The following is a 121710-nucleotide window of genomic DNA, read 5'->3' on the forward strand; positions in this document are numbered from 1 at the left end:
CTGACCTGCCTGGCTGGACTTTGGGAGGGAGCATGTATGTTACCAAGTAAAAGGAAAGCAAAAGGAAGCAGCAGGCTGAGGTCCAGAGGCTGGCTGGGGGGACAACCGGGGATCTCCAGCAATGAGGACGTGGCCCTCTGAGAGAGGTGTGCGGGGGTTCCCCGAGCCTGAGTCAGGTCCGCCAGGCCACCCTTTGCCCCCAGTATTGGTATGTCCTACTTCACCTGCCTGCCAGGGAAACACCCTAGTGAGGCCAGCCCACGAGTCTCTGGATCCCACCAGCCTCCCGCCCCAACCTCTGTGGTTTTCACCACACTACATACCCCAGTATCCTAACAATTATTTTTTTAATTTTTTATACGTCTTCATTGGTGTATAATTGCTTCACAATGCTGTGCTAGTTTCTGTTGTACAACAAAGTGAATCAGCCATAAGCATACATACATCCCCATATCCCCTCCCCCTTGAGCCTCCTTCCCACCTTCCCTATCCCACCCCTCTAGGTGGTCACAAAGCACCGAGCTGCTCTCCCTGTGCTATGCGGCTGCTTCCCACTAGCTATTTTACATTCAGTAGCGTATACATGTCGATGCCACTCTCACTTCACCCCAGCTTCCCCTTTCCCCTCCCCCCGTGTCCTCAAGTCCATTCTCTATGTCTGTGTCTTTGTTCCTGCTCTGCCACTAGGTTCATCAGTACCATTTTTTTTACACTGACTCATTTTTTAAACAGTATCTATTTTAGCCTCACCTTAAGAAACACCCATCTGTAGTCATTAGATGTGCTATTTATAGGTATGTTGTCACACACAATGAAATGACCAGACTATTAGACCAGGAAGTGTCACAGACTTCCTACCACCACCTGGTGTCCTCCTGAGGGGGTATGACCTGTGTAAAGGTGACTCCTGGCCATGCTCTGTCATGTTGTCTGAGGGAAGCCAGAGGCTGCTGAAGGTGTGGGCTCCCAGACAGGCCCTGGCTGGGACTCCAGGCTCATTTTCCCACTGCCCAAAGCCTCCAGTCTCCTCTGAGCCTTCCTCAGGCCATGGGGGGGCTCTGCCCTCACACACAGGAAACCTCTCAGTCAAACCTCATGTGCTCCCTGAGGTTCTCCTCACCAGGAAAGCCCCTGGATGGTTCCAGAATCCAGATAAGAAAACACCTGGGTCGCACCCATCTCTGCCCCCAAAGCACAGCCACCTTGGGCCTGGCTCCTCACCATCAGAGGATACAGCCTAAGAGCTGGGCAGACCTCCAGCTCGGGGCAGACCCCCAAAACTGTGGACAAGTCTTAACTCTACTGAACAAGATCTATAAAATGGAGACACAAACTTCCACCTTATAGAGCACAGAAGGGCTGTCTGCAAAGAGTTATACTGGAGATGGAGGAGCTGGACTGGGCATGGAGGGAGATCCCCATGTCCTCAGGAACATTCTGCTGCCTTGATCTATCTGGGGCTCCACTGCTGTCTTATTTTTAAACCTAGGTATATTCTATGCAACATTTGAGACATACTTGTATTTCAAAGCGATTCATTATCTGAAATTCAGATGGGTTTTTAAGTTTGGCAGCTCCACTCCTCTGCTTGAGTCTCCCCTCTTTTCTCCAATGCTGCAAAGGACAGACAAATGGGAGAGAGGGAGGCCAGGGCACAACAGGGAAAGTGAGGGGTGAGAAGGCAGAGGCTCAGGTGTGGTACAGGAAGACTGCATGCGTGGGGCAAGGACTGGAGGGGCCCCAAGACTTCTGGGATTGGGAAAAGCGAGGCAACAATTCAGATTTCTCTCAAATCACGGACACAGGTGCTGGCATCTGCACATATCAAGATGGGGCAACACAGCTGGGATTTGTGCAGTCACTTGGGAGCTGTTCACATTTGGGAGTCAGTGAAACACCTTGGGAAGTGCATGCCATTGCCAGCACCTTGTCCTGCCACAGGATCTTGGGGAAACTGAGGCAGCAGGTTTGTGGAATCAAGGGTGTCGGCTGGCCAGGTGCACAGGGGTCCTCGGTCAGCGGGGATCTCCATTCCCACAGCACCTGAGAGCAGCTGGAACAGCCTTCCCGCCTACCGCAGAGGCTCCGGTAACACCCACTTGTATGTACATGGATGTTTACATGGGAAGGTGAGCGCAATGCTGCCCCAGCCAGCTTTGCACCAACACTGTGGAGGGAGGTGACCAACCACCTCCAGAAGATAGCTGAAAAGGCGCAGAGCCCCAATCCTGGCTCAGACGGAGGAAATGCCCCAGTCCAGGGCACCACTGCCCATGTCCTGTCCCTGCTGCAGTGGCCTGGAGGGAATCCCCACTGGGCATGAAAGTCCTCCAGGCCTAGGGGCCAAGCCTGAAAACCCTTCCCACCTCAGCCTCCGCACATGCCTTCCCTTCTGCCTTTCTGCCTGGCTCCTTCTCACTCTCGTTCACAAGGTATTTCCTGGGGACTTCCCTGGTGCTCCAGTGGGTAAGACTCTGTGCTCCCACTGCAGGGGGCCTGGGTTCTATCTCTGGTTGGGGAACTAGATCCCACATGCATGCCGCAACTAAGGATCCTAGATCCCACATGCATGCCGCAACTAAAGACACGGTGTGAGCCCAAAATAAATAATAAACAAATAAATATTTTAAATAAACAAACAAATACATACATTTGTATATCCCATAAGACTTTATAAAATAATAACTAAATAAAACCACAAGGCACTTCCTCTGAGAACCCTCCTCCCCCAGCACCTGCTGGTCGTACCCTCCTGGGACCTCTGCGCCTCCCCACCACCTTCACTATCACTATCACTCTGTTCCTGGGGATGAAGGCCTCCCAGGGGCTCTGGCACCACAGGCATGGAAAGTGGTTTTCAAACTGCAGCTCATTAATCAGTCGTGGGTGGTGAATTGCATTTAGTGATTGCTGCTGCAGTTAAACCAGAAAGGAAAGGGAAGCGTGGAAAGGGGCAGTCGAGCACCCCACGCCACCTTAGGGGAAGTCTCTGGGGGGTTTCATTCTGTTTTACAAGTGTTTGTGAGTGAATGAGCTGAGTGCCTGTGAGTGTGAGAGTCCACGAGTGTGCGTGTGCGCCCCTGAGAGTGCACACAAGTGTGAATGTGTGCACGAAAGTGAGCGTGTGTGCGCGAGTGGGAGAGCCGCCGTGCTGGGCCCGGACGTGAATGTGTTTCGCCACAGACGTGGTCGGGGGCAGGAGGGTCTCTGTCCGGATGGGTGGACGCCTGGGAGCCCGAGATGCCACCTCTCTGCCCCTCCAAGAGCCGAGCCTGGGGACGCCCTGCAGAGACGCAGTTCCCCACCTCGACGCGAAGTCCCTGTCCCCTCCCTCGGCGTGCAACCTGCGCCCCCGGTCGCTGGCTCGCGGACCCCGGCCCGGCGCTCTGGGAGCATCTCTGTGGCAAGAGGCGGCAGGCGTGAGTGAAGGTAGGGAGCTCCGCGCCCCGCCGTCTTCATCCCAGCGCGTGCCTGAGTGCACCAAGCTGTCCGACACCGGAGCCCCGCCCCCGCCCCTCTGGGCCTCCCCTCCCGGCCCGCGAGCCCGTCACCTGAGTCCAGGGTCGTGGTGCGCCCGGCTCCTCCACGCTCGCAACTGCAGCTCGTCTGTGCGCTGTGGGCCGGATAAAACTGAGCGATCCCGGGGCGGAGCCAGGCTGGGAGGCGGCGGGAAGGAGGATCCAGGATCCGCTTGAGGTTGGGCACCTAGGTCCTATATTCAGGAAGGAAACCCAAGTAATGGGAAGTCACTCGAGTTTCAGGAACTGCCCTGAGTTCATGGGAAAAGTTGACGATTTTCTTGATAGTGATTTCCTACACTGCATTAGATGATCATTCTAAAGATAACAGCAGGTGGTTGTTTTCCTGGAGAGCCAATCCCTGGAGTTCTCCATCCTCAAGCTTCCTCAGAACAGATGCTTCTTTGGGGAGCTGGGTGGGTTCACTGCCCTTCGTGGATCAGGGGTCCTGCCGGTCCCCTCCTGTGTGCACCACCCACACACACAGGCTCGCACCCGAGGGGCAGGGTGCTGCCTATTGAGACTCCTCAGAGCCTGATTCCAACTTGTCAGAAATGCAAGTTGGGTCCACTTGGAAGTAGGACTGGGGGTGCAGACAGGGATAAGGAACCACGATAAATAGGCGCAGTGGTAACGAGTTAAAAGGTTAGACTGTCCTTTATTAGCCCTTAAGCAGAGGAGCTCCTCGTCCCAGCTCCCTCCGCCCTGAGGGTCATACCCAGGGTGGGTGTGGAGACACATCATGGGCAAACGAAGGTGACCTAGGGGGCACACCTGTGTGAAATCGTTCCCAGAGGGTGGAGGCCGATAGGTGCTGACCGTGGAGAAACATTGGAAGCTAGGGGTTCATTACAGGGGTTTGTACGATTCTCATGTACAGATGGTTTTGGTGCTTATTATGAAAATCACTAAGCTAAAAGTTTCTCTTTGAGACTCTGAAAGTGGGGAATAAGGGCAATATGTGAGTGTTACATGGGTGGGGAAGGGCGGACGTGTTTGAGTCATTCTTTGTTCACTCTAGGCTCCATTTTTCAAATTGCTGGAGGGAAGTAGGTGTTGTGGACTTGAATCCAGAGTCCTTGGTCCATGTCCAGCTTTGCCAGCTTTCGGGGACTCGTCAGCAAGGCCCAGCTTTACTGCAGACCAGGAGGCAGCTGCTGACCCTTCATCCACTCGTTGTCACTCCCCACTGACCAACCTGCTTAAACTCACCAAGCTTCATCTTCCTTGTGACAGAGGGGCAGGTGTACAGATGCAACTGTAGGCAGTCTGTGTCCTGTGAACTTACACCTGGGGCAGTGGAGTCATGAGTCAGTGGCTATGAGAAATAAGGGGGCGTGTGCAGGGCTGTGTCAGGGGATGGGGGCAGGAGAAGGGGTTTGTCTCTATCCAGAGTGGGACATCACTCATCAGACCTGAGCTTCCAAAAGCCCCCCAGAAGGCAGGGGTGGGGTGGAGGCAGCGAGTCTGGAGGTGCTTGCAGTGGTTCCATGGGGGTGGGGAAGGCTCGGAGGTGTATGCAGAAGGGAGAGCCCACAGATATTGGTGGTTTGGAGGTGGGGTGAGGAAGCCTGGAAGTCCCCAGTGCCAGTTGGGTGGCACGTGGACTGCCCCCTTCCACTAGAACCCAAGGTGACCTGCTGGCAGGGTTGAGTAAGGGGCAAAGACATGTTTCTAGGCCACCAGGGGAGAGGTCCCACAGGCTGTGGACCCATGGGTGGGAAAGTCCTTGTCAGGCAGGCAGTGAGAGGTGCCAGAGTAGGTGATGCCCCACTTTCCTGAAAAGAGAGGAGGATGCAGAGCTGAGTTCTGGGGGACCCTTGAATTTTGTGGGTGGCAGAGGAGGGGCCCAGACTGGACAGGACAGAACATTCCAGCTGTCCCACAGGTAGAGCATCTCGGCCTTCAAGGATGTCAGAAGGCAAAAGGACCACCTCTTCAGCTGGACTTGGGCCTGAAGGTTGACCAACAACCTGACATCTGAGCTAGGCAGAACAGGACAGAGTCCTGGATGTGCCAAAGGAGTAACATTTGTCTAGTGGGCAGATAAACCTCAAAGCCAGTCATCCTCACGGGAAGGTGGCACCAAGGTCAGTGTGAAATTCAGCCCCCCCACAGAGGGGCACCGAGATTGGGGTCCCCAGCCCCATCCCGAGGGCCAACAAGGCACTAGAGAAAAGCCTCACAAATAACCTGGCCTGGGGACCAAAGTGCCACATGCCATCCCCTTGCCCATCATGCCCACCTGGGCTGGAAGGAGCGTCTGATCCCTAAAGCCACCTCCCAAGTCAGTCCTTCCTTCCCCTCCCATCCAGCCCTGCCTGGTCTCTCAGCTCAACGGGGGGTGTTGGGCAGGGGCTGTTCGAGCGGGGGGAGAAGGGTCCTACACACTGAGGGGCCTTGAGCATCAGCTGAGGGCTTAGTCTCGTCCCTACGAAATGAGATCCACCGGAGCTTTGATGAACATGGGTGTCCTGATAAAGCATTTACACTTTTGAAATGAAACTGGTTTGTTTGTATTGAAAGGAAACCAGTCACATGTCATAAGAAGATAAGCTAAAACAAACTGTGCTGTATCTCACTGGGACTCCTGTTTACTTCCCAGAGGTAACACTTGTGTACACTTCCTCATATAACTTTCTAGAAGTTTTCTGTGTCTGTACAAACACACATGCTTGTTGTCCAAGGTGTGCATCTTTCACGTTTTTAGACAATCCTGGGACCCGTCTTTGGAGGGCACTGGGCTCCCTCGTTGTCTTCCCTTCTCTTCTCTCAGAAGTGTCACACTAGAATCTCAGCCTCTGCTTAGAGGTGGAGTTTCATTTTCCCTCAGTTCTAGGAATTCGTAGAGTTCAGTTCTGATTTCCTATCTGACTAAAAAAAACAACATTCAGCAGCACGTTCTTCATATCCCAGAAATGTTGTGATGTTTATCTTTTTGTTGCCAATTTGTAACTTCGTTCTAACTTCAGTCCTCATTCTCTGGGCTCCCTCACTTTGACACCTTGCCATTTTGTGCCTCAGTTGACACACACACACACACACACACACACACACACGCACACACACACTCACGCACGTCAATTGTTATAAATGCCTCGGGGTCCTTGAGACATCCTTGTATCCTCTGTGGTCCCTCCCGTCAAGGTGATCGGTGGGGTAGTACAGGTCTTTTATATACTTGCCGAATTTTATCATCTTGAGCTGATTTGTCAATGATTGGGAGAGGTGGGTTGGAATCGCTCCAGTTCCCCTTAGAGGCACACACTTCTATAGGGACATTAAATTTTGAATACCATGATAAATATGAAGAAACAGCAAGAATCTTGGATTTCCATTTTCATATCATTTGCACCTAAGCGTGTGAGAGTCATTTTCATCTGTTTCCCTCTTACCATTAGAATTTTATAGAATCAAAGAGTTCAGCTGCTTCCATTCTCCTTCTGTCCTGACTGGTCTTTGTCTCACATCCAGTCACAACCCCATCGTCCTTTCTGCCTCCAGCTGCCACCAATTAGAGGTCTGACCACAAAGGATACCTTCCCCAACAGGCCTTTTGCCTTTTCCAGTCTCCAGGCAGCACAAGCTTCGGGGGCTTCCTGGGGGGATAACATATTACAGATTGCGCCTCCTTACGCAGGGCTTGCCACGTGTCACACTGCAGGGACATGCCCTGTGCGTGGCCACACTCTCCACGACATCGCCCCGGACTTCCACCATCTGAAATTAAGGTGTTTCTCTGCTGACGACATTGTTGTTGGCTCCTCCTCACTAAAATGGAGCCTGCAGAGCAAGAAATGGCACTTTTTTTTTTACCCCCTGAATTCCGCAACCCAGGACAGGCCCTCGGCAGGCATCTGTCCCATGGGTGGGCGGGTGGGCTGTCAGTCCCAGCAGCAGGAGTCCCAGTGGGCTCCAGAATCCAGCTGCACTATGTCACTGCAGCTGGACCTCCACGTAGGGGGAGACATGCCCAGCCCTCCATACCAAGTTGACCTGCCAGACTCAGATTTGGGGCTGAAAGTTCTGCGTTTTACCAGAATGAGGTAAATGATATCGTCAAACGATACTAACAGGCCATGTCTTATAGCAGGAACTTGGGCTGCAGGGTTTCCAGGGAAGGGCCGCCATGGACACAGTGGGGCCACTGCGGGAGTTGATGCTACGATCCCAGCTAGGAAGAGGGCACGTGCGGGAGGGGAATGCTCGTGGGAGACTCAACATCCCGGGCAGACGCGGGAAATCCGTTTAATTCTTCCTTCTCTCTTCTGCTGCTGCTTCTCACAGCAAATGTGCATTTCGAGTCTCTGTGGCACCAACCATCTGTAACTGGATGAATTCATTTTCTTCTCAAGGGTTGTAGGAATGCCCTTTAGAAACATGGATGGTTTGTGCAGAGATTTCATTTTGGGAACATCTGGGCAGCAGAACCCTCTTCATATCTGACACTGAAGGGAGATTTTTTTTTTATCATTGTTTAAGCTTGTTCTGTCAGGTATGGGGCATGAAAAAGGCCAGAACAAGAGGGAAAGGAGGTGTGTGCTCCGAGAGCCTGGCTTTTCTCAGCCCCTTGGGAAGATGCTTGTGACAAGTTGTCCCAGAACTCTGAGCAGAGGGTGGCCTTGAGCCTCCACTTCTGACTCATGTGAGCTTCTCGCTCGGCCCCGTACAAGAAGTCAGCTTCTGAGAGCCAGGGCACTTCCCATGTGTCCTGAGAGGAAAGATGTTTCCAGAGTTCCAGAGCTGGACAGGAACAACTGAGAGCACAGGATGGCTGAACAACATCCCCCCAAATGTCCACTAATCCTGGGACCTGTGAGTACGTCACCGCACACAGCAGAGGCTTTGTAGGTATGGTTAAGTTAGGGACCTTGACATGCGGTGGGGGTGGGGATGGCGTGGACGCCAGTGGGACCAATGGCATCACCAGCATCCTTACAAGGGGAGGGGGAGGGGGGCAGAGTCAGAGAGAGAAGGCATGAGGACAGAAGAAGGGGTCACAGATAACGCTGCGCTGCTGACCTGGAGACGGAAGAAGGGGCCGTGAGCCAAGAAGTATGGCTCCTCTAGAAGCTGGGACAGGGGAGGGAGGGCTTCTCCCCTGGAGCCTCTAGAAAGAACCAGCCCTGGACCCACTGAAGACATCAGACCTACAGACTCTAAGAGAAGAAATTGTGTGGCTTTAAGCCACTGAGTTGTGGTAGCCACCACAAACTCACAGGATGAACGTGCTTCTGCCTGGATCGTTCTGGGGGGCTCTGGAGTAGGGGACATTGAGATGTCCCATGTCCAATGCGCTCCCTGAGGTCAAGGCAGCCATGTCGAGGGTGGCGTCCAGAGCAGGGATGGGTGCCTCCCAGCAGAGTGTGACCAGAGCTAGGCTGGGCGGCTGGTCACCGCATGTGGGGACACGGGCAACATGTGATGATCACTTGCTGGGGGATGTTCACCCTGAATCTGGCTCTTCTCACGGCTGCTGCAGCTGCTGGAGCCTCCCCTGCCTGGAAGTAACCGTGGCAACGGCACGGCTGATGGATGTGTGTACAGCCGCTCAAGGTCTGAGTGCACGTGGAGGCTGTGGCACGGGGGAGCTACATACACTCACAAGGGTTGACATGAAAGAACCTGTGGGTGGTTCCAGGGGCTCCGGAGTCATCCCCCCAAGGGCTCTGGGCAGCAGAAGACCCTGGGAAGGAGGTCCAGCCCTGCCATGGTCTCACGGGACAGCACTCACCCCGCCATCCTATCCATTCACCGAGCGCCAGTCCCTGGCTGGAGTCTGGAGGTGTGAGGGTCCACAGTCCATGGCAGCCTAACAGGCAGGTGCTGGAGGGCGGCTGGGGGAGGTGAGCAGTGGGGAGAGCCGTGCTCAGGACTCCAGCCAGGAGGGGCTGGTCTAGACCCCAGCACCATACACAAAGCACTTCCAAGGGCTTTCAGTGGCTTCCAGAGGTGTGGTCATAGCACATATTTATTCTAGAAAATTAGGTGAATATGGAAATCTATGAAGAAAATTCAATAACTCACAATACCACCACCCAGAGGTAATCATGCTGATTTCGTGTTTCCATTCTTTATACGCTTGCAGACATGTGATACCCAACATGTGTGCACAGGGCACAGACGTGCCCAGACGCATGGCACTTACGTGTCCACACGGGCAGGAATCCACCTGCACGTATCACACCTGACATTTGCACACGTGGCCGCAGATTTTTTTCTTCTACAAAATCAAGGCAATACTATGTACACACATAGGGACTTCCCTGGCCGTCCAGTGGTTAAGACTTCGCCTTCCAATGCAGGGGGTGTGGGTTCGATCCCTGGTCGGGGAGCTAAGATCCCACATGCCCCTCGGCCAAAAAAACAAAACATAAAAACAGGAGCGATATTGTCACAAGTTCAATAAAGACCTTAAAAATGGCCCACATTTAAAAAATAATATGTATACAACTTACAACCTGCTCTTTTCTTTTCACTGGACAGATGCTGAGCACTTCACAGTAGATCTTCTTTGAAGCTTGTTGTCTGTGGCTGTGTGTGTTCCATGGTGTGGCCGTGTGTGTTCCATGGTGTGGCCGTATCCTGTGCATCCCTACCGGTGGACACTGATATTGTTTCCCAATTTCCACTCCTCACGTCGTTCCAAAATGGACCTCCAGTTTTGCAGTTTTAAACTTATTCCTGTAAACATCAGCATCTTTGCTGACCCCTCGCGGGAAGGGGCTGCAATCTTCCTGTCGTGCAGGATCATTCCCTTCCGTCTCTCTCATGATGTTCATTATTGTCTTCGTCCTTGGCCACTGCCTTTGGTTTCTGAAGAGACCTGCGGGGAGAATCCACGGGTCTGAGGCTCCCCAGGCTGTCCTAAGTTCTAGATCGTTCCTTCCGTGGACCCACCCGAGCATTCTGAAGGGTGCGTGGACGTTGGGAAGCCTGTGCCCATGTCTCCATGACACGGAGAACAAGTCGCTGTCCCTCCCAGCTCGGGAACCGCTCCAGAAGCCTTGCCGTCCCCCAGTGTGGGAAACCGCTCCCAGCACCTCGCTCATGTCGTCCTGGCACTGTGCCGGCCGATTGTTCGGGCCTGCCTTTGGACAATGGTGCGTCCTGCGAGGACAAGCGCTCAGCACAGGGCAGGGGCAGTTGGAGCCTGTGGAACAGATGTGTGGATGGATCAATGAAAAACCAATGACCAGAATTTTACAGATGTAAAAATAAAAACAAATAATCTAAAAAATGACATTTAAAAAACGAGTCCTCATAAAGAGAGATCTTAGTTAATCATGTCTGAATTCACTGAAGAAAAACTGATTGAAATATCGAGGATATTGTTTCTCTTGAGTAACCCTGACTCTGTCATCAGGAACGATAAGATTGTTGTAACAAAACATATTTAAATTTTTATTGAATTCACACGGATTAAGAGCAAGTTTAATCATTTCCATCTAAGAAGTGATTATTCTTTGAAGAAGTTATAATATTAAAGCACTGGGTTTAATATATGAACACATGATTAACCTTTTTACAATTTTGAAAAAAAAAAATCAAGGACCGGATGCACAGGAAGCGAGCCTGTCCTCAGATCCTCCGTGCTGATCTGCAGTGGCTCCGGAGGGGATCCCTAATGCCGGGCAGGGGAGGGAGTGGGAGGATGGGGGCTGCCCCCGCCAGGTGTCTAAGTGCCTTCACTCCCCTAGGTCACACACACACACACACACACACACACACACACACACAGCCAGGAGAGCCAAGGTGGGCAGCCCATTCCCACCCAGGCTCAGGGTCCACAAGCCAAGACTGTCACCTTGCATGCTGGAGTCCATGACAGCTCACGGCTGAGGGCAGGCCCCTCGATGGTGAGCCCCAGTGTCGGGTGGCAGGAGAAGGTTCGACAGGCCAGGGTTCAGATGCCCACTCTTGGCCTCCTTGCTGTGGGGGCATCGGCCCCCAGGCCTCAGCACTGCTCATCTGCTGGAGGGGACAGCTGGGGTCAGGTAAGGGGTTGGGGGCACAGGCTCTGCCCCAGAGATGTCCTGGGTGGAATCAAAGCCTGACAACCCTGGGCATTGAGAAGGGAATGGGGGAATATCTCTCCAAATGATCACGTTTTATGTTCTGAGTTTCCTCTCTGAATACAAATACAGAGACCTGAGTCAAAGTCAGTCCTCTGCTCTGGGTGCTCGGCCCAGAGGTGGTGATAAAGGCACGTATAGAGGACAGACTAATGCTGGGGAGGCAATGGCTTGCCGGGCTCAGCAGACAAGTGAGAAGTCACCAGGAGGGTCACTGCTATTTGTTAGTGTCCCAGCCCTGGGAGGGGCCAGAGAGGGGGCACCTCGTGTCCCTGCAGGTCACAGAATGTCCCTCCACCTCCAAGTCCACAGCTCTTCCAAACCACCCGAGGCAGCCACCTGTCCCTCACAGTCCCTGCCTGGCAGGCGAGGGCCAGGGGCCCCAGAGCTCCAGCCTCTAGCCAGTCACAGCACAGAGCTTTCCTTCTTTAAGACCATGGGAGAGGAAGTGTGCGTCTGCACATGTACATGTGTATGTGTGTACATGTATATAAAGATATAAATATTTGATAGTGTATGTATGTATAGAAAATAATGTGTAATATATAATATATGCAATAACGTACATATATATAAAATAATGTAATCAAGAGGGCGACATCCATCACCTTGTCACTTTTGTTGGTTAGAAGCAACTCACATTTTCCCCTCCAATCATGAGGAGGGCATGACTGCCTGGGGGTCATCTCAGGGTGTCTGCCACATGCTGTGCCATGGGATTTTTCGAACTCCTAAGACAATTTTAACATGCAGCAAAACTGGGGAACCCCTGATCCAAGGAACTTTACTGTCATCTAATTCCAGAGTCAGGTGGTCTTCTCCTGCAGACCCAGATGCTGACCAGGAGCCTAGATGCAAACTTGTTCACTTGGGAATACTCGTCAGATGTCCTTGGGGAGATGTGGCAGATGCAGTTGGATGCACTGGTTGGAAATTTGCAAGGAAGGACTGAATGATGTGATTAATTTAGCAAATTATTTAAAAAGCCATCTACAGGTGTTCCCCACTATACAAGTAGAACCTACCTATGAAATCTTTCATAAGCCGAAATGGCATAAAGCAATGAAACAATCACCTTTTTTGTAAAAGCAAAAATCCTCTTGGGATTTCTTTTGGCTAGCGAAAACAGGTATTAATGTAGGTCTTTCATAAAAAAGAAGTGGCGTAAAAAGAACTTTTGAAAAGCGAGGGATACCTGTACCTATTCTCTTGTATTACATTCTTTTTTTTTTTTTTTTTTACAAAAGCAACTTACATTTAAATTAAGAAGCAAAAGAAACAAAAAAATGTGAAAGAATTATATGAAGATATAAGAAACTAACATTGTGGTCTTGGAGAACTGAAGATGTTCTTTACAAAGACCAAAAAAATATTTTCTCAAAAAAGAGATTGATACATTTGACCATACCTACAGACTTTAAACAGAGTGAAAAGGTGAAACACAAAAGTGTAAAATGTGGTTAAAATGTATTTTCAAAAAAGTGAAAGAGGCTTAAAGGCTCATTTAAAGAGGCTTTATTTTAAAAGTGAGAAGAGGGCTTCCCTGGTGGCGCAGTGGTTGAGAGTCTGCCTGCCGATGCAGGGGACGCGGGTTCGTGCCCCGGTCCAGGAAGATCCCACATGCCGCGGAGCGGCTGGGCCCGTGAGCCATGGCCGCTGAGCCTGCGCGTCCGGAGCCTGTGCTCCGCAACGGGAGAGGCCAGAACAGAGAGAGGCCAGAACAGAGAGAGGCCGGCGTACCGCAAGAACAAACAAAACAAAAACAAAACAAAAGTGAGACGAGCCAAAGAGACAGAAGTGTGCTTAAAAGGTAAATAATTGGCAATCGATCAGTTTCTGAAATTCATAAAGAAACTTTAACCAAGAGGTACAAAGAAGGAATCTATTATAATCACAGAAGGCTAGGACCCTTGACCAAGCAGGTCACGCAGGGCACCCAGGGATAGAACAATGACCATAAGAGAGACGCTTGGCCACAGAATTTCAGAAACCGGCAGATTGAAAGACGGATGGAAACAGTCTTCTCAGCCTGCAGAGGAGCGAATATCACGGGCACAGTCACCCTGTGGACAGTGTTGGGGAAACTGCCCTGCCCTCCGTAGGGGCTGCACAGGCTCTCCGGGGCGGGGCGGGGCGGGGTTGAGGGGGGAGGGGAGGGGTTGAGGGGGGAGGGGAGGGGTTGAGGGGGGAGGGGAGGAGAGGAATGACTCAGCAGTTTCATTTCCTGGTGGGCTGAGGCTCATGGGAGATATGCAGATGAGCCCAGAGCACCATGGGAAATGGCCCTTTATATACCCAGTTGGCCTGTGTCCCCCTCTTTTCCCCCCAGGTGCCCACAAGCGGGAGGCGCCAGGCTACCAGAGAGCCCCTCAGACTGAGGAGAGGGTCTGGGGCCCGTGGGCTGCTGGAGTGTGGGGCTTGGCGGCTGAAGAGTTCACGTGGTCCAGCGTGGCCTCAAGCCAGACGGGCTAGCTCAGGTAGGGGTGGTTCTGTCAGGCTCTTTCAGGTTCTGTCAGGTTCTGTCAGATTCTGTTAGATTTGGTCAGGCTCTGACTGGTTCTCACAGATTCTCTCAGGTTCTGTGAGGATCCCTCAGGTTCTGTCAGGTTCTGACACGTTCCCTCAAGTTCCGTAAGGTTCTGACACGTTCCCTCAGGTTCCATCAGTTTCTGACAGGTTCAGTGAGGTTCCGTCAAGTTCTTGCAGGTACACTCAGGTTCTGTCAGATTCTCACAGGTTCCCTCAGGTTCAGTCAGGTTCTGACAGCTTTCCTTAGGTTCTGACAGATTCTCTCAGGTTCTGACAGGTTCCCTCAGTTTCTGGCAGTTTCTCTCAGGTTCTGTCATGTTCTGACAGGTTTCTTCAGGTTCCCAGGTTCAGTCAGGTTCCAACAGCTTCTCTCAAATTCAGTCAGGTTCTGTCAAATTCAGTCAGATTTGGTCAGGTTCGGTCAGATTCGTTCAGGTTCTGACAGGTTCCCTCAGGTTCTGACAGCTTGCATCAGGTTCCGACAGTTTCTCTCAGGTTCAGTCAGGTTCCCTCAGGTTGTGACAGGTTGCCTCAGTTTCCTTCAGTTCCATCAGGCAAGGCGGACTGGGTCTTGGGATCCCTGAGGTGGGAGAGTAGGGAGTCGGATGGGGGAGAGGCTGTGTGGCCCACTGGCCCCAGATCAGCTAAACTGAGCAGAGGCAGAGCGAAAGGGCCGGGTCTGACCCCAAAGGTCCTTGGACCCAGCTCGTCCCTGCGTGACCTGCTGCCACCTGCCTGCTGGGGGGCCCTAACCTCACTGCTTTCCTTTGCAGTTCCCAGAGGACAGAACACTTGCATCAGCTGAAGATAATTCCAGAAGTTTGTCCCTCCCAACCTCTGCAGGTCCCTGTTGGATTAGGACCCAGTTCCTCCTCCGCCCCCAAATCCCCACACAGGAAACACCTTTGTCGTCGTCCTGATCCTCCCCGTTCTCCTCCTCGTTCTCACGCCCCTCCTCCCCGCCCCCCAGCACTTCACTGTGCCCCCCACCTGTGGGCCAGACCCCCTAAGATCCCAGCAAGTCCTGTAGGCGGCGTGGCCATGTGCCCCCCGGTCAGCCTGCGGGGTGAGGCGGAGGGCCTGTCCTGCCTGTACACGTCCTGGATGTATGAGCTTCAACACGGCGGCCAGCTGAGGGTCTGCTTCGCTTGCTTCAAGGCTGCCTTTCTGGACCTTGGACAGGTGCTGGAGGTGGAAGACTGGGAAGATGAAGATTGGGGCCCTGAGCTGATGGAGCTCACTGAGGCAGGGTCTGAGCAGGGGTCATCCCCGGGGATGGGCCCAAGCTGGGGGCTGGGCCAAGGGCACCCTGCACAGGGTGGGTCTGTGGACTGGGGCTGGGGCACCCTGGCGTTAGGCCTCGTGGAGACAGACGAGGAGGACCTGGACCTGGACGAGCACTTTATGCCCACCGAGCTGGAGCCTCAGGATGCCACACCCCTGGGCCTGGGTGCTGAGGATGCTGACTGGACCCAAAGCCTTCCCTGGAGATTCGGGGGACTCCCTACCTGCTCACACTGGCCAAGCCCTTCTCCATGGCAGGCGTTTTTCAGCGTGGACCTGCCCCCGGCGGGAGCCCATGGTGTTGGAGCTGGGCACCACCCGGGCCACGGGCCCTGTTGAGGCCAAGGCCTCGTTACTGGACCTGCAGGTCATCTTTATGGTGGGCTGCTATGATGCCATCTACCTCCGGAAGATGAAGCCAGGATGGGCCCTGAGGACCCCAGCCCAGCGTTGGAAACTGCTGCTGGAGCCTGATGAGGTGAGAGTGGTGGGACTCCAAGATGCACCCCAGAAGCAGGACCTGCACCGGTGGAGGCTCAGCATTCTGGAATCCTCTCCTCCAGGGCAGAGTGAAGAGCTGGTCCCTGCGGACTCAGCCCTGCTTAAAAGGGGATTCACCATCCTCTCCCATTCACCCTGGACCAAGAGGGAGGCAGAGGAGGGGGACTCGGCCTCTAGGCCACAGTCCTCCACCCAAGGATGGGATCCCAGCACCAGTGGGCCCAGAGGGCCTGGGGAGAGCCTGGCTGTCATGGGAGCCTCAGCCCTGGGGGAGCTGCCATGTTTCCAGACCCTCAGCCCAGGGCCCCTGAACTGACGAACTGAGGCCCAAGTGGTCACCATTGTCCTGGCTTCCCCAGGACACCAGAAGCTGGGAGGGACTGATCCCTCCACAACAGCCAGGGTGGTTATTAGCAATTAGCAAAGGTTGGAGACTTGGGCCTGGGGAAGAAGAATGGTGAGTGGCCCAGAGACTGAGAAATGGGACCCACCGCAGCCTAAGGGGGGAAGCAACACAAATGCCAATGTTGGGGAGGGAAGTTTTTACCTGTCAGCTGTCATGGAGTTAGGGACATGACACTGACAAGGATGTGCTGGTGTGAACAACTGCTATAGAGTGTGGCGTGGAGAGCAGGGTGCAGTGCCATGCCCCAGCCCTGCCCTGGACTCGTGGAGAGACGTTATGGGTGAGATACTTCCAGGCACACTCAGGAGTCTGGGGTGACAGGATCACCAGACGGCCTCTGGGGCTCCACAGGACCCTGTCAGCAGCACTGGACACTCTAGTCTGTAGCAGGAGAAGACCTGGTTTCAAATGTTGGCCATTTAATGCGTTTGACAGTTTAGTTCCCGTTTGTTTGTTTGTTTAATTAAACAATGCAATAAAAGTTTTGTGTCAAGCCCGTGTGCTATCCTCAACTAGTCCCTGCGGATTGGCCTCAGTGTCTCGGTGGAGTCACTGTTACATGTTTAAATCCCCTGGGAGCAGGGAACAGAGTGGGGAGCAGCACAGGCCAGATGAGGGTTCTGGTCAGTTTTTCGGCTCATGGTGTTCACAGGTATTTATCACATTATAAAGAACAACACATACACACATGCCTAAAATAAGAAAGGGAATGCTTTGAACTATAATGAGAGTGTGTCACCAAATACAGATTTTAATGAATCTAAATCTGTGCCCTTGATATTAAAACAAAAACAACTCGAGGCAGAACCATGTGCAAAGATTGCTAATAATGTTCATGACACCAGGGGTAGGGGGCAGTATGCGTCAGCCTACCCATTCTCTGCAGACTCACTGGAGAAGGAAGCTCTGGAGGTCTTGTCACCAGGGTGCTGTGGGCCAGGAAAAAGCTCTTAATTGGCAGCTTCTCTTTCTTATAAACGACCAATCTGGAGGTTTCTACAATCCTCCGTTGCGGGTCTCAGCTGGCATAGCCTCCAGTGATTCAAGGATGGGCTGTATCCCTTTCAGTGAAAGATGCAGATCTAAGGGTCCACTCTGGGGGTGTGGGGGTGAGGGGGTGCTGCTGTGTTAGGTATTAACAGTAGCAATGAGATCCTTTCATCGAACTTTGGGGGCAGTCTTTTTCTCTCTTACCTTTCAGAAGTAAGTCTCCAGGTCTTAAATCATGAAGACTTCCGATGCTAATTAGATACAGAGAAGGCATTAATGCAGCAGCCATTCGAAACACTTCATTTCAACACGATCTCATAATTCTGTGGGCATTTATCGACTTGGAATCTGTATTTCAACGTGCACCTGGCTCTTCTTCCAAATAAACTCAGCACGGTCTTGCCTTCGTTCCCTCCTCTCTCTGTTTCTCCAGGTTAAACAGTCCGTTTATTCATCACTCCAACAAACCCTTGTTTTGGGCAGACTCTTTTTCTAAATGACCCATCTGCTTTGCAGTATTGTGGGATGCGGAGGTGAGGAGAAGGCAGCCCTGCAGCAGGATCCAAGCAAGAGCCCCAGCTCTTTGCCAAGAGGCTACAGCTGGTTCCTCAGCTCTTCTCCTCTGAAAATGGGGGGGGGGGGGGCGGCGACATCAACTCACAAGGTTATGGTGAAGACGAAATAAGATCCAATGTATCCTAAAAAATTTAAACATATAATTACCATACGACCCAGTGATTCTATTCCTAGCTATATACCCAAATAATTTAAAAACATACACACACATGCTCATAGCAGCATTATTCACAATAGCCAAAAGGTGGAAACAACCCAAAAGTCCATCAACTGACGAACGGGTAAACAAACTGTGATCTAGCCATACAAAGGGGTATTATTCAACCATAAAAAGGAGTGAAGTTCTGATGCTGCAAGGTGGATAAATCTTAAAAACAGTGTGATAAGTAAATGAAGCCTGTCACAAAAGACCATATATTGTATGATTTCATTTATATGAAATGTCCGGAATAGGCAAATCCATAGAGACAGTAGCAGATGAGTGGTTGACAGAGACTGAGGGAAAGGGGGAGGGGGAAATAATTGCTTAATGGATGTAGGGTCTCCTTCTGAGGTAATGAAAATGTTCTGGAACTAGACAGAGGCAATAACTTGCACAATTTTATGAATGCACTACATGCCACTGAATAGTTGACTTTATGTTGTGTGAATTTCACCTCAATTTAAAAAAATCAAATGTAAAAGTTGTAGCACATTGGCCCAGAGTAGGGATAACTGTCCGTTCTCTTTCCAGAGGGCCTGTGAAGAACAGCCCCCAGTGTCCTCCCAGCCCCCACCCCCTGGCAATGCCGTTCCAATAAGAATTAATTCACTCTTTCCATTAAAACAGCTGCAGTGGCTTCCCTGGTGGCACAGTGGTTAAGAATCCACCTGCCAGGGCTTCCCTGGTGGCGCAGTGGTTGAGAGTCCGCCTGCCAATGCAGGGGACACAGGTTCATGACCCAGTCTGGGAAGATCCCACATGCCGCGGAGCGGCTGGGCCCGTGAGCCATGGCCGCTCAGCCTGCGCATCTGGAGCCGTGATCCACAACGGGAGAGGCCACAACAGTGAGAGGCCCGCGTACTGCAAAAAAAAAAAAAAAAAAAAAAAAAGATTAAGGAAGAAATATGATCCATAAAAGGAACAGGAAATTGTGAATCAAAATAACAGCACTAGTCACCATCACCAAAAGGGGAAAACAACCCAAGAGTCCATCACAGATGAAGGGATAAATAAATGTGGTGTGTAAACGACGGAATAGTATTCAGCCTTGAAAAGGAAGGAAGCTCTGACACTTGCTACAACATGGAGGAACCTCTTAGACATCATAGTAAGTGAAAGAAGCCAGACACTAAACAACAAAAACTGTATGCTCCCACTCGCAGGAGGTGGGTTCCTAGAGTAGTCAAGTAAAAAATGGAGACAGAAGGAGAATAGTGGTTGTTAGGGCCTGGAGGGGTGGGATGCAGAGTTGTTTAATGGGGACAGTTTCTGTTTGGGTTGATAAAAGGTTTTGGAAGTAGTGACGAGTGCACATTATGAATGTCATTAATGCCACCGGGTCGCGGCCCCGCCTCGGTGTCTCAGAAACACCCACCCACCCACTGTGTCCCCGCCAGGTGCACGGGAGGGTCCAGGGCTTCACTGACAACCGCTCAGCGCCTCGGAAACTGAGGGGTGGGGTGCAGAGGGCGAAGGGAAGCAGAGACGCCCCGCACAAGGGCTGCAACCTGCCTGGACTCGGCTTCACCCCACGGCCGAGGAGTGACCTGCCTCCTTCCCTGCTGCGCCCCCCCCGCCCCCGCGCCGGCTGCCCTCCCCCCCCGCACCTCCCCAGCCGCCCCAGCGCATCCCCGCCCCCCCTCCCGCGGCCCCCCCGGGTTATTAATGCCCAGGCCGGGCGCAGGGCCGCGGCGCATTCCCAGCTGGCGGCCGGGCAGGTGGCGGCGGCGACAGGGGTCTGGGCGCGGAGAGAGGCTCTCCCGGCGGGACAGGCGGGCGGGCTCCCCTCCACCACGCGCCGCTGGGAGCCCGCACGCCCCTCCGCGCTCCCGTCCGGGACGGAACCCTCGGGAAGGTTCCCGGAGACGCGTGGCGGCAAGGAGGACGTCCCGAGCGCGACCCCGGGGTTCGGCGCACAAACCTGATGGCCCAGTGACTGAGGTGGGCATGGGCGCTGAGAGGGTGCGGGGCGGGGGCCGGGACCTGGTGCGCGGGGCGCCCTCCCCGCCGGCCCGCACTGTGCCAGGTAGGATCGCAGGGCCACTGCGCCCTCCTCGCGCCTCGGGCAGGGTGTGCAGCGCTTCGGGTGGCGAGCGATGAGGTGCGCGCCGCGGTCTCGGCGAGGGCTTCGCGTCCCTTCCGGGGGCGCCCTCGGCTCGGTTCGCTGCAGCCCCTGGGGGAGGGCTCCGGAACCCTGACCCCCGGGGGGCGGCGGCCGGGGAGGGAGCCTCCGGCCAGTAGGAAGGCCCCCAGCTGCCCTCGCCAGACTCGAGGCTGGGCCGGGTCCCGCGGAGAGGGGGTCTGGGGCGGCATCTCTGCACCCAGGTTCCCTTCTGCACGGAGGGCTCAGACCACGTCGGGTGGACGCCCCGAGTTTATCTGTGTTAGTGTGAACGCTGGACCTGTAGAGGGGAAAAACCTGGAGCCAGTGTTTTCCCTGGATGTGGGGAGATGGGGCGACAGAGGGGCCTCTCCTCTCAGTTCGAGTATTTCCAGTTTTAGGTCTTTTTTTCTTATGACGGCAATTTTCACACAGCAAGGGTCATAGGCGTGCAACTCCGTTAGTTTTTACACGTGTCTACACCTGTGTAACCACCACCACTTGAGGACACAGCACAAGTCCATCCCTCAGAGTGCTCTCCAGCGCCCCCTGCCAGTTGGCAGCCCGGCAACAGCTATCGTAGAGCTTCCGCCTGCTCCAGAGCTTCAGGTGAGTGGAATCACAGGGTACTTTGGGGTCTGGTTTTTGTTTTGTTTTGCTTTTCTCAACATAGCATATTTGAGTTTCATCAAGTTGTTGACTGTAGGGCAATTCCATCTTCTTCATCATCTCAGAGCATTTTTATGGAGGGGTCACACTTTCTTTATCCACACTACTATTCATGGACAGTTGGGTGGTTTCCAGCTCCTGCCTGCTGTGAACATTCTCACTCTTGCTTTTTGTGGACATTTGCACTCATTTCTCTTGGACACAAACCTAAGAGTGGAACTGCTGGATGAGAGGACATGCATGTGTCCAACTTTACTTTTTTTTTTGATGGTGCCAGATAGTTTTCCACAGGGGCTGCACCATTCTATGGCCCCTCCAGCAGTTCAGGAGTCTGGTTCCTCCACATCCTCCCAGCACTTGGGATCTGCCTTATTTGATTCCAGCCATCCTGGTGGGGGGGCAGAGGTTTTTACCCTAATCTCCTGGATGACTAATGATGTTGAGCATCCTTTCATGTGCTTCTTGGCCATTTGGACATCCTCTTTTGAGAATTTCCTATTCAAATCTTGTCTTTTTTTTTTTTTTCCCAAATGAGTCATTAGTCTTTATTGATTTGTAGTTCTTTCATATATTTTGATTACTAGTTCTTTGTCTGATATATGTCTTCTTTTTTTTTTTTTTTTTGCGGTACGCGGGCATCTCACTGTTGTGGCCTTTCCCGTTGTGGAGCACAGGCTCCGGACAGGCAGGCTCAGCGGCCATGGCTCACGGGCCCAGGCGCTCCGCGGCATGTGGGATCTTCCCGGACCGGGGCATGAACCTGTGTCCCCTGCATCGGCAGGCGGACTCTCAACCACTGTACCACCAGGGAAGCCCTGATATATGTCTTCTGATAATCTTTTCCTAGTCCATGGTTTACATTTTTTACTCTCTCACTGAAGTTCTTAATTGTAATGAAATCCACTTGATGGGTCTTTTATTGCAAGTATTTCTTGCTCTTTTTTTTTTTTCGAGAAATCTTTGCCTACCCAAGATCATGCAGATATTCTCCTTTCTTCCAGAACTTGATTAATTAATTGATTTACTCTGTTACATACAGGTGCACAGTCCATCTTGAATTATTTTCACGTGTGGTGGGAGGTAGGCATTAAGGCTCATTTTCCCCATGTAGATAAAGAGAGATTACAAGGGCTTTCCCCTCTTTACCAAACATATTTTCCTATTTGAACTTTAAAGTCAGCAGATACTACTTTTGCAATCCAAACAAAATTTTTTTTTTTAAACATACAGGAGAAATAAATTGGGAGAAAGGACGCAGGGGTCAGCATGGTCACCCTGCCCTTCACAGATGAGGAAGTGAGGAGGCCTAGGGAGGACTCCTGGTTCCATCCACTGCTGACCCCAGCCCTGCAGTCTGCCTGCTGCGCTCTGGTTTTCAGAAAAGTCCAGCCAGCCCAGAGGCCTTTGGACTTGCATTGAGGCCCAGGGTGGGGGTGCTGCTGGGGCACGCACGGGGAGCAGCTGGTCTAGGTGGTCCCCCTACATAGCTGGGGAAGCGAGTGTTAGAGTTTTGAATGAAGAGTCCCCAAGGGGGTGTTGCAGTTGGCGAACCCCATCCCTCTGCAGGCCTCCCTAGCCCAGTGGGAACTGTGTCCTCTCACGGCCTCCTGGGAGTGGGAGGGGGTGCCTGACCTGCATCTTTAATGGACATCCTCTCCCGCAGGACGAGCTTGTCATCCACAGATGCCCCTTCTCTGCCTAAAGGAGCAGCAGGCCCCAGCCCCAAGCCCAGTGTGAGGCAGCAGAGACGGTGCTGAGTCCAGAGCCGTTGAGCAGGTTCCCTGTGCTGGCTACGACAGGCAGCACCATGCCCGAGCCGCCTGGTGCCCCCAATGCCTCTCTCAACAGCTCGTGGGCCAGCCCAGCGGAGCCCAGCTCCCTGGAGGACCTGGTGGCCACGGGCACCATTGGGGTGGTGCTCTCGGCCATGGGCGTGGTTGGCGTGGTGGGCAACTTGTACACGCTGGCTGTCATGTGCCGCTTCCTGCACACCTCGGCCTCCATGTACGTCTACGTCATCAACCTGGCGCTGGCGGACTTGCTCTACCTGCTCAGCATCCCCTTCATCGTGGCCACCTACGTCACCAAGGCGTGGCACTTCGGCGACGTGGGCTGCCGTGTCCTCTTCAGCCTGGACTTCCTGACCATGCACGCCAGCATCTTCACCCTGACCCTCATGAGCAGTGAGCGCTACACTGCCGTGGTGAGGCCACTGGACATGGTGCAGCGTTCCAAGGGCTACCGCAAGGTCCTGGCGCTGGGCACGTGGCTGCTGGCGCTGTTGCTGGCACTGCCCATGATGCTGGCCATCCGGCTGGTCCGCAGGGGCCACAAGAGCCTCTGCCTGCCGGCCTGGGGCCAGCGCGCCCACCGCACCTACCTGACACTGCTCTTCGGGACCAGCATCGTGGGGCCCGGCGTGGTCATCGGGCTGCTCTACGTCCGCCTGGCCCGGGCCTACTGGCAGTCGCAGCGGGCTTCCTTCACGCAGACGCGGCGGCTACCCAACCCCAGGGTGCTCTACCTCATCCTGGGAATCGTGCTGCTCTTCTGGGCCTGCTTCCTGCCCTTCTGGCTGTGGCAGCTCCTCACCCAGTACCGCGGGACCCCGCCGCTCACGCCCCGCTCCGCCCGCATCGTCAACTACCTGACCACCTGCCTCACCTACAGCAACAGCTGCGTAAACCCCTTCCTCTACACGCTGCTCACTAAGAACTACCGCGACTACCGCCAGCGCTCGCTCCAAGGCAGGGGCGCCCACCGGCCCGGGGGTACCCACAGCTTCCCGCAGGCCCGCACCGGCTGCCAGCGCAGCTCAGGCCACTCACTGTCCTCCAGCAGCCAGCAGGCCAGCGAGACCATCGCGCTGTCCCAGGCCGCCCCTCGGGGGCTCTGCACCTGAGCGTCCCCAGCCTCCACGTGGGCGCTGGAGTGGGGGTGGGGAGTGGCCCCCAGAGCCCAGGTCACTCCTGGACTCCCCCACTGCCTGTCTCCCTTCCTCAGTCCTCTTCCAGAAAGTTCCCTGCTCTCCCTCCCCCATCACTCACTTCAGCTCCATCATCCCAGCCACCTTCCCGTAATGCCCCCCTGCCCCGTCCATCTGTGAGGGTCTGTAGGAGGCTCAGGCCCAGGACCAGCTTCTGAAGACGGTGGTGAGTGGAGTCTTCACTGCCCCCCGCAGACGTGAGCGCCTACATGATGCGTGGTGGGGCACACACTGGCAGGCGACAGCGTGTAGGCACACAGGCTGCCTGCATGGGACCCTCCTCCTGGCTGGTGCATGGCCCTCTCCCCATCCCTCCCGGCTCCCATGTGGCTCCATCCCTCACAGCTTTAGCACCTGGAACAATAAACTCTGAGCTCTTCGAGCCTTGTCCTGCCGCAGCAGTGTGGGTGGGATGTCAACGGAGGCAGGACCCCTAGGACGTCCCCCCGCACTTGGATGAGCCTGTCCACCTGGCTGGGGAGGAGACACGTCCAGCCATTCAGCCTTCCTGACACGGCGGGCGGGCGCCATCAGGCCTGAGCCGGGCCCTGGATGTGGGGCCTGAGACCCTGGGGCGGGGCAGGGAGCCACCAGCCTCAAGCTGCTCAGGGAGGAGGGGCAGCTGGGGCATCACTCCAGGGCAGGAACTCGGCACCTAAACTGAAACCATGAGCCAGAATTCCTCTCCCTTCAGCAGCTCACCTGCCTCTCCCTCCGCAGACCTGGGGTGGGGGTGGGGGGGTCAGGTGGGGGGTGGATCATACAACACACGTAGGGGTTTATCTCATGCCTCTTGTGTGCAGCATCCGAGCTGGGCCTCCTGTGGACGTCAAGGCCACTGGACCCTGCCTGCAAAGAGCCCGCCCACAGGGAGAGATGTTGGACCTCTCCCCACCCCTACCCAACCGTCCAGCGGCCTGTACACTCCACATCGCGGCCCCAGCTCACACCCCACAGCTGGGCCTCGCCTTGGCTACACATCAGACTCACCACCGGCCAGGCCCTCCTGGACCCCTTTCAAGACCCTGACAGGATCCTAACGTGTGGGCAGGTGTAGATCTCCACCTCCCTCCCCACTGGCCCCTAAGTATGGGGTCCAAGGCCACCAGTGCAACTTGGGACCCCAAATGTTTTTGGAAGTAAACAGCCCAAAGTTTGTACCTTGACCAAGACCCTGGGTCTCTGCTTCCCAAATCCTGATTCCAGGATGTGTTGAGAAGCCCCCAAACTTAGAAAACTGAGACCCCCAGAAATGGCCCTGCGGCCCCCATTCATCTGTATGTGTGAAGGTGCTCTGTGTGCTGTTTCTCGGAGTGATGCTGAAAAAGTTACATTTTTGGCTCCAAACTTAAGACCTGAGTACCCTGGTTAATGCTCCCAGGTGGGCTGGGCGAGCCTCCACCACCAGGCCTGGGACAGCGGCAGGGGCTGTCCTCCCATCTTCCGCTTGGAAGTGCCCAGCCTCTGGGGAGCCTCATGATGACACCCTGAGTGTTTCAGAGTGTTTAAAAATTTAGGCAGGCTCTCACGCCTGTGTACCCACACACACAGCCACAAGGAGACTCCTGCTGGCCTACTGTGGCTTGGCCGACCTCCCTGGGTCCACCACCCACAGCCTCTCCCTCTCCCCTCACCCCGGGCCCCCGGGACCAACCAGTCAGGGACGGGTGATTTATGGAGGCCTAGTCTGGCTCAAGACCCACAGTTATCAGCCCATCAGGAATGGTGCCCAGCCCTCGGCAAGCTGGACAGCAGAGGGTCCTGGGGTGAGGGGCCAACCGGGGCATGTCTAGAACCGGCTCTAGCAGGTGAGGGCTCCTGTTCAAATGCTACAGCTTTACTGGGGACAGTCTCACACCATCAAACTCACCCGCTTAAAGTGCAAGTAATGATTTTCAGTGAAAAGACAGAGTTGTGCAACCATCCTCACAATCCAGTCTCAAGACATCTGTCAGGCAGGGAGCTCCAGAGAAACTGATCAGTGAGAACAGACATAAATAATGGGAGGTTCTATGAAGGAACTGGTTCAGCGATTAAGGGGCTGGCACGTCTGAGGTCCATCGATGGGGTGGTGGGCTGGAAACTCAGGCAGGAGAAGATGCTGCAGCCTTGGGGTAGAATTCTTTCTTTCCCGGAAACCTCCAGTTTTGCTGGAAGGCCTCCCACCGCGTGGAGGAGCCTCACCCACCACATTCCGGGAACAGACGCCCGGCTGCACAGCTTGGGCAGAGCTGAATATGCCCCGTTGGATGAACACGTGTCGGTTTTGGGCATCTGAGCTGCTGCCACATTTTCTCCAAATGAACAGGGCCGCCGTGGACGCCCGTGTGCGCGTCTGTGTGGAGGCGCTGCTCTGGAACCTCTGGACTGTTCCCGGAGGGCTGTGCATCTGCCACTCCTTCCAGCTGCCCTGCGTGAGGGCTCCTGTCCTCATGTCCTCCTGGCCTCTCCGTCCTGCCCACGCTGCCCTCCCTCGGGGCAGGCACTGTTTTACGACGAAAGAGCAGCTGTTCTGGGTAAACTCGGATTAAGAATGGGCAGCTCCGATGGTGACCGTCTCTCAGAGTCACGCGCCTGTGGGGCCAGGGCCATAGGCCTTGCTCAGATGGGCAGGGGCGGGGAGGGCAGTGCTGCCCGCAGGATGTGGGGGGCAGGGGCACCCCTCTTCCCATCCTCATCACCTTGGCCTCCAATGGGAGTGAGTGCAGGTTTCCTCACCTCCAGTTCTGTCCCAGCCACCTGGAGCTTCCCCACCTGGCAACACGTACTGAGGGAGGGGCAGCCGGCAGGGCCCCTTGAGAGAAAGGGACATCCTCACGGCCATGTTCACTCTGGATCGTCTTGCTTCTATAGGTCATCAGAACCCTTTCGGCCAGCTTCCCCTGTCCCCAGAAAGGCACTGACCAGGTCACCACCACCCCCTGTGACCTGGGGAAGGCACCGACCAGGTCTCCCGTCCCCTGTCTCCAGGAAGGCACTGACCAGGCGTGTCCACAGGTCTGGCTGCTCTCACATCCTGCTGGGAGGCTGGGGCTGCTCCGCATGCTGACTCTTTTCCAACAGTTCAAAGGCAGGGAGGAGGGCTCAGAACCCGGGGTTCACTCTGCAGATTCCCTCATGGTATCCGACGCTTAAGGCCACAGGGCTTTGCTGGAGATCTGGCAGTGTGGATGCCGTGGGGGGCAGGTCATCGGGAACAGAGCCAGGGAAGCCCCGGGTGGATGTTCACCCCCGGGCGCTGGGGCCCTTTGACCTTAACTCCCACACTCCCCAACCACAGTTGGAGCCTGAGATGCTCTTGGGCCTGTGGTGAGGGGCCTGGTCCTGCAGGGCCCCCCCGGGGTGGGCACAGGTGCTGTCGGCACCAGCGTGGGCTGCTCCGCTGCCTGCATCCCGTCCCTTCCCTGCCTGCCCCAGAATCTCAGGCCCCTACAGGTGCCAGCGTGGGCGTGGGCCTCTGCCTGGGCATCCTTCTCCCATTGTCAGGGCCCCCAGTCCCCCAACAGCCTGCACTGGACGCCCTGGATGATAGCATCTGCTCCTCCTGAGCAGGGGACCACCAGAGCTGTGCACAGAGCTACTTTACACATAACCAGGAAGGGAGGGGGACACAGGCCACCACTTGAGAAAATCGTGGCAGTGTCCCTGTCCACTCTGCAAGCATCAGCTCCAGACCGAGCTCCTGAAACCTGGAGGCCTCACCTGGGGCTACCGCCTTCCTGGCCTGAGGAGCCAGTCGGGGGAGTGGAGAAGGGAGGAGGAAGGAGAAAAGGGGAGGGATGGGGGCGAGAAAGGAGGGGGAGGGGTGGGAAATGACGGGAGGACCAGGAAGAGCAGCTGGCGCTCCTGCTACAGCCCTGGATGCCAGGAGCTGAGTGCGCCTTCTGTCTGAGTCCAGCCCTGGCCTCCAAGGCAGTGGTGGCCATAGTGGGGACGGGAGGGCTGTCGGCTGTCTGACGGATGAGCACTCGGGCTGAGGGTCACTTAGGGTGATGGACGAGGTCTCGACATTTCAGTGCCATCCACCCAACGCCCAGACTTGCAGGGGAAGAGGCAAAATGCCAAGGCCAGGCTCAGCCCACGGTGCCCCTTATGGCTTTCTTTTGAGGCACTGTTGCCCTCACTTCAGTCCCAACCACTGCCCCAGGGCCACCCCCACACTGCACTGGGGGAACCAATTTCTTTTCATAGACGGCTACTGGGATCCCTTTGTGAGACACTGTGCTCAGATGGAAGGTTTTTGTGAATTTGGACTTGGTTCCGGGGTGGGGGGTCTCCCTTGAAGCTGGGTTAGTGGAGTGCGGGCTGGGCAGGGAGGCCTTTGCTGGGGGTGGTGCATGGAGCTCCTCTGGAAGACCCTGGGCAAAGAGCCATGGGGACTGGGTGCCCAGCTGCATCGGGAGGGAGCCGTGTGCCAGGCCTGGGGCATGTCCCCGGCCCCAACCCCACCCCCTGCACCCTCTTCCCTGAGTTTCTCCAGCCCACTCCCTTCGGTTCCTATAGCAAAAACAAGGAGTGGGGACAGGGGTCATGCAGGCTGTGGGGCCTGTGACCAGGCGGCCAGCACCCAGTGGGGAATGAATGAATGAATGGACAAACTGTCCCTCCACCAGGGACCCGCTGACCCCTCTTATTCTGTCTACCGTCTTCCTGGAGGTGGTGGAGGGGGTTGGTGGAAGGTGGGGAAGGAGCCAGAGGCGGGTGAGTTCACAGCCGAGTTCACAGCCAAGCTCACAGAAGGCGCAGGGATCCAGGAGCCTAGTGCGGAGGATCGGATGATGGATGATGGACTTACCAGGTGCAGCGCATTCCTGCTTCGCAGGCCACTCAGTTTCCAAGAGGCTCAGGCTTGGCCGGGATTTGGCTGCTGACCTGTGGGTTTTTACAGGCCCAGGAGAGTGGCCTGGCCCAGTCCAGAGACCTGTGCCTTGCGCCCCTCCCTGCCACCTTCTGTGGGTCCCCAGGGGTGGAGGCAGGGAGAGCCCAGTTCCACAAGGAGATGCACCAGCGCACAGAGTGCGTGTCACCAGGCTGCATGCCCAGGGGTGCTGCACTTTGTGTAAATTACTCATCAACAAAGATACACACACAGTCCAAAGTTTCCTCTACTAGTTTTTCCAGGAAGTCATTCTTTGGGAATTGAGTTGCACCTACAACCAGTAGACACATCACTTTTACCTGCCTAGGGAGCTCTCTGCTCTTGTAGACTGTCCTCACCAAATGGAGCTCTGGGGGGCAGTGCCTGGGGCCATGGGTGACACAGTGACAGTGGCCCTGCCTGGTAGGGTGGCCTAGTTCAGGGGTGCAGAGACCTGAACTCTTACCTGGTTCCACACCTGAACACGCCCAGCGGACTGGTCTTCCTGATCCAGGTCACCTGGAGGGCCAGCCTTCTTGCTCTGCAGAAAGCCCTCAGCTCATCGGCACCTTCACTCACACACCCAGCATGCAAGAGAAAGGAGGGGGCTCAGTCAGCAGAAGGTGGGAGCCCCCCATCCCAGGCAGGGGGTGGGGATGACCAGAATCTAGCCTGGGTCCCATACATCTGCAAACCACCAAACCGGGAATCTGAGAGCCACAGGGCCCACTTGCAAGAGCAGGGTTTTTTCCATTGGAATTCCAGACAGATGACGCTCTGAGCAGGAAGCCCGAGAGGCTGCCAATGGCCAGCAGCCAGGCACTCCAGACTCCTGCCTTTTCCAGGCCGGCCGAGGGCCCAGCCCCACACAGGGGGTGGGGGCCAGTTCTCCTGGGACCCTGTGAGGGCCCAGAGGAGAGCCCCATCCCCTGAGCTGCCCAGAGCGGGCCCCCAGGCTGGATGGCTCTGTCCTGCCACCTTTCCCCTCCTGGAGTTGCGGAGACCAAGGCCTGCAGGCCTGAGTGGTGAGCAGGGTCAGAGCCAGGAGGCAGCTGGGGCGGTAGGCGGCCTGGGGACTCCGGTCCAGTGTTCCAGCCCCTCTCTGCCCTTCTTCCATGTGCAAATTCCCTGGCCCTCAGGTGGCCCCCTTGGCGAGCTCACCACTGGGTCATCTTTTATACAAAATTCTCTTATTCCTGTTTCACAGCTGAGGAACCAGGCCACATGGGACCCGGGACCCGCAGGAGCTGGGAGCATCCACCTGCCTTTGCCCTTTGTGGCTCGAGGTATCCCGCAGCGTGATTGAAAGCCCAGAGCCTGGTCTCACCCCAAAACTATGTGTCAGTGTGAAATACCGAGGCTGCCCGGGTTCAGAGTTGGCTGCCCTGCACCAAGATTACTCCCCAGGGCTGGGGCGAGTCAGGGCTGGGACTGGGGTCTGATGGGGCGGGGGGGACCTCCATTTCTGCCCTCAGCCTCCCAGCGCCCCCCACCCCTCTCCTCGTCCTGGCCCCTCCCCCCAGCCCACGGTGGCTGGGCAGAGCTGGGATGGACCCTGTGTGCCCCACAATGTGCCAGTATGGGCAGCAGGCAGCTGGAAGCCAGGAGCCTCCTCCACCAGAGGTGTGGCCGGGAGGTGGTCCTGGTGCACGAGTGATTATAGGGAGGGGGGGAGGTGTGCAGGATCAACGTGAGCCCACGTGCCCACCTGTGATGGATGCAGGAAGGCTGCCTGAGCTGGCAGCGAGGTTGGGGTGCTAGCTGGGGTCTCGTGGGCAGGTCCTGACCTGGCTGAGGGGTCTGGATTCCCCCTCTGAGGGGTGTGTGCCTGATGCCATGCCCCAGGAGGCAAGACCCACACACCCTGGATGTGAGGCCTCAGCGAGGGCTCCAAGGGGCCAGTGGGGCGTGGAGGGCAGGGGTCCCCAGGGAACAGCAACTCCACCCCCGCCCTGCATTGGCCTCATAGAGACACGGGCACAGGAGAGCACCCACTGCGTGGCCCCCACCTCACTGCCACGTCCACCTCACCCCACAAACCCTGCTAAGCCCCTTGCAGCCCCTACAGGTAAGGGCAGGGGGAGGGGGAGATTTGGCTACATGGGGTGGGCAGGGAGAGCTTGTGGGGAGCTGGGGACTCTGGGAGGGGGCAGCAGGTGTAAGCACGTGGCCCACTTTTTCCTGGGGAGGATGTCTTGGTCCAGGACCCACCCTGGGTGTGCAGAGAACCTGGACGGTGCCCACCCACCTCCCCCCTTCTCTCCCCTCCCTCCTCCTCTCACTGGAATTTTCCGGGAATGGGGCCTTTCCTAAGAGACCCTCCCAAGCTGTCTGTTCTTTAGCAAGGGGCATGGGAGGAGACAGGTGAATGCCCCCAGGCCTGGGAAACCCAGGGACGACTGGTGGGGACAGGGGGCTCAAGCTGGGCACCTGGCCAGGTGTGCGCTGCAGCAAGATTCCAAGCCTCCACCTCGTGTGTTCACTGGGATGGGGGGTGGTAGCCATGACCCACATGCTGCAGGGTGGGAGAGGTGCCCTGCATCAGGGCAGGCAAGGCCCAGCCCTCCCAGAGCCCCCACTGGCCTTCTCGGGAATGGGGGCTCACCTGCACCCCCAGCTCCATTGGGATCTGCTTGGCCTCAAGGGTGCTGAGATGGAAGGAACATAGAGGTGATGCCAAGAATCCTGGCTCTCTGGGCACCGATGCTGAAAAGAAATACGGAGACAGAGTTTTGGAGGAACGGGAAAGATAGCTTTTCTTATTCTTTGCCCGGCAAAGGGGGAACGCAGCAGGCTAGCACCTTGAGAACTGTGCCCCCCTTTTCCTGGGAAGGGAGAGAGTTTTATATTCCAGGGCTCATGGTCTATGGGTAGGTGATAAGTCTCAAAGCAATGAAGGTCTTGTATTTTTTTTTTTCTTCTGCAAATTTTCAGCCAAAAGCTGGCGTCAGGCAGCTCAGCGACCCAGTCTGGTGTCCCAGAAGTTGTCGCTGTGACCTTCCTTTTGAGATGCAGAATCCTACAAGGAAGTGTAGGGGGAGAAGGATGCCAGGTGCAGAGTATAATTCCTATGGAATCAGAAAGGAATTAGCTTTGTGAAGGACAAGTCTAGCTACAAGTGTTAGTAGTAACAGCTAAAGAATAACTGAGATTGCTTAACTCTTTCAGGCCTGTTTGGCTGGTACGTGCCCAAGGCCGTTTACTCATTTCTTTTTTTTTATTTTTTTAATTTTTTGCTGCAACAAAGGTGGGGCCTCAGATCTGCAGGGGACAGAGCACAGCCATCAGTGCTCGTCCAGAGCCTCCCCTGCCACTCTGCAGGGCATGGTGTGCTGGCCAGCAGGGGAGGTTCAGGCCCCCGAGGGTGAAGAGGGGTACAGAGGGGCTACTAGGGGCCGAGTTAGTAGACAGGAGCCTGCAGGGCCCATTCCTGGGGCGGAATGGGGGCCTTAAACTCAAGATCAAGATAAGAAACTGGTATTAATGTGTCAGTGCATCCAAGGAGACCCCCAGATGGGTTGGATGTGGACTTAGGATGTTTCCCTCTTCCCTGGGGCCACCGGGAGCCTCAGGCCTGAAATGTGATTGACATCTGGGTCACTGGTATTCTCCTGTTCTTGGCCTCAATCTGCTTTGTCATTTCGTCTGTCTTACTGCTTTGTACTTTGTCGACACTTCTCAGATTGTACACACGCTGGGGGATAAACTCTTGCTGCTCCCACCTGCCCCACCTGCCTCCCCCCGACACATCCCGGCCCCTGCCTTCCAGGCTAAGCACTGCCAGGGCCCTGAGTTTGGTGTGACTGGCTTGGTTTCTGGAATACGCTGCATCATTCAGGACTCACATTGCTGGGGTCTTGGGGCCTTGGTCCCCAGTCTCAGGGATAAGCAGAAGTGTCCCCAAACTCTTCCTCCCTGTGAAAACCTCTAGAAGGTGTGAGAGGCTCTGAGACGCTGTGACTTCAGAAGGCAAATGAGCCAGTACCCGGCGGCCGGGGCAGAGATGCCGCCAATTAGGGGGCTGGTGGCTGGGACCACTTCCCTGGACTGCATGAGAAGTACCTGCGCCCGAGGCCCCACAGCACAAGCCCAAGAGATGCCCGGGAGTCAGTGCTGCCTGGGGGCTGAGGGCTGGTGGGGACCGGGGCAGCTCGGTCCCCAGTTCCCTTGTGAAGACCATGTTGGAGGAGAGAACACGGACGCGAAGTGGCTCCAGGATTAGAAGATCAGGACTGAGAAGCAGCATGGATCCCATTCGAGGTGGCTCCAGTTGTAACTCGGAGGGGAACAAACAGGCTGGTGTTCTGCTCTGGGGCCAGCCCTGAGACAGGCTGGGCAGCTGTGGAGATTTCTATAAACAGCAACCTCCATGCCGTCCCGCCAGCGGCATCTCTGTGGCCCCTGCGACAACCACCCGAAGCCACGGCGCCCTGCTCTGCGGCCCCTGCCCACCGGCCCCGCCCTAATCACGGGGATGCCACAGCCACATCCTTCCCGCCTGCCCACGCTCACGCCCGGTCCCGCTGTCTGTCGCTGCCGAGCACCTTCCGAGCCTCCCGGAACCCCAAGGCAAGGCGAGAGGTCAGCCACACCTGCCCACCCGGTGAGAAAGCAGAGGCCCTGCACAGCGGAGGTGCCCAGCCTCAAGGTGGACACAAGGGACCCCACCCTCCCTGCACTGGCCGAGCCCAACTCCCACACAAATGGTGGGGCCACACCTGCCCTGCATGCCCTCCCTGGACGCCCTCCCTGGCACATTGTGATCTTCCGCCATTTTCTCCTGCGCGGGGCAGGTGAGGTAACTCGCAGCTGGCTCGGACCCCATCCCACTGGGTCAGCTCCTGACCTGATGTTTCAGCTTCCGCTCTCACGGAGGCTCAGCCGTGCTCAGGCCTGGCCCTGGCGGCCAGCTCACCAGGAGAGACAAAGCGGCAACCCCTTCTTTCCAGCAGTGAGACCAATGCTCATGTTCTTTGATTCAGACTAAACACTTTTATTAGGAAATAAATCACTCAGCAGAGGATGTGCCAGGAACGTCCTCTTCTCCCTGGAACACACCACATCTGCTCTCAGTCAGGACCGTCCCGTAGGACGGAGATGCCCATGCGGCCCCAGGTGAGCGCTTCTGGAGGTCACTGGCATGGGCTACGCATCTTCTCTTATTTTAAAAGAAGGACATTCTTTTTTTTTTTTTTTTTTTTTTTGCCACGCAGAGTGACTTGTGGGATCTTAGTTCCCCGACCAGGGATTGAACCCATGCCCTCAGCAGTGAAAGTGCAGAATCCTAACCACTGGACCGCCAGGGAATTTCTAAAAAGAAGGACATTCTTGCTTTTGCCCAAATATCTTTATTTCTTTGTCCAAGTACCTCTGTGATGATTATGAACAGGAAAAGTAGCAAAGAATGTCAATTAAAACCAATAACTTACTTATTTCCAAAGCACTTTAACCACAACTAAAGCATCAGACCGCCCCCTCCTTAGATGTAGTGAGTGGCCAAGTGGGCTGTGGAATACCCGAGAACGTCTGCCCATCCTCACACCGAGGGTAAGGCGTCATTCAGATAACATGAAGGTTACAGAACCAAGTGAGGCCTGCACGGGGCTTTCCTGTCGGAATTCGCATCCCAACCTGAGACCAGAGCAACAAACCTTCGAAAAGCCAAGACAGGAGAAGCCAGAGGACAACCTGGATGGGAGGGCGTAGCTTTTCCTGCACAGGACTGAGGCCGGCTGGTCCAGCCTAGAGACAGTGTCCCCAAAGCATCGCCAACCCTAAGGTCAGCCCTGCCCGCCACCCAGAGCGTGGGCTTCATCCTTCCCAGATCTGCCCAAAGTCCTTTAAAAACAGGAACCACGATCCAGGCCATCATGTGGGTGGTGGCCCTGCCTTTCTGGAAACTGCAACCATGACCCAGAAGGGAGCAGATCCCAAGCCACTGTCTGCATGTGGAAGCTCGGCCCCTACAGCCCTGAGACACGCATATCATCACCACGGTGCAGAAGGGACACCCGGCAAACCAAGGGGCAGACCCAGGGGTCCTGGCTTCCAGACCCTCATGGAGCCTCCTCAGGTGCCACGCAAATGGCTCATCCCAGGGTCCAGGAATGCTGCCCCTTTCTGTATGAGCCCAAGCAGCCCTGTGACTGCAGAGTGTGGGGAACATGTGCGGCTGCGGTGGCCGTGTCCACAGGTCCACGCTGGGTGGGCGAAGGGGAAAGTGTTAAGGCTCCTCCTGGGTCAGGGTGGCCGGGAGAGTCTTGCTCCCAGAGCCATTTCTGGGGATCCCTTTGCACTCACAGCGGGTGATCAGCTGTTCTCCCAGAAGATGTCCAAACCCCAGGCCAGTTGCTTTGTGGGGCGGCCCTGGGACCTTGCCCGACCCTGGCAGAAGCCAACTGATGGACATGCTGCCCTTATCTTGGGGCCGCGCTACCCAGGCTTCCCCCATGACCCGTTTATTTACTATTCCTGGCTCCCCTGACTGTTACTTTTATGTAAAAGGCATGGACAGCTCGAGGACGAGAAGAGGGTTGCTAAGACCTGAACCTGAGCAGACGGACCCTCAGCTTGGCAGAAGGCCCCAGGCGAGCTGCGGATGGCCACGCTGGGAACACCCTCGGACCTTGTGTCAGGGACCCTGTCTGGTGATGGGGCAGAGCCCAGCCTGGCATGAACATGGTGCCAGGGTGACTCTCAGTGGCCAGCAGTGTTGGGGGCTCTGCCCAGAGTCGCCAGAACATCAGATGTTCACCTCCACCCAGAATCCAGCAGTATCAGCCCTCCAGCTGCTGCTCCCAGAGCCGCCTGCCCCCAGAACCTTCTCCAAGGTGCCATAATGCTGATTCTGGTTCCCCGAGTGGAGGCTGCTGGCCCCACTCAGCTTCATCCACACTTAAGTCAGTCTCCAGTGGCCGGGTAATGACCCTCTGTCTGCTGACAAACGGGGATTCCACCCCGGGCACGGGATCCCTTCCTGAGAAAAGGAGGGCATGTTGGCCCTGCCAGCTCCCGGGCCCCACATCAGCATAGCAAAGCCAACGCTGATGCTTGTGAGGGGAAACTGGTTCCCTCCATTTACTCACAGTTGAAAAATGATCAAATGTTAGCAAATCAAAATTCAGGATGATTCGTAAGGCACCTTGTTCAGTGGAAATGGGCTGAGCGAGAGGGAAGGGGTGGGTGGCCAGCATGGCTGCTTCCCTGCAGGGCTGCTGGACAGGCCTCCCGGGGCTATGTGAATGTTGGGTCCGCGATGCCATGGTCGGGGTCGCAGGTGAAGGCGATGGTGATGGCGTAGCGGGTGCCCCAGTGAACCTTCTCCACCCGGTGCAGGTTCTCGGACCCCGAGGTGAAGAAGGACACCCGACCTGGGAGAGAGGAGAGCAGAGCATGACTTCAAGGCCACATGCGTGGCCGGGCCTCAGAGGACCTGTGTTTAGGCCAACGCAGCAACACGACCAACCGGGCAGGCTGGAGAAACAGCTGATGCAGGAAGGCGGGGGTTGGAGACAAACCAGCAGGAGAGCCCTCGCACAGGACGAAGGGCACCCCAAGCACCCAGCCCAGCCTCCGCGGGCTCTTTGTGGGGCAACCTGGACTTGGGGTGAGGCCCTGCTGCCACCCCCAGGGACCTCTACAAGCCATGTGACCTCCTCGGGCCCAACTTACGATCTTCTTTCTTTTTTTCTTTTTTTTTATGATCTTATTTCTAATCACACATGAAACAAAACCAAACCCTGCAAGGTGATGACAATGTTTTGGCAACGGATCAGGAAAGGCGTGTGGAGACAGACACCCAGCGCCTGTAGCTCCCTCCAGGGCAGCTAAAGACAGGACTCGGGAGGCGGCTTCCGAGCGTCCTGGAGCAGGGGTCCTCCACCCACCTGTGTTCAGAGAACCCCGTGTTTATGGGCTTCCATATTTAACTGGCCTCATACACCCACCATAGATTTTTTAGGACAAACGAGTTGACCGTTACAGAATCGTGTGGGAGGAGCCCCGGGATCCTGTAGGCGCCGCGTCACGGCCACACGGCCCTGCCCCATATGTCCCACGACAACTTCATTTCTCTTCAAAAGGTCACTGCCAGGAACTCAACTGCTAAATCTTTGAGAGAGGAGAAAAGTCTACCCCAGAGTCTGCTGCTTTCTGGTTGTAAACAGAGAACCGTGCTCTGCCCGGAAACAAGGGAGCAAAAGAAATTGTGTGACACACGGAAACCTCTGCATGGGGGCCCGGGGACACCAAGAACTCAGACCCTCCTCTGGACCAGCCAGGCCGCCCCTGACCTGAAGGAAACACTCTTTCCCAGAGCAATCTGGAGTCACGCCACTTTCTGAGGCTCACGTTGCTAAAGGACGTTTTGTCCTCCGTCTTTCCACTTTTAGTCACACCTGAGACCTCAGACACGTAGCCAGGCCCATCTGCCCATCCACGCCATCTGTGCACGCCCCTGCCGCCACCCCACTGCAGACACAGTTATCAAATGTCGCCGACTTACAGCAAGAGTGGGGGTCTCTGGGCGCCCCCCCACACACCCCAGCATTTCTGCACACTTTGCAAACAGAGGCACCAAAGAACAGAGAAGAAAAGGACTGAGGAAAAGTGAAGCTCCTCGTGGCCTGTGGGACAATAGGAAACCATCCACCATTCATGTTGGAGCCTCGGAGAGAGGAGGGGTTCATACTGGGGCAGGAAAAGGCGATTTGAAGAAATAATGACCAACACTTTCCCTAATGTGACGAAAACTTTGACTTTTAATCCAATAAGCTTAGCAGGATAAATACTCCAAGTGGGATAAATACAAACAACTCCACACTGAGGCACATCATAGTCAAACTGATGAAACCAGAGATTAGAGAACATCCTGGAGGTGGCAGAGCAAAGAGGCAGCTACTATGGGGCAGTGACAGCGGTGACAGCAACAGGGGAGCCAGAGGAAAGGGATGATGCTTTTAAAGAAAAAGGAAAAAAACCCCACCAATCCAGAATTTCACATCCAGTGAAAATATCTTTTAGAAAAAAAGGTGAAATAAGGACATTTTCAGAAAAACCATCACCAGCAGACCTGCACTCCAAGAAATGCTGAGGCAGAAGGGGAATGTACCTGTTGGAAACCTGGATGCACAGGAGGGGACGGAGGGCTCTGGAAAGTAAGTGGGAAAACTGAAAACATTCAGCATATTTTCCTGTTAATTTCCATAAGAGAGAATGAACTCTTCTAGGGAAAATGATAACCCCTTTGGCACAGCCTGTCACAGCAGCTGCATCACGCTCACCGCCAAACGCCAGGCTCCCGGTGACGTCTGTGCGGATGGGACAGAGTTAGTGACTCTCGTCCTGTTGACCCAGAACGGCAATCTGCTGACCCAACCCAACATCAACGTGATAGCTTGTTGAGGAAAGGCCCACAGGGGCTCACAATCTTGCCTAAGACCTTCTTTCCTTTTTAATGCACCAGTAGTTAAGCCCCACACCTATTCTGACAGCTCCCAAGTCCAGAGTGATCAAGACAATGACGGGCACAACACAAACACCAGGAAGAACCCGAGGGCAGGCCGCCAGTCATCAGAACCAGGAGGAAACTGTTGGCATGAAATCACCACCCGCGCAATGACCAGCAGGCCAGCGCTGGTAACTCACCCTACAAGGCGTAACACTCACACGGAGGCGACGGCCCACCCAACCCCAGAAACGTGAAGCTTTCGGCATTCATGAACGGTGCTTTCTGGCTTTTTATTTTCTTCAGTAAACAGCTATTAGATTATCACCCACTTCTTTAAAGCGGGATTTAGCTCGGCAACTTAGTAACCAAAAATACAGTCATCTCAGTTTTTGGAACCCACCTGTATTTCTCCTCTTAGTCCACAAGCATTCCTGGACACCTCCCAGAAGCACGTGACATGTGACCGCCAGCCTTAGCACCAGCAGCTTCTCTGGCTCTTGGTCCATTAAAGCCTTGGAGCTGCAGGGCGTTCTGAGCCCCTCCTGCCCACTGACCTGCGCCTGGGTCTGCCCCCCTCCAGCACTCACCCCCTGAGGGAAGAGAGCCAGTCCTGAGATGTTTAACTTCCTTTCTACACCTTCTGATGTCCAAGCCACTTCTGCGTGGATTCAGCGCTACTGCAAGGAGCATTCGGACTCAGTGGCTTGCAGGACTGCCTCATGGCTAACGGGAACATTCTAAACCAACACAGGTGGACAGCCTCATTGGTTTGAGCTGCCTGCTGCCAGGCGGAAGCGGACACAGTTACGCACCCAGTAAGCAGGGTGACGCGGTGGGGTCGGGTGAGCCACGGCAGCAGGTGAGTGGTGCTGCACAGTCGAGGTGCCCAGGCCGGAGCCAAATGGCCTGGCTGTGTCTCTGAGTCTCATCTGGGGCTGGGCCGGGGCCTGGGCTGCCCCTCAGGAAGCCCCTGGGGGATCCCCGCCCCTCCCCACCCCAAAACCTGGGGAGGAGAGGGGACGCTTCCTCGCTCCACGCATGCTCACTGAGCAGCACTGAGTGTCCGAGCTGGGCTGGGGGCAGCGGGAGCTCTGGCACCACCAGGTCGGGTGTGGTTTACCGACATTAGGTGAGGATCACTGTCTCATCCGTCTGTCTTAAGCTTCTGAGTCACTACAGGGGATGGAGTGGGGGCTGGCTCTGGGAACTCACTCTGCAGTGACTCAGTGACCATGGCCACGCCCAACTCCTCCTCTGACGAATGTGCTCCATGGACACACTGGACACACCATAAACGCTGCATCCCGGGAAACGCCCGCCCATGAGTCCTACCTGCTCTCGGCTCCACCGTCTTGTTGGCCCCCTCCTCCATGAACACAAACCGCCCGCCACCGAAGTCATCCAGGTAGTCGGAGAGGTACAGCAGCGATGTGTAGTCGAAGGAGCCGTAGGTCACCTGCGGGCAGAGCGTGAGGGCGTGTCACCGTCTGCTTGTGGGAGGACACGCTCCTCAGGGAGGGACAGACCCAGGCCTCACTCTGCCTCCCAACTACAGAAAACCCTCTGCTGAGCACAGGCGTGCGGTCCTGCCTGGTTCCCGCACAGTCAGAGGCGCAGCCCACGCCAAGAAGCCCACACGCGTGAGCCCCAGGGCCGCCACGCCACCCACCCACCCACCAACAGGACCCTCCCGCGTCAGCACAGGGAGCAAAGGTGGTGCTTCCGCTCCTTCTCCAGATGTGGGCACCCCAAGCTTTCTTTTAAATTGTGGTAGAATACACAAACCATACAATTGACCACTTTACCCATCGTTGAGTGCACAGCTCAGGGGCACTAAGCACATTCACACTGCTGTGCACCCACCCCCGCCGACCATCGCCAGAACTCTTCAACCTCCCAAACTGAAACTCTGTTCCCATTAAACACTAACTCCCCACCACCACCACCCAGTGCCCACGCTACACTGTCTGTCCTTTCCTGTCTGGTCCTCTTTGCGCGGACATTCTTTTGGAAGACGGCATGGGCGGTGGAAAGCAGGGGATGGGGGGTGAAATCTGTGCTCTGGGCTCATAGGAGCGTGGACCCTCTGGGCCTGGATATAATGTAAACAGGAGGCACTATCATTTGTTTCCCAAGGACCCCTTGAAGTCTGGGACGGGAGGTGGCCGGATAGTTGTCCCATCTGTGGATCTTCAGGACTTATTATAGGTAAGGGGTGCCACATGAAGAGCTTGATTTCAATGTGAGATAGAGGAGTTTGCTGTCTGTAATATGTGAAGCAGGTGTTGTTTCCAAGGACATAAGAACTCATACAAATTAGCACCTACTTATTAGAGGGAATCAGTGAGATAGGCTATTATTTTTTTCCACGCAAAGATAGTGACTTGCATGTACAAGGAATTTTAATCACATGATAACAGCTCCCAGCCTGAGGAATCATTCAATTAGCAAGACTGGGGTAAGAGATAAGGAAGAATGAAGGAATCCGAGGACAGCAGCCCAAAGTCATCCTACCAGTGCCCTATCGCACAGCCCAAGGCTCCTGTGTTTAGGAATAGATTCTTAAATGATTTTACTGACACCTGTAGGCACCATGGGAGCAGTACACAGAAGCCCCAGGTCAATATCCATAACACATTTGATCAAGGCTCAAAAAGTCCAAAAGCCCCGCTCCCCCTGCAACCAGCTAGACCACCATCACCGTGACAGTGGTCATCTCCTGAGAGAGGGTGGGCTGACCAGGAGGGAGAGGCAGCAAGCCTGCCAAGGTGACTGAGTCCCTGTCACCTTCTCATGAACTCAGTACCATGCCATCTGTGGGACTGGACTTTCTACACAGACCTGAGCTCCCTCCACCTCCCCCACCAAGACCCCACTTAGGGGCCCCTTATCCAGCATCAGGGCACCAAACAAACATCAAAGTGACCTAAACCTGAGAACAGCCCAGGGCAGTGCTTCTGAATCGCTTCAGCAGTGAACCTCATGTCCACTACCTGCATAAAACATAAAAGAGACCCGGGGGCAGGGGGTGTCCAGGAGCCTGACCCTCTCCTACCCACCCAGCTCAGATTCTGCAAAGGAACCACCCCAAACCCACATGAACACAGTGACCTGGGAAGGAGGCAGGTAATGGCAGGTGATGGGATGGCAGAGGCCGGCAGGGCCTGAGCTGTCCTGAGCTAGAGGCTGGAGAGCTTCAAGGGAAGGAGCAGATGCATGGGGTCCCCTTGTGCGAGTATGTCTTTTTGCTGTGTCCATGCGTGAGTGACCCCTTGGCTGTTATAGCCACCCTGGTCCTGTAGACCCTGTCCCGAGGTCTCCTGGCTCTGAGATGTCTGAGGCTACCCCACTTGTCACTGTTGACTCGTTTTCTCTGCCTGAAGAATTTCTTCCTTATCTTTCTTCCTTTGAAGCTGGATCACCAAACCAGGCTACATTCAGTGTTGTCTTTCCTGAACCCACACTTCCCGGTACATGGAGGGCTGCTCTTCCTTCGTTGCAGGGAAATGCTCCGGACTCTGTCCCACGCATGAGGCTCCTTGCTGTGCGAACCTGTCTGTCCTCCACACACATCGTCTTTGCCCTAAACCCCATAAAACCCTGTTTTTCCCTCTGCAATATCTACGATGATCTTATACTGAAGGTCTCAGTCCTGGTCCCCTAATGAAATAATGCACCTGGGCAATGGTTATCAATGGGTCAATGGCTGCTAGAGCCATGAAGTGAGGGTGGACAGGAGGCTTGATCGTGGATGGATCAGACCGAACCCACTGATCAACCTTAAGCCCATGGGAAGAGAACAAACAGACACTGTACTCCCCCTTAGGGTGAAGCCCACACTTCAAACCCGAGTTCCATCGAGCCCTCCAAGATGCACTGGCTCAGACAAGCCACTGGCCACATAAAGCTACTTCAATTTAAGTTAATTTAATTAAATACTGGGTTCCTCAATCTCACTAACCACATTTACGTGCTCCCCTCCTCCGCTGAGCTCAGACAGTCGAGATGAAATAAACACATGCGTATCTGACTGAACTTCAGGCAGAAGCCCAACCTGCGAGCTTCTGCCCAAACCCTCTGCTTACTTTTCACTTCGCTTCCTGTGTTCCAGGGTCAAGCGACACAGAGATTATCTGGGTCACCTGAGCACACCCGCGGCTGGGGTGACCGCCAACAGCCCTCAGACGTTTCCGTGGCCAACCGTCCCCTGGCGCCACGCTGCGTGTGCTGGCTGAGTGGGGCGGGGCAGTGGCTGCGATGCAGGCGGGAGAGGGCTTCAGCTGTGGCTGACCAGGACCGCAGATTGATTAGGCGCCACTGTGTCTAGGGAACAGCAAGAGATCAAGAAAGGGGAATCTGCAGAATCTGGAGTGGTCGAGAAATCTTCCCAAGGAAAGGTGAAAAGTGGGAAGAAGGGGGCCTCCTGGGCAGGGTGCGGGACGCAGGCCCGAGGAGAGACCACACGACAGGAAGGCCAGGTCAGTCAAGGCCGGGTCAGGTTACATCCGACGAAGCTCGCAGCTCAGGTGGAGACAGCTCTGCGTGTGGGAACAAGTAGCAAAGGATGGTCCCCATCAGGCCCTCACTGTTCTGTAATGTGCTTTTCACAGTCTTCTGTCACTTCATCACACGAGAAACAAATCTTATCTCCTCGACCTCATCAGTGAGAGAGGAAACTTCTAAAACCCTGACCACGTGAACAGACAGCACCCAGCTTGGGCCGTGGTGGACAAGCCCCAGGTTTGCTCACCTTGTCCACGTGCGCGTGCCAGTACTCGTCATGAGCCGTGCGGGCCGCCGTGCTGTTGATGCGGGAGAAGAAGGTGGGCTTCGTCAGGTGCAACAAGGACGCGCTGATGCCAAATGCCTGGGCGATTGCCAGCTGGACCTTCTGCCGCAGGTCCCTGCCGAGACGACACAGGTGTCAGCCACACAGGAAAGAATTCTCCCCGGGCCCATAGGGCCCGCACCACGTGACACTGAAACGGAGCAGGACCCTCTGGTCCTTGCCCCCAACCCCCATGTTCTCAGCCTGCCTTTTGTCTGTGGAAACACTTTAGCCAAAGAATAAGTTTAATCAGAGAAGTGAGAAAATGCAGAAACAAAGGAAAACAGTCAAACGAGACCAAATAATAATAGTTTAGTCATTAAGCAAAGTCAAGGACCTTGAGTTCCCCCTCAAGGGCTATAGATAACATTCTGAGCCGTATCCTGTGAGCTGTTTTGCAGATACTGAAGCCCCCACCAGGCTGAAGGATGACTACATGATGACCAAATTGAAGCCATGACATAAGCTACTCCACTTCACACAATTCCGAGAACTGGCCTCAGAGAAATGGGAACAAACCCTGGAACTAAAGATTAACTGTACTTAACCAAGGTGACGCTGGTCAGACCACATTACTGGTTTCAAGCTGACTGTCAGAACTGACTATGCTGTTCTGCTCCCTCTCTCTGCCTATATAACCCTGAAACTCCCCTTTAAAAGCCCCTGTCCCCTGAGCAGCAATCAGGAGTTGGTTCTCAGACAGGAGTCCACCCTCTCCCCCGGTTGCTGGCCCCTGAAATAAAGCAACCTTTCCTTCCCCACCAACACTTGTCTCTCAAGAATTGGCTTTCGAGCAGCGAGCAGCTGGACCTGGGTTCGGTAACACTACAGAAAGACAAGGGCTGGCAAAGGTGAAAGGTGAACAGATGCACACACAGGTCCGCACACGTGGGACAGGGTATCACGTGCACACCCAGGAACCTGAGGGCCAGTTCTCTGCAGGACTGACCACAGCACTCCCAGCCCTGCCGCCACCTTCCCCCTTCCTGACCTGGGCATTCCTTCCCTCACCGGTACAACTGGAAGTCCTCTTCTGAGAAGATAGTTTGTATTTTATCCCCAAAGTATCTGTGAAAAAATGAGTATTGACAAATGTGATGTTTTATTAATGTTTCCTTATTTCCTTTAAATTCAGCCTTTCCTCCAGTTAACCAGCAAGTCCCTGAAAACCAGCTGGTCATTATCTTGGAGCTGCTCCTTCTACAGTGATAACTGTGTGATAAAAGGGAGGAGGGTGGGAGGGAGGGACCTGGCAGGTGGGGTGACATTTATCAAGGTTGGGGGAATCTCTTGCTTCTCCTGGCCCTCGGGGAGGATCAAAGCTTCTCAGGAGGCAGCTCTCAGGAGCCTGGCCTGCCGCTCACCTCTCCCACCTCTCCCTCCAACCCCACCCCTTGGTCCATTCCTAACTAAGCTGTTCCCTGAAGCTAGCTGGCAAGGATCCCGCCCTTCGGAAGAGCTGCACCTTCCAGTCCTCATCTGGCCTCGGCCCGACGGCAAACGTCGCAGTTTACCCAAGACTTGAAGCCGCTCTGATCCATACACGCAAGCCTCACTCAGGTGTCTCCAGCTAAGAAACGAGCAGAGACCCCACCCCACCCCCGACCCCGGGGTTCTCACCTGTACAGGTTCACAAAGTGCTTCCCGACAGACAAGGCCCCCGAGTGCAGGTCCAGGATAGACGCCTGGAAAAGACGTTGGCAGGGCGGCGTGAGGGCTGCCTGGCAGGCGGCTGAGTCCTAAAAGCCACCAACGTTAAACACGTGTTCCTGAGACCCATCTTTGCACACCCGGGTCAGGGCGACGATGCACACGGGCTGGGTGTCAAGACGTTTGGACAAAGGTGTGTGACGGCGGATATTTCTCTCCTGCCCTAAGAATGGAGACTCTCTGGTCTAAAATTCTGAAAACAGTCCACAGATACGGTTCCTCCATGGGTCTAAGAACAAGCCCTTCCCCCGGCTTTGCTGTGGTATAACCAACACACAACGACCTGCTCCTCGTTAAAGTGTTCAGTTTGGTAAGTTTTGATGCTGGCATGCACCAGTGAAACCACCATCACTACCAGGATAGGAAACACATCCATCACCCCAAATTTCCTTGCACCCTTTGCAACCCCTCCCTCCTGCCCCTCCCCAGGTGCCTTCTGCCACAGCAGCTGGTTACTTTCTAGAACCTGAGGCCCTGGAGTCACGAAGGTGCGCTTCGCCCTTGGCCTGGCTCCTTTCACTCAGCATTGCCTCCCTGTGACTCCCTCACGTCGGTGCAGTACCCGCCGCCCACTGTCTCATGGCCAAGGGGCACCCATCGTCTGGGGAGGAGTCACTTGTTGGTCCATTCACCTGGAGATGGACACATGGGCTGTTTCCAGCTTAGGGCTGTTGTAAATGAAGTGGCTGTGACACTGGGACAGCATTTCATCGTGGGAGATGCTCTCGTTCTCCTGGGTAAATGCCCAGGAGCGGAATCGCTGGGTCATAACTCTTTAATGAACAGCCAGTGTTTTCCACCCCTGCCCACCCTGCCTCCGGGGGGCCTTCCCACGTCTTGAGAGGGGAGTGGGCGCCAGCACGGACCACCTCTACCCTGTCTGGGTGTCTTTTCTCATGGATGCAGCGATCAGCCCAGGGGTTCGTCTGAACACAATTTGGGCTTTAAAAACGTTAACTGCACTTAAAGGTATCAAACCTGGATCATTCATCGCAAGACAACTTCCCGAGTAAATGCTGAGCGCCGGGCAAAAGATGAGTCCACGCACGAATAGGTTTTTAATAAATATTCCCCTGAACTGAACCAAAATAAAAGGAGAAGCTTAATTTTCAGATCTCAAGAGGAAAGAGCCTGCAGAATAAAAGACTCATGAAGATAATCACCAAACTATGCAGAGGAGAGTGGATCTTCCTACGGGCCCACATGCCAGGCGAGGAGATCCCCATTTGGGACCACACGAGAACTCCGGCCAACGTCAGGTGCTCGCAGGGGTGGACTCCTAAGCCTGCCCAGGAAGCGGATGAGATGCAGAGCTGCATTGGCCTGTCTGAGCTCCCCATGGTTGCCGTAAACAGTAGGCTTAAAACAGCAGGAATTCATCCTCTCAAGCTCTGGAGGCCAGAAGGCCGAGATCAAGGTGTCGACAGGGCCCCGCTCCTTCCAAAGGCGCCAGGGGAGGATCCTTCCTTGAATCTTTGGACTTCTGGTGGTCCCAGGGGTCCCTTGGTTTGTGCCACATCACTCCACCTCTGCCTCCATCTTCACACGGCCTCCTCTTCACTCTCAAATCTCCCTCTGCCTTCCTCTTACAAGGACTCTTGTCATTGGATTTAGGGTCCATCCTGGTAATCCAGGAAGATCTCATCTTGAGACCCGTAACTTAATGACATCTGCAAAGACCCTTTTCCCAGGTAAGGTCCCATTTACAGTTCTGGGTGGATGCATCTTTCAGGGGCCACTGTTAGACCCCCTGCAGTCTTGCCTGGTGGATGACAGTCCCCATGCAGCACCTGTGGGAGCCTCCTCCACCTTGCATGGTCCTCACTGTTTCCCACCAGCTCCTCCTGCGTGTGCTGGCTCTCCCATTCCCAGGGCCGTCACCCTCCTCAGTGGGCCCCTGCTCGTCACCTGCTCTGTTCACTCACTGCCTACGACCTCCCCCCACTGCCCCCAGCCAGGGTGCCTGACACAAAGATGTGATCCATCTTGTGAAGGGAGGGGGTACTTCATTCCCAGGAGCAGGGCCTGAACACCCGGTGCCCTCGCCTTCCCCTCGGAGGGAGAGCAAAGTTAAAGGGGTAAAAAGAAAACCGAAGCAGGAACGGCACACAACTCACCCCTCCGTCCGATCCTCCCAGGGACAGCCCCTTCTCAGCTATGCTGTGGGGAAGACCGTCTTAAATCAGAATTCAGTTAACAGCATCATCTATGATAAATCTAGACACATATCAACCAGCACAACTAGCACAACGTTAACAGACTGCTTAATGTTTATGACAAAATCACATTTGGACCAAAGGACTTGACTTTCAAGCTAAGTGAGTAAATGTTAATATTTTGTCACCATCTCCTTAACCACGTATGACATAGCTTGGGGACAAGTGGGCTTAGTTTCCATCTTTAGCTCAGAGACCTGGTGCTGAGTTGAATGGGTTCCTCTGGACTGGAAGGTCCCTCTCCTGTCATCACAGGCTGCGGGGGCAGCCTTTGTAATCACCAGCTCAGGAGGCAGTGGCCACATGGTGGCCTGTGCTGGAGCTCACAGGACCACCCACGTCACCAAAGATGCAGGGGCTTCTGGTGCCTTTGACAGATGCTTCATGGCCGCCCGGGAAACTGACTGGGGGCTGGATCCATCCCTCACACCAGGGACCCTCCCCACCCAACCAGCCTCTACAATGTTATCTAGAAACAGGAGGAACATCTCCCCTCAAGATACAGCTCGGCATGCGGACCAGACGCTGCTCCACTGGGCACATGCTTGGGTCTGAACGCCTTGTTGGAAAATCAGAGCTTCAAGATCTTGTTTTTAAAAGACAATAAGGAAGAATCCAGTGCCAACTACTTCTGAGTAAGACTTCCTGCCCTGTCATGAGTCACGGCTAGGAGGCAGAAGGGCTATCCCAACCAGTTTTGGAGAGGAGACGAAAATAGTCTAGTGACCGCCTGGGGCTGCTGGGTGAACACACTGTCTTTACACAGGCACCTGCTGGGCCCCTCAATGGCTGACGGGACAGCATCCCCCCAACCTCCCCACTGGGCCAGAACTGCTGCCTCTGGAGAGGGCCCAGGCCTCTGGAAGGTTCCGTCAGCAACCACATCACTGATGACAACAGCTTCTCCTCCTGGAAATCAGAAAAGCCCCTCTTTGCCTTGGAAGTGCAAAGGGGAATTGTTAGGGAATTCTAATGAATTTCTTTAAATCATCCTTTTAGTAGTAATTCCCTGTGCTTCACCCACAGCCCCACTCTCCTGCTCGTTCAGGACAGAAACTCAGAGACACGTGTACCTGCGAATCCTCTGGGCTTCGTCCCTGGTGATGATGGCATCGCTGACGCCCCGGCCACACTTCCTCGGGGAGCAGCCTGGAGAGAGTTGAGCTGGGATGAGACGCCAACCCCGCTGAACCCCGACTAAAGAGCTGCCCGCTGCTGTCAAGGACTCACCTGTGGGCGGCCCTCCCCAGGGACAACGGAATTTTGTGGGATGGGGCCTTGCCTTCCATGGGATTAGGGGGGCAGGTTTGGCAAATAAAATATAGGCCACTCGGTCAGATGTGAATTTCAGAGAAGCAACGGTGACTTTCCAGTACAAGCAGACCCCCTGCAGCGCACACATCTCACCGGAAGGGGGTGGGTCCTGGCAGCGCCACACCAGGTGGGTCACTCCTGAAGCAGCTGACACTCTGCCCACCCTTGAGAAAACAGCCCAGAGGCGGCATCCACGGTATTCTAGAACCATCACTGACCACAGATCCAGACCCGTTGGCTAGTGCCTCCTGGATGACCAAAGCTGTGCTTGCAACTGTAGTCACTGTCCTTCTGCAGGGCCTGGCAAAGCTGCCCCAAGGTGGTCACCACACACTCCACCCTGCTTCCTCCTGCCTCTGCACTCAGGACTGAGCTGCTTAGAGGGAGGAGGATGGGGGAGCTTGGATGGGGCCAGGGTCGGGGTGAAAGTGGCCAGGGTCGGGAGCACAGGGCCAGGGTGGACACGGCCAGGGTCAGGGTGGACAGGACCAGGGTTAAAGTGGCCAGGGTTGCCAGTGGGTTGGGGTAGACAAGGCCAGGGTCAGGGTGGAAAGGGCCAGGGTCAGGTAGATGGGGCCAGGATGAGGCAGAGCACCAGAGATGGACAAGCTTAGCAAGCCCCTGGTATCCTGGCGCCAAGGGCAGGCTGGCTGCCTTGCACTGGGTGGGCCTTAGGATATGTCCTGGCCGATGAGACACTCTCATGGCCACCCCCTGGCCTTGGGACACTCTCAGGACACACTGGGCTGGCTGACCTTTAGCTTTCATCCTCCTTTCTCTCTTCCTGCCTGGAACATGCCTGGAGGTGGAGCGATTGTCCTGGGACCATGTGAGCCACATGCTGAGTGGGAGAGCTGGGGCGCTCGGCCTGGGGCGCTTACAGGGAGCCAGGCTGGCCTGGGGTGCCTTTTTCTTGGTCTCATCATGTGGGAAAAATAAACTTCTACGTGGGGGTCATTAGGGGAGGGGTGCCTCAGTTCCACAGAGCTAAATACAATCTATTAATATAGGTGTTTTTATTAAGACACAAAAATGCTTTTTATAAAGGTTGAAGTTAAAGGCAAAAACAACGATAGACAGCTTGGGGAGCGACATCATATCAACAAATACATTTTAACACAAAAGAATTGTGAGAGGGGAAAAGATTGATAACAGGAACAGTTTCACCAGGAAGATGCAGGGGCAACAAAAGCACCAAGTGACATCGCCTCAAACACCTCTGGCGGCGAAGCGGCCACCAGACCCAGAGTCTCAGTGGGGACCCTGCCTCGCGGTTCCCAGTAACTGGGGACGGCGAGACAGAAGTTCAAGAAGACAATCCAGCAGCGACACAATAGGCTCAACGTGAATGAGCATCAAAAGCATAATTTGGTGAGAAAGTGAGTTGTGAGTGGCTGACAATGTCAGTGCACATACACGAGTGCACACGCTGCAAACACGCACACACACCACCCAGACACACAGGCCCAGGGCAGGCGGAGCCCCTGTCAGCTACAGGAGGAGAGAGGGGCGAGGGATGGGGAGTCCAGAGGCTTTAATGCACACTCCACCATTTTTTTTTTTTTTTGGTAAAATATATATAACCCCAAATTTACCATTTTAACCATTTTAAAGTGTACAGTTCAGAGGCGTTAACTATGATCACGTTGTTGTACAACCATCTCCATCATCATCTCCAGAACATTCTCATCTTCCCAACTGAAAACCCATACCCGTCTCCACTAACTCCCCCTCCACCTCATTCCAACAGTTTTTAACGTTGATAAATTATTAAATGGGTAGGAAAAATACGTTCTCAAAAGCTGTGACTTTAGAGTGAAAAAGCTGACCAAGACAGAGAGAGCATGCCCACAACAGAACCTATCCACTTTCCTGACCCCCTGAAGGGAAAGGCAGCCCCCATTCCCTGGGCGCGTCTTTGCCTCCTTTCGTCTAAACCCAGCTTGTGTGCATCACAATGGCGCCCCTTGGTGGAAGGATTTAGCAATATTTTCTTGGTTCAAGTCCAAAGCATTGCTCTGAAGAGAAAAATAAACTGAATTTTGTCTTTAAAACCCAGTCACTCTGGTTAGGTTTTTAAAACTGCTGCCCTCGAGCAGAGGAGTCAGGCGCTGGGATGGGGCACACGACATGGGGGAAGGGCCTCTGGTATCTACGTTCCCTGTTGCAACATCTTCTGCAGTTACAACACCCTAAGACAGAAAATGCCTTTTCTGGGTTCCACTTGCTCATTACTATCATCCCAGTTCTGTTACATCCTTCCAGGCAAACCGCTTCTTCCATCAGATGGCACCCACAGTGTGGGGGACCTCAGTGAAACACTGGCCACGGCCTGGGCAATGAGGCCTGGGCAGTGACCAGTGGGCCTGCCCCTGCACAGGCAGGGCCTGAAACACCCACACTTCCGGGTCCATGTGTGGGCTAACCAACCGGGGGCGGGGGACGGGGGGGCAGCAGCGGGGGGTGAGGAAGGTCACCTGCCCAACGCCACCCCCACACTACTTTCAACCTGATTCCCATCAATTCATTGTAGCAAAAAAAGACGCATTTTGAACACACTGAATTCCATGTTAACATGCTGCTCTTTCCCGGATCACCTCGGCATCATGTACCTTCAAACCTTCGGTGACTGTCATAGTCCTCGGAGCAGGGCACCTCAATGAACCTGCCTGGCAGGACCTCACTTCGATGAGCTAGGACCTCAGTGATGCTGTCATCACCCCCCAGACTGCCCCAGAGCAGGAGCGCAACGAACGTGGTGCAGGCCCCCAAGACGGCAACTCTCAGCCACTTCTTCCACACATCCCGAGGCGCCTGGACACTCTTGGTGCTGAGAACAGAAAACAGCTGTGGTCACCCAAATGCACCTGCATGTGCTGAAAATGCAGACCACAATGACCAGAGACCACAATGACCAGAGACCACACCCACCCTTAGTTACAGCCTTAAACTGTTCCCATGCTGGCTGCTGTCAGAGCTACTCTCAATCAATCCAGAGGCACTCGCCAGCATGGGAGGATGTGGTGGGGAACGTGCCCCTCACCCCATATGACCAGACAGGGCTCACTTGCTCCCAAGGGCAACAAGATGAACTGCCTGTTGGTGTTCCTCCCAGCCTGGCCAGGCCCATGGAGAACCTGTCTGCGAGGTCCTGGCAGAGTCTGTGGCACCGATCACGTTGCCTGCATCCAAAAATGACTGCCACGACCCCATGCATATGGTCCCAGTGCACATGCCTGTGCATGCGTGCGTGCACACACACACACAATGTGAAGTAAGTTAAGCATGAGTCAAGCCCACTTCACTAAAACCACCAGCCAGCCACAAAGAGAATACAAGTACAACAGAAATGATTCACCAGTAAGACACTTTCTGTACCACCCGGGTTAACTGTGGGATTCACACTGCCTGTGCAGAAGTTGTAGGCATGTCTGTGTGTGTGTGCACATGTGTGTCTATGTGTGTTTGGGTGGTATATAACCATGCATATGTGTGTCTGTGTACATGCACGTGTGTTTTCACGTGTGTGTAACTGAGTAGCCGTGCACTCTGTTATCTAAGAAAAATGTGAAGGGCTTGAAGCACTGGCAGAAATGAGAAAAGAGATCCAGGCATCCTTTCAGGAGGTGCACCTCATGTCTTCAAGTATATGATTAAAAGCAGATAGCCTGCCTTCTATTTTTCTATGTTTCTCTACACTGCAAATTGCTATATATATAACACACAAATTCCGATTAAATAAATCCCAAGGTGGGCACAGCTCACTCAGACTAGGTTGGGTGAATACATGATCATTTTAAACAGGGAGCATAGGTGCCCAGAACACAAAGACCCCCACCCCCACTCCTAGAACTGCTGTCTAGCCTCCAGCCCACCTGGTCTCCTCTAATTAGACCAGGGTGGACACCTCACTCCGGTGGCCCCATCATTTCTCTTCCCCAATTCCGAATGGGGCAGGGAGACTGCCCGCCCATCTCAGCAGCAGGGGCTGGAACCCTAACTGAAGGTGCAAAGCTGTGGGTGACACCTTCGCCTGGAACAGCCTGGCTGCTGAGACAGAAAGGGACAGAGAGGAAGGGACAGAGACAAGAGGGGAAAAAACAGCCTCCTGGGCCAGATTCGGATGCAACACTCCCCTGGAGGTCTCCTCAAAATAAGCACCCCTGTTCAGGGTAAGCTCGCTCAAGCTGCACCCCTAGAATCTTGCCAAAACAGAAGGGGATTTGGAGCAAGGTCCATGGCCCATGGGGCAAGCACAACGACAAGGTAATTTATCCTGGAATGATTAAAATACACCCCTGGCTCTTAAAGCTTCAGGCAGAATCCCCTCGAAGGCTACGTTACGAGATCACTTTTTCATTCATCAGGCCCCCCTGGTACACATGGGTGAGAGATGTCAGAAAAGACTCCCGACGGTCTGCCCCGTCCTGGGCCACCCCCCACCCAGCCCCGACCCTCCTGGCGCGGGCCTCGCGGGATTCTTCAGGCCACGCTCTCCAGACAGACCACACCCCTCTAGAGCCCGATTCGCCCAAGCATAACCACGCCCCTCGAGGCCAGGCCACACCCACACTGCAGGCCCGTCCCGGGAAAGGCCCCGCCCACGTAGGTCCAGCCTTTCCTGGCCGGGCCACGCCCCCAGCCCCGCCACACCACGCCCCCGCCCCTCCAGACCAGGCCCCTCCCCCTCGACCAGGCCCCGCCCACGCCGCCGTCCGCGCGCTCCCGGAGCTGCCCAGTACCTGCTCGGGCGCCGGCGGTCAGCTGCCCGGTTGCCCTCGGGCGCCTTGGGAGCGCCCCGCCTCTGAGGTGCCATTGTCCAGGCCGCCGCGGAGCCGGGTCGAACGCGGGATCCGCCGCGAGCCCGGGACGAGCGCCGCGAGAGTTAGCGCGAGACCAGCGCGGCCGGGGACGCGGAGCGACGCGTTCCGCCGTCGACCTCCGGTCTGGTGGCCAGGCCTGAGCAATCGGAGGCCGAGCGCCGAGCGGGACGGAACGGGGACCTGAGGGCATCCGCGGCGCACCCGCCGTTGCCTGCCCCCTCCTCCTCCCCTGCCCTCCACGGAACCCGACGAGTCTCCAAGTCTTCGTCTGAAGTGTGTCCTCGCCCAGCCGTGCGTGCTCTCCCGGCGTCTCCAAGCCCACCTCCCGGGGGTATCCAAGTCCTCCTCCCGGGGCTCTCCAAGCCCTTTCCCCGCCCGGGGTCTCCAAGCCCTACTCCCAGGGACTCCGCACCCTCTTCTGTGGGGTTTCCATGCCCCTCTCCCCCGGCCCATGCTACACTGGAGGGCACTGGGTCCAGTTGGTGCTCAGTACACATGTATCCGTTAGGCCCTGCTGCTTTGTTTACAACATTCAATTTCCCTAGAGAACCTTACGTCCAGTGGGCAAGAAGTAAGATCTTAACCAGCCCTGTGGAGATACCTGATTCTGAAAGAGTGGAATTAGCAGTGAGGTTCATTCATGAGGATTAAGTCTGAAGAAGGTGAGTAATTTACTGATACAGGGGGAAAAGAAAACCTACTTAGACTCATTGAACAAGAAAAGAGATCTGCCCAACAGTCCCGAAACTGGGGAAATCGGATGCCATTTCCTGGTAACTTACCTGGAAGCCCGAGGAACTGGGACAATTGCAGACCTGCCAGGTTGTCTGGTAACAATGACAGTTGACCCAAGTCTTTGAAATAATCACATTTCTATAGACTTCATGCAGGAGGGAATCAAAGCAAAGAACTACAGACTCACAAGATGGATTACTGAATTCTTCCTCTCCTTTTCCTTTAGATTTTGCAGCAACTTACATTGGTAAACAACTCTGAATGTGTCTGATGCAGGTAAGATGTTTGTGTTCATTCCTGCCCTAGGACTACAAGAATAATTGGAGAATTTCTCTCAGAACACGAGGAGGCACACACAGGACCAATGCAGACTTCTCAGCTCAAAATTTTTTCTTTTGGGACTTCCCTGGTGGTCCAGTGGTTAAGACTCTGCACTTCCAATGCATGGGGCGCAGGTTCGATCCTTGGTCGGGGAACTAAGGTCCCACATGCCGCATGGCGCAGCCAGGAAAATATTTAAAAAATAATTTTTTTTTCTTTTAATTCTATTCCCAGGAAAATAGATTTGGGTTTTTTTTGGGGGGGGTTTAAATGTAAAACAATTCAACTTTAAAACATTGCAGTTTTTCAGAATGCTTTGTCTTAAACTCATCCACTTATCAGTGGTAATTTACGTAATTGCTTTAAGAACTTTGTCATTGAGACTGTCTTGAATATAGTTTATTCTTAAAAAAATCAAACTGATTGGTTTCTGTGTGCATTATGTTATTTCCTCTGCTATATTATGGATTCCTTAAGGTCAGAGATTTATGAATCCTTGCACAGAATGAGTAGTTTGAATTACTGAGCTGAATATATGACCAATGTACAAAGATTTTCTTTCATTTTTCAAGCTAATCCTTTGTGTTTTATGATAGAAGAAATAAGATTTCACTGTTTCCCAGCTGCTTCAGTATCATCCAGATACTTTCTCTAGTTTAACATAAACTAGCCAACACTGATAAACTGTGGCTTACTTGTTTTTTAAATTATCAATGGCCTGTTTTAAATCATAGATAGTTTTCTCTGACCTAGAATAAATTTTTAGAGCTTCTTCCTCTGTACAACCAAGCTGACTCGAACTCTAGAAACATAATTGTTTTTAACGCTATTCAAAGTAGAATAAAATTGAGGATAAATTTTCTACAAAAACATCATATTGTGGGGCCTGAAAAGTGTTTGAGATATTTGCCTGTTTTCACTGGCATAGTATACATAGGATAAGAGGGTCTTTAAAACAAGAAATTATTTTGCAGTCATTTGTGTTATTACAGATTATAGCCATCTTATAAGGAAACAGTGCTGTTCTATTTTAGGGACAAATCATAACTAAATGGCAAGGGTCCCTATGTTTGAACATGGAGACAGACATCCTTTTTTTTTTGATTTGGCTGCGCTGCGTGGCATGTGGAATCTTAGTTCCCCGGCCAGGGATCAAACCCATGCCCCTTGTAGTGGAAGCATGGAGTCTTTTAATTTATTTATTTAGTTAGTTAGTTAGTTAGTTAGTTATTTTGGCTGCATTGGGTCTTCGTTGCCGTCCACGGGCTTTCCTTCTAGTTGTGGCGAGCAGGGGCTACTCTTTGTCGCAGTGCGCGGGGTTCTCATTGTGGTGGCTTCTCTTGTTGTGGAGCACAGGCTCTAGGTGCATGGGCTTCAGTAGTTGTGGCACACAGGCTCAGTAGTTGTGGCTCGTGGGCTCTAGAGCGCAGGCTCAATAGTTGGGACGCACGGGCTTAGTTGCTCCGTGGCATGTGGAATCTTCCCGGACCAGGGCTCGAACCCGTGTCCCCTGCATTGGCAGGTGGATTCTTAACCACTGTGCCACCAGGGAAGTCTGAAGCATGGAGTCTTAACCACTGGACTGCCAGGGAAGTCCCAAGACAGACATCTTGATTCGATTTCATGTCGGTGAAATGAGTTCCCTCCCAGTTCGTGTCAGAATTGAAACAGACATTGGAAGGACCAGGCCAGTTGAGCCTCTGGAGTCTATAACCCTGAATTTCTCCACTAGGAAGAAGTGTCCAGACAAGAGGTTTTTTGGTCACATGATTTCACAAAAAATAGTACGATGTCGGGTTGCTCACCATTTAAGATGCGACTAGTTCATCTGGACCTGAAAGGAGCCCCACCGAGGGTCTGCTACCTCTCGGAGGTGAGAGCTCCCTTTCTCCTCTAGAGAATCACTTTGCCTTGGGTTTGGTTATGAAATTGTGAACAATCGATGTTCTGTAGACGTGTGCTTGGAACACAACTGTGGGTTCTGTGTTGGGGCACGGTGGTGGCAACAGCATAGATTTTGAATTTCCCCCAAATCCCCTCACAAAGCAGACAGCAACCAGGATAGCAAAAGGAAAAACAGAAAGGACAAAAGACACACACAACCTCTTCAATGTGAGCTGAATCGTGTTTCCCAAAAAGATATGTTTAAATCCTAACCCGTCGAACCTTGGAATGTGACTTGATTTAAAGACACGGTCTTTGCAGATGTCGTTGACATAAGATGAAGTCATATGGAGATAGGGTGAGCCCTAATCCAATAAGTGGTGGCTTTATAAGGAGAGGAGAATTTAAACACAGAGACATACACAGAGGGAAGATGATGTGAGGACACAGGGAAGGTACCACATGAGGACAGAGGCAGAGATTAGAATCGATGCGTCCACAAGCCCAGGAGGACCAAGGGTGCTGGAAACTCCCAGAAACTGGAAGAGGCAGGAAGGATTCCCCTTACAGCCTCAGAGGGGGAGCATGGCCCTGCTGACACCCTAGATTTGGGACTTCTGCCTCCAGAACTGTGAGAGAATAAATTCTGACTGTTTCAAGCCACCCAGTTTGTGGTGACTTCTTATGGCAGCCACAGAAAACGTATGTACTCTAAATCAAAAGTAGGCATCATGGTATCCCCGTGAATTCCAAAATGCAAGGGGTGGGGCCAAACCACCTGTAGCACAGCACCCACGTGGGGTTAGCAGCCAGGCAGGGGGTGGTAGAGAAAAGAGAAAAGAGAATTCAGACGATGTCAAGACCAGAGGACCCAGAAAAGAGCCCAGCTAGTAAAGGTCTGTCAGAAACTAGGCGAGTTGTCCCTGGCTCCAGGTTGAGGGTGAGTGCCCAAGGCCTCAAAGCACTCCAGAATACCTTCCAGAACCTTCTTCCAGAAGGACAGAGCCCACACTAAGGACACAGTGTTGGGGGAAAAATCCACATTGAGCTGGGCAGGAACATTGAAGGTGAAGTGGAGAGAAGTTTCAAATACTGGGGGGACGGGATCCAGAGGGAGTGGAGACCACGTGCTGTGGCAGTAGCTGCACAAAGTCTATAACCGCTAATCCTTTATGTAACAGCAGCAGAGGGAGCCCTGGCCTGGCCCAGCTCCATCCCAAACAGAAGAACCTGCTCTCAAAAACACAAGAAAACACATCTCATTTAAAAATGAGCAACAGAAAAGGAGTGTAGTTGTGCCACACAAAGACACTAAGAAAAAAGAGGACGATGATCTGAGTAACAGCGAAGGTGCACCAGGAACGTGTGACCACAAAGCAGATGACATAGTTCCGCAGTATTTCAGAAAGAGAGCAGAGATACTAGGAAAGTGATACAGTTATGGAAGAACAGTGTAAGTCAGAAATAGAAAAATCCAGAAATGTGACAGTCAGACAGAATGAGGTTGTGAAAAGATTGCCTCCAGACTCGGGAATGAATTAGAAAAAGAAAAAAAAAAGTCAGAAACGGAGACCAAACTAGGAAAAGAACAAAAGTGAATAGACGCCATGGGAAACAGTATCGGGAAATAAATGGCAGAGAAGAAAAAATCAAGTGTAAAGAGATAAAAGCATGGTGACAAATGGATAGATGTGGAAGACAGGCAAAGAAGATCCAGCTTATGTGTAGCTGGAGCCCCCATTTCATTACCTGCTGCTGCTGACAGAGTCAGAGGTTTAGACAACAATTTCTTATTCCTCCTGTTTCCACAAGTTGGCTGGGTGGCACCCTTAGGCTGAGCTTAGCAGCCCCTTAGCCACCAACAGCACCAAGGATCCCTACCACCCCCAATAGAAGTGCCAAAGAGGCCACCCAGTGGTCAGATGGCCAAAAGGCTACAAGGGAAACCAGGAGCAAAAACGCTGACGAAAACACGAGAATGCCGTAACCATTATGTTCCATTTGTGTAAGTGACTGACCTGGGTTAGTTTGACTCCTTTCCACAATCTGCCTCTTCTTGTAATTTGCAGTCAATTATTGATTACCCGTTTTACAATTATCCCAGCTAATTCTTAGTCCCAAGCTGATTTCCTCTTTCCATCCAGCATGCTTCAGAACATCCCCATATTCTTGGGGAAAGAAAACTTCTGACAGCAACATCAACAAGAATGCTACAAATCACATAAAACTCACAGTGGCCCTTGTCTGGAGGTGGGTTACTATTCTGAGTTTCTGCAGGAGCCCCCTCCCTTAACACCCACCCCTGGCCGTGATGCCAGGCTAGAAGAAAATCTCAGTCCTGTGTACAGTAGACACAGTCCTAAAAGTACTGGAGGATAGGGATCCATGTTCTTTGAGATAAAGGTAGAGAAAGAAGTGGGGGAGAACCAGGGGAGGGACCCCATGAGCACAGCGGGACAGCCTCTTTCCTCCTTCATCTCCCTCCTCTAGGCTCCTTCCAGGTGCTCCAGTAACCCTCCAGAGCTCTGTAGGCTCCCCTTACCCCAGCACCCCCCAATTCCGCCCCCTTGTATCAAATGAACACATCACTACATTAGAATTTGATTTGGCGTCACACAGAGTACGTGGGAAAAATACAAAGATCAACTACAATCCATGTCCATCAGCTGGAAGAATGAGTCCATGAGCTACACATGTGTCACTTTCTGTTCAAATAGTCATTTCTTCATCATATCCCCCTCTCCCCCAGATTTTCCCCCTGTTCCGTGCCCTGGGTGCCAACGGCCTCCTCATCGAGTATGAAGACATGTTTCCCTACGAGGGCCACCTGAGGCTGCTGAGGGCCAAGCACGCATACAGGTACCCGAGCCGCCAAGCAAGGCGATGCCTCTGCAGAGAAAATGGGGTGTGTGGGGTGGCAACCTGGAAGGGAGTGGAGGGCAGGCGAGAATTGAACGACAGCAGGACAGTCCTCTTCTGTCTTGTTAAATACATGTCTTTAATCATAAAAATAAAGCATGTTCACCAAAGAGAATTTAGAAACGTTTAAAAGAAAATAAGCATCAGCTATGATCCCCCACAAGGAAGCGCTGTGATCTGTTTCAGTCTTGTCTGGGTGTGAAGTGCGTGGAGGACACTTTGACAGGTGTCCATGCAGGGGAGGGAGGGCTGCTCTTTAAGGCGGGATCTTCACCAGGAAAGTGAGGATTAAAGGGGAGAGAATCAGAATCAGTGAAGTCGGATAGTGTGGTCATGGGTGCACCCCACTTGGCTTTAAAATTATGGGTATCCATGTAAATCGGTAATAAATAGCCCAAAAGAAAATGGGCAAAGAACATTCTGATCCCCCAAAAAGAAAGAAAAATAGCCAATAAGTATATGATAGTAATAAAATAACAGTGAAATGCCATTTTGGCTACCAAATTGGTGACGCTTTTTAAAAAATGCTAATGCTCTGTGTCCACGGGGGTGAGCAGGAGCAAGCCTCCCCTGGTGGGCTGTGAAGCAGCCCAGCCGCTCTGGAGGGCAGCTTGGCTCCATGTGGTAGAACTCCCAGCACGTACGTGTGGGCAGGAAACAGGAAAGGCATGAACCAGAGCATTAATGTGGTGAGATGGCGGAGGTATTCGTGTTTCTTCCTACAATGAACACGTTTTGTTCCTTTGTTTTTGAAAGTGAAAAAGGTGCCAGGGTTCCGGTGAAGCTTGAAAAAGGTATATTTAAAGACAGAACTTTATATAATCAATTCATCTATAGAACTGGTTAACTTTAGAGATGGTTCAAACACATACAGAAGTTGAGATAAATTCACAAATGACAACTCATGGTGGAGCAGGCAGTGGGCCCTTCCAGGTTGGCATCCTCAGTGGCCTCAGCGACGAAATGCTGGCCTGAAGGGACACTCCCACCTGAATCTTGAAACTCTTCGTTTTTCTTTCCTCTATTAAAGGGATCACCAGCCTTTTGTACAAAGGGCCAGACAGTAGATATTTTAGGTTGTGCAGCCCATCTGATCTTTGTTACAACTATTAGTGGGGCAAAAGCAGCCACAGGTGATAATAATGAGTGGGCGTGGCTGTGTTCCAATAAAACCCTATTTGTGGACACTGAAGGATGAACTCCATACGATTTTCACATGTCACAAAATATTCTTGAGTTTTCTCAACAATTTTAAAACATAGAAACGATTCTTAGGTCACAGGCTGTACAGAAACAGGTGGTGTGTTTGTTCTCAGGCCCGTCTTTCCACCTTTGCTCTAAAATATGATTGCTTGTGTGGCCTAGTTTCTTGTAAAATGGCTTTAGCCTCTTGTCGAGTTTGGGTCAGAATAGCTGGTACTATTCTCACAAGAAGTAAACTGTTACTTGACATAACAACATCGTTTTCCTAAACTCTAGCGTGGGAGTCTTCTCTGAAAACTTAAGAATATCCGTTGGACTTTTCAGAGTTAGCAACCCTGCTAGTTTCTGCGGTAGACTCCCCCAGGAACCTGACGAGGGGGGTTGGGGGGAGCCTGAATGGAATGCTCTTTGAACCTCTCTGGGTGGTCTTGGTCTCTCTAGCCCCTCCGAAATCAAAGAGATCCTGCATCTGGCCACACTGAATGAGCTGGAGGTCATTCCCTTGGTGCAGACATTTGGGCACATGGAGGTAAGTGGGAGGAAGGAAAGTTACCTGGTACCCAGGTGTGGGGTTCAGGGGTGCGCGGATGGGGCCAGACACAGGCAGGGAGCAGCTCAGCACTGTACAGAGAAGCTCTGTGAACGGCTGAGGAGCTCGGAGCTCTAGGTGGGAGCACCCTCTGTCCAAGGAGGGGAGGGGAAGAGCTGGATGGGGGGCCTGATTCCCACAGAGCCCTGCAGACTGGGTTGTTTTCCTTTTTAACGTATATTCATCAAAGTATTATTGTCCAAGGTGAAATACAACATTAAGAAAATGTGCTTTCTAGCACATTGAACCTGGGCCCTCAGCAGTGAAAGTGCAGAGTCCTAACCCTGGACAACCAGGGAATTCCCCCTGAATGGATTTTTAATTTCCCTTATTGTAAATAGTTTCCTTTAATTCTTTTTTTTTTTAATTTTTAAAAAATTATTTCATTTATTTTGGCGTGTTGGGTCTTTGTTGCTGCATGCAGGCTTTCTCTAGTTGTGGTGAGCGGGGGCTGCTCTTCATTGCGGTGTGGGGGCTTCTCATTGCTGTGCCTTCTCGTTGCAGAGCATGGGCTCTAGAGCACAGGCTCAGTAGTTGTGCATGGGCTTAGTTGCTCTGTGGCATGTGGGATCTTCCTGGACCAGGGATCGAACCCGTGTCCCCTGCATTGGCAGGCGGATTCTTAACCACAGCACTACCAGGGAAGCCCCTCCTTTAATTCTTGGAACATATTCATAATAGTTTCTTTGAAATAATTGTCTGATAAATCCAACATCTAGGCCCATTCAGCATCAGTTTCCATAGAATTGTTTTTTCTTTGAGTCTGGGTCCCACTTACCAGTTATTTGCATGTCTCAATTTTTGGTTGAAAACTGGACATTTCAGATCATATGTTATAGCAAGTCTGACTTTTCCCCCCATGGGTAGTTGTAAGTTGCCTGGATTTAATGTCTCCCCAGCTGTGTGTGGCCACGGATGCCTCTGTTTTTGTATTCTTGTTTTCGGTTTTTGCCCTAGGGGTCACTCTTCGGTCTTCACAGCTGATGATTCCGCAGGGCTTGGGTGGTGGTTGTGCCTGAGCCCATAGGCCCCACCTTGTGGCATAGGGGTTGGGAGGCCACACTCAGGGTTCAGGCAGTTCTCAGTCTGCCGCGGCTTCTGCTTTCCACCCAGCCTGCTCGGGCCCCCAGGTGGGTGTGGCCCCAGCCAGCCGGTGCGTATGGAGAACATGTGTCACCTCTGTAGCCCTGTGGGGACCGCAGAATTCAGAACAGTTTGCCACTTTTACTGACAGGTCCCCAAAGGCCAGGTTTACCCACAGCCAGCCATTGTGGGGGGTGGGAGCACCTAGGCAGAAGCTGCAGAATCTGTTTTTACCCAGTTACGGCAACCTTTCATGAACACGCATTTCCCAATTTGTTGTTCACCTTTGGTTGCTTTCTGGAGCCCCGAAAGGTCGTTTGGACAAATCATTCCTCTTTGTACTTGTTTTGGGGAGAGGATTTGCCAGCCTCTTCACTTGAGCAAGAAGTCCACCCGTGTGTAATTCTGTTGTGAAGGGAAGCTGCCTTTTCCATTTTCTCATTCGGCCCAGTTAGAGTTGGAAGGGAGGAGGACTGTGACCAAGCAGCCAGGTTACTCAGAGACCCGCCCACTTGGCACCCTGGCTCTGGTCCGCAGTGCAGCCCCGCCAGCCCCTCCGGGGACTCTAATAGACATGAGGCCATCAGGACGCAGAGGCAGGAGCCGGACTTCGGGGAGCTCGGGGACAAGCTCCTCCCCAGGGTCACCAGCTTTCCTGTTGTCTCCCCACAGTTTGTGCTGAAGCACGAGGCTCTCGCTCACCTCCGGGAAGTGGCACTTTTCCCCAACACCCTGAATCCCCACAAGGCGGAGTCCCTGGCACTGGTTGGAGCCATGATTGACCAGGTGATGGCGCTGCACCCGGGCGCCCGGTGGCTCCACATCGGCTGTGACGAGGTGGGTGCCTTGCCTTGCCAGCAGGCGGCTCCCCCAGCTCTGCAGCAGCCCCTTTTCTTCACCTCACGGTCACCTTCTCCCACCTCGTGGGTTCTTCTCTTAAATAGAAAAGTAGTTCCGAGGATAAAGAAGTGCTGGCCGAGGAGATGTCCCCAGTGAGGGCCTTGGTCCCAGCTGATGGGTGATCTCGTGCCGGCAAACCTGCCAAGCCAAGCAGGGTGCAGTGGGGTGCAGGCATCCACGGGACAGCAGCAGAGCAGCCCCTGGTTACGGCACATTCATGTCCTCGGGGTCAGTGTGGCCATGAGTTTGAGCCGGTTACTTTCCTCCAATTGAAGAAGTACAGTTTTGGACTGTGGGAGAAAGGAAATTACCACTTTAGGGCCGTGGAGCACTGGCTGGAAAGGTGGTTCCCGGGGGTGCCCTCCTTGTCCTTGAGAAACACAGTGGCCAGGAAGATACCAAGCCACCGAGCACAGTGACCCAAAGGCCTCTGCTCGTCTGAGCTTAGGCATCTGAGCTGGGACGGTGGTTTGTAGACATTTTACCCCAGAGCTTGATCCTTTTATTCAAAACAAAATCTCTTTTTTGTAGTAAAATACACATAACATAAAATTTACCACTGTAACCACTGTAAAGTGAATGATCCAGTAACTTTTAAGTCATTCTCAGTGTTGTGCAGCCCTCCCTCCGGCTACTGCAGGACCTTTCATCTCCCTGCCCCCCGTCCTCCGCCCCTGCATCCATCAGTCTCCTTTCCATTTCTGCGTTGCCCCCCCAGCACCCCATGAATGGAGTCCTGCCCCGTGCGTGGGCTTTTCTCACTGGGCACCGTCTCCAGTGTGGCTGAGTGATGTTCCAGCATGTGGACGGGCCATGCTCTGTTTATCCATCTTGTGTTATTGGACCTCTGGTTATTTCCACCTTCTGGCTGCTGTGGGGCTCCAGACTCAAGACCCCCTTGCCCAGCCTCAAGGGAGTCTTGAGTCGAGGTTCGGGTCTCAGTGCAGAAGGAAAGGGCACCCTTCACTGTCTCCTCCCCGTGGGCAGCTGCCCCAGGAATCCCCCAGCGTGAACCCGCGGGTGAGGATGGGTGGTCCTGGGGAAAACCCACCTGTGTCTCATCCCAGGTCTACTACCTCGGAGAGGGTGAGGACTCAAGACAGTGGCTGCAGCAGGAGCCCAACACCAGAGCAGAGCTGTGTCTGTCCTACATGGAGGCGGTGGCCAGCCATGTGCAGGCTCGGCACCCGACCACGACGCCCCTGGTGTGGGATGACATGCTGCGGGACATCCCCGAGGACCAGCTCTCAGGTCGGCCAGGCATGGCCCTGGGGGGCCGGCCACGCTCCGCAGGGGGCTTCCTGGTGCCATGAGGGGAGGAAGCCGAGCTACTCTGAGCCCCCGACTGTCAAGGAGAGACCGTGTAGTAGATCCGTACCAAAGCTAACTCTAGACCGTCCTGTTAGGACCGTTTCTCACATGAAAATGCCATTCCCCTAAAAGGCCTCCTGGAGTCTTTCCAGGAGTACTGTTGTGAGAGATCTGACCCAGAGAGCAGCACGAGGCCCCGAGGGGCGCTGGCCATAAAAAGCTGGGGGTGCGGGGGGGCAAGGGCCCCTGGTGGCACTTGAGAGCTTCCAGTGCTTCTAGGGGCCTCAGCCCCACACACCTGCACAGCCAGCCCTGCAGGGGCCTCTACTGAGGTTCACACTGGCTGGTGGAGGGAAGCAGTGGCCCCCCAGCCCTCCGGGGCCCAGCCTGCCTGAGGCTCTGGGGTGAGACAGGGAGGTCGTGGCCCATGCTTCCGCAAGGCCCACCCAGGTGTCCTTGCTGCAGCCTCTACCACATGTGGCCACTTGGGTTTTAATTAATTATAATTAAGTCCACTTAGCGGTATGTCCCTGTTGCACCTGGGCCGGCCCCGCGTGCAGACAGTGTGTCCCCCTTGAGGGAGCTCTGGGACCGCTGGCCTGGGACTCACCCCTGGCAGCTCCAGCAGTGTCCAGTCACTTCCAAAGCCAGCTGGCCTTGTGGCTGTGGCATTTACAGCCCAAATCATAACATAGTATTGAGTCTGTACTTAAATCCATTTTAACGCAATAAGGGAGAGTTAGAAGGACGCACCCTCACAGCCTCTCTCCACCCCCAGCATCGAGGGTGCCGCAGCTGGTGGAGCCTGTGCTCTGGGACTACGGGGCCGACCTGGACGTCCACAGCAAGGGTCAGTACCAGAGCAGAGCCCGGTGGTCATGGGCTCCTCCCAGTTTTCCACCTGGACAAGTGTGTGTTTCGGGCTTCCCGGCTGCACCTCCTCAGGGTCTGCCACTCACACCTCTCACTTGCTCACCCAGCGCTCCTCATGGAGAAGTACCGGAAGAGCGGCTTCTCCCGGCTCTGGGCCGCCAGTGCCTTCAAGGGAGCCACGGGGGCAAGCCAGGCCCTGACCCCCATCGAGCACCACCTCAGAAACCACATGCAGTGGCTGCAGGTGGCGGGCAGTGTGCCAGCAGACACGCTGCAGGGCATCGTCCTGACTGGCTGGCAGAGGTGAGGCCATGCAGGCCCCAGGGACGTTCTCGGGGCCGGCCTTTCCCGGGAGGGTCCAAGCGGCTCCCGTCACCTAGGACACACTGCCCTCCTTGGCCCATCCAGTCTGGGCCTCAGTCCTTCCCACCATTTGGTCAAGGGGAAGCAGCCGGCCCTCTGAGGAGGGTGTGGAAGGACCAGCTGCACAAAACAAGCCACTTGGGGTCAAGCCCCTCGCACCACACTCTGCAGATGGGACGCTGCTTGGGGTGTTCAGGGCCCTAGGGCACTGGCCCTCCTGGCCCATGCCCTGTCCGAACCACCCGTCTCTGCCTGTTCACCCCGTCCTGCGCCCCACCCAAGGTCATGTTGGGAGAAGCATGAGGTCAGACTTTGGCTTGTTTAGGATTTCATACCATTTGAAAAGTAGAGCTACAGTTAAACCCCTGGTCCCAGGCAAGTCCTGCCCTCAGGTCCCATCCTGAGGGGGAGGCCAGGTGGCCCTGACACCAAGAGCAGGAGGCCCTGAACCCACAGGAGGGAGCAGGAGGCAGGGCTGACCCACTGGACCTCAGCCCTCACTCATAAAGCTGAGTCAAAGGTTAACTTAGGGATTTCAGGGTGGCAACCACAGAGAACTAAGCCCAGGCAGGTCACTCTGGGTGGGGTTCCTGCAAAGCCATGGAACCTTCTGGAAGCAGCAACTGCTCTGCAGAAGCTTCTAGATCCCTGTCCTGTCTCGTGGTGACTCGTGTTTGAGCATCTGCTGTGCTGAGCACCCCTCTCCCGCGGACTTAGGTATGACCACTTCTCTGTGCTGTGCGAGCTGCTGCCCGTGGGAATCCCGTCCCTGGCTGTCTGTCTGCAGGTGCTTCTACATGGTATGGTCCCCTGCTTCTCCCAGGAAGCCTAGTGCCCGGGGCCCCCAACTGCCACCTCCTTGGGGCTGGACTGTGGTCTTCCAACCAGTGCGGGGGAGGGGAACGCACCCATGGCCCCGGCTCAGCCACCCACCCACCCCACTGCAGCCCGGGTCTTCGAGCCTAAACCCAAGACACAGACCAGGAATTTAGGGGGACATGCCCCGCAGGCACAGTGAACCCACAAGGAAATTCATCATGGATAGGGTACAGGAGAGAGCCCGCCTTTGCTGCATAAATATCCTGAATGCCCAGTGCTGGTGGGTGTGGCCCCAGAGAGGCAGCTCCCTCACCTCTGGTTCCCGAGGGAGCAGCCAGGTGTGGGCATAGATGCTTAGAGACAGAGGAGACCAGCAGGCAAGGTTGGTGACGAGGCCCTGGTTACATAAACTGCATGTTATACGGGACCAGGTGGGAATTTAAGTAGCAACGTATGTGGTGTTGGCACAGAAAAACATCGAGGTGGTTGAGGTAAGTGAGGACTGAAAAATAAACACACTTGGTATTGTGCTGAGCTACAGGGAGGTTTCCAGAAGGACAGATACTGGGACTCTGGCTTATCCTTTTTTGAAGTGTCAGTTCTGAACTCTTTGGGGAAAGGTACAGACAACAGAGCAGATGCCTGTGCTAATAGGAGCACATTGGCCTTGGCACCCCTTCCCCAGGAGGCAGGCAGCACAGAGCCTCCAGCGTGTTCTCACCTCCCCACCAGGCTGCAGTAGCCTTGGGCTAACCCATCCCTGAGGTCAGCATGTGCCCAGCTGGGCCTGGCTGGCAGTCCTTCTCAGTTGCTTTGCCCACCACCCATGCCTGAGGGCCAGGAGGTCCAGCCAGCACGGAGTCCAGGCCACCTCCTCCTCCAGAGGCCCCTCCAACCTCCGTCTGTGGTTGGTTTTAGGAGGCTTTGCCGAAAACGTTAAAGCAAGAGTGGAGAACTTTCTTGGGACTTCGAGCTTGGAAGCAACGGATTTTAGGAGGTAACACCCTCACCCCCAGCCCTGCCCGTCCCCTCATATTTGGATGCATCCTCAGCACAGTGGCTCCCTGTGCAGTGAGAGGGCCGGCTCCTTCCCTGGCAGCGACATCTTGAACCTCATCACACAAGTCAGCCTCCATCTGTGCAGCTCCGTGGATGCGCTGCTGGAGAGGGACAGGTGAGTGGGCGGGGGAGTGACCCCCCACCCGGCAGGGTGAGGGCCAGCCAATCCTGCAAGAAGACTTTCTGGGCAGAAAACAACTTTTTAAAATTTCCACCAGATTTTCAAAGGTCTTATTTTACAACCACTGAGCCTTACGAGCCACAGTGTACCTACCTGTGTGTGTGGATTTGCCCCCAGGTATGTGACCGGCTGGTTCAGCCCCTACCATCGCAGGCGGAAGTTCATCCACCCCGTCATGATCCAGCACATCCAGCCCCAGGCGCACAGGTAGCCCATGCCCCTCCCAGCTGTGCCCATCCCCGAGGCTGCCCACCCTCTGCTGCATGCTGGCAGCTTTCTGGACAAGCTTTCTAGGTATTGCAGCCGTGGATTCCTAGGTGACGCAACTGCATCAGCTGTGCCTTTAGGCTTTAGAGAAGCTGGGGCGTTCCTGCCTGAGAGGGTGAGGGTCACCAGATGCCCTGAGCAGGGTCCAGGGCTCACCATAGAACCAGACTGCCTAGGGCTGATCCTGGCCCTGCGGCTGCATGTGTCACCATGGGGACAGGGTCCCAGCCAGCCTTCCCCAGTGCTCTCCTGGCTCTGAGAGAGGCCAACACAGACTGTCCCCGCTGAGTATAAGATGCAGTCAACTGTCAACAGGTTCATGCACCAAGAAAAACCCTGCCAGCCAGTTGTGAAGTGCCTTCTAGTTTCAGAGGCCAAACTGTGACAGTCATTCACTTATTCCCAACAACCCTATGAGGCTGGTGCTAACGGCCCTGTTCTATGGATGAGTAAACTGAGGTACGGGATGTACTGACCCGTGGGGTTCTGGAGGCCATGAGGTATGCCCCAGGGCCCTCGCCAGGCAGGCTCACTGCCTCCTGGTCCTCAGTCTCCTGGCCAGGTGGAGCGTTCTCGTGGGGGAGCTGGAGGCTGCCCTGCAGCGTGTCTTCTACCCAGACGCAGTGGAGGAGTGGCTGGAGGAGAACGTGTGCCCCAGCCTGCGGCGGCTGCAGGCTCTGCTGCAGGATCTGGGTGAGGCAGCCGGCCCCAGGCCCGACTCGGGTCAGGACCCCTGAGGGGAGGGGGCCAAGCTCAGGCTGTCGGCCTCCCTGCACCCTCATCCAGCTGCACCCGGCCCCACGTGCGCCTCCTGAGCCCTGGGCAGCCGTGCCAGCAGACAGCGCCCACAGAAACAAGAGTAAACATGGAAGGAAAAGACACTCTGGGCCTATACAATGATCAGCGTTAGAACTTTAATTCTTTCAAAATAAAAAGGAGAGTGGAAGCCAGAAATCTCAAAGGCTTAGTTACTGGCCCTCACGATGGTCTGGACACCCTCCTCGCCCAACCCAGCCCTGGGAGAGGGGAGCTGGCCAAACACCCTCCCTCCTCCAGCCCAGCGGTAAACACACAAGAAACCAACCATAGCTGTTTCACACCTTTTAAGAAAAGAGTATTTCAGGTTTAACCATTTAGAAACCTAACTTTGGCATGTTTAAATGACTGTGTGCCCAAATTAAGGGCTGGCTGGCGGCCACCACTGGTAAGGGAGAGGATCTCATTTCTCTGGAGTTTCCTGGAAGTTGCTGTCTCTCACCCAGGCAGCCTCAGAACCCCTGGTCCATGCAGCCGTTCCCAGGTGCACAGCCTCCTGGGTCCCTCACTCAGAGGTGCTCTGGGCACAGGCTGTACCTCGGAGGAGCCTAGGTTCAGAGAAAGCAGGAGAAAACTAATAGTGCAGTTGAGGGTCAGTGTGGCTGGCACCCAGACTCCACGATGGTGGCTGCAGCTAGCTGCTCAGGCACTGCTGAGGAGCAGCCATGAGCCCAGCGATTCTGGCCCCAAACACACAGGCCCAGCACCAGAGTTCAAGAGAAGCTGGGAATCTGGGTTCTGAGGGATGGGTCCAGGTTTTTAAGTGCTGCACAATGCTAGAAGAGGGAACTTCTGCCTATACTGGGGGCAGGGGCGGGAGGTTATCCTCTCTGTGAGAGCCCGGCTGCAATCCTGGTTGGACTCGAGATGAGCCACCTGAGTGGACAGCGGTCTGGGGGCTGTGGAAGCCTCAGGAGTGGCTGCAGCACACCAACCAGGCGTGCCCCTTAGCGTCCACCCTGAGCCCCGGCAGCTCCGCAGGCAAGCACCTCACTTCTGACCACTGAGGACATCCGGCTGCGGGGAGGGATGGGCATGGGGAGCAGGGCAGGAGATGGGATTCCTGGGGATGACGTGTGGCGGCAGCATCCTCAGAGCCTCGCCCAGCCGCTGGCCCTGCTGGAGTCTCACCGCAGCCCTCAGGACCTGGTCCTGGAGAACCTCTCGACCCAAAGAACTCAGCCCTGGCCCTGATACCCTGGGACCCTGGGTGTTCTTCCTTCCCATTTCACAGGCCTTGAGCCTCACACAGCTAGCATGTCTGACCTGTCCACACCAGGCCGCTGTCCCAGTGGGCTGTCTGATTCCAGGAAGAGACAGATCTGAGGCCTGTGCCCTCTCTGGACCGCTCGGAGCCTGCAGAGAAGGTCCCACTGTGGTTTTGCTCAGAGGACAGAAGCAAGCAGCAGGAACGGCTGAGGGTCCTGCCCCGGGGCTTCCAGGGACACAGCGGGGAGCTGAGGAGGAGGACTTGTAGGCGGCCCATCAGTCCTGCTGGGGCCCCACCAGAACCAAGGCAGGGGTTCCGTGGAGGTCAGCTCTGGTCCCCAGGGCCATCGACCTCACTGTCACTGCTCTGAGACAGCTCCATGGGACTTTCAAGGCAGTGCAGCTCCAGGAAAGTAGTGATGAGCTTGGCGATGGCTTCCACGTCACTGGTCCAGATGGGCACAGGGAGGAAGGGTGTGTTATTGTGACAGGTACTGGCCACCCCGCAGCAGCCACAAGACCATACCTGTCTCACCCCAGGTATCTGCCTCCGGTAACCCACTAGAACCCACCACCTTCACTCCTGATCCCCACCCCCACCGGACCCTAGCCCAGTCCTCTGTGCCCACTGGGGACCCCTGACGTCCCCATCCCCTCTCTGTCCCTGTGGGGACCCCTGACCTCCCCCTAGTGGGTGGTGCCAGGCCTGCTCCCCTGGCCTCACCTCCTCCCCCACGTTCCTGAGGCCTCTCTCCATGCCCTGCCGTACTGGGCAGTTCCTGGGGAGGACCACCTGACTGGGGGCGAGGGGCAGCCCTGGCCAATCAAGTCACCCATCCTCAGCTTACCTGCGGTGGCCCATGACAGCACTCTGCGTGAGGGGGTGGGAGAAGCCCGTGGCAAACCGAAGCACCACCACATAGCCCTTCCCGAAGTACCGGACCTTCTCCTCCTCCACGTTCACGTCCCGGATGTCACTGAGCAGGACCACCACTGTGGGCAGGGCCCTGTCAGTGGCCGTGTCCCCCACTCACCCTGCCCCTCCCACCTGGGTGCTGGCACAGTTGCTTCGGGGCCACAATGCAGAGGATCACATCACGCTTGTCATGAAGCAGAGAGCACGTGTCACTCCATGTCTGAGGCTGGGCTCATGCCGAGACCCTGACCCTAGATGTCACAGGTCAGTGACCACAGTGCAGGGTTGTGTGGCTGCTGGTTAACGTCCAGTCTGGGTGAGAAGGAATGTCCAGCAGGCCCACTGTTGTCTTGAAAAGCCCACCCCTTCTCTCATTCTAACACGTCAGGGGGCGGCTAAGCACAGTGCTGCCCAGCTTTCTGCTTCATTTTCCCCGACTGCGGGAAAATGCCATCCTGGTTTCTAGTGGCCAGTCACTGAGCTGGGGGCTGCCCAGCAATTTCCTTTGGGCCAGGGCACGTCCGGGGTACACAGCGTCCACGAGGCAGAACACAACCCTGGTCACTGAGCGGCCAGCTTGGACCCAGCCCGTTTCCAGGCCTGCTCGAGCCTGCTCCCTGCCATCACACACAGACGCTCGCTGCCCTCTGTCCATCCCAGAGTAACCCGTGTCCTGTTCACTCCCCACACCTCACCTTGATCATGGCCTGCTCTGCAGAGAGTCAGCAGCTTCCTATACAAGCTGAACGTCTTCAGCACGACCTTCCCGGTGCTCTTATTGAAGGTTGCTTCCTAGAACGCCAGCCACAAGGCAGTCACCTGGCTGCTAGCCTGTGAGCCAGCCCAACACACACAGACTTGCCGACTGCGTCCCCACCCTCACCAGAGCAGACACTCAAGGAGGCGGCCCCTCTTCCTTCCCATCCCAGTCAGAACCCCAAACCTCTGCAGCCTGATCTCTCCAGGGGCTGGGGTGTGAAAAGGAGGAGCCTCTCCGCACTCAAGAGAAGCGAGCACAGCGGACGAGGTCATCAAACAAGGGAATGGAGATCGGCAGTCAGCAATACTGGGGCCAGGCGACCCAAAGGACACGTGAAGAGGGACAAAAGGGAGGTGAGGGAAGTGGCCTTGCCCTTCTGTTCTAGGAGAACTTCTGGGAGAACAACAGCTTTAGAGGATTCCTTCACCTAGGGATGGTCACAGACAGGCAATGTCCAGAGGCCAAGTCCAGCTCTCCGGAAACCACTAAGCTCAAGTTTCAGGATGGGGGGGGCATTAGGCCCCTGGAGCCTTTCTTCCTGCTTTGATTCGCACTGCAGGGAAGCCCAGGAGCCCAAAAGCCTGGGCACCCTTCCTGTGCTGGCCTCACCTCCCAGTCCTCCAGGTTCTGCACGGCCACGAATAGACAGCCCGTGACATAGAAGAGCTTCCAGCCCAGACTATCTGGGGAGCAAACACAGGAGACAATCAGGCGAGGGAAGGCAGCAGAGGGGTGAAGGCCAACGTGCCCAGAGACGGTGCCCCCTCCCCAGCACAGCTGCTTCCCAGACCGAGGGCAGGAGTGGCACCTGGGGGCCTGGCTTGCTGCCCATGCCTGCAAGGACACCCAACCCTCACCATGGCCACCTAGCACTGCAGGCCCTGTCACTTGGGATAGGACATGCTCCCCCAGTTCTGCCCTCACTCTCCCCTGGATGTCTACTCGTGATGGCAATCACGGCACGGTGAGTAAGAGCAGAAAGGTGGGAACGCTTACAGGGAGCTGCTGAAAGCACGGATCATCCCTGCAACAGAACATGAGGCAGACACAGGAGTGCCTTTCTGAAAAATATTTTATGATATATGAAAATGCTGAAGATGTAAATGAAAAACATAAGCTGCGGGGGACACACCAGCACGTGGAAGTGGGCCGCATCCGCAAACAATTTAGAGGCAGAGGCAGTCCCCAAAGCCATGCCCTGGCAGATTACAAGTGATGGGCTTTCCTTTTTTCCCTCTTCCAATCAGCTGAGGAAGTTCCTGGGGGGCAGGTGATGCATCTCACCTCCACTGTAGTAGGCAGCAGCCAGGCCAATCGACAAGATTCCTGTGAGGAGAAAGCAGGTACCTTCCCATTGGGCCACCACCAGCCCAGAGCCCAACTCCTCCCAGGACCCACAGACCCAGGTAAGCAGCCCCTTCCCATTGCCTGGGATGGCTGAGGGCAGGGAGCAGGGGGCAAGAAGACCACCAGGCTCAGAAGTGGGGGAAACAACTGGGAAGTCTGTTGAGAAGAATGTTCTACACCAGTCACAGTATTCACTGGACACATGTCTATGTGAGGTTGCAGAGCTGACGGGGGAACCAGAAAGAGGAACCTGATGTGGGTTTTACCCACTGACAGCACATTGTGTGGAATGAAGACAAGACTGAAGGTAAAGAATCACAACTCGGCACATGAGACAAATCAGGCAGAGTCCTGGGAAAGAAGGCCCAGAGCCAGGCCGCTGAAGGCACAGCAGCTTCTCCCCACACACCTAGGTTCCAATCAGCATGGTGCAGTTGCCCAGGGAGTGCAGGGCCCTCCAATGGGTACTGACAGGGATGGAGGCCAGGGCCCCCGCCGCCTTACTCCTCACTGTCTCCATCACGTGGGCCCTGACATAAATCAGATACCTGGGGCTGGGTGTATGACAACAAGCAAAAGGGGAAGTATGGGGACCTCAGAAGAGCATGCAGAGTATTAACGAAAGGATGTTAAATGGTGAAAAAAGACAAGACAGACACACATCATCTGTAAAAGCACACGTACAGAATAAAAGATGGAAAGGCACAATAGTTGCCATATCTTGGGGTAGCAGAACCATGGAAAAATTTAGTGTAATTTGCATCCTTTTTTAAAGTTAGATTTTTAACTTGAGAAGAAATATGAACATCCTTACCAACCAGCAGGGACCAGGACCTGATGCCTGGAGCCCTCTTCAGATGGAGGCAGGAACTGGTGCGTGTCTCCACCTGCATATACATCCCTGGAACGTACTGCCACAACTTTCAACAGGAGACTGGGGGGCTGGGGAAGGGCAGACAGACAGCTGGAGGCCTCGAGCCACTGCCAACAGACAAGAACCCAACTCCTCTCCAGAACAGGAAGCCAGGCTGCCCACTAGCAAGGCCCACACAGGCTCAGGAACCAGTCAGCCCGTGCTGACTGCAGTCTCTGTGGTCAGGCAAATCACTTAATCCCCCAGAGACCTGTAAGGAAGTTTCTTCTCTGCTCTGTTGTAATGGTTGCACTGGGGCTTTGTCCCCTGCTCCGACTCACAAAGCATCAACAAGCACTTGATCATCACCTGCTCCCTTCCTACCTGGAAACCTCAGTCTCTTGGAAACCGTTAGCCCCCAGCAGGCTTCAAACTTCCGGCACCCTACCGGAACCTACCAGAACACCCTCATTTCCCTGTGCTGGCCTCTGAAAAAGGGAACTGAAAGTCTCATCATGGTTTGAGTCTGTACTGGCACTGACCGAAAAAGCCAGCTCTGCGGTCTCCTACAGCTGCCGAGAAGGACAGTCTGCACCCAGTGGAGGGAGCGGAGGGTCCGGAGGGTCCAGAGCACTGGTTTAATGAACGAGTCAGCAAAGGGGATTGCTCTTCCATACGTGGAGAATTCTGCCCTGCACGCTGCAATACGCTCGAAATGCTGGCTCCAGGGACCCCGTTCTGGATAGCTTTTCAGATATTCCCTGTGAAGTCAAGTCAAATTTCTGACAACAAATAGTGAATTCAGTTCACACAAACGAAGCCAGGATCCTGGGACATCACCGGCTCCTTCCCCTGACATGCCTCATCTGTCTCCACGCGCGACTCAGCCGCCCGCGGGGCGAGATCACGCCTGTCACCGGCACAAGCCACCCTGGACACGCCCCGCTGATCCCTGCGGCCACACCGGGCGCCCCGCCCGGCTCGCGCGCCGCCAGGCCTCCGGGGCATTGAGCCGGGCCGGGTCCCGAGACCGCGCTCCCAGCAGGACCCCGGCTGCGGGAGCCGCCCCCCAGCCCACCCCGCACCTCCCACCCGCGAGGGCGGCATGGCCTGTCCACCGCGGACACTAACCTGCAGGCGCGGACGCGGGGAAAGACCGGACCGCTAGGCTTCAGGACCCGCCGGCCTCCGACTTCCGGAGCTGGGGGCTAAGCCGGCTGACTTCCGGACCCGCAGGGGCTGATGGGACAGCTGACTTCCGGACTGGCGGTGGAGCGGGCGAGCGTTGACTTCTGAGGCCCCCATTCAGCCCTCGAGGTGGGAGAACGGGCGGGGCTACAACGGGAGGTCGCCTACGTAGCCCCAGAGGCGGCCGCGTGGTGTGGTGTGCGCGCCCGGGCGCTGAGCACAAAGCGTTTGGGGTCACAACCCTTAGAAAGTCCGCAGAGGAAGGTGAGGTGGGTTGTACTACGAAACATCCACTTAGGATGGTGAGAAAACGTGAAGTACGTAGTCAACCTCACAACAGATACGTACGAACATTATGGTAGATTCTGTAAAAACTTTAATAAGAAATATTAAAGTAGAACTAAGATATTTGTTCATGGACTGGAAAATTATTGTAAAAATGTAAATTCTTCCAATGTGATCTGCAGATTCAATTGCGAACCCAGTAAGAATATCAGGAGGTTAAAAAACTAAATCTGAACAATGCTGCAAGGCACAGTGGAGGAGGGTAGGGGAAAACCAGAGATCCTTGACCCCCCAAAAAACTCAGTGTAGCTGGGGAAACTGAACGTTCACATGTTCGTGATGGCAGTTTTGCTGCTGCTCAGAAACTTGCCCCAGTGTCTGGGAAGGAGGATTGTAGTAGGAGAGACAGTTTTCTCCAGGAAAATCTTGAATGGCCGCTTCGGTGGCCTCCCTGCTCCACTCTCCACCAAAACACTCAGCACCTGTCCCCACAGCCCCCAGATGAGGCTCCAAGCAGGACCGTGACTTGCCTATTTTCCACCAGATGGAGAAGGACCCTACCTGGAACAGGAGAGCCTCCACAACACGGCCACTGCCTGCTTCAGTGACCTCCAAACTGGGATGGTCAAGACGATCTGTGGAGTGCTAGAAAAACATACTAGAGCTTGTATTCCTATTTTATGTTTTTATATCTATTGTCATGTGTCTTATAATTTACATAAGATTAATACACAGTGCATATTACCTTATAAAGAAATATACATACATGGATATGTATAACCCTAGATGTTTTATCAATATAGGCACAATGTCAAATATTTGGAGATGACTTTTCTATTTTACCAGTCTCCATATACTCTCCGCCTGTGGTTCAGAATCACCTGGCGGGTTTGTTGAAACACAGACTGTTGGACCTGTTCCCAGCAGGATGGTGCCTGAAATGTACACGGTGCTGCTGCTCTGGGAACCACACTCAGAGAACTTATGCGCTAAGCTGGAAAAGAAGAAGGTTCTGCCTGAATGCGGCAGGTTTCCTCACCTGATGCCTCAGCTCACATTCCATCTTCTTGAAATGCCTTCTCTGGTAAGATCCCACACCATCTTGAAGGTCCATTTGAATTGGTTGGCACCTCCTTTAAGTCCCTCTTGCTTGGTGCAGCTGAAAGTGATCTTAATTGCTTAGGACTTAGGGAGAACTGAGTTGATACCCAGAAAATTCTACTTTGCATTACAGTTATTTGCATAATTTCACCTTTTTTACTAGAGTACAAGCCATTTAAAAATGAAGCCTCGACTAGCTTTCTACTAATGTTAAATGAGTGAACAAATGATGTCTGATTTGGTTAAAATCCTGCTGAATATCGATAAGAGCAAAAGTCTGGAAATAAATACAAAATCCATAAATAGGGGACTGAGTAAAATCTGCATATTTTGCCAGTTATCAATGCGTTATATCTCTTCCAAATTCAGACTTCATTGCCTGTTCTATGAAAATGCATCTGAGCCCTTATTTTGTTCTGTGCTCTCTGACATGATATTAAGCTTTGTCAATAGAGGGTGCTGGAGACACTTGGAGGAAGAGTTTCCTTTCCTGGTTCTGGTTCTGTTGTGCTGGATCCACAGGCTTCTGCAGTACACAGGGCTTCTCCAGTGTCCAGCTTTTACAATACACACTGGCCAACTGCACCCAGCATCCACCACCTTCCCCAGCAAGCCCTAAGTGGTTTTGTAGCAGAGTGCCTCCAGTGAGACTGATGTCAGGGCTGAAGTAAGAAATGTACAAGGAAATGTATTAAAAAGCAAAGAGACTGGGCTTCCCTGGTGGCACAGTGCTTAGGAATCTGCCTGCCAATGCAGGGGACACGGGTTCAATCCCTGGTCCTGGAGGATCCCACATGCTGCAGAGCAGCTAAGCCCGTGCGCCTCAACTGCAGAGCCTGCGCTCTACAGCCTGTGCTGTGCAGCAAGAGTAGCCACCGCAAGGAGAAGCCCATGCACTACAATGAAGAGTAGCCCCCGCTTGCCGCAACTAGAGAAAGCCCACGCACAGCAACGAAGACCCAACGCAGCCAAAAATAAATAAGTAAAATAAATAAATTTATCTTTTTAAAATGCAAAGAGAGTATTAATGTCTTGTCAGAAGAATTCAACAGAATAATAAAATAGTGGATAAGAGGAATTTCTCATTATGGAAGTCCTGCTAATAAGTGAAGAAGAAATGATAGGAGTAAAACGTCACCCTGATGAGGCTTCCCTGATGGTGCAGTGGTTAAGAATACGCCTGCCAATGCAGGGGACACGGGTTTGAGCCCTGGTCCAGGAAGATCCCATATGCCACGGAGTTAAGCCCATGCGCCACAACTGATGAGCCTGTGCTCTACAGCTCGTGTGAAACTACTGAAGCCCGCGCACCCTACAGCCCGTGCTCCACAACGAGAGAAGCCCGTGCAATGCAACAAAGAGTAGCCCCCTGCTCACAGCAAGTAGAGAAAGCCCTCACGCAGCAATGAAGACCCAACACAGCCAATAAATAATTTTTAAAACATCACCCTAATGAATCTAGGCAATCTCATCAATGGCTGCTAATTAACATCACAAGAAGGACAGACAGTAGAACCCCCTGAAGGGATTTTACAACACTATCTATGTAGTCTTGACAAAAAATTTTTACCTGTGATCAAGCCACTAGAATGTTTTAACTACCCTTTGCTGAAAATTCAGAATAAGGGTATGCTAAAGAACTCCACATGGATGCAGTCAGCGATTGCTGAAAACCCTGCAGTCAACCTGATTTCTCTATGATACGCAAGGAGAGAGGGGGGTATGTGGATGGAACCTACAGATTTAAAAAACAAACCAAAAAAAAACTCCCAAAACCTTAAGACTGGGAACTCCCTGTACTATATTTGTTAACTTCTAAGTGAGCCTTATTTTTTTTTTTCTAGAAACAAAGATTCCTAAGAGAGACAAACACAGAAACCAATTGAAATATAGACTAATAAAACATTGAACCTTATTTAGATCCTGATTGAAACTAGAAAAATGTGAGACCATTGGGGAAACCTGGACAGAAACCTGAACACTAACTACACATTTGATGAAACTAATTGTAACTTGCTTTTTTCACACATGATGATACTGTTTATGTTTTTAAAACATTAACGAAATATATACAAATAACAACCTAAAATTATTATTTTCTTCGAGCTGATAATTGAAGATGTTTTCTGAGAGGTGCTGACATAGATTTGAGTAATACAATGGGTTAATCTGGCAGCCAGTTAGGACCTCCTGAATTTAACTGATGGCATTTGTAAAAAAAAAAAAAAGTGGTACGAGCCAAAAACTATTAAAAAAAAAAAGGTTTTAATGGGGAAATTTTTAAGATCCTGGTGAGGTTCTGGGACATGGAATATACTTGAATGTTTTGCTGACCTCTGTGACCGCCCCCCCGCCAAGGTTAGGAGGAAGAAGGGTCCATTCCTGAGATTCCTGTGAACTGCTGGTGTTTGATAGAGACACCCTTATGCTTTTCTTCCAGGTGTATTTCTCATTTCCGGTGGTACGATGACCATGCACAGACTTCATAAAATGTTCACAGTGGACAGAGTTCAGCATCTCCACTTAGCCCTGTATCCCCCACCACCACCCCCGGTTTGCTAGAGGCAGCGGAAAGACGCAGGTCCAGCACCACCGCTTCACAGGTGCCTCGCGCTCCCGACGGCGACACGTGCTTCCGACTCGCCGCGCGTGCGCACTGCCGCCCCGCCGGGCCTACGTGACGCCTCTCGGGGCGAAAATGGCGGCGGGGCGGCGCCGTCTCGGCTGGCCCGGAGCGGAGCGCGCGTCTGGCGCCAAGCTGACGCGCCCGAGCACTCTAGGAACGATCTCGGGCCGTCCCTTTGGGACGGTGAGCTAGCTCGCCGAGAGCCGCCGTCAGACCCGCACGCCGCGGAAACCCACCGGGGAACCGGCAGCGGTCTCCGCGGGGGTCCCGCCCGCTCCGCCCCGCGTGCTCCTATTGGCTCCAGGGCCTGACCCGCCCCTTTCCCGCGGTCTCATTGGCCTAGGCAGAGCCCTGAAGCGTGGAGCCGCACCGCCCTCTACGCGTTCCTGTTGGTTCAGGCTTGTGGCTCGCTCGCTCCCGGAGCTTTCATTGGTCGAGCGGAGCGGCGAGGGGTGGGGCCGCGTCGGACCGAAGACAACAAAGGGTGGCGGGCAGCGGGCGGCGGGTGGCGGTGACCGCGTCTCCTGGTGCTCCGCTCAGGCCGCGCACCCGGACCTGCCAGCCCCGCTCCAGATGAAGTGTGAGCACTGCACGCGGAAGGTGGGCTCCGCGCGCTCGGGCCGGGGCGGGGTCCGGGTCAGGGGCCGGGGCCGGGAGGAGCCTACGCTCGCAGAGCCTGGGGCCTCGGGGGCGTCGGGAGCCTGGCAGCTCCGAGCGCCTCTGCCTCCGCGTCGTCGCTGACAGAACCTCCGGGCGCCGGCCCGCAGCTCCCGTTCTCGGGGGTGGAGGTCGCTGAGGGTGGGCCACCCGCGCGTCCGGTTCCCGCTCCCGTCTCCCGGAGGCGGCGTGACGTCGGGGCGCATGTCTATCCTTTCAAAGTACCTTCGAAGCCAAAAACCACCAGAAAAACCGACCAACCTTTGCTACCAGTCAGGGCACTCACAGTAGACACCATCCTTGGTGTGAATTAGCGATACGGTGATCAACAGTGTTTTTAGGGGGCTTTATGCTACCTAAAAACTTGAGTGCTTACAGTAACGAAAACGACACAGAAGTGCAGGAAGGAAACACGGGCTGGGCCTTCTGCTACCTGGGTAACCACGGTAACTGTGATAGCGTTACCCACTTACTTCTAGGCTGTGATGCACAGGGGGGTTTCTGTTTGTTTTTTCAAAATTGGATCGTATCATAAATATTATTCCATCACTTGCTGTTTCTTTCACTCAACGTTATATAGGAGATACCTTTTCATTGCATTACACACAACCTTTGTTGTATTCCAAGTATACACATGTCCAGGTAGTCTGGCATTAATTTATCTGTCATGAGAGGCCACATTGCTTCTAGTTTTCATTTGCTGCAAACAATGCAGGTATAAAGGTGTGTATGGGTGTGTTTGTATGTCCACAATTATAAGTGCTTCTATTTCTGTAGAAAAGATTTTGAGACATGTGATGAATTCATCAGCAAGTATGTATGTTTTTTTAAATTCACAGAGTCAGATTAAAAGTTGTTCTTTCATATGTTCCTTTGCCTTTTCAAGGAATGTAGTAAAAAAACAAAAACCGATGACCAAGAGAATGCATCAGTCGATGTACCAAGTCCAGCCCACGAGAATGGAGAGGCAAGTAGATTTTTCAGTTTTGTATCAGCCTGTGGTAAACAGCTGCTGCTGTTTTTCTCCTCTTTGGGGGCTCACATCACCAGGTACATCATTGCTGTAAGAAAGAAAGAAGCAAGAAATGCAGGGGCTAAAAAGCCCCTGCCAGGGGCCACACGTGCAAGTCAGTCAGTTGGAGGCACACGATCTTCAAGGTAAGAGCACGAAACAGTGTCTCTTCACAGAATACACCAAGCCAAGACATACCATGTTAGGGACAAAGAAAAATGTTGTCCTTGGCTGTTTATTAGAAATAGAGCTGTAATGTTTAAACCTTCTTTTTTTTTTTTTTTTTTTTTAGTGAAAAGTTCTATTCTGTTAGATGGGATTTTAGGTAGGTAATTTATAAAATAATTCAGATTTCCTGATTCTGTAAGTTTATTTTTCTAATGGTTTCTTCTCTCAGTTCTTGAGTTTTTAGGTTTTCCTTAGCCAGTAGTGACAGTTTACAATTACTAGGTGCATACCCTGAGCTGGGCGCTAGAGAAAGTGCTTTATACATGTGATCTCATTTCGTGCTCAGAATGAGCATTTCAAGTAAGCCCTACTGTTGTCCCCATTTTACAGAGAGGAGGATGCGGTACAGGGAGGTTAAGGTTATTTCTTCCCTTAAAAAGTACTGGTACCGGTTTTAGAAATGGAAAATTGGCAACATGGAAGAAGCAAGCAGCAGGTTTCCTCTTTAGTTTAGGAGTCCTAATACAACATTGAGTCAGACAGGCTTTGATCTGGTTCTGTCATGTACCAGTGCTGCTGTGTGCTCTGGTGACTGTAGGCCTTAGTGAGCAGCAGGGGATGAGACAAGCACCCAGGGCACTGAGGCAGAAGAGAGGCAGGGAGCACCTGGGGCCCTCCAGCCCCAGAGCACCTGGCCTGGGGCCTCCCACACCCACCCTCTGGCTACATCACCTTGGACAGACATCTAACCCTGGGAGCCCCAGTTTCCTTATCAGTGACATGGGGAGTTGGGTTACTTCTCTCCCAGGGCTGTGGTAGCCGGGAGATAATGTGTGTACATGGCTTAAGTGGGCGCCCTGCCAGCACAGTGGGCGGACCCCCTGATGGGAAGAGCCAGTCAGGAAAGTGGCTACTGGAGTGGGCCCTGAGGGGTGGTGAGAACTGAGGGTGGGGGATGTAGGGATGGGGTGAAAGCTCATCAGGCACAGGGAAGGTGTTAAGGGCAGGGAGATAGATTGGATGCATGTTTTAAGGCAGGTGGCTTAAGCTGACTAGAGTAGGGGAAGAATAGAAGGAAACTACTTGGGAGGCTGAGGGTGGTGAGGCCTGGGTGGGCCAGCCAGAGTGGCAGAAGCAGGAAAGGGGGTGCGGCACAGGGAGCTGAGTGCAGTTTGAGCTGCACGGACACTGAGCTTTGCAGGATATCAGTCTGGAGCTTGGGAGGGAGAGAGCTCCCTGGAGACCGCGATTGGAGAGGTTGAGTAGGGGCCTGATGCTGCTCTGAGAAGTGAGGCTGGTTGGAGAGAAGGGCCGATGGATAGGCTTCTGCAGAGAATGCCTGTGTTTAAGAGGCAGCAGGAGAAAGAGGAAGGACCGCAACAGGTGGGAAGGAACCAGGCCTGGCCCTTGAAAGCCTGCAGAGGATGAGGATGACAGGGTGGCGTGTGGCTCATAGGCCGGGAGGGAGCCCTGCTGCCTGCGGCGGCTCAGAGTGTGGTCCTGGGCACCTCTGCAGGGGCAGTGGAGGCAGAAGTCTCAGTGCCACTCAACAGTACCTATTAGGCACCAGCTGTGTGCCAAGCCATGTGCTCCAGACCCTTGGAGCAGCAGCTCTGGCCCCACCTCGGGGCTTGTTAGAAGTGCAAACCCTTGGGTCCTGTCCATACCTCCTGAATGAGCATCTGCAACATAACAAGGTCCCGGAGTGAGCGCTGCACAGTGACACCGGGGCACATGGGGAGGACGGAGGTGACTGTGCACTCCTGTTCAGAGCTTCTGTGGACGGGAGGACCACACCACCCCCACCGCGAGCCCTCTCTCACCAAATGTTTGAAAGAAGAACCAATGTACAACCATCAGGGGCTGTTGAAATGGCTCTGGTAGGCTTCAGAATATTCATATGTTCATCCACGAAATATTTATTGAGTGCCTTCTGTATACAGGAGATGTCAGAGAACAGAAGGGTATGAGACAAGATTGCTCCCTCAGAGCTTGCATTTCAGGGAAAAGAGGCAACACATAGATGCCAGGGGGTGCTGTTCTGGCAGGTGTCTGCGAGGGTCCGAGGGGTGAGCCAGGCTCTCAGGGAGCATTTCCCTCAGGGAGACCCAGAGCAGGAAGGGCCAGAGTGGCTAGAGGTGAGAGCTGGGAGGAGTGACGGTGATGAGGGCCTCCATCGGAGGTGTGGCTTGTGTTCTGGTGGACCTCTGCCTAGGGAGGGAGCTGCAGGGATCAAGTGGGCGCAGGAGCAGCCAGGAGAAGACGAAGCAGCCAAGGGTTATTGTCTTGGTGTCTAAGGGAGCAGAGTCACTGATGTGTGAGTTTGAGCGTCACAGCTCTGTGACGTGAGGGCCCTGTTGCCCACGGGTCAGCAGTGAAATACGTTAGTGCTAAGCCTCTCAGGGAGGCCAGTCTGCGGGCTTCCACAGGAGGCTTCTGTGGGGAGCCGTGGGACTGGGCGAGCTCAACGGGGAGTGCAGAGCAGGCCAAGCCAGGAGCCCCCAGTGGCAGCAGGGAGAGGCGTGGGGGCAGGAGAAGCCCAGAAGTGTAGCTCTCCTCCTGCCACATTTGACGGTGCTGGCCCGCTCCCCGCATATTGCCATCCGTGGGACCCTGGTACCATGGTGGCTGCAGCACCTGAAGCTCCAGGCCTGGCCTGGATGTCTCAGGGGTTTTGCACCAGTTTTCTGTATTATGCTTGCGCTGTTACTTTTTCTAAAGAAGCAAGTATTAAAGAGTTTTTGTTGAAGAATCAGGCCAGAGCATCATCTTTCTTTCGTAGAAAGGAGAATTCCATAAATTGGCTGATGCCAAGATATTTCTGAGTGACTGCCTGGCCTGTGACAGCTGTGTTTCTGCAGAGGAAGGAGTCCAGGTTTCCCAGCAGAACGCCAAGGACTTCTTCCGAGTTCTGAACCTTAACAAGGTACGGCATCCCAGGCGCTTTCTGGCGCCAGAGGTGGGTGGAGGTCAAGGTGAGGCATGAAGCCTCTGCTCGGGCTTGGGGAGTGCATCTTGGCCCTGGCCCTGTGTCCCTTGCTGTAGTTGACCCTCTCCATAGCCCTGTCAGAACAAAACCGCACCCACAGTCACACTCCCTCATTGATGTGGGCAGCAACTATGGCCGGCACCACCGACCAGGCTCCCCTGGCTTGGGGGAGGCCTCTGAGTGCTTGGTCATGGGATAGTGTGGTGGCTCAGCTGCTGCCGCTCTGCCTCTGGGGCATTCTCAGAGGCAGGGCTTCTGTCCTCACAGGCTCTGCGTCCTGGGGCAGGGCTGTGGTCCTTCAGTTCATCCCTGCAGACTCCCTGTACAGACGGAACTACTCAGTGTCACTTGTATTCCAGTAGTGACAGGAAGACAGGTGAAGGGGAAAGACAGGAAAGGCGGAGGCAGATGAGGCTGTAAAGCACATCTCTCTTCGCCCTCACTCTGGCCTGGGGTGTTTCTGTGCTCTCACAGCTGCTTCCCAGGAAGTGTGTGTACCGGCTCTACACACCGTCCTGGGCACTTTGGCCCACGTGAGGCCCAGGTTTTTTTCTAGGTGTACTGACTGCAGGTAACAAATTTTTTCTTTTCCAGTCTTTGTATATCTTATTTCTTCTTCTTATGGTATTGTCTAGGACCTTTAAATCAACCTGAAATAGCAGTAGTGATAAAAATAGTACTAATGTCAGGACTTCCCTGGTGGTCCAGTGGTTGAGGCTCCACTCTCCCAATGCAGGGATCGCAGGTTCGATCCCTGGTCGGGGAACTAAGATCCCACATGCCACGTGTGGCGTGGCCAATTAAAAAAATAATAATAATAAAATATAATTTAAAAAATAGTACTAATGTCTTGTTTCAGACTTTAGTGGAAATGCTGGTAAAGTTTTACTATTAAATAGATGTTTGCAGAATCTTTTACTATTAAAGAGATGTAGATACTCATACCAATCAGCATTTTGGCTATAGAAAATGGATACCCAAGTCAGACTAGCATAAAAAGGAAATGCTTAGTTATTTCATGAAACTGAAAGCTTAGAAGTGGGAGAGGTTTTGGGTTTGGCTGAGTCAGTCAGTCAGGGCTGTCATTAGGAAAAAGCAGTTTCTATTTCCCTGCTGCCCTCGGCTCTGGGCTCAGGCTGATCCCCTCTTGGTCATAAATCGGCTCCCTCAGAGGAGGTGATATTTGAGTGAGAATGAAGTGAGGAGTGCGTCCTCGCAATTCCCTGGGCAGGGTGTCAGACAGAGGGGCAGGAAGTGCCGAGTCTGGCTCCTGAAGCTGGGGACAGACCGCTCTCTGCTCTTCCTCCTCCAGTAGCATTTGAAACTTGCACCCCCTTGTTCCTGCTTCCAAATTTATATTAGGATGCTGCTGGTCACAAACCACAGAAACCATGCCTGGCTGGCTCGGGCATCATAGGAGTTGGTGAGGGAGCTGGAGGTCGGTGTGTGCCAGCTTGGTGCCCTGATGGATTTGTTGGGTGTGGGTTTCCCAGGCATCACATGAAAGTGAAATCCCATCCAGAGGAGACAGGCAGCCTCAGCATTGTCTCGCCTGAGCTTCGAGGCAGGGGCATGGGGACAGGACCAGACTGTCCTGTGACCAGTCCACAGGTAGACTGTGGTGGAAGGTGACCACTGAACACCTCTGTCCAGGTTTCTGCTTTTCCTCATTTGCAGGCAGTGTCTGACCTTAACAGTCTCTGTCATGATAATCCTGCATCTTCTCTCCTCTAATCCCAGGTCAAGGGATCCCACTGCTGACTTTCTAATGCCCGACATGCTTGCTCATGCTGCTCCCCTGGGTTACATCCTGCGTGTCCGTGATGAGTCAGCATTCTTCTAAACTCAAATTGTTCATATTTTTCTAGGGATTTCTTGAACTGCCAGCATCTGGTTTTGGATTCAGGGTGTGATAGCCTGGTTTCACGCTTGTTTGTTTGGTATTTATTAAAGACTTCACAGAAAATGAGGATCATCTACTACTTAAAAATTTGCTAAAATTTGCCACTAAGTGACCTGGGCTTGAGGTCTCTTGGGGGCAGACCTCAGGGCCCCATTTTCATGTATTTTCATTGTTATGGGTCATTTCAGTTACTTATAGTCCAATATTGTACATAACTTTTATTTTTCCTTTAAATTTATCCATTTTCTCCAGATGTTTGCATTTATGTATAATATCGATGTATATATTTCTGATTTAATATTGTTCTTAAAATTGATAAAATCTCTTGGAATGTCTCATTCTTTTCATTCTCATTTTTTTCTCCTTTTTCTTTGTGCTTGCCAGTGTCTTGTATATTTTATTAGTTTTTCCATAGGGCATCTGTTACATTCTGTTTGTTCTAGACTTTTCACGAAGGTGTCTTACTTTCACTCCTTGTGTAATCACCACATGTACAATGTTCTTCTCTATTTCTCCTAGAAATGTGATACCTCAAAGCACAAGGTGCTGGCAGTGTCGGTATGTCCTCAGTCTCTGCCTTATTTTGCTGCTAAATTCAGCCTCAGTGTGACTGATGCATCCAGAAGACTCTGTGGCTTCCTCAAAAGTCTTGGTGAGGTGCCTTTTGATATTATTTATAGCAAATAAATTTGATTTAATTTGAATTTATAACTTGAGTTTTTAACTGCCCTTTTAATCTCTAGAGTTCAATTTTCAAGGGCACAGGATAGGTAAGAACTTCCATGAGAGTTTTGTGGAACATAAGAGGACCGTCTCTCTGACCCATGCATGGTGTCATGCATAGGCAGGTGTCACTTACCCTCTTGCCATGCAGATGGGTGTTGTGTTACGGCCGGGCTGGCCCCTCCGGGAACAGCAAATGACCATCTTAGGGTACGTAGCTGGGGACACCTGGGACCCACGCTTGCCCAGCAATGTCGAGTCGCCTGGCTCATAGTGGTTACAGAGGGCGTTTATTCGATAGAGAATCACATCTACGATGATTGGCATCTGGTTTCCCAGGAAGCTCTCTGAAGATCAGAGCAGGAAGGGAATGGGCTATGTCCTTTGTGTGAAGAATGAAAGGTCAGTACGTGAGGACTCAAATGTGAATGAATACTAGAGTAATACTGCCTCAAACAGTGATAAGAGTGCTTCTGTCTTGTCTGTCATGTCAGACTAGAACTTCCCCTCCAACCCAGAGTGTCCTACAGGTGGGCTCAGAAGAGGAGAACTTGAGCCATTTGCCAAATAAGAGTTTTTACTGTTCCTCAATGGATTTTTAAAGATGTAAACACATTGGGATTACTAATAAAATAAGATGACATGTAGACTAAATGTCCTCGCACTGGTCTGCCTGCCTCACTGCTCCGTGTTGCTTTCCGCCTGGAGCTGTTTCTCGGTGCACTGCCTGCCACAATCAAAACTAAGGCTGCAGCTACCAGCGTGGACTCCTTAAGTCATCCTTTATGCTTTTAATCTTAAAAAGCCTAAGGTTAGGGCTTCCCTGGTGGTGCAGTGGTTGACAGTCCGCCTGCCAGTGCAGGGGACGTGGGTTCGTGCCCCGGTCCGGGAAGATCCCACGTGCCGTGGAGCGGCTGGGCCCGTGAGCCGTGGCCGCTGAGCCTGCGAATTCAGAGCCTGTGCTCCACAACAGGAGAGGCCACAACAGTGAGAGGCCCGCGTACCACAAAAAAAAAAAAAAAAAGCCTAAGGTTAGCTTAGTTTTACCAGAGATCGAAGTTATTAGATGCTCTGTTTTCTCATAGTGAAAGGCCCTATTTTTGGGAGGGGATTTTTAAAAAATAAATAATTGGGCATTATGTGTTAATATTAATAAAGAAAATATATCCACAGTGAAACTGATATTTTTAAGGTAACTCTTTAAGGTGACACAATATTTATAATATTTCTTTATTATTTTTTATAAATTTATTTTTATTTTTGGCTGCATTGGGTCTTTGTTGCTGCGCGTGGTCCTTCTCTGGTTGCGGCAAGTGGAGCTACTCTTCGTTGCAGTGCACGGGCTTCTCATTGCAGTGGCTTCTCTTGTTGCAGAGCACGGGCTCTAGGCACACAGGCTTCATTAGTTGTGGCACGTGGGCTCAGTAGTTGTGGCTCGTGGGCTCTAGAGCGCAGGCTCAGTAGTTGTGGCGCACGGGCTTCATTGCTTCTCGGCATGTGGGATCTTCTTGACCAGGGATCGAACCTGTGTCCCCTGCATTGGCAGGCAGATTCTTAACCACTGCTCCACCAGGGAAGTCCCCATAATATGTCTTTTTTGTTGTTGTGGTGGTGGTGGTGATGGTGGTGGTGGTACGCGGGCCTCTCACTGCCGTGGCCTCTTCCATTGCGGAGCACAGGCTCCGGACATACAGGCTCAGCGGCCATGGTTCATGGGCCCAGCCGCTCCGCGGCATGTGGGATCCTCCCGGACTGGGGCACGAACCCGCGTCCCCTGCATCGCCAGGCGGACTCTCAACCACTGTACCACCAGGGAAGCCCCATAATATTTCTTTTTAAGAATAACTGGCTGCTTTTAAGGTTTAGACCAGCTGCAGATATTAAAATTATTTGCTTGCTTTATTTTATTGTAATTGAGAGCACATTCTTTTGTCTTAGGTTTATTTTCCAATATTAAGAACTTATTTGCAGTAACATGGATGGACTTGGAGGGTATTATGCTAAGTGAATTAAGTCAGACAGAGAAAGACAAATACTGTGTGATATTTCTTATACGTGGAATCTAAAAAAATATAATAAGCTAGTGAATATAACAAAACAGAAGCAGGCTCACAGATAGAGAACAAACTAGTGGTTACCAGTGAGGAGAGGGAAGAGGGGGAGGGACACTATAAGGGTGGGGGATAAAGAGGTACAAATTATTAGGTATAAAATAAGCTGCAAGGATATATTGTACAACACAGGGAATATAGCAAAAAAAATTTGGTTTTTGGCCACACCACGCGGCTTGCAGGATCTTAGTTCCCTGACCAGGGTTTGAACCTGGGCCATGGCAGTGAGAGTGCTGAGTCCTAACCACTGGACCGCCAGGGAATTCCCTATAGCAAATATTTTATAATAACTATAAGTGGAGCATAACCTTTAAAATATGTGAACCACTATATCATACACCTGTAACTTATATAATTCTGTATATCAACTATACTTCAGTTTTAAAAAAAGAAAAATATTTATTAAGAAAAGAATAGCTAGTTAAAAATCAACTTAATAAAGGTATGCTCAGCCAGTTTACTCATTTTGTTTATTTTAAAGATATCAAAGAGCATTACAGACTGGAATTTAATTTAGCCAGTGAATTGGAAGAGAATACTGCTGGTACCTTGTAATATTCCATTAATTTACATATGGAGTACGGTAAGGTGTTTGTGTACATGTAAAGGGGAAAAGAGGAAGCAAGAGAGAGAATATATATGTTTTATTGTGAAAAATGATACGTGCTGTTGTTTGAAAGAGTAAAGGGCACAGTATCCTACTTCGGCAGCTATCGATGCTTGTGGAGTCTGCCCTTTCAGTTTGTCCCTGACACTCCAGACCCTGAGAATAGATCCCACATTCTGTGATGTGGAGCCGAATGCGCCTCTCTTCCCTGCAGGGGTGCATTATGTCTTCGATACAACAATCGCTGCAGATTTCAGCATCCTGGAGAGTCAAAAAGAATTTGTGCGTCGATTCCGCCAGCACAATGAGGAAGAGCCCACGTTACCCATGCTGACCTCTGCCTGTCCTGGTGAGCACAGGGCCTGCGGCTGGGCCTCTGGGTGCCTGAAGCACCTTTTCACATCAGTCTACGTTTGGGGGCAGGCCTAGGCAGTGGATGAGGTCGGGGGTCAGTGGGTCTTGGGGAGTAGTTTCAGCTTTGAGTAGTTTTACATCGACCAACATATTTATTAAAAGTATGACATATTTCAAATGTCCAAACAATTATAGATAATATGAACACCCATGGATCTTTTGCCAGCTTAAATAGAAGTTACATAATAAAAAATATTTCTTTACATTAATACCAGATTCCATCCTGGAGCACTTTTTAAACCAGTCTTTAATTAGTTTTATTATATAGAGCTTGGTGCCTGAGGTAGAGAAATTTTATCACAGGTTTTTTAATTCTGGAAAAATAGAAAGTTTTGGAATAAGAAAATGTTTAAAGATGATGCCTAAGGGAAGGGAGGAAGTGCTGTACTGGTAAGTGACATTTAGTGAAAAAATTATTTCTAAATAAATCAGGTCTGTGAGAGCCCAGTTATGGTCTACATAATCTTAGGTTTTTGTTCACGTTTCTATTTTCAGTTTACCTCTCCTCCCCCACCATGGTTCCAAATTTTTCTAGCATTTTACATGTCGCCCATCAGTCATTAGGATTACGATTTAATAAAGTTGAACGTTGACATTATGGTTGCTTAGAATTTGGAAATACTTTCCACCCAGTCGTAAAACCATGGAAAGGAAATTTGCCATCTGTCCAAGAGGCCCATGGGTTGATTCATTAACTGAACGATGTTGTTCAGCGGCCCACGGGCCGGTGAGAGGTCATCAGCATCAGGTGGGGCTTATTTCCCGTGTGTAGGTTGTCCTCCTGGAAAGATGACCCCCCACGTGGATGCTCCCAGCTCTCCAGGCGTGTCAGGCAGTTTCTGTATCCAGAGTCTATGTATAAACTGACTCTAAATGCACACTTTGCTGGACCGTGGTGTCCACTTCTGCATTTACGTCCTTGTGGGTGTTTTTGCAGCTGCTTAGGAGTAGATATGCACAGCTGAGGTCTCGGGGAACCACCTGGCTCTCCAAGGGCACTGCAGAGATGCCCCTGCCCCTGGGATCCCAGCACCGGCTCCTTGTGGGGCCCTCACTCGATGCCACACAGCCATTCACTGTGGCTCATTCCCACCCATCCAAGGAAGAGGCAGTATAAAATGACCCGAGCTCGGCCTGTGCCCCCAGGGCGGTGGTTCCAGACTTCCCATTCCACGTTCCTGTCGGCAGGATCACAGGAATTCCTGTGCTGTCCTGACACCAAACCTTCAGATAGCGATGGATTCCTTATGTGGGAGGCCCTGTTGGGATGGAGCCTGGGACAGAAGCCTCCACTCCTGGCAGGAACTAGCCCTGCTGACCTGGGTAGTAAGCAGGTGGTTGATTCCTGCAGAAAGCAATGGGCCCTCTGTCCTTGGAGTGAGCGCAGCACTGGTGGAGACCTGGGCTGTCTGCTGTTGCTGCAGACCAGCCACTCCCCCTCCTCCAGCTTGGTGTTTGCTGCATTTGGTGGTCTCCCTGAGCTGCTCAGGGCTGTTTACTCGTGGGTTTGGAGCTTCTCCGAGTTTTCTTCCTAGATAATGATGCATTTTCCTTCGGGAGCTCTTCGTAGCTAAGCCAGTTAAAACTGTATCTGTTGTTCATGTTTATGCCACCTCTCAAATTCGGGGAGATGAGGTGAGATCTGGTTCGGACCTAACCCTTTTCTAGAATTTGGTGCTGACATTTTGCTTCCCTGTGACAACTTAGGGAAATTAAAACAACACCAAGTCGGACGATTTGACCTGGTGCGCAGAATCAGGCTATAGGTGGTCCTGGACTGACTTGCCAGGCTTCTGCACACAGGGTCCCTATGTCCCAGTCATGCTTCCTCAGACTGGAGGGCAGCACGTCCAGGCCGGGATAGGGACATCTGGGCAGGCCCTTGCTGCCCACAAGCCAATGGAGCACCACCTTGCCGACGCACCTTTGCCCAGCAGGGGTGGGTGGGAGAGGGGGTATTGAGCTGCTCAGCTCTGGACATGCTCACGGGCCTTGGGCTGTGTGGTATCCTGCCAAGAGCACTCATTGAGCTGAAGTGTGGGAAATAATCTCTCCAACCCAGCAGAGTGTCTGGAGAGCGGGAACCTTGTGCCAGGCACTTCTCTGAGCAGGTTCCCTTTCTGCCTTTAGAGAGGGTCACTGTGAAGAGGTGGGTAGTCTGACAGGGTGGGATTTGGGTGCCCTACCCACATCCATGCTGCCACCAAGTTGGGGGGCCAGCGGGGCTTACCAAGCCCCACGCCGGTGCTGGTGGCAAGTTCTGATCAGGGGTGCCCGTGAGAAAGTGCTAGCCTGTCTGGTGTCTGTGCCAGGTGCTGTGGACCCTGTGACCCGGTTCCTCCTCCTCATGCCTGTTTGGTCCTCTTCCCCGCCCTGGCCAGGAGGTTCTCCGGGGCCCTGGCTCCTACCGCCTGGTGTTCTGCCTGATCTTGTGTGAGGCCTTCACAGCACATAGCACATTCACCCGCAGCATGGAGCTGGGGTCTGCCTGAGAGCCGAGTCTGCATGTGTGGGCACTGGCGCTGAGACCAGGGTGCACAGGGGCCTTACAAAGCCAGACCTGTGGTGGGAGTGGCCTTGAGCCCGCAAATGCTCAACGACCTTTGATAGTTTTTCTTTTTTCTTTTTACTTATTTATTTATTGGCCGCGCCATGCAGCTTGTGGGATCCTAGTTCCCCAACTAGGGATTGAACCTGGGGCCCCGGCAGTGAAAGCGCTAAGTACTAACCACTGGACCACCAGGGAATTCCCTAGTTTTTCTTTTTTAATGTGAACCATTCTGTGTATACGTGCAGAGGCTGGGAACGAGGGGAGCCATCCTCCAGCAGCATTTCTCTTAGGGGCTTATGCTGGTGACCATGGACATTGCCTGAGTATGCTCAGGCCTGCAAGCAGGTGATGGCTGTGGTTTGAGTTTGTTCAGATGGGATTGGCTGGTGCTTGCTGTTCCTCCTTCCGGGAGTGGGCATGGGGAGGCGGCTGCCCCAGGGTTCTGGTGGGCAGCTTGTCTCCAGGCTTCCTCGCCCCCGCTCCCCCCCCCGACACCCCTTTCATGGTGCTGTGGTGTGCACACCAGACACTGCTGTAGGATCAGCAGTGTCACCAGACGCTCTCCTCACCAGGTCGTGCCCAGCGGAAGAAGGGAGCAGGCTCTTGCTCCTGCAGGTTGAGCTGCTGGCTGTTTGGTCCGCTGACCTTTCTGACCTGCAGTCCGCCCCAGAATCTATGGCAGCGGTGGTGCACTCACAAGGCATTGTGGGAGTCAGCGACTCAGGGGAGATGCTAAGGGCCATGCTGGGCATGCCGTGGGCACGCTGCAGGTTGTGCTGCTTATTGTGCATTGCTTGGGGGTGTGGGTTTCTCATATTGCATTGTCCTAACAGTGGGCAATTACTGGGCTGTTAATTTCCAATAGGTGAGTGAAGCTGGGTAGGCCTGGTGGCCATTGGCTCCTGTCTGAACTGTGGCCACCCATCCTGGCTATGAGAACAACTTTGCAGCTGGCAAGGTGGAGCTGGAACCAAGCCGCCCAGGACGCCACCTCGTAGCTGCTCCTTCAAGCTTGTTCTCAATTTGGGGAGACCTGCAACCCCAGCTCTTACCTTCCTCTTGCTCTGTTCTGTCTGGTCTGGGGCCGAGGGAGGCGCGCATTCCCGGCACCCTCCAGTCTTGTGGCAGACGCACCTGGGATTCCCGTGGCCGAGCCGCTGAGGAGAGGCGGCCTGGTCAGAGGGAGCCTGTCTCGCACTCCTGAAAGAAGACGTGTCCTGCTCTACTCCGGGTGAGGCAGCCACGAGGAGCTGACACGGGGCCCTTTCCTCCTCAGGCTGGGTCCGATATGCTGAGCGGGTGCTAGGTCACCCTGTCACCCCCCACCTCTGCACTGCCAAGTCTCCCCAGCAGATTATGGGATCCCTGGTGAAGGACTACTTTGCCAGACGGCAGGTAAGCCGGCCTGAAGGGCAGCATGCAGGTCAGGCAACGAGCTTCCATGTGAGGACAGGTGCTGATGGGAACTCAGGGCAAGCGAGGGAGGGCAGGGGAGGTTCCACCGGGCGTGCAAGGTGGTCTCAGCCCCAGGCCCTGCTGATTGAGGGGGCATCCAGACACCTGGTCACTCAGCTTCCAGCTTCTGGCATTGCCACCAATTCCTGCTCAGCCAGGGGCACGGAGAGGGGTGGCCTGGTCTCTTGGGAAGCATCTGGAAAGTCTGCAGGGAAAACGGCTGGGCGTTCATTTACAGTCCAGCAGCGGCTTGTTGTCACGATGTTTGGTCACCACGTGCATAGTTCAGGGGAAACAGGCCAGCTTCTGGCTTCTCCCTGTGAGTGTCCAGGCAGCAGGTCTTGAGCGAGGTGGCGCCGTGGGTGGGCTTGGGGGTGCTGCGGCTCAGGAACTTGGTCTGTGGGAGCCGGGTCTTGGACCCCGAGAAAGCACCAGGCCTGCTCCCTTGTGGCATGTTCTGGGTCCAGCACATTAAGCTGCCCCCTCCCTTCTGCATGGCCCCCAACGTGGATTTGCTTTTCCTGCACAGAATCTGTCCCCAGACAAGATTTTCCATGTCATCGTGGCCCCTTGCTATGATAAGAAGCTGGAGGCCCTTCAGGAAGATGTTCTCACGGCTTCGAGGGGTTCCCGGGGCACTGACTGCGTGCTAACCTCAGGTGAGGGTGGGGCCTTGGGAAAGGCAGCAGGGGGAGGCCAGCCCCGCGGCCAGTGCGTGTCTGCGGTGAGGGCCTGACACACAACCACACTGGGGACACTGAAGCTTCCTCCTTCAGAGCAAAGCAGAAAGCACATGTGTGACCGGGGACATTGCTGGGGGACTCCTCGTGGAGGCCCTGCCCCTGGACTTGTGCAGAGAGCCCGCAGCACCTTCTCAGTGTTGGGATGGGAGTGATTCCCTGGAATCCTCAAGACCCGTTCGGAATGCTGCCATCAGTTGAGAGGTAGATTAAGTCTTTGCTGAAGCCCAGCTGGGTGTACTTTAAATGGCCTTGAAAACAGGTCCCTACGGCATGGAGGCTGAGTGGCTGGCTCTCTGGCAACCTCCGAGGACAGTGGGTCCCCTGACCAGAAACTCCCCACATGGAAGCCCGTGGAAAGGTCCCCACCGCACAGGCTCCTATGGCGGTGATGGGGGTGAGTGGGGTGGGAGAGCCTCAGCCACAGCCCTCTGCTCACCTTAGATGATGGGTTTTCCTAAGGAGCACACTCGGGCATCTTTTCTTTGAATACAGTAGATTTTTACTCTTTTTCACAGATGTTCAGTCTTCTCACACACACCTGACACCACAGCAGTTGATTCAGGATACACCCTTAGTGTTAAGGGTTTCTTCAGGATCCCTTGTGCAAAGGGAGATACAAAAGTGGTCCTGATTTTCGATCGGTCTTGTTGCAGATAACTGTCATCCTATCCACATGAAAGCTTTCCACTCAGGAAACAAAAACACTGGGAGACGTTTGTAGAAGCCCCCGTTTCAGGGGCAGAAGGAGGAATTAGACTCTTCCCTGGCATTTCATCAGTGTTACTTTGCATCTGTTGCCTGTGACAGGCGTGATGACCAAGGTCATTGTAACCTAGAATGTCCTCCGGGGGAAGGAGGTGACACCGGGAGCAGCTCCTGAGGAAATGTGGGCCGTGTCCTGTCACGGCATCTTATGTCGCTTCTTTGTCTGTAGGTGAAATCACTCAGATGATGGAACAAAGTGACCTCTCGGTGAGAGACGCTGCTCTGGACACTCTGTAAGTGGCTTTGCAGGGAGACGCACCCTTGCACCTTGGGGGCCTCCTGTGTGACCTTGTGACCTCTGCCAGGCGCATGTCCCAAGGCCTCCCTCCTTTACAGTGAGGCCACATGCCACACTGAAGCATGGGTGTGGTGAGGCCCCTGGCCTCGGGGGCCACTCCCTTTGTTGCCCCACTACGTACGACCCTTGGCTCTGCATAGAGCATGCGCAGCACCATGGAGTGGACACCAGCACCCCCCACTCCTGAACTTCACATGTTCCTGACGTTACACCTGGACCTACTTGGGGATGGGAGCCACCTCCAGACACAGAGTGGCTCCCTCAGGTCCCTTTGCCCAAGAGCAGCAGACTGGGTTTCTGCCATCAGTGGTGACCCCAACCACTGACCGTAGTCCTGCTGCATCCTGTTCCCCAGAGTGTACACAGACTGCAAGAGCACACGAGGGCCACAGGGCACACACGGGCTGCGCAGCAGATCCTTCCGGCAGTGACATCAGGCCCACGTGTGGCCCTGGTGTGGAAGGCGGACTGTAAGCATAGGACTGGTGTGCCTGTGGCCAGAGCCTGTGCTTGGGCCCAGGCTGACCCAGAGGCCTCGTCCTGGCCGGGCACAGATGGTGTGCCCTCTCAAGTGGCCCTCAGATGCCTAGTTCTCATGCCCCGAGTTGTGAAGTTCTAAGGGTCGTACCCTTCACACACGTGCAGCCAGAGGAAAGGAGTCATTCGGGCAGTGGTGGGTGCGCCTGCACCTGCAGGCTTCATGTCAGCCAGTGAAACCCAACACAGATGAGGTTTTTGCCCAAAGTCTAAATACTTGTAAAGGTTTTCGCAACCTTGGATCATAAATCTTAGGGAGTTGGATTTAATTCTTGCTGTCACTTTTCCTGCCTGGTGAGGTTTGGAGACATGAAGGAAGAGGAGGTTAGACGCCATGACGGAGCCAGCTCTGACGGATACCTGGCACACATCTTCAGACATGCGGCCAAGGAGCTGTTCAACGAGGACGTGGGGGAGGTCACCTACCGCACCCTGAGGTGTGTGGGGCTGGGGTGGCCTCTGTCTGTCTTCTTGTGTGGTCAGTGCTGCCTGTCAGGTGTAAATTCTATAAATAGGACCCCCGCCCTGCAAAGCCAGCTGCAGGTCTGGGAGGGAGGTCCTATTTATAGAATTTACACCAGTCAAGATCGAAAGGCCTTTTATGTGTTATTCACAGACTTTTAAATTTTGCTGACACTCCAAACTTAGACTGGAAATAATCCTCAAACCACAGAGGAAGGACCCTACAGATGAAAGTCTGTGCTGTTGATTTTATAGGAACAAAGACTTCCAGGAGGTCACCCTCGAGAAGAGCGGGGAGGTTCTCTTGCGCTTTGCTGCTGCTTATGGCTTTCGAAACATCCAGAACGTGGTCCTAAAGCTGAAGAAGGGCAAGTTCCCGTACCACTTTGTGGAGGTCCTCGCCTGTGCCGGGGGTAAGACTCAGGGGCCCAGGCTGAGCTGGGCACCTCCGAGCCCTGTAGGAAACGGGCCCTATTGGCCACCCCCAGCCTCACTCAGCTCCAAGGGCTTTGTGGGAGTGTGGATGCTGCCCTGGTGGTTGTGGCGTGATGGTCCCTCTCACACCCACATATTGGAAAATGCAGGCTGGGAGATGTCACCTTGGAAAACCTCTTGGGGACATGGTCCCAGAGAAGAGTTGCTTGGGTGACACCAGCTGAGAGCCGGCTCATGTAGCAGCTGGTGTCGAGAACACTGAGACTGCCTGGTAGCTTGAATGGCCCCTACCTCCTCCAGCCAGGTTTGTCAGTGAGTGATGGGAGAGACCCGTGTGATGGATGGAGGCCAATGAGAGGGGGTAGGGGTCCCGCAAGAGGACCTACTGGTGGAGTCGGGCAGGAGGGAAGCGTGCGGCCCCCATGGCCCATCAGGCCCCTTGGTGGTGATAGAGCCAACTCAGAGAGGGGGTCAGGGATGTCTGTACCATTCTGGGGTGGGGGGTGCCCACAAGATACGCAGGTGGAAATACCTGGGGGGGGGGGACGCGGATCCAGGTGCGAGACGGGCTCAGGGAGAGGAGGCCCCAGTGCGGGTGGCTGAGGGCAGAGAGGCGAGCGCTGGCCGTGGGGGATGGGCAGCCTTGGGGACCTCGCTCCAGGGACCAGGACACGGAAGGTAGATCCCATGGTCTGAGTGGAGGAGTGGACAGGAGATGAGGACGAGGAGGCAGCGGGGGAGCTGTGGGCTTGAGGGGTCCATGCAGGCCCTCCAGGAGAGGCACCCCATACCTGCATGCCGATCAGGGTAGAGGCTCAGCAGGACTCACTTGTGCCCTGTAGTTAGAGCATCAGCTCGGGGAGCAGGAGCTGGGATCTGAGGAGAGAGAAGCAGCCCCTGGGCAAGTGAGATGTGAGGTCCAGAGGGCAGCTGTTGGGTGCAGCCAAGGGATAAGCGGAGGGAGGTTTGGAAATTTGCTGCAGATTCTTTTATTTTTATTTTCATGTTTTTATTTATTTATTTGGCTGTGCCGGGTCTTAGTTGCGGCACGCAGGATCTTTGTTGCTGCATGTGGATCTTTTAGTTGCGGCATGCTGGATCTTTAGTTGCAGGCACGTGGGATCTTTAGTTGCGGCATGCAAACTCTTAGTTGTGGCATGTGGGATCTAATTCCCTGACCAGGGATCAAACCCAGGCCCCCTGCATTGGGAGCGCAGAGTCTTAACCACTGGACCACCAGGGAAGTCCTGCTGCAAGTTCGCTTAAATGAATTTTTATCTTACAAGTCATGACATCATCTAACACGTTTGAAAATAAGTAGCGCCAATACATAGGAGGCATGTTCCTTATTCAGGCCGAGGTGTTAGGGTGTTGGGCTCATGGGTCTCCATCCACCGTCCCTCTCCCCTGTGCAGCCCAGATGTGGATGCACACATTATGTAGACACCAGTGATTTAGCTGTTCATTAGTAATTTCTATGTTCTCCTGGTTTTGATAAATTTCAAGAGAAACTGGAAATCCAGATTTGCGTACATAGCCACTCACTTCTAAAAGGTTGGCAAGTTATTTCGGCTTTAGATAAAAACATTTCACGGGTAATGTAAATAGGAGGGACTATGAGCCTGTGACCGGGGTCTTGGGGCCCAAGGTCCAGCTCCAGGCTCTGGCCACGAGACACTACACACTGCTGTCATTCCTCTCTTCCAGAACCATCGTCCCTTTAAGATGAAAGGTGGGGGACTTCCCTGGTGGTCCAACAGTTAAGACTCCGTGCTTCCACTGCTGGGGGCGAGGGTTCGATCCCTGGCCGGGAAACTAAGATCCCACATGCCATGTAGTGCGGCCAAAAAAAAAGGTGAAAGGAGGGAAAGATTAAGCTCCCTTTGTTTTTCAGGGTGCCTTAACGGCAGAGGCCAAGCCCAGACCGAGGATGGGTGCGTGGACAAGGCCCTGCTGCAGAAGATGAAAGGCATCTACACTGACATCCCCGTGCGGCTCCCGGAGACCAGTTCCCATGTGCAGGAGCTGTACCAGGAGTGGCTGGATGGCACCGACTCCCCCCGAGTCCAGGAAGCCCTGCATACCGCGTACCAGGGCCCAGGGCATCCTGCTAACAGCCGAGACATCAAGTGGTGAAGGTCGAGGAGGCTGGGAGGCAGGCCTGTCTGCTGCCTGAGGATGGAGGAGCTGCCATGTGTGGGTATCAGAGACACTGGAAGAAAACAGCTCAGCTTTTCTCTTACTACTTTGGTTTTTCAGAATTCTTTGCTACCCCCATTTGTCAGCAGCCCCCTCCCTCAGTTCGATGAGGTGCTATCTTCGTAATATGTATGTGATTGGAATATTTTAACGTGAGAGAAGGGTGCCCCAATTTGAGTTTCCTTTAAGACTGAAAAATTCCAAAGAACAAGAATGGAGTCAGAGTACTGTCTTCTGGGCTTAGTGAAAATCCAGAAAGTGTCCTGTGAACAGCTAAGACCCCAGAAATTCTGATACACATGCCTCAGACAGATTTGATGTGGAAATGACAGGAAGTGGGCAGGGTGCGAGGGTCTATGGTCTGCCCAGTTGGCTCTTATTTTTATCCACTTATTTTATTCTTAAAAATGTTTTTGCCAGAATGTGAATAAACTGCATCCTTTAGGAATCAGGGGGCTCATAAATATGAATCTGGATTTTCAGCTTTTCTGGAGAAAAAGTTCTGGCAACAATGGGCCACATTCCTTACTGCTGTGGTGTCCAGAGTGCTGTGTAACAGCCGCCTCCTGGGACCAGACCCTCTAACTGTGGCCCTGCAGGCTCTGCAGTTTATGTCCCAAATTCACGCTTTCACATTCACATTCTTTAAGTGAACTCACCTTGAGGCAGAGGGAGGCCTGCGAAGGGTGATGGGTGTTACAGATGGAAGGATGGAGAGGCAGCTGCCCTGCTCAGGCTAGGCTGTGTGGTCGGCAGTCAGCCTCCTCCATCCTTCCCTGGGTGGGGTCAGGCAGGTGACGGCCCTTCTGACCCTGAACTTGGGTGAGGCAGCTTCCTGATGGTCCAGCCTCTCCTCGTTCTCCTCCCCGGTGTCCTTCCCACACACCGTGGGCCTGGCTCGTCCACAGGGCTCGGTGAAGCCTCCGTGGCTCCTGACGGGACTCCCCCACCTGGCATGTAGTGCTCATGTGAGCTCGCCTTAAAGAAAGGTGGAAGAGAGCAGTTTACCCACAAACAGAAAGGGCTAGCAAAGAATTGGAAATTATGGAATCATGGAACTCCATGTCAGGGCTCATCCTGTGAAACAAAGACTTCTGTGGATAGGCCTCCAGTTGGTTGTTCAAAGCACTTGAATTTTGTTATCATGGGTGGTGACATTCTTCTTGGATCCCTCAGTGCTGTAAGCCTGAGCTGTTAGATTTCCTTTATCTACTCTATGTTGTATTGTACCTGTATACCTATCTGGGTTGACAACTGGATATAATGTGTGAAATTGTATATTTTTTCCTTTTAACCTATATACAATTGAGTTTCTATCATCTACAGTAACTGATTATGGAATAAACACTTGAAGAGTGTCTGAGTGTGGAGAGTACATGAACCAGATGCTGACTCCCCAGCCAGGGGCCTGCATGTGCCCTCCCTCACCAGCCCCACCCAGGCTACTCCCTCGTGCTTTGGGAGCCAGCACCACCCTGGAGCAGGGGAGCGTCTTTGCCTGAAGCCCTCTGTGGGCCAGGGATGCCAGGAGTCCGGTGGGGCTGTTCTTCTTGCTTCGAAAGCCACCTCTTCCAGCTACAACAAAAACACGCCCCCCCAGGCTGGGGGACGGGGCGTTCGCACATGTGGCGTCAGGTCCTACCCACAGCTGACCTTTGGTTACAGCCACATGAGAGGAAAGTGGAATGAGGATTGGTTTTACTTCGTTATAACTCAAGTGATAGGAGCAGTCACAGTGAGGGGTGGCACCATGATCGGGCAGGGGGTGTCTGCTAGTGAGCAGTGCTATCCTGGCATGAGGAGGGGAACAGAATAGGTCCAGATTCGTGTCACACCCAGCAGCTGCCCTACAGGAGTGCTGTTGTCTGAGTCCTGGTGCCACTGATACCTCCAGTGGACCATGATCATGTCCTGTAGGTGTGTGTATGTCGGTCATCCTGGTGAATAGCTGTTCTCTAGTGCCCTTGCTCTGGACCATATCCGAGCCCAGATTTCTCAATTCCATTTCCTCCAGGCCTGTCCGCTTGGTCCAGTTCCAGCCAGTGTAGATACTGGTGCTTCCTCCTCAGCTTTGCTGGAGTAAGGACTGGAGTTCATGCACCGCCCACACATCAGTTTGATGCTGGCCTAGGGTGTGAGGCAAGGGCACTGCCTGTTATAGGCTCTTAAGTTCTGCCACTGACTTAAAGGGAAGCCCAAGCCTGGCTTTTTAACTGAGAAAAAGTGTCTTCTTTTCCATGTCCCTGTAAAGTGTTCCACGTTAGTTTTACATGGATGTTTCCAAAAGCTTGATGAAAGAACTCAAGCACAGCGTTCTAAGAGCGAAGGGTAGTTACACTCAGTGAGTCATGCAAGTAGTGAATTGTATGAGACATAAAGCACTAGCATTTCTAAGGCTACATTGAAGCTGCCAAAAGCCTAGATTTCTTGAAGGAAAAACTGTCTTTCTTACCGTCTCCTTGTAAAGACTTCCTTTTAAATTAAATTTATAGGGCTTCCCTGGTGGCGCAGTGGTTGAGAGTCCGCCTGCCGATGCAGGGGACACGGGTTCGTGCCCCGGTCCAGGAAGATCCCACATGCCACGGAGTGGCTGGGCCCGTGAGCCATGCCGCTGAGCCTGTGCGTCCAGAGCCTGTGCTCTGTAACGGGAGAGGCCACAACAGTGAGAGGCCCACGTACAGCAAAAAAAAAAAAAAATTAAATTTATATAGACTTTTCTTACAAACTTCATGAAAACTTTTAGGCACAATGTTCTTTGAGTGAAAGGTAATTATTTTCAAGCCGTACGTTTTAAAGACAAGGACAGCAGGTACCAGAATGGAAGTCCGATTTTTAAATTGAAATCAAATTGCACATACACATACATGCACATGTGCACACATGTATATGTGTACGCGCACGTGTGTGCATATATACACGTGCATAACTGTGCACATATACATGCGTGTGCGCATACGCATACACGGACATATGCATGCACACATACACACGGCTATGTGTGTATGTGCATACACGTGCATGTGTACACATATGCTGACGTGTGTACGTATATGTGTGCGCATACATATATACACAGGCATATGTACGTGCACACGCACATATACATGTGTGCACAGACATGCACATATACATATATACACATACACACATAAGCATATACTTGGGCACACGACCTATGAAGTATTGGTATCAATGAGAAGAGCAGGTGCACTTGTGGGCAGTGTCACTCTCAAGAGTCTTTCCTATGACAGTAGCCGCCCAGGGGCCCAATGGGCAGTACCTGAATGGACCCTTTTCTGCATTTGCATGAAGAGTAAACAGTCCGCACTGAAGCTCATCAGTGGAGAAGATTAAGTAATTGTCTGTCCTGACACGGGATTCTAGAGGTTAAATGTGCATGATGGGACATCTCAGAACTAGCGTATGAGCCCCTTTGGTCTCCTTTTTAAATTTTATTTTTTATTTTAATTTTTTTTGTCTGTGCTGTGCGGCTTGTGGGATCCTAGTTCCCTGACCAAGGAATCAAACCAGGGCTCTCGCCAGTGAAAGCTTGGAGTCCCAACCACTGGACCGCCAGGGAATTCCCCTAGTCTCCTTTTTTTAAAGCCAAACTGCGGGGGCAGGACAGGAGGAAGGACATTAAAAAGAACAAGGAGATCAGGAAATCCCTAACGTGGCTCCCTCTGGGGTGGGAGGGAGGGGAACATTGGTGATCAGGTGGACTGCCAGGGTCTCAGAGTTACCACCTATCCTGTGCCAGACTATGTCCCTGTGTCCCACTGCTTGGGACACAAGAGAGGGAGACAAAATGGTCCCAGGCAAAGCAGGTTTTACCGAGATTTGAACTTGAATCTCTGGATTCAAAGTCCAGAGAGCTAACCATTACGCCTTAGAACCATATGCCACTGTGTCCCTTTGCTGGCCACCCTTGGTCTAAGTGCCCCTGGGAAGGGACAAAAAGGGTCCACAGGTCCCACTGAGATTTCAACTCAGATCCCTGGACTCAGAGTCCAGAGTGCTAACCGTTACATCATACATAGAACTAGCTGCCACCCCTAGACACCAGGGTCCACAGGGGGACCTTGCCCCACAGCTGGGGACCCAAAAGCCAAATATAGCAGGCAAAAGTGTAAGCTCATAGCAGAGGATGGTTTCGATCCATCGACCTCTGGGTTATGGGCCCAGCACGCTCCCGCTGCGCCACTCTGCTGTACTGTCCCTCCCTCTGAGCCTGCCTGTAACAAGCCCTACAGCCTCCCTGGGGTACAGCCCAGAAGACAAAAGAAAAGGGGGGGGAGGGAGTCTCCTGCAAGTGCCCTTTTAAGAATAATGTGGATTTTTGCTCTCCCTCCCTCAACTTCTTACCCAGAGAAATCTCTGCATTCACATCCTTTTCTGCTGTTTTAAAAAAGTCAAGAAACACAAGCTTCAGCCCAGAGTGTCTTTGGACAATGGTGGCAGGTTCTGTATTGCAGCGATGCTGGTTGGATTTCGGAAAAGAACAAAAGCAACGTTTCTCCCCATCATTTGAAAAAGACTCCTAATTTGTCCCAATTATCAATAAACTATCCTTTTAATTCGGCTTCTTGTCTTGACCTACTTCTTCCCCATGGCCAAGGAAGCTGTTTTTTCCATACAAAACTGCTTAAAATTACAGTGTTATGAAATCTTGATGTTCAGCTTTGTAATTTGAAGAAAAAATTAAAAATAACTTTGCATTTCAAAGAGGTAGAAACTATTCCCCCAAGAACATTCTGGAAATAAATCCTTTGGGGGAAAAAATTCGCTGAATTTCTGCTGAAACTTTTCATGTAAAAAGTGTCCATGGAACTTGCCGTTGCAGATAGTAGGGTGTCTCCTCTCTCAAGCCAACAGAATCATCAGGAAAAAGAAACAAAGAGACTGAAACTGCTGGAGTTCTATGGCCAGACTATGAACACCAGGACATTCAAAGGACATGGAACTATTTCTCTTTTTTTTTTTAACTTTTTATTTTATATTGGAGTATAGTTGATTAACAATGTTGTGATAGTTTCAGGTGTACAGCAAAGTGATTCAGTTATACATATACATGTACCTATAATTTTTTTCAAATTCTTTTCCTATTTAGGTTGTTACATAATATTGAGCAGAGTTCCCTGTGCTATACAGTAGGTCCTTGTTGGTTATCTGTTTTAAACATAGTAGTGTGTACATGTCAGTCCCCAACTCCCTAACTATCCCTCCCCACCACCCTTCCCCCACTGGTAACCATCAGTTCATTCTCTAAGTCTGTTTCTGTTTTATAAATAAGTTCATTTGTATCATTTTTCTTAGCTTCTGCGATATTTGTCTTTATCTGTCTGACTTACTTCACTCAGTATGACAATCTCTAGGGTCCATCCATGTTGCTGCAAATGAGATTATTTCATTCTTTTTAATGGCTGAGCAATATTCCATTGTATATATGTACCACATCTTCTTTACCCACTCATCTGTTGATGGACATTTAGGTTGCTTCCATTTCTTGGCTATTGTAAACACTGCTGCAATGAACATTGGGGTGCATGGAACTATTTCTACAAGCAGGGTTAAATGAAGCCACAGACACGGTATGCAGTCCAACACTGGCCACAGTGCTGAGCCGTCAGAATCCCAAAGCCTGGAAGCTGGAGTTCCTGGACCCAGTGAGAACAGGAGCTGTGGCCTTCTTCCCTAGCAGGCTGTGGACCTTCAGCTAGGCAGGGAAGAACTGAGGAATACCCAGGCCTTCTCCCCCCTCCCCCAACCTCTACTCTCCTTACCAGTGCCTCTCATTGGCTGCAGCCACTCATCTCTCTTGCCCTCCAGCTTCCTGTTGGTCTTAGGGAAGAGGAAGGTAGTGGTGGATCTAGAGGGGAAGCAGAAGACACCCAGAACTGCAGAACACAACGAGAATCCAGACGTACAACCACATTGCCAAGGGCTTTGAAGGGAGAGTGAAGATGAGGGAGGAACTTTAGCAAAGGCCTGGGCAAAGCTACCAGGCAGGGACTTCTGCAACTTTAGTGACACATCCAGCACAAGGGGCACAAGGGGCAGCCCCTGGCTCAGAATATCAAAACAGACCGGCAGTTGCCTTGGGGGATAAGACTCCCTGGAATGCACCCACAAGGCTGTACCGTGAGTACACCACCCGGGTCTAGGATATTGTCTGAGTGTGATAAATCTAGCCATATAGGTACACTGTGAGGCAAAATGGCGGCCACTGGGAGAAGACAGGGGGAAGCTCTCTGGGCAGCACATCTCATCGATGCCTCAGGCAGGGCCTGAACAAAACCACATTGGAGGGTTGGGGTCAAAGAGCTTTGCCAGTGAGGTGTGGGGATGGACTTTTCTGAACGGGTCCAGAATTTGCGAGATTCATATTCCACACAAAAGCTCTTCCAAAGGTCTCTACTGTGGGAAAGGCTGAACCAGGTGGCCTAGGTAATCTGCAGATAACTGTCAGACTCTTTCTTCAGCCATCCTAGTGATGCTTGCTTAACCGTCGGACCGACCTGGCCGTGGGGACAGGGAAGGAGACTCTCCCACTAAGCCTGCCGTGCCTGCCTCCCACGTACAAGTTTTAGTGGCCAACCCTAAATCCCAGTATTGACTGCGGGGCAGAGCGGGCAGCCAGCCACCCGAGGGTGAGGTCGCGTCGGAACAGACCCGAATTCCGGACCTGGACTTATTTGCTTTCCATTCGGGAACCCCACTGTCATCGCGCCCTTCACAACACCGCTCCCAGCAAACCACGGGGCTTTACAATGACAGGTCTCTGCTCGTGGGAAAGGATTTCTCTTTTCAGTACCTCACCACCAGAGGCAGTGCCCTAGAAAGGCGCGTCAGCGCCTATTTGTTTCCTCAGCACAGCTGAGAAGGGAAAGCGCAGGACCAAAGCGAAGGAGCGCTCCGTTCCCGCGGACAATTGTGCCTAATTGCTCGGGAGGAGGCCGCCGCGCTTTCCGCCTGAAGCCCCGTCGAACTCGGGGCCCCAGGCCCACCGCCAAGCGTGGCACCCGCTCCACTCGTCGCCGAAGGAGGCGGCCACACTGCCGCAGACTCAGCCCGGACCTCGCCAGGTCTCGGGGGAACTGGGTTCCTCCCTCTGCACGGCGTCGGCGGTCACGTGGGGGAGGTCACGTGGGAGGGCAGTCACGTGCCCTGCGTAAATCCGCGTCGGGCGGCGGCGCTGCTGCCTACCCCTAGCGGTTGCGTACGTTTCGCATGTAGTGGCGTGGGTCGGGGACCCTGGTGGCCGCGCTGGGGACAGGGCGAACTCCGGACCTGCCCCCTCCGTGGGGCCGCGCTGATTGATGCCCCTGCCGTGCAGACGCTGCGCGCTCCCGGTCGGGCCCCAGGTGCCCTGCTCCACGCAGGGCACAGGATGGGTGGGGTCTCCAGCTTGTGCAGTTTGGAGCTCCCTTTTTAAGAAGAATACGGAATTAGATACGAAGGTGAATGTTGATAGGAATAAGTAACCACAACAAACTGCAAATTATACACAGCTGATTAATATCACAAACTTTAAACACTTAAAACGTTTCACTAGGACTACGTTGGTGGCGCAGTGGTTAAGAATCTACCCGCCAAGGCAGGGGACACGTGCTCGAGCCCTGCTTGGGGAAGATCCCACATGCTGCGGAGCAACTAAGCCTGTGCACCACAACTACTGAGCCTGAGCTCTAGAGCCTGTGAGTCACAACTACTGAGCCTGCGGACCACAACTACTGAAGCCTGAACACCTAGAGACCGTGCTCTACAACAAGAGAAGCCACTGCAATGAGAAGCCCGTGCACCGCAACAAAGAGTAGGCTCTGCCCACCGCAACTAGAGAAAGCCCACGCGCAGTGATGAAGACCCAACACAGCCAAAATAAAATTAATTAATTAAAAAAATTTAAATAAAACATTTCACTAGTTAACTGCCTAACACACCTCATATATTTTTTTCTTTTATTTGCAGCATGTGGGATCTAGTTCCTTGACCAGGGTTGGAACATGGGCCCCCTGCATTGGAAGCACGGAGTCTTAACCGATGGACCACGAGGGAAGTCTCAATTTTTTCTAAATTTTTGAATGCAGACTTTAATTACTCCTTCATATGGGAATGATTTGGTAATACTGTTTATATATGGTAAATAGATAATTCAGTCTTTTCTTTAGCAGGGTTAATCAAATTTTGCTTTTTATTATTAATAGTTTAGAAAAGATTGTCCAGAGTTGCGTTCTTTTGATGATGTTACATACTCTTTTAGGGTTGCCATCAGACTTGGCCAAACCTATCCTGTATGTCTGGAGGCAGGGACCCACCTCTAATCCGTGGTGGCCTCACAGTGACTTGTTAGGAACTTTGTGTCATGTATTTCATGTCAGACCAGGAAGAAATGGAAAACACTTTCCATGTTTGCTTTCCTCATCTTCACTAATTGGATCCCATACGTTCTGTGTGTTTCCGACCTCCTTACAGAAGGAGCCTACTCTGTTTTTATGTGATTTGTGTGTGGCCCAAGTAAACATGTTCTTGTGCTTTGTGCAGTCTTCATGATTTTTGACAGTTCTAAAGACATCCACTGATGTGAATGTCTGATGTAAGTGATGTCTGTCTTGTTGAAAACTACACAAGCAAAACAAATAAAGGCAATGTTAGTCTTGGAATAGGCTAGTCAACATCCTGTAGCAGTTTTCCTGTTAAAAAGTAACTTTCAAATGTTTTAAGAAACATCTTTTTTGTCCGTTGTACCTTGATTCTTTGTAAATGGAATCATAATTTTGAACGAATGCATTTTTCATTAAACAGGGTTGGGGGAATTAGTGTTCATTCTAACAGGTTTAGTGAAGTAATCAATGAAGTAAAAAATCAGTGGGTGGGGCCACCTGGTGTGTCCTGCTGAGTGGACTGGTTGTGATTTCCCTTTCTGTTACCATCATCTTCCTTCTGCTTTTTATTCCTTCTGTTTTTTTTTTGTTTGTTTGTTTTTTGCTTCCTGTTTAGGAGTGTTCTGACTCTCATAATACCTTTCATCTCTGTGTTGTCATTTTCATTACCCATATTTTCTTAGCTATCATGATTCTTTCCCTTCATGATTTTGACCATTACCGTTTTTAGTTTCCATTGTGTTACATTTGTTTTGATATTTTGAAGTTTCTACCAGACTTTTTCTTTTGTTTTTTTTTTCCCCTCCCTTCCAGTAAACTACTTCCCTCTGTTTGAATTTTGATATGATCGGTAATTCTTTAAAAGTATACAAAGTTAATCTGAATTTAAGGCAAGTACAAGTGCAACTCAGATGCATTTTTTATTGCCCCTACGTGTACTGAGCTCCATGACTATGAAATAAAATAACTGTACACCACATACAATGATTTACAGGTGACTGTGTGAAGGAGTTCTATCATAGGAAAACACATTTCTTCAGGCCCTTTTGCTGTGTCATATGAAGGTTGAAATGAGTTCATACTGACGTTTCCAGCTCTAGTCCAGAACCACGTGGTTTCCTCCAGCCTTTCCTTGCTTCTCTGTAACTCACTCTCCAACATGAGAAATCTTCTTTGCCCACTTTTAAAAATTGTGGTACTTGATTTGTTAGAGGCAAGATCCCTGTCTTCTCATCTTTTTATTTCCTAAATGAAGCACAGTGTCTCCTACAGATGTAGCTCTGCACCGATGTTGAATTGACATGTTTAGCTTTGATGTTTACCATCAGAATTCTCTACAAAATAGTTGCCTCAGCTTCCATGCTCATGTTCTGACTGCCTGCTTCCTCTCTATTTCTCATCCCTAACCCAGGGCCAGCAGGATGAGGCAAGGTTTTCATCTTGGTCCTCTGTGCTTCACATAAGCTCAGAGAAGTTTTTTGCATGGGCCAATGGACAGTAACTGATTGGAATAATCATTCACTCATTATGTCACTTTCCCAAACTTACTCTGCATCAGACCAGTGCCAAGCCTAATCCAATTCCAGACTCAGAGTCCTGTTGGGATAACATGTACGCAATGACTGTCCCAGACTGCAAGCTGGGAACCAGGTGGGTACCAAGCGGCTTCGAGGGAGGAGCAGTTCTCACTGCATGGCAGGTGGCCGGGGCGGCTGATGGAGGTGCCATGGGAGCCGGGTCTTGCATTTGGGTGGCTGGGTGAGCATGTGAGGGGAGGGGGACCCGGGGAAGGAGGCTGGCCATGTGTGAGGGAATGTGGGCTGCTGGTCCAGGTGAGGAGTGATGAATCAAGGCTGCCTCCCCTCCCTGTCCCGATGAAGGTAGGGCCCGGCTCCCCTTTGCTCCCCATGGGCCTGGGCATCCAGCACTGGGCCCAGTATGAAGCTGGAAATACGAAATGTTTGATGAGTGGACAAGCTACTGAATGAAGGAATGAAAGAGTGAATGCATGAATGGGCGATGAGTAGCCCATGAGTCAAAGTTAGGCTGGAGGTTTAGAGCTCAGGAGATGGGAGGACCAGAGATGCCCAGACAAATTCTGAGAAGCCACAGCCTGGGTTGGGTGGGGCTGGGGCTGGGGCTGGGGGCCCTGAGTTGAGGCGATAGAAGTTCCTCTATTCAGAAATACCCTTTAGCTATTGAATCCTTGTCTGTCCTACTGTCTGTGTTTTGCATGTTTTCCATGTGGGCTTTGGGGGACACTAACCTCAGCACAGAGATCCAGAAAGGTCACCTGGAGGAGACTTGGCTGGATGGCGATGCCAAGGGCAACCGAAGATGGGTCTGCATGTGGCTGACCATGGGACACCAGTCACTACAAGGGGCACACGCCTCACACCTTCATCCCCCGCTCCCAGGCCATTCCTGGTGTTCTTCTCAAACTTAGGTAAATGTGGTCTGTGGTCCAGTGGTAAAGAATATGCCTTCCAATGCAGGGGACGTGGGTTCGATCCTTGGTCAGAGAACTAAGATCCCACATGCCGCAGGGCAACTAAGCCCACGTGCCACAACTACTGAGCTGTCGTTCCTCAACTAGAACCCGTGTGCCACAAGCTACAAAGCCCACGTGCCCTGGAGCCTGTGCGCCACAACTAAACTAGAGAAAAACCTGGACACCACAACTAGAGAGAAGCCCGCACACCACAACCAAGAGCCTGCATGCCTAAACGAAGATCCTGAGTGCCACAACTAAGACCCGACGCAGCCAAAAATAAATAAATAAATAATAAATCTTCTAAAAAAATGTGGCCTACAGCACAGAGGCACACAAGACAGCTGGAGCAGGGCCCCCCTGCCCCAGGGCACATTCTGAGGGCTGCCTTTCTGGGAGCATTGCCTTAACTCAGGAGGTAAGTACAGTAAATTCCTTACGTACGAATGAGTTCCATTCCAAGAGCACGTTCGTAAGTCCAGTTTGTTCATAAGTCCAACAGGTTAGCCTAGGCACCCAACTAACACAATTGGCTATATAGTACTGTACTGTAATAGGTTTATAATACTTTTCACGCAAGTAATACATAAAAACAAAACACAAAAAATAGAACATTTTTAATCTTACAGTAAATAGAACAGCTGGCACACAGCATCTGGCATTGAGTGAACAGGCAAGAAGAGTTACTGACTGGAGGAGGGAGAGGAGGTGGGAGATGGTAGAGCTGAAGGATCGTCAGCAATTGGAGATGGAGGGCAAGCTGCAATTTCACTCACATTGGTGGAATGCACTTCGGAATCTTTGAAAGTTTGCAACTTGAAGGTTCGTATTTAGGGGACTTACTGTACACATAGCCACATATGTAATGGCTTCTGTGACGTGTGAAGAACTATGTAGGGACACACCCAAGGACCCCCTTCCTGCCCCCAGGTGTACAGAGAGTGAGAACACGCCTCCCCCTCTTTCCAAAGCTCCAAAGGGAGGTCTTTGGAGAAGAGGTTTTGGTGGAGGAGGATTAGAAACACACTTTCAGGTCCAGTTAATATCAGCAAATTTAAGGGTATTCTCAGTATTTTCTTTTTAAAATTGGTATTATAAGATTTATCTCTGAAGCGCTCATTTTTAAAAAAAAATTTATTTTATTTGGCTGGGTTGGGTCTTAGTTGTGGCACGTGGGATCTTTGTTGCAGCGTGAAGACTTAGTTGTCCTGTAGCATGTGGGATCTTAGTTCTCTGACCAAGGATCGAACCCACGTCCCCTGCATTGGAAGGCAGATTCTTAACCACTGGATCACCAGGGAAGTCCCTGAAGCTCTCATTTTTTTAGAATGAAATTCAACTAGGAATGTGTGTATTATTCACCTATAAAACTCACTTTTTCCAAAAATTAGACAGGGTTTAAAACATTTTACCAATTTTTAACTTTTAAATGACCTAATTATGTTTTCCAACCTTAATTAAAATGTAATTTTAAATTGCAATGACAAAAGTGAGACATGCTTATTATTGTTTCTTATTATGGAAAAGGGAAGAATCCTAAGAAGTGGGAGTAGCTCATATGAGCAGCTGGGAGAGTGTTGTTCTGGGCCTTTCCTGGTGAACAGGTGATAGATCAGCCCTGACCATGGGGCACACACCACATCCCCATTACCACACCTGGGCAGATACCCCCTTCATTTCCTTTTTTTAAAAAATATTTATTTATTTATTCATTCATTCATTTATGCATGCTGCACCAGGTCTTAGTTGCAGCATGTGGGGTCTTGTTCCCGGACCAGGGATCGAACCTGGGCCCCCTGTTGGGAGTGCGGAGTCTTACCCACTGGACCACGAGGGAATTCCTTTTAAAATATATATATATATATGTTATTTATTTATTTTGGCACCTCTTCATTTCTTTCTTTAATTTTAAAAATTATTTATTTATTTTAATTAATTTATTTTTGCCCGCATTGGGTCTTCGTTGCTATATGCAGGCTTTCTCTAGTTGCGGTGAGTGGGGGGCTACTCTTCGTTGTGGCTCACAGGCTCGTCATTGCAGTGGCTTCTCTTGTTGCAGATCCCCAGCTCTAGTCGCGTGGGCTTCAGTAGTCGCAGCTCATGGGCTCAGTAGTTGTGGCTCACAGGCTCTAGAGCACAGTCTCAGTAGTTGTGGTGCACTGGCTTAGCTGCTTCACGACATGTGGGATCTTCCCGGAGCAGGGCTCGAACCCGTGTCCCCCACATTGGCAGGCGGATTCTTAACCACTGCGCAACAGGGAAGCCCTCATTTCTTTTTTTTTTTAACTTAATTTATTTTTTATTAATTTATTTGTGGCTGCGTTGGGTCTTCGTTGCTGCACGGGCTTTCTCTAGTTGCATGGAGTAGGGGCTACTCTTCTCTAGTTGCGTAGAGCAGGGGCTACTCTTCAGTGCGGTGCGCAGTCTTCTTATTGTGGTGGCTTCTCTTGTGTGGTTGTGGAGCACGGGCTCTAGGCACGCGGCTTCAGTAGTTGTGGAGCACAGACTTAGTTGCCCCAAGGCATGTGGGATCTTCCTGGGTGTCCCCTGCATTGTCAGGCAGATTCTTAACCACTGCGCCAGCAGGGAAGTCTTGGCACCTCTTCATTTCTTTAATGTGTGGATGTCCTAGTAAATATGCAGCTGGCTGCCACTGATGTACATTACAGTGCTGTGTAGATTTCTGTTTTGAACCCTGCAGGAATCAACCTAGCACAGCTGTGCTGGTAACTTGTAAATTCCTACACCTGGAACCTCCAAGTCTGAAGACACCACACTTCCAGCTTTGCTCTATTCGAATGACCTTTTTGTGAAAACTCAAAACACTTTCCACAAAATGCTTATATGAGGAGGCACCAAAGGGCGTGCCGGGGAGAGCCTGCACCAGCTCCCCGGAATCTGGGGAGGCGCCCCTGCCCCGCTGCACCCATCCCATCCATCTGTTTCTCACTTGCCTGCTGAAGACACTCGGTTGTTTCAGCTTTTGGTTATTATGAATAAAGCTGCTATGAACATTCTTGGACAAGCAATTTTGCAGGCATCTGCTTTCTTTTCTCTTGGGTAAGTACCTAGGAGTGCAGTGGTTGCATCTACACATACGTGGTAGGGGTGTGTGTGTGTGTGTGTGTGTGTGTGTGTGTTTGTAAGACTTTATGTAAGAAGATGCCAGGCTTTCTTGCAGAGTGGTGGTACCAACTTTATATTCCCACCGACAGCGTACGAGAGTTCTTGTTGCTTCACATCATTGTCTGCACTTAGAAAGATCGGTCTTACTAAATATAGCCATTCTTCCGGTACCTTGTGGTTTTAATATGCGTTTCCCTGATGACTAGTGATGCCAAACATCTTTCCATGTGTATATTGATCATTCACATGTCTTCTCTTGTGAAGTAGCTGTTCAAGCCTCCTGCCTATTTATTTTTTCATAACTCTAATTTAAACAATTCTTTTCCTTTTATGGTTTTCATGTTTGGGGTGCTGGGACCCAAAAGACAAGGATAGTTTCCTATGTTTTCTTTTTGGAAGCTTGATAGTTTCAGCTTTTACATACAGCTCTATGATCCATCTCAAATTAATTTTTCTGTATGGTGTAAGATACGGGTCAGAGTTTTCATTTGTGGTTGTTATGATTATTCAGATATCCAGTTATTCCAGCATTGTTTATTGAGTAGACTTCCTAAACCATATAATATGAGGTCTTTTGTGACTGGTGTCTTTTACTTAGCATAATGTTTTCAAAGTTTATCCATGTTGTAGCATGTATTACTGTTTAAATTTTTGGTTTCAAGTAATTCTGCATTGTATCGATACACCACATTTTTTTTCTTTTTAACATCTTTATTGGAGTATAATTGCTCTACAGTGGTGTGTTAGTTCTGCTTTATAACAAAGTGAATCAGCTATACATATACATATATCCCCATATCTCCTCCCTGTTGCGTAGATACACCACATTAAAAAATTTTTTTAATTAAAAAAAAAATTTTGTGGGGGCTTTCTCTAGTTGTGGTGAGCAGGGGCTACTCTTCATTGCGGTGTGCAGGCTTCTCATTGTGGTGGCTTCTCTTGTTGCAGAGCACGTGCTCTATGCACGCGGGCTTCAGTAGTTGTGGTGCTCAGGCTCAGTGGTTGTGGTTCTCGGGCTCTGGAGGGCAGGCTCAGTAGCTGTGGCACACCGGCTTAGGTGCTCCGCAGCATGTGGGATCTTCCCAGACCAGGGCTCGAACCTGTGTCACCTGCATTGGCAGGTGGATTCTTATTCACTGCACCACCAGGGAAGTCCCCATATACCACACTTTATTTGTCCATTTTTCAGTTGATGGACATTTTAGTTGTTTTGACTTTTTGGCCATTTTGAATAATTCTGTTATGAACATTCATGTACAGTTTTCTGTATGGGCATACTTTTTCATTTCTCTTGGGTATATGTCTAGAAGTAGAATTGCAGGGTCATGTGGTAGCTCTATGTTTAACCTTTTGAGGAACTGTCAGACCATTTTTCAAAGTGGCTGCATCATTGTATGTTCTTACTGTAAACGATGTATGAGAGTTCCAGAAGGGTCTTAAATGGAGCTTCTGCCTGTGTGGGGTTGAGGTACCACCCTCCTGGCACATGCATGTGTTCACTAACCTGGGAGCTCGCTGAACCCCATAGTTTAGAAACTTTTATGGAAGTTTCATCATATAGTCATGATTAATTATTAACTCAATCTCCAGCCCCTCTCCCAGAGGATGGGGGTGGGGCTAAAACTTCTGCTTCTAACCCTGGCTCGGTCTTTCTGGTGACCAGCCCCCATCCAGGAGCCCACCCAGAGTTGCCTCATTAGAACAAAAGATGCTCCTATCACCCAGGAAATTCCAAGGGATTTAGGAACTCTGTGTCAGGAGCCAGGGGCACAGGCCAGGTGTATATTTATTATGTCACACTGCCCTTTCCCTACTGAGTAACTTCGGCACCTCTGTTGAAAATCAATTGATTCTGTATGTGGAGGTTTATTTCTGGACTTTTTATTGTGTTCCACTGATTTGTCTACTCTTACACCAGTACCACACAATTTTAATTAGTATAGTTTTATGTTGATTTGATTACTATAGCTATACTGCATTTTATTAGCTTTTTGTTAAAGGCTGAATTAGAGAAGGCATCTTATATTCACTTGGTTATTACAGCTTTATTTTAATTTGTATTAATATAGCTGTAAATCCTTCAAACTTAGTTCTTCTTTTTCAAGATCATTTTGATCCTTTGCACTTCCATATGAATATTAGAATCAGCTTGTAAATTCCTACAAGCAAGCTAGCTGGGGATTTGATTGGGATGATACTGACTCTATAGATCAATTGGGCCATATAACCAACTTAGCAAATCAGTATTCAAGAATACACTACTTTTGTTTAATGATCTATACCAATATAGTTAACTAAACCAATCAGGATGAACTCCACGTTGGCAGGTACTTTTCCACATATATCATGCCAGTGAAAAAACGGTATTTGTAATTATGATCATGGGCACCGTGAGATCATGAAATGCCTCCTGAATTGTCAAGAAAAGTCACGTGAGTAAGGTTTTGATGTCAGGTTGTTGTGACTGTATCACAACTATTTGAAACTTCACAGTCATATTATAAATTTTTTAAAATTTATTTTATTGAAGTATAGTTTACAATGTTGTGTTAATTTCTGATGTACAGCAAAGTGATTCAGTTATACATATATACATTCTTTTTCCTGTTCTTTTCCATTATGGTTTATCACAGGACATTGAATGTAGTTCCCCGTGCTATACAGTAGGACCTTGTTGTTTATCCATTATATATATAATAGTTTGCATCTGCTGACCTCAAACTTCCAACCCTTCCTTCCCCACTCCTCCCTCCCCATTGGCAACAAGTCTGTTCTCTATGTCTGTGACTCTGTTTGTTTCGTAGATAAGTTCATTTGTGTCATATTTTAGATTTCACATATAAGTGATATCATCATATGATAAATTTGGATTTCTTTATCAAGTGGGCCTCAATTCAGCTCCGTGGTTTGACAAATACATGAAATACCTACTACCTGCCAGCTCTGTGATGCTGAGGTAGGAACATAGGAACAGCCATTTTCCTGCCTCAGAGCCGAGGATGTGTGATCAAATGGAACATTTCATTTGTCTCAGAATCCTGGGTAGCAAAAAGTTTATGATACTATGACTTATTTATTCTGTGGTATTTGTGTTTTCTGTAAAGAGAACCAGAAATGTGAAATTAATCTTTTATCCAAGGTAATACCTTTTGAATTTCCAGTACTGACTACCAGCAGGGCCATGTTTTAATGAACATACATTATATTTCCTCTGAAAGCTTGGCCAAAATAAGAATATTTGTCTCCTCTCTGTAGAGTACATTTTTTTCCATGCAATTCAAAGTGCTGCTTCCATCTTGTCAAAATGGTTAGGGTACCCACAGCCAAGGACAGAGCTGAAAGCAGCACCTGGCAGCCCAGTCAGATAGTTAGAGCTGCATGATTTCCTGAGGCAGCTGTGCGCTGAATGCCTGTCACTGGGAGTGGCAGCTCAAAATTTGCAGTAATAGTGTCAGGGAGACAAGACATACACCACACACTAGTGAAAAGTAACAGTATGGAAAGTAAGTAACAATGCAAGGTAGGCAGGATGTTACTGAGTGTCACAGAACACACAAATTAGGAAGTCCGGGGCCCTGGAGAGCCTAGCAGAGTTGCTGCAGCACTGGAATACTTCGTGCAGGGAGAGGGAATTGGATAGGCAGGAGGAGTGCTGAGTGCAGGCAGCTGATGAACAAAGGTGGAATGCAGGAATCAACGGGCAGGTGGTGGTCGGGGCAGAGTTGGGCACAGGTGGAGCTGAAGGGCAGGTGGGCACAGGTCCTCCATGCCACCTGGGTGCAGTGGGAAGAAATGGGGAAAGTTGGGCAGGAGCCGGACAGGGAGGAAACACAGACTGTTGGGTCTGGCTTCCATCTGGTGTCTAACCATGAACTTCTGAAGGTTTTTTTGTTTGTTTGTTTGTTTGTTTGCGGTACGCGGGCCTCTCACTGTTGTGGCCTCTCACTGTTGTGGCCTCTTCCATTACGGAGCACAGGCTCTGGACGCACAGGCTCAGCGGCCATGGCTCACGGGCCCAGCCGCTCCACGGCATGTGGGATCTTCCCGGACCGGGGCACGAACCCGTGTCCCCTGCATCGGCAGGCAGACTCTCAAACCACTGCGCCACCAGGGAAGCCCCTTCTGAAGGTTTTTTACTAGGAAAAGTTATGAAAACTGGTGTTACATTCTCAAGATCACAGGACTTCTCATCACAAGTTGTTCATATTATTTTGTTAAATGACACCAGTTGCAGTGCTGGAGTTTAATCTGAATTTTTGTTTCTTAGAGTATCAAAATTCATGATTATTATATCATCAATATGCACCCTCTTTATTGTGAGTGGCACACAGGAAGCCTTGTTTTTGCTTCTCCAATGAAGTGATAAAGAACAGATTGGTGTGCTGACATGGGCAAGTTAGTCAACCTCTCTGTGCCTCCGAGGAGTAATATGTGGGCAGTCAGAGCATCTATCAACTAGACGTGTATCATGAGGATGGCCTGAGCCTGTATCTAGAGTCCTTAGAGCAGTACCTGGCATGCAGAGAACGCTGCACAAGAGTTTGTTAACTGAATCACAGACAATTTTGATAGCAGGTTCCGTCAGGACAGCCCCAACATAAACACTGGAGGTGTCAGGCCTTGTTTGAATCTCGTTTTATTCTAAAAAGAGGGTTTTCAAGTGGGGTAGCATCCTGGGGTAGCCCCTAGAGCTTCCTCAGAATGGAGGGTTAGAGCTGGAAGAGGCTTCTGAGAGCAGCCCGTGCTGTGGCTCACCTTGCAGGTGAGGAAACTGAGAATGTGGACAAGACGGTGGGGCCCAGACCACACCACTCATCAGTTAGTGGAAAGACCCAGGTGGAAATCTGAGACTTCTCCCTGGTGCCTTCTTCCTTCTTACTCTGCTGGCACACAATGTGGCTGGACCACTGCAGAGTTTTGATGGTCAGGGTACATAATCATTTTTATGGAGTGTAACTGGCTGAGTTAGTTAATAAGTATTTAAATCTATATCCTGACTGACTTTTATGCCTGCTTGTTCCATTAATTACATAGCAACGTGTTAAAATCTCAGACTCTATTGTTAGTGGGTTATTTTTCCTTTTGGTTCTGTCAGTTTTTGCTTTGAACATTAGGCAGTTATATTATTATATCTGCTCAGGATTTTGTAAACTCATTTACATTAGGTGGGTTTTTTTCCCCTTCAGTCTAAAGTCTCCGACTTCTTTCTTTTTTGGCTGCATTGCTCGACTTGCCGGATCTTAGTTCCCCAACCAGGGACTGAACCTGGGGCCCCAGCAGTGAAAGCACCGAGTCCTAACCACTGGGCGGCCAGGGAATTCTAAAGTCTCTGACTTCTAATTGTAGTTTTCTATACATTTACATTTAATGTAATGATTGACATGGTTGGGTTTAAAGCCACCACCTTGCTGTTGTGTATTTGTTCCATCTGCCCTTTATTCCTTCTCTTTTGCCTTCTACTAAATTATTCATGTACTTTAAAAATTTTGTTTCATCTCCTCTATTGTATTTTTGGCATATATATTATGTATGTTAATATATATTTTATATATTATTTTTGCTAACCTTTTTGGATCTGTGGGTTGGTATATTCTCACCAATTTGTAAAATCTGTACACATTCTCTCTTTAAAAATTTCTTCTGGGGGCTTCCCTGGTGGCACAGTGGTTAAGAATCCACCTGCCAATGCAGGGAACATGGGTTCGAGCCCTGGTCCAGTAAGATCCCACATGCCATGGAGCAACTAAGCCCACGAGCCACAACTACTGAGCCTGCATGCCGAAAGCCCATGCTTTGCAACAAGAGAAGCCACTGCAGGAGGAGCCTGTGCACTGCAACGAAGAGTAGCCCCCACTTGCTGCAACTAGAGAAAGCCTGCGTGCAACAACGAAGACCCAATGCAGCCAAAAATAAATTTATAAAAAAGAATTTTCTTCTGTTCCATTTCTTTTTCCTTCCTTTTAAGAGTCCAATTTCATGTACATTAGACCTTTCTGATCTTGTCATGGGTCTCTAATACTCTTTTCTGTTATCTTTTTTCCTTATTTTCATTTTTTAAATAACTTTATTTATTTTTGGCTGCGTTGGGTCTTTATTGCTGTGCGTGGGCTTTCTCCAGTTGTGGCGAGCAGGGGCTACTCTTCATTGCGGTGCATGTGCTTCTCATTGTGGTGGCTTCTCTTGTTGCGGAGCACGGGCTCTAGGCACGCGGGCTTCAGTAGTTGTGGCATGTAGGCTCAATAGTTGTGGCACATGGGCTTAGTTGCTCTGTGGCATGTGGGATCTTCCCAGACCAGGGCACAAACCTGTGTCCCCTGCATTGGCAGGCAGATTCTTAACCACTGTGCCACCAGGGAAGTCCCTTTCCCTGTGTTTTGATTCAGATGATTTCTAGTGATGTGACTTTGAGTTTAAACTTCCTCTCTTCAGCTGTATTCAGTTTTCTAGCGTGTGGCCTTTCTGGTGTCCCAGCTGTTTGCTTGGGCTGCACCAAGATCTCTTCTCTTTGCTTCAACATCTCCCAGTCCTGCAGGACCTCTGCAATCTCTGTTCAGCTCTCATGTAGGACCTGCAGACAGAAGAGGTTCAAAGAACAGTTAGGTTGCTTTAATAAAACTTCCCCCAGTTCTGTTTACTTATGTGTACACATTTATGAAAAAAATAGGGATAATACCAATTCTGTACCCTGCCTCATTCTAGTAATTCTCATCACTGGATATATGGACTAATTGTCAGGGGAAAAAAGCCTTAGACATTATGGAGACAAATCTCCAATATAATTCAACTCTTTAGTCTTAATCAAAACTTGAATTTTTATTTTTGATGTGGACCCTTTTTAAAGTCTTTATTGAATTTGTTACAGTATTGCTTCTGTTTTATGTTTTGGTTTTTTGGCTGCGAGGCATGTGGGATCTTAGCTCCCTGACCAGAGATCAAACCCGCACCCCCTGCATTGGAAGGCGAAGTCTTAACCACTGCGCTACCAGGGAAGCCCCATGATTTTATTTTAAAAGGCAGTATTTCTAATATTTGGGAAATTGTATCTATTGCAACTATTTAAACATGGTGGAAATTTCTGCTATTATCTTAAATGTGTAAGCTTATAAATTTTCACAAAACTAGTTTGTTGGGTGCTTACACAAAAAGCTTTGAGGATCATGAGTCCAACTACCCTTTTCTGTCTCCTGAATCATTGTGAGACACAAATGGGCCTCCCTGTTTTCAGTTTTGTCCCACACAGCAGAAAGGTTGATCTTTGTAAAAGTTAAATTGGATCATGTTGCTCACTGCTTGAAATGCCCAGTGGTTTCCTATCTCAGGTGCTGAGGGCCCCCATGGAGCAGCAGCCTCTGAATTGCTCCCTGGCTGTCTCTCCCCTCATGCAGGGCCCCCCACCCCGGTCCCTGACACACGGAGCATATAGTACTCCTGCCTCTGGGCCACTGCCCTTGCTCTTTGCCCAGAGGTCACTGTGGCCCTGGCTCATGTCCTTCAGGCCTCAGGTCAGAGGTATCCTCCTCCTCTGGTCCTCCTGCCCACCTCTCAGACCTCTCACTCTGCTCTATGCGCTGCTCCTTGGCTATGCCTATACGTGTTCACACGTGCACTGTGGGTCCTCTGTAAGCACCACCAGGCAGGTGCCCCACCGGGCAGGTGCCCCGTGGTCTCGCTCTCTTCCTGCACCTGTGTCCAGCATGGACACACCCCAGGATGAGAGAACAAAGGTTTGTAAGCCCTTTGGGTGGGGTGTGTCTCCTCCACATCTCTGCTTTCAGCTGCTCCATGTAAAGAGCAGCGATGCTGCTGAACCCCGAGAGCATCTCCTGGTGCTCTTCCTCTGTCTCAATGGATCGTGCATGCTGCTTCCTTTTGGCCCCTTCTTTCACACGTGCTGATGGGATGTGGCTGCCGGGTCTGCTCACTGCTCTCTGTCCAACCCTGGCCTGTGACTGGTATACAACGGGTGCTTACTGAGCACTCGGAATGGAGGGAAGGGCTGGTACAAGCCCCCTCTGCTCTGGAGCCTTTTCTGACTATCCCAGTGTCGGTGACCTGTTTCCTTCTCAGAACCGTGTGGTTGTTACCATTTCCACTTGCCTGGCATTGTCCATCTTTTCATCAAGGGGCCTTGTGTCTACATAGGAGGGACATTGTTGAGACACATCAGTTCAATGGGACAGACTCACCCTCTTCATACCTATAGGCCTGGGTTCCCTGCATGCGGTGGACACTGTGTGTTGACGAAAAAATGTGAAAAGCAAGTGAACGTTTCTAGTGAGCGGCCTTACATAAGTTCAACAGCACACAACACATACTCCGAACACGGTCAGTTACTTTATCACACGGAAGCTTCCGAATGCAAGGCAGAGTGGTGGTTGTCGCCCACCAGAGCACCAGGACCTCGGGACAACACACTGGTCACTTTGACAACTGGTTTGAAAACATCAGTTATACTTGATGGGATGCTCTTTCTTTTGATCGACTGTGTTTTGTTTGAAAATGAAAGGTTCCCCACTTATTATGGGTTGGCCAAAAAGTCCGTTCGGGTTTTCCCGTATGGAAAACCTGAACGAACTCATTGGCCAAACCCAATACTTAAATTCTCGTCTCAACACCACCTAAAATCTCTCCCACATATAATAAGTATTTAACGAAACTACTTTTCTTCTGTCTAGGAGATTCTGCCAGGCCTATGTTTCAAAGCAGTGTTAACCGCTGGGGGTTTGTACTATAACCACAAACACATCTACAGCACATGAGACAGGAAGATGTCGCATTCAGAGGGGCACGTTAATTTCCATTTCTTTAGAATGGGTTTTTACACAGAGACCAAGTGCCGGGCTCTGCCACCACCGGAGCCCGACCTGCCTGCGGCCTTCGAAGCTTCCCGCTCACTCCAGGCCCACGGCGTCGGGACGCTGACCCGCGCTCCTGCGCCCCTCCCCTCGTCCCCTCCCCACGCTCCCCTGGACCCTCCCAGCGGGCCCTCCCCACTCTCCTCCCGGAGGACCCTCCCCCTGCCTCGTGGACCCTCCTCACGG

General features: G+C 52.3%; 6 protein-coding genes across 12 annotated transcripts; 4 read left to right on the forward strand and 2 right to left on the reverse strand.

Moving 5' to 3' along the window:
* Window positions 1-15163: 15163 nt before the first annotated feature.
* TEX19 (testis expressed 19) lies at window positions 15164-16223 on the forward strand (the record flags this gene model as incomplete). The annotated part of the gene is given in 2 exon segments (XM_082860423.1): window positions 15164-15694; window positions 15696-16223. Coding segments are annotated over 2 exon segments (1059 nt in total).
* A 6387-nt stretch (window positions 16224-22610) lies between these two features.
* Window positions 22611-23753, forward strand: UTS2R (urotensin 2 receptor; the record flags this gene model as incomplete). Its single annotated transcript, XM_082860436.1, has 1 exon — window positions 22611-23753. Exon 1 carries the CDS (start codon window positions 22659-22661, stop codon window positions 23751-23753), a length of 1095 nt encoding a protein of 364 aa, XP_082716562.1. The 5' UTR covers window positions 22611-22658.
* Window positions 23754-33749: 9996 nt separating this feature from the next.
* Window positions 33750-53237, reverse strand: OGFOD3 (2-oxoglutarate and iron dependent oxygenase domain containing 3; the record flags this gene model as incomplete). 2 transcript variants are annotated; one of them, XM_082860428.1, is made up of 9 exons in its annotated part: window positions 52954-53237; window positions 50824-51041; window positions 47971-48046; window positions 46799-46841; window positions 44592-44656; window positions 43983-44039; window positions 42894-43047; window positions 39476-39599; window positions 33750-36065 (listed from the first exon to the last, which is right to left on the reverse strand). In XM_082860428.1, exons 1-9 carry the CDS (start codon window positions 53025-53027, stop codon window positions 35929-35931), a joined length of 948 nt encoding a protein of 315 aa, XP_082716554.1. In that variant the 5' UTR covers window positions 53028-53237. The 2 variants fall into 2 exon arrangements, with proteins under 2 accessions (XP_082716554.1, XP_082716553.1); XM_082860427.1 differs by lacking the exon at window positions 33750-36065 and having other exon boundaries at window positions 39288-39599; window positions 52954-53037.
* Window positions 53238-53250: 13 nt separating this feature from the next.
* Window positions 53251-68435, forward strand: HEXD (hexosaminidase D). Of its 6 annotated transcripts, XR_014326940.1 has the most exons (16): window positions 53251-53325; window positions 53580-53696; window positions 53996-54045; window positions 55823-55963; window positions 58724-58833; window positions 60538-60625; window positions 62441-62605; window positions 63736-63919; window positions 64758-64829; window positions 64960-65155; window positions 65933-66015; window positions 66953-67031; window positions 67107-67208; window positions 67392-67481; window positions 67857-68000; window positions 68092-68109. XR_014326940.1 is itself a non-coding variant. In XM_082860403.1 (15 exons), exons 3-15 carry the CDS (start codon window positions 54031-54033, stop codon window positions 68236-68238), a joined length of 1404 nt encoding a protein of 467 aa, XP_082716529.1. In that variant the 5' UTR covers window positions 53251-53325; window positions 53580-53696; window positions 53996-54030; the 3' UTR covers window positions 68239-68433. The 6 variants fall into 6 exon arrangements, 5 of the variants coding, with proteins under 5 accessions (XP_082716529.1, XP_082716530.1, XP_082716528.1 ...); XM_082860403.1 differs by lacking the exons at window positions 67857-68000; window positions 68092-68109 and adding an exon at window positions 68160-68433; XM_082860404.1 differs by having other exon boundaries at window positions 53252-53325; window positions 67857-68204.
* Window positions 68436-69790: 1355 nt separating this feature from the next.
* CYBC1 (cytochrome b-245 chaperone 1) lies at window positions 69791-73810 on the reverse strand. The gene is made up of 7 exons (XM_082860435.1): window positions 73714-73810; window positions 73404-73531; window positions 72527-72568; window positions 71852-71925; window positions 71178-71274; window positions 70415-70559; window positions 69791-70012 (listed from the first exon to the last, which is right to left on the reverse strand). The coding sequence occupies exons 2-7, from the start codon at window positions 73486-73488 to the stop codon at window positions 69892-69894; spliced, it is 564 nt and encodes a 187-aa protein (XP_082716561.1). The 5' UTR covers window positions 73489-73531; window positions 73714-73810; the 3' UTR covers window positions 69791-69891.
* A 5320-nt stretch (window positions 73811-79130) lies between these two features.
* Window positions 79131-99987, forward strand: NARF (nuclear prelamin A recognition factor). The gene is made up of 11 exons (XM_082860411.1): window positions 79131-79242; window positions 80186-80270; window positions 83266-83405; window positions 85891-86023; window positions 89027-89161; window positions 93054-93172; window positions 93762-93891; window positions 94910-94973; window positions 95875-96012; window positions 96293-96450; window positions 98367-99987. Exons 1-11 carry the CDS (start codon window positions 79216-79218, stop codon window positions 98606-98608), a joined length of 1371 nt encoding a protein of 456 aa, XP_082716537.1. The 5' UTR covers window positions 79131-79215; the 3' UTR covers window positions 98609-99987.
* The last annotated feature ends 21723 nt before the right edge of the window (window positions 99988-121710 follow it).

The sequence above is a fragment of the Leucopleurus acutus genome, assembly GCF_964270905.1.
Source record: "Leucopleurus acutus genome assembly, chromosome: 19".
NCBI classification, from domain to species: Eukaryota; Metazoa; Chordata; class Mammalia; order Artiodactyla; family Delphinidae; genus Leucopleurus; species Leucopleurus acutus.

Bases quoted from the DNA above. Each gene is read 5' to 3' on its own strand.
- HEXD (XM_082860402.1), top strand. The intron at 60,626-62,440 runs GTAAGTGGGAGG...GTCTCCCCACAG, and splicing joins AGACATTTGGGCACATGGAG to TTTGTGCTGAAGCACGAGGC. The intron at 65,156-65,932 runs GTGAGGCCATGC...CCGCGGACTTAG, and splicing joins GTCCTGACTGGCTGGCAGAG to GTATGACCACTTCTCTGTGC.
- CYBC1 (XM_082860435.1), bottom strand. From the start codon at position 73,488: ATGTATATGCAGGTGGAGACACGCACCAGTTCCTGCCTCCATCTGAAG. The intron at 72,569-73,403 runs GTAAGGATGTTC...TTCTCCTCACAG, and splicing joins GTCCTGGTCCCTGCTGGTTG to GAATCTTGTCGATTGGCCTG. The intron at 70,560-71,177 runs GTGAGGTGTGGG...CCCTGCCCACAG, and splicing joins CAGAGCAGGCCATGATCAAG to TGGTGGTCCTGCTCAGTGAC.
- NARF (XM_082860411.1), top strand. From the start codon at position 79,216: ATGAAGTGTGAGCACTGCACGCGGAAG. The intron at 94,974-95,874 runs GTAAGTGGCTTT...CTGCCTGGTGAG, and splicing joins GACGCTGCTCTGGACACTCT to GTTTGGAGACATGAAGGAAG. The intron at 96,013-96,292 runs GTGTGTGGGGCT...TTGATTTTATAG, and splicing joins GTCACCTACCGCACCCTGAG to GAACAAAGACTTCCAGGAGG.